General features: G+C 39.2%; 1 protein-coding gene across 1 annotated transcript; it reads left to right on the plus strand.

Annotated features, from left to right (window-relative positions):
* Window positions 1–16,909: 16,909 nt before the first annotated feature.
* CEP350 (centrosomal protein 350) lies at window positions 16,910–97,618 on the plus strand. The gene is made up of 39 exons (XM_087726863.1): window positions 16,910–17,167; window positions 30,374–30,459; window positions 34,286–34,329; window positions 35,122–35,233; window positions 36,902–37,025; window positions 38,167–38,756; window positions 38,986–39,099; window positions 39,343–39,450; window positions 40,897–41,043; window positions 42,420–43,057; window positions 44,842–44,963; window positions 45,813–46,780; window positions 47,607–47,751; window positions 50,562–50,716; window positions 53,859–54,060; window positions 55,541–55,746; window positions 55,855–56,018; window positions 56,828–56,938; window positions 57,892–58,032; window positions 58,121–58,254; window positions 58,902–59,021; window positions 60,796–60,950; window positions 61,646–61,839; window positions 62,960–63,144; window positions 64,743–64,830; window positions 70,478–70,621; window positions 71,815–71,966; window positions 74,443–74,565; window positions 79,386–79,585; window positions 81,111–81,322; window positions 85,230–85,374; window positions 85,786–85,946; window positions 86,283–86,419; window positions 88,592–88,674; window positions 89,603–91,575; window positions 93,558–93,959; window positions 94,172–94,318; window positions 95,312–95,434; window positions 97,107–97,618. Exons 2-39 carry the CDS (start codon window positions 30,387–30,389, stop codon window positions 97,308–97,310), a joined length of 9,246 nt encoding a protein of 3,081 aa, XP_087582989.1. The 5' UTR covers window positions 16,910–17,167; window positions 30,374–30,386; the 3' UTR covers window positions 97,311–97,618.
* Window positions 97,619–126,958: the final 29,340 nt, after the last annotated feature.

Genomic DNA, 126,958 nt, shown 5'->3' on the forward strand with positions numbered 1-126,958 from the left:
TCCTCAAAAGCCCCCTGGCACTCCTCCGTTGTCCAATTTAGTGGTTGGGTTGGCCCGGCCGAGGTTTCCTCCTCCCTTTCCTGTTTTCAGTAACTTGGTGATCGGCAGGGCAATCTTGGCGAAGGAGGGGATGAAATGCCTGTAAAAGTTTGCGAATCCCAGGAAGCTCTGCAGTTGCTTTCGGGTCCGGGGGTCTTGTCACTCCAGTATGGCTTTTATTTCCCTGGGTCCATTTCCACCCCATCACTTGACTGAGTGAGTTTATTCACGGTCTCTCACTACTTGGTCCTGTCACAGCTGGACTCATGGGCTATACAGCTAGTCTTCCTTTGGCATCATGCTCTTTCGGGTTTTTTCTCAGGTTTAAAATAAAGTTAACACTTTTCAAGCTACAAATAGCACAGAGTTGGAATACTTGCAAGAAGGCCTCTCTCTGAGGGTATATGCCCATCCCACCATGCCAGATAAAGTGGCTGCCTCCAATTCACCTCACTTAGATGTCACCCAGTGAGACCTAATTAGTGCACCTTTCTCATAGCTGCCTCTGCCAAGTGATAGAGGATTTTCTATGAGTTCCAGCATCTTCCCTCCCCTTATTGGGTGATAAGGACCCCGCAAACAGCCGGTTCGTCTTCCAATACATGGGGTAGTTTGAGACTTGAGTCCACAGGGAGAATGGTTTTGCTGGTACTATACAGTGTAGAGTTTGTGGTTGTTATTATTTTATTGGTTTTTATATATTATTGTTATGCACTGACCCACCCAGGGGTGTTGTGTATAAGATGAGTGACCACATCTGTCTCTTAAATAAAAAGGGGTCACTACAGTGTGATCTGTCCAACAACAAACAGAAAGTGAGGGGAAGGGAGGGAGGAAGATGGGGAGAGGGAGCGAGAGATGAGAGGGAGATGGAAAAATGGGAGAGAGGGAAGAAGAAAGATGAGAGAAACGGAAAAAGATGGGAGAGAAAGGGACGGACACACAAAGAGCCATTTGGACCAATTTAATAAGAGAGACATGTTGGTACATCTGTGGAAACCCGAATCTGAAAGCTTCCGGGGTTTCCCACACAGTTGAAAGTTCATGATCTTGCCTCCCACACCGCCAAGTCTGCAGAGTGAGGTTAGATTTAGGGAGTAACCTCCTCTGCAAGGTAATGTCCCGCACACCACAAATTATGTGGTCCAGAATCAGCTCGTCCAGGTCTCGGAATTCGCAGTACGCTGTGGCCTTGCGAAGTGCCGCAACATACTCATTAATCGATTCGCCCTCTTTCTGGTTTCTGATGTTAAACTCATGCTGGTGAGCGTGCTTGGATGGCGTAGGCGCATAGTGGGTCCTTACTACTGCAGCACGGACCAGGCGACTGCTTGAAGCAGTGTTGGCTCACTTCCCGGGATGGCAAAAAACGGCCACAGTATCCGAGGAACATGTTCTTCTTGCGGCCTTCAGGAAGGCCCATTGGTAATTTGCCTCGAGGAAGCAGTCAAATCGTAGCATGTACGATTCCCAGTGCTCGGTGACTAGGTCATACGGAGTCGGTGGGGCGTGCATAGCCATTTTGTGTACAGAGGGCGATTTGAGTTTGCCGCTCAAAAATGGCTGCTCGAAAACCGCGCTGAGCTCCAAGCTGGATGTACTTGCTGGATTGCTACGCTCTTTTTGGTTCGCCTAGTTGCCTTCCAATCCCACCTTCGTCGTGTTAGATTGGGAAATGGATAGGCACACACAGGCTTACGGTAACAACAGCTCTTTATTGAGTACAACAAGTGAGAACAATCCAGCGAAGGTTGAGTCTGACAGCAGCCCTTTTATAGGGAGCAGTCAGACCCTTCGACCAATAGGATTAAACCTCTGTTCCCGCCGGAACAGAGGACCTTGGTGGAAACCACTGTAGTTAGAACTAATATCTAACAAGGGACACATTCTCATGACATCACCGCCATCTCATTTCACTCTTTTTCTAGAAACTAAGCAGTCAATTTTAGTCTCTTTTCACCAATATGGCAGCCATATGAATTAAAGGAAAACATACAAATAAACAAAGAAGCTCTCCTTTAAAGTTAACAGTCCTCATTTGTAAGGATTTTTTTCCTTGTAATATTAACTGCAAGATTGTTTTGGACCATTTTCAAAGGGGAGGACTTTGGAATGTTTTATGTAGTCCAGAAGATCTTACTGCTCCGAAGTTTCTTTATCACAGTTTCATAGTAATTTAATAAACATAATAGAATAAAAATGTAATGAACATTTTAGAACATACTTTATTATAAACTTTAGCATGAATAGTTTATCATCCTTAAAAAAACATGGATATATGAAGCATGGAGGAATTAATATTAATACAGCCATCATCATCTTCCTAGCATTATTCCTGCAGGTACAGGTTCCTTACAAGGGTTTTAGAACAGATTACAAATAAACTGAATAGAGAAACAACGAGATCAGAAAGCATGGATTTGCCAAGAAGACAGTTGCTGGGCTAATCTCCCAGGTATACAAGAGAGGAAACATGACCATATGAGCTAACTCTACTAGAAAAATGTATCAAGATATTCTTACAAATAAGTACAAATCTCTCACAAACTCTTTTTAATCCCTGAAAAGTTATGGAAGATATTTTCTGATTTTCTCTTCCAGGCAGCTGTGGGCTCCCCCACCTTATCTGCTATGTATCTCCTCCCCCGTCCCCCAGGGACACTTATTTGTTCTGACCCCCCCTCCTCCGTCCAGGAACGAAAGCCAAAACCAACATAAATGAGAAGGTTTCTTTTAATCAGTCCAGACTCTCGTTGGCTGCAAGCCACATAAACAAAGAGATAAGCACTCTGGCAGCAAGTCCTACAAAACTTGGCAGCAATGCAAACAAACTCTGGCAGCAATCCAGCCTGCCAAGTTTGTTTCTCGTTAGTCCTTAACGTTGACTTCTGCAGAAAGGTGTGGCACAAGCAGTCTCTTTTATAATCAGGAGAGGATCTTAATGAGCATCAGCTGAGCGTAATCACCTCTTGTAATTACGCCGTTGTTCTTGACGCCGAGTAGCCCTTCAACGGCGTGCATCCCGGAACAACTCACAGGTGTTTTCTGGATCACTCACTCTTGTCTCCTCCCCACTGATCCAAGGCTCAGACGCCACCTGGTGGCCAACCTCGCCCTGCTCGAAGTCGGAACCCCGTCCAGAGTCCTCCACCTCCTCCAGATCCGACTCATAAGACCCCTCGCCGTCGGAGTCTGGCAGCAGCTCCAACGGCTCCTGCTGGGCCACAACACTTACTGATTATTTATTTGTATCCCATCTTTATTATTTTTACAAATATCTCAAGGCAGTGAAGATATCCAATACACGTCCTCCTCCTATTTTCTCCACAACTCTGTGAGGTGGATTGGGCTGAGACAGGATGATTGGCCCAGAAATGTGTTGTTCCCGGTTCACCCCAGATTGGGCGAACCGGTACTGGCGGTGGTGGAAGGCTCCCCCCACCCGCTCGGACACTTCTGCACATGCGCAGAAGTGTCATGCACGAATGCAAGTGCACGCACAAGCACAAGCAAACGGGTAGCGCGGGGATTTGAAACCCACCTCTGGATTGGCCCAAAGTCACCCAGACAGATTTGATTGCTAAGGCAGGACTCTCAATCTCCTGCTTTCTAGCATGGTGCCATAGAGTCATATCACTACATTTCCTTACTAGATTGTAGGAGTGCTGGTAGTATAACTTGATTTCAGCAAAGTATTAACAAAGTACTTTCTAATAGTTAACCTAATTAATTGATAAAATATGATTCTGTGATGCAACATTTATACCAACTCTTCGACAAAACTATTTTGATGTAATTGTAAAAATAACCAGATTCCAGAACAATGTTTATTATTTCCTAATACTGTAGTTAGAAGTATATAAGTAAAATCGGGTAGAAAGATTTTGTGGGCCGTTGGAGCTGCCACCAGACTCCGACAGCGAGGGGCCCTATGAGTCAGTTCTGGCGGATGTGGAGGACCCTGGACAGGATTCCAATTCCGAGCAGGGCGCAGAGAGGCTGGTTGGCCACCAGGAGGCGCCTGAGCCTTGGACCAGTGGGGAGGAGACAAGGGAAAGTGATCCGGACGTCAGCAGTGGGGAGGAGCCAAGGGAGTTGTTCCTGGATGCCCAGCACCGAAGAGCTAATAGGCGTCAGGAACAGTTGCGTAGTTACAGGAGGTAATTGCACTCACCTGGTGGTCATTAGGCTCCTCTCCAGACTATAAAAGGGCTGCTTGTGCACACGCCCCTCTTGCAGAAGTCAACGCAGGAACGAATGTCGGAGAACATTATTGTGAGCTTGGCACGCTGGATTGCTGCCCCAGCTTATCTGTGCCGGTTTGCTGCCAAGGACCTGTCTGTCTGAATAAATTCCGTAAAGTATCTTTGGCTTGGAGTGTTTTGGTGTGGGACGAAGGTGTGGGACGAGTCAGAACAGAAAGATTTGCAATTTTTAGAACTAGTACATAACAATCAGTTAATTTAAACCTAGATATAAACTTCAAAACACATCTTGATGGTTTACCAAAACATGCTGGGGGAAAAAAAACCAGTATGGAATTTACAGACAGGCAAGTACAAAGTTATTCACTTAGAACAAAGGGCTCAAAGTCATTTCGTCACGGCAGTGTCATCGAGAATTTCCCCCCCTTCGCTAAACCAGGCGTAGTTGTGGCCAGCACGTGATGCATCCAGCCCACGGGCCAGGAGTTTGACAGCCCTGACTTAGAAGAAGGAAAATGAAAATGCAAGGGAAGAAGGATGAGGGAATGATAAGCGTATTTGTGAAAATGTTCTCAGAATTGTCATCGATTGCAAACCAATTTGCTAATATGTGTACAAGAATGACATTGAATAGGGAATATGGCAGAGGTGGGTTCCTACCAGTTCGCACCTATTCGGTAGAACTGGTTCGTCAAATCTACCGAACCGGTTAGAAGAGGCTCCACCAGTGGACCCGGAAAGCAGGCCACACCTACAGAAGAGGGTCCAAAATGTTTTGAAACGCACCACTGGTCCTTGGATATGATTATTCTACACTATCATGCTCATATTTATAAAACTCAGGGCCTCTGTGAAAGGTAAGGATGACTACTGCGTTTGTGGTGCAATCAGAACATTGCGTGTGTTGAAGTTGTTTTAACGCAAACCAAAGATGCCTTTTAAAAAACAAGTTTACATCATATTCTTATGCATGCCAGTGCTGCGTGTGAGGTAATTTAAGGCGGTTCTGACAAGTGTCGTCGGCATCTTCATATCCAGTCACATGGGCGGCAAGCCACTCCCATCCGGTCACATGGGCAGCAAGCCATTCCCACAAAAGAGGCCACACCCACAGAGTAGGTTCGAACAATTTTTGAAGCCCACCACTGGAATATGTATAGCTGTAGGAATTTTGATTTACATTTCAGATCCTTCTTTTAATACTGGGTTTCCTTTTGCAGTTTCCATTCGTTGTATCCAATTTCAAATCATAACACTAGGCGGATCTGTGGCTCTATGTATTTGTGGATGATCCTTAGTTTGGCCTCAACAGGTGGAGGCATGCTTTCCCAAAATACCGTTAGACTTCCTTTTATGCTGCTCTTGTATCTTCTTTGGTTTCAACTACAGTCCCAGCTGCCTTGTCTATTTTTAGGAGAAGTGTGCAATATGGAGTGGAAAAATTTTCTACTGTCCCTCTCTAAGGTGTAATAAATCTGACAGATGTAAAACGATAGCATGTTTCTTTACATATTACCCTTCTCTCCGTCACTATTAGTACCCTCTGATACATGTATTTCACTTTTCCTGGCTGTGAGTCACTTGTATGTAAGCTTGTAACAGTTCATTAAAACAGATTTAAAATGGACACTGATACCATCTGAGTTTGCTTCCAGCAGGTAAAACCTTTAATGTGTTTTACTACAGTATTTTGTTTTTTTATATTTAAAAAAAATGTTTGCAAAAAGAAATTGCTTTGTTTTTCCTGGCTATGTGTTCCGTGATCTTTTTTTTTCTTAATTCTTATACCTCGGTTTCATGTTTTAATTTTTAAAAAATCTAAAATATCAATGAAAGGATTTCTATGGCTACCTCATGGAGTGGCTTTAAAGAGGGAAACTGAAAAGAAAATTATAGTGATTTTAAGTAAGTTGTTGAATTAAATTTAAAACTGCTGCTAGTGAAGATGTTAAAACCAAGAATACAAACCATAGCTGGACATGGAATATTTAATAGTATAAATGCTATTTTATAAATCTGATTTAAACAAAAAAAAAACAGTAAGGAGGAATCTAGAATGTATATGCTTTTAATAGTGGTATATATGCATATGACTTGTGTAGAGTACCACTTTTTCTTTTTTTTAATAAAAATCATTTTGATGTAATTTTATTAAAATCCAATGTGTATTTTGTGACAGGCCAATCATGTGGAAATTTGAATATATACATATACAGGTGAAACTCAAAAAATTAGAATATCGTGCAAAAGTTCATTGATTTCAGTAATGCAACTTAAAAGATGAAACTAATATATGGGATAAGACTCATTACATGCAAAGCAAGATAGTTCAAGCCGTGATTTGTCATAATTGTGATGATTATGGCTTACAGCTCATGAAAACCCCAAATCCACAATCTCAGAAAATTAGAATATTACATGCAATCAATAAAACAAGGATTGTACATAGAACAATATCGGACCTCTGAAAAGTATAAGCATGGATATGTACTCAGTACTTGGTTTGGGCCCCTTTTGCAGCAATTACTGCCTCAATGCGGCGTGGCATGGAAGCTATCAGCCTGTGGCACTGCTGAGGTGTTATGGAAGACCAGGATGCTTCAATAGCGGCCTTCAGCTCTTCTGCATTGTTCGGTCTCATGTCTCTCATCTTTCTCTTGGCAATGCCCCATAGATTCTCTTTGGGGTTCAGGTCAGGCGAGTTTGCTGGCCAATCAAGCACAGTAATCCCACGGTCATTGAACCAGGTTTTGGTGCTTTTGGCAGTGTGGGGCAGCTGGAAAAGGAAGTCAGCATCCCCATAAAGCTCGTCTGCAGAAGGAAGCATGAAATGCTCCAAAATCTCCTGGTAGATGGCTGCGTTGACCCTGGACTTAATGAAGCACAGTGGACCAACACCAGCAGATGACATGGCTCCCCAAATCAACACAGACTGTGGAAACTTCACACCGGACTTCAAGCATCTTGCAGTGTGTGCCTCTCCATTCTTCCTCCATACTCTGGGTCCTTGGTTTCCAAATGAGATGCAAAAGTTGCTCTCATCAGAAAAGAGGACTTTGGACCACTGAGCAACAGACCAGGTCTGTTTTTCTTTAGCCCAGGTAAGACGCTTCTGATGTTGTTTGTTGTTCAGGAGCAGCTTGACAAGAGGAATATGACATTTGAAGGCCATGCCCAGGATCTATCTCTGTGTGGTGGCTTTTGATGCACTGACTCCAGCCTCAGTCCACTCCTTGTGAAAGTCCCCAACACTTTTGAATGGCCTTTTCCTGACAATCCTCTCTAGGCTGTGGTCATCCCTGCTGTTTGTGCACCTTTTTCTTCCACACTTTTCCCTTCCACATAACTTTCTATTAATGTGCTTTGATACAGCATTTTGGGAACATCCAACTTCTTTTGCAATGACCTTTTGAGGCTTTCCCTCGTTATGGAGGGTGTCAATGATGGTTTTCTGCACAACTGTCAGGTCAGCAGTCTTTCCCATGATTGTGATTCCTACTAAACCAGACTGAGAGACCATTTAAAGGCTCAGGAACCCTTTGCAGGTGTTATGGCTTAATTAGCTGATTAGAGTGGGACACTTTGAGCCTAGAATATTGCACCTTTTCACAATATTCTAATTTTCTGGGATTGTGGATTTGGGGTTTTCATGAGCTGTAAGCCATAATCATTGCAATTATGACAATTCACGGCTTGAACTATCTTCTTTTGCATGTAATGAGTCGATCTCATATATTAGTTTCATCTTTTAAGTTGCATTACTGGAATAAATGAACTTTTGCACAATATTCTAATTTTTCGAGTTTCACCTGTACATGTAGATGTAGATGTAGATGTAGATGTAGAGGTGGTTATATATACACATACACATACACATACACATACACATATACATATACATATATCAGTGGTGGATTGCAGGCGGTACGCCCTGGTATGGGTGTACCAGAGCCTGGCCGGAGCACTGGGTACCGCTCCGGTACGCTGCTCCGGAGAGCCCACCTGCCTGGCTGTGCTCCTTACTGGTGTTTAAAGTTTTCAGCGCTTACACTTATGTGCACATCACGTACAGCACCTGCATGACACTCTGCGAGCAGCTGGAACATCGCAGAGGCTAGCGGAGGCATCGCTGGATGGTAAGATGCATGCGCACGGACACTGCACACATCCACGACACCGGGCCCGTTACAACCGTACCGGTTGGAACGGGATCCGGAACCCACCATACACACACACATGTATGTATGTGTATGTATGTATATATGTGTATGTGTATATGTATATATATATATATGTGTATATATGTCTATGTGTATATATGTGTATGTGTATCAGGGGTGGGTTTCAACCGGTTCGTGGCGGTCCCCGCGAACTGGTTGGTTCGGCGAACCCGGAAGTAAGTAACTTCCGGGAACGGCGAAGGGCGCACCCGCCCGCCCTCGCTCCTTACCCGGTTTTGACGAGTTCTGCGCTTCCACGCATGCGCAGGATGCATACAGCGCCTGCGCGATCCTCCAGGAGCAGCTGGAGCATCGCACAGACGCTAGTATGCATGCGTGCGCTGCGCCCGTGCACGAGGACGCCGCTGGCCCCGTTCCAACCAAACCGGTTGGAACGGGGCAAGAAACCCACCCCTGATGTGTATGTATGTATGTATGTGCATGTATGTATGTATGCATTTATTCTCCTGTTCGTTTGTCCTATGTATGTTGCAGGGCAGATTTTGCATGGTATTTCGTAGATTCCTTGGTTTTCTAGCTGGATTTTGTTTTGGGGGTTTCTTAAGATGTTGGCTATTTTTTGGTCAGTGTTGAAGGCTGTCTTGATATTGTGTTTGTGGAGAATTTTGCTGATTTTATCAGTGGTGCCTTTGATGTAAGGGAGGAGGGCGATGCTCTTGTCCTGTTCTGTGTCTTGGTTTTGGGTGGGAGTCTCCCTTTGGATTAGGTTGGTAATTGTTTTTCTTCAGAATCCATTGGAGATCTTCAGCCAATGTCTTAAGAAACCCCAAAGACAAAATCCAGCTAGGAAACCAAATAGTCTATGAAATACCATGCAAAATCTGGCCTGCAACATACATAGGACAAACAAACAGGAGAATAAATGCACGCATCGCAGAACACAAGAACGGAGTCAAAAAAAAAGAGAAAAAAATCCTCCCTTTTCCAGCACCTTAATTAATTTTGAAGGAACCAAAATAATCTCCCAAACTGAACACTTCAACAAGAGAATAATTATGGAAGCTATCGAAATAGAGAAACACCCCCACAACATGAATAAACGTGACGATACCTCCCGCCTACCAGACATCTGGAAACCAGCCCTAGTCAACAAACGAGCCCCACCCACCACCCAGGCCGTTACAACACGAAACAACAATGGACCCACAGCCAGCACCAATCAGCACCAATCTACCAATCATGATACAGCCACACATCCAATCAATCCACTTACTGAAACAAAGCCAGCACTCCACACACACACACCAAGATTTATAGAAAGACAGCAGCTCCGCCCACGCTTTAAGCCAAAAACACCAGTCTGAAGATGGCGAGTGAGACCTCGCCGAAACGTTGCCAAGACAATCTCAATAAATACATGGGAAAAGACCCGAATACAATAAGACCAGCATACCTACACCTGTGAAAATCTACGAAAACACACAAACACACACACACACACAATTATATTGCTATTAGTTAACTGTTAGTGACAACATTCTCCCATATAATGCTACAACATGATTTGTTTGTCAGATTTGGTTTGTATCACATAAAATTAACCATTTATAATTAGTGTGGCTTGTTAGCCCAGCCAATTGTGATTTGGTCAATGGGCTAACAGTTAAGTTAGGGTTTAATAGGATATGCAGAATGTTGTGGCAAACCAAAGTTTAATTATTGTAATAGAATCTTGGTTTCATGCACTCAGTTTCCCTCCTTACCTCACTGGTTTGCACAAATTATAATTTGTCAATAATTTTGAGCTGGGAAGATGATGAATGAATCTTGGCTATTGCTTGCTCAATAAAAAATGGAGGGAATTGGAGCATGTAAAGCATGTAAAGAAAGAAACACTTAGCACTAGTTCATTCAAAGTCTGTATAAATCTGTTCGCAGTTAGTATATTATACTATATTGAACACAGGGAAGCAATCATCTATTGGAAATTCCTGCATTTTAATGACTGTTAAGAAAAACCTTGAATTTAAGAGTGGCTAGATTTTTCAAGTATTTTAAGAAATGGGCCTGGAAAGTTGAGTACATCATCCTTCCCCCCCCCCTTTATTCCTTTGGGGGGGGGTAGAAATAGTGTAAGTTAAAACCTTATCCTTATGATTTGTAAGAGCCACTTTACACTTGACTCCCATCCGGTCACATGGGTGGCAAGCCACTCCCACAAAGGAGGCCACACCCACAGAGTAGGTTCCAATGATTTTTGAAACCCACCACTGGAGCAAGGTGAGAAAATTCAATTGCAACAGCAGTGAACTGAAAGTCCATTTTGAAGACAGATCATCCTAGAGAAAGTCTATTTATCTAATCGCTAAAAGCTGACATTTCTTTGATGGCACCTAAACAATCAATTTCTTTTAAACTGCTGTGTGGATGTTAAAGCTTTTTGTGACTAAGAATTTCTGCTTCTGTTTGTTACATGGCTTTATATGTAACATACACATTTGCACATCCTCACAACAGCAAAAAATACGATGAAAAATATAAAATATGGGAGGATGAATTATTGTATTATCGATGTGCATTTTATTACCTCAGTTGCCTCTTGAAAGTCCAGTTGCCTCTTGATAAAGCATCTTTGGTATAACTTTAGTACTTAGTACAGTGTGTGACCAAAATTTGGTATATGCTGACACTCCCCCAAAAATACTGAGGATGTTTTGTTCTGTTTATAAGTGAATATTGGTAATTGTGTGTTGTGACAGACTCCTTCAGCTTCAATGGTATGAAAGGGAGCATGCAAAAGCATTAATGTTTAGCACCTGTCTAGATCTTCTTTCCCTGGATTCATACGGTTGCTCACCACAGCATATTTCTGGTACATGACATATTTGTTTAAGGAGCTAAAGGCTGGCTCTATGTGACCACATATACACTGTACATCTCAAAGCAACTTTTATATTAGAATCTTAGGTGGTATACAGCCCTGTTGTACACGAATGTCATTGTGTATCCAGTTTTCACATATGCCTTGTTTAAAAAGTTTTCAAATATCAGTTCAAGGTCATACCTGAACTACTTTAGACTTATATGGTAGAACAGGGCTGTCAAACCCGCGGGCCACGGGCCAGATGTGGGATACGCTGGCCACATCTATGCCCGGTTTAGCCAAGGGGAAAAAAGTCCTGATACGTTAACGTGGTGTTGCCGTGACGACACGAGTTTAACACCCCTGTGGTAGAATGTTAGAAAGAAGGCAATATTAATGGCAGTTATTTCGATTTTATGTTACATTCTAGATATAGTATATATTTAAATATCATTGTGTGAATGTTTTACTGTTTAATTTTATGTATATATTTAAAGTCACGTTTAAATATATACCTTTCACCCTGGCCTGGCTGATAAGGAATCGAGCTCTGTAGCTCAATGGTTAACACATCTGCCTAAGAGGCAATAGAGCACAGGTTCGATTCCCAGCAAGGGTATGGCTAGCTGATAAGAGCTAAATAGCTTGAAATAGATCTATACTAGTCTCCCTTTATTTATTTATCAGCACAAATATAACAAATGTAACAAAAAGGCAACAGTAAAAAAAAAAAAATGGGTTTCTGTCTGGATGGTCTCTTGTGACGAGCCGAAGGACAGAGAATGGAAGTATGATCTTCCTCCCATATTTAGGCATACCAGGGGTTGTGACTTTATATATATATACACACACATATATATATACATACATACACACACACACACACACACACACACACACACACACACACACACACACTATATATATAGAGTCACAACCCCTGGTAAGCCCCAATTATGGGAGGAAGCTAACTGCTTCCATCATCTGTCAATCGGCTCGTCACAAGAGTCCATCACGACAGAAACCCAATATTTTTACTGTTGCCTTTGTTATATTTGTGTTTTTTTATTTGTGCTTAAGACATTTGCCTAAGAAGCAATACAGCACAGGTTCGAATCCCAGTAAGGGTATGGCTAGCTGATGAGAGCTAAATAGCTTGAAATAGATCTATACTAGTCTCCCTTTATTTATTTATCAGCACAAATAAAAAAACACAAATATAACAAAGGCAACAGTAAAAATATTGGGTTTCTGTTGTGATGGACTCTTGTGACGAGCCGATTGACAGATGATGGAAGCAGTTAGCTTCCTCCCATAATTGGGGCTTACCAGGGGTTGTGACTCTAAATATATACCTTCTTCCCTGGCTTCAGCTGATAAGGAGGAGACCTGTGGCTTAATGGCTAAGACATTTGCCTAAGAAACAATACAGCACAGGTTCGAATCCCAGTAAGGGTATGGCTAGCTGATGAGAGCTAAATAGCTTGAAATAGATCTATACTTTATTTATTTATCAGCACAAATAAAAAAACATATATATACATACATACATACATACATACATACATACATACATACATACATACATACATACATACATATATATATATATATATATATATATATATATATATATATATATATAATTTTAAAATTGTAAGCTGTCCAGAGTTACTTGGTTGAGTTTTCCTTGGCTATAGAAATTGAATAAATAAACTAACAAAGTCATGTAAATATGTTTGGTTTTTGCGTTATGTATTGTATGAACTCAGTTTTTGGTTTTGGTTTATATATCATGGCTTGTAGCTTAGTTAGTGTAATGTATGTATTCAGATACATCAGCATACAACAGTTTAACTTCTGCATGCCATTATCTATAATTTTTACTTCTCAAATTTCATTTTATTTTACCGAGGGACACAATAATGTAGAGGACATAGGCAACAAGGAGCTACAAAATGCTAATGGAGTAACTTTAATTGCAAAGGATAGAAACTGGAAATGATTGATTTCCGTCTCGCTTGCTACTAAATCATTTTCTTTTGAAAAGTAAGAGAGAGCTCATGCATGTCTAGTTTAAATGTAAGTGAAGAATAACATCCAGGAGGTCCCAGTATGAGGAGAAAAGGGGTCTCAAGACCAGGACATTGATCTTCATCTTAATATTTTCCCATCAAGCTCTGTGATATTTTAGGCTGGTCAATGATCTACTTCACGTATCTTCTAAGTTTTTTCACCATGGCTCTTTAAATAAAATACAATTGGTCATGTTTGGATTAGCCATTAGCCATAATTTATAATGGCTGGATTAGAGCCGAGGTGGCGCAGTGGTTAAATGCAGCACTGCAGGCTACTTCAGCTGACTGCAGTTCTGCAGTTCGGCTGTTCAAATCTCACCGGCTCAGGGCTGACTCAGCCTTCCATCCTTCCGAGGTGGGTAAAATGAGGACCCGGATTGTTGTTGGGGGCAATATGCTGACTCTGTAAACCGCTTAGAGAGGGCTGAAAGCCCTATGAAGCGGTATATAAGTCTAACTGCTATTGCTATTGCTATAATACCCAATATTAAGCCATCATTGGGAGGTGGGGGTGGGTGGGTTGCAGAATATTCAGCCAAAACAACTTTATTATGTAAATTCAGCCTGAGTTGTGAAGCTAGGCGTTTGCCTTAAGGGAATTTCATGTTGCTTACTACTGAGTAAAATATTAATAGATTAATACCTTGCACCACAATTTAATGTGGAGATAATGTTGCCACAGCCATTCCTACCATAAATCTCTGAATTCTGTGATATTTTAGAGGCATATATTGGCTTAATTACAATTCTCATTTTAAAAACAACAATTCTAATTACATTTTACAAAAAAAAACAGGTTTCAAAAGATTCAGTAGAACTTTTTTTTAATCGAAGAGTTGATCATCATGTTCTACCACTTTTATAGCAATCCCTATTCCGAGATGCATCCCACTGATCCAGTGGTGGGTTTCAAAAATTGTTCGAACCTACTCTGTGGGGTGTGGCCTCCTTTGTGGGAGTGGCTTGCCACCCATGTGACCAGATGGGAGTGGCTTGCCACCCATGTGACCGGATGGGAGTGGCTTGCCGCCCATGTGACCGGATATGAAGATGCCGACGACACTTGTCAGAACCGCCTTAGATTACCTCACACACAGCACTGGCATGCATAAGAATAGGATGTAAACTTGTTTTTTAAAAGGCATCTTTGGTTTGCATTAAAACAACTTCAACACACGCAATGTTCTGATTGCACCACAAATGCAGTAGGCATCCTTCCCTTTCACAGAGGCACTGAGTTTTATAAATATGAGCATGATAGTGTAGAATAATCATATCCAAGGACCAGCGGTGGGTTTCAAAAAAAGTTTGGAACCTCTTCTGTAGGTGTGGCCTGCTTTCCGGGTCCACTGGTGGAACCTCTTCTAACCGGTTCGGTAGATTTGACGAACCGGTTCTACCGAATAGGTGCAAACCGGTAGGAACCCACCTCTGCATCTTTCAAAGGAAGCTCAAGAAGATACATTTGGATGGAACGAGGCGTTTCTTTCAGTGAATCTTTAATATCCCCTTGCTTTCATCTATAAATCAATTTTTTTTTATTATAATTTTTTTTAATTTATTTTCAAAACAAACATACAACTCCTCCTTCTTTACATATTGTAGAAAGTGTATCAGCTGGTTACCAAAGGCTTTTGTGCATCTCTTCCACCGTCATCAAATATAATTCATATTAATTCAAATATCTTAACTCAAATATTTACTATCTTAACATCATCATACCTCCACTTTTATTTGACTACAGTTATTTAAACATCCTTCATCCTTAAATATACCAAGATTCAATACATAACCACATACTGGCATTTCATTTACTTATTTGTAAAATCCTCCATTAACATTAAGTCCTCATATCCTATTTTACCTAAACATCCATAATATTTAATACCCAAATTTTCTAATCCTCCATGTATATAATTTATTATCATTATCTTTTCTTTATTTAACCATAGGACCCAGACTGTGGGGGCAAGTTGCTGACTCAATTTGCTAAAAAATTTGTAAACCGCTTAGAGAGGGCTGAAAGTCTAATAAATAAATAAATAAAATAAATAACTATATCCTATATCAGTGTTTCTCAACCTTGGCAACTTGAAGATGTCTGGACTTGAAGTCCCAGAATTCCCCAGCCAGCGAATGCTGGCTGGGGAATTCTGGGACTTGAACTCCAGACATCTTCAAGTTGCCAAGGTTGAGAAACACTGTCTTATATCATATCATTTCCCCCCTATTAGTTAAAACTTAACTGTATATAGCTTTGTTTTTTATATTATAATTATTATTGTTATTAATAATCTTTATATATAGTCCATAAATCAATTTAATAGGCTTTCTTCTCCGCAGTTCATATGTCTGTCTATTTAGCGAGGGGGGCGGGGCGGGGCAGAGATGGGCGGAGCTGGCTGGGGAATTCTGGGACTTGAAGTCCAGACATCTTCAAGTTGCCAAGGTTGAGAAACACTGTCCTATATCATATCATTTCCCCCTTATTAGTTAAAACTTAACTGTATATAGTTTTGGTTTTTTATTATAATTATTATTGTTATTAATATGGACTATATTTATATATAGTCCATAAATCAATTTAATAGGCTTTCTTCCCCGCAGTTCATATGTCTGTCTATTTAGCGAGGGGGGCGGGGCGGGGTAGAGATGGGCGGAGCTGGCTGGGGAATTCTGGGACTTGAAGTCCAGACATCTTCAAGTTGCCAAGGTTGAGAAACACTGTCCTATATCATATCATTTTCCCCCTATTAGTTAAAACTTAACTGTATATAGTTTTGTTTTTTTATTATAATTATTATTGTTATTAATAATCTTTATATATAGTCCATAAATCAATTTAATAGGCTTTCTTCCCCGCAGTTCATATGTCTGTCTATTTAGCGAGGGGGGCGGGGCGGGGCAGAGATGGGCGGAGCTGGCTGGGGAATTCTGGGACTTGAAGTCCAGACATCTTCAAGTTGCCAAGGTTGAGAAACACTGTCCTATATCATATCATTTTCCCCCTATTAGTTAAAACTTAACTGTATATAGTTTTGTTTTTTATATTATAATTATTATTGTTATTAATAATATTTATATATATAGTCCATAAATCAATTTAATAGGCTTTCCTCCCCGCAGTTCATATGTCTGTCTATTTAGCGAGGGGGGCGGGGTGGGGTTAGAGATGGGCGGAGCTGGCTGGGGAATTCTGGGACTTGAAGTCCAGACATCTTCAAGTTGCCAAGGTTGAGAAACACTGTCCTATATCATATCATTTCCCCCTTATTAGTTAAAACTTAACTGTATATAATTTTGTTTTTATATTATAATTATTATTGTTATTAATAATATTTATATATATAGTCCATACATCAATTTAATAGGCTTTCCACCCCGAAGTTCATATGTCTATTTAGCGAGGGGGGCGGGGTTAGAGATGGGCGGAGCATCCGGCTCTGCCACACTCAAAGATGACCGGAGCCTCCCAGAGACCAAACCTCGTCGACAGCCGTATATGGGAGGTCTATGACTTCTTCTCGAGGACATCTCGCGAGATTCCCAGCCGCAAGCTCCCGCCCTACCGCGCGCCGCTCTTGGTATTCCGAAGCTCCCGCCCCGGCGGTTCTAAGTCGGTTGAACTGAGCGGTAATGGCGGCGGGCTGTTAAACGGCTCCTTGGAAGGGAGAGAGGAGTATTGGGCTCCTCGCTTCGCCGCAGCTCTCGATCCCCCCCCGAAAGGTTTGAGGGAATGAGCCGACAACCCCTGTCGCCGCCAGGAAGGAGGAGGAAGGAACGGAAGCGGCGATAGACGAGGTGAGGCGGCTCTCCCGGCGGTGGGGCTGAAACCCAATTGAGGGGCTTGAGGGGGGGGAAAGCGAGAGGAACTTGACAGGGTTTCGGCTTTCGGCTCCTGTTTTCTCCTAGCCTGTTTCGGAGTTTTGTTACCTCTGGTTCGGCTTTTTCTTTTCTTTTCCGCCGCCCCCTTTTTTTTTCTGCGCTCCGTTCCCTCTGCAGTTCGGCCTGGATTGTCAACCGCTTCTTCCTGATTTAAAGGGAGGAAGCTCCGGTTGTTGAGATCCCCCCGAATTAGGGAAGAGACACACGCCCTTTTCTACCTCTTGTTTCAGGTCATTTGTACTGAAGGAATCCCAGAAGGAGCTAAATTTATTTGGACGGCCAGGAAAAAATCCCGAGCTTTTTTTACATTGTATGGAGATATAGAGAGATATGGGGGGGGGGGGAGAAATGAGTTATTCAGAAAGAAGGAGTGGTTCTGATAATTTTTATTATTTACAAGAACTAGCTTGAAATACGGATACTTACTTATTTTCATGCCTTCCCATCAGTACTAGTGGCACAAACTCGTATGCAAAATAACACAAGTGGCCAGGTCAGGTTTTTCTCCCCAAGGAATTTACTTTTTATTGCGTTTTAGTCTGTTTCAGACTATCTATCTATCTATCTATCTATCTATCTAGATTAGATAGATAGATAGATAGATAGATAGATAGATAGATAGATAGATAGATAGATAGATAGATAGATAGATAGATAGATAGATAGATGATAGATAGATAGATATGATAGATAGATATGATAGATAGATAGATAGATAGATATGATAGATAGATAGATAGATAGATATGTTTTATTTGTGCTGATAAATAAATAAAGGGAGACTTTATCAGCACAAATAATTATCAGCACTTTATCAGCACAAATAAAACACAAATATAACAAAGGCAACAGTAAAAATATTGGGTTTCTGTCGTGATGGTCTCTTGTGACGAGCCGATTGACAGAGAATGGAAGCAGTTAGCTTCCTCCCATAATTGGGGCTTACCAGGGGTTGTGACTATATATATATATAGATGATAGATAGATAGATAGATAGATAGATAGATAGATAGATAGATAGATAGATAGATAGATAGATAGATGATAGATAGATAGATAGATAGATAGATAGATAGAGATATAGATACATACATATATACATACATACATACATACATACATACATACATATGTTTTTTTTATTTGTGCTGATAAATAAATAAAGGGGGACTAGTATAGATCTATTTCAAGCTATTTAGCTCTCATCAGCTAGCCATACCCTTACTGGGATTTGAACCTGGGCTATATTACATACTAGGCAGACTTCTTAGCCATTAGGTCACAGGCTCTTATCCGTTATCAGCGAAGCCAGGGTGAAAGGTATCTATTAGATTTTTATACTCTTGTGACGAGCTGATTGACAGATGATGGAAGCAGTTAGCTTCCTCCCATAGTTGGAGCTTACCAGGGGTTGTAAAAATCTAATATATATATATATATTACAGGCTCCAGGTAGCCCCTTGACCTATGACCACAATTGGCCCCAAAATTTCTGTTGCTTTCTGTGAGACAGTTGCAGTTTGCCTCGTTTTATACAACCTGCCTTGCCGCACATCGCTAAGTGAACCGCTTCAGTTGTTAAGTCAGGAACAGTTTTGAAGGGAATCCGCCTTCCCAATTGCTTGGGACTTTGCTTTCTGTGAGCGTACTCGGGGAAAGAAGGAAGGATGTTTCCCCATGCCCCATAGGACGGGCAGCCCTGTTGGGAGGTAGCAGGTGATATCTGTTTTTGCATGCTGTGTTTGAACGTTGTAATTGTCTTGCTTTAGCTGTTTGTAGACCTATTGTCCATGTTTCATGCCATTGGAGCAGTGAATTTGGTACAATTTTAACGTGGTACAAAAAGTTACCTGTTTGTATGTGTTCAATTGGCTAATGTATTTTATTGGATGATTGTTCAAAAGCCATTTGGAAATCAATATTATCTGTTGTATCAGACTGCCAGCGCATCTTTATTTCTCTCAGAAAATTATAAACGGTTGGGGAGAAAGTACCCCATGTAGAATTGATGTTAACAGAATATAATGAGGAACATTACCCAGATGCATAGTGTTAATTTGCAGAAAGCTGTAAACTAGCCAAATATAAGAATCATTAATAAAATGTATTTCCAAACGTGGCTATGGCTCTGGATTTGCTGAAAATTAAAAGGTATAATCCAAGCAAGACTCAGTCTCATCTCTAATTTGCAATATCAACAAGTAGATGGCATTGTAGGACTATCATAAGGCACTGTCAGTCATCATTTCCTCATTCTCCTGTAGTATCAATATAATACTCCACAGTAATATTGAATAATTTTTAAAGTTTTAGAAGGAACAATTAAGGTTTTCATTTTAAAAAAATTATAAACTCCTGGTTTTATGACTGGCTGTTCTTTAATGACTGAAAATGTTTTTGTTTAAAAAAAAGTTAAAATGAAGTTTTTATAGAGAGCCCACTCTGAGGAAAGAATAAGTTCAGCAGAAACAGTATTAACAGATTCTACATTTACAAAATGAATCATGACTTTTTAAAAAATTCTTGTCTATCAGTACTGTATTTCATATTAGTTTTGACTGCAATACGCTGTACTGCTTTTGATGATGGAAGCTGGTTTGATTGTTCAAATTTCACCTTAACATTTTGAGTTAAATTTCTGCTGTTAAGTTAACCTGGGATTTCTTTGAAAGTGAAAAATGGGAACTTGGTCAGCGCCAAGGAAATATTGCATCATTCAGTAGACTTAGACTTAGAATAACTTTATTGTCACTTTGAATGTACATTAATTGGCATACATTAAAATGAAATTATGTTGCATACAGCTCTCAAAGGGTCACTAATCTTCATTATCTAATTTTTCTCCCTGTTTAGCAGTTGGAGAACATAGTAGGGATAATCTCTGGACAGTGATCTGGATTCCAGAGCTGGGAAAAATCGGTAATGTTTCGATATAGCATTTTAAAAAATCACGGATCTATACAGTAGAGTACCTTAGGTCTGAAATATCATCTGGTATTCATACAAAACATTTTGGACACCTGGAAATCCCATATGTAATTGGTACCACTATGGTCATATGTGTTCCAAACCAGTAGTTGCATGCAAGGTGCCTGGTAGAGTATACAGTATTCCCCACTTAGCCATTTTTTGGTTATGCATGAAATGAACACAGCCTTAGATTTATTGACTTCCTTTAATGTGATATATGTTACCAGTAGTAATGCTTCTCTGGATTCTGTGAAAGAAAAATAGGACAATCTTTGCAGGAAAAGAATTAGTTTGACATTTATCACTCAAGTTTTATATCAGGACTCAAAACAGAGACAAAGTAAAACCAATGCATTTCAATATCCCAATATAACTTATGGCAGATCTGAAACTGACTTGTTCAGAAAAATAGAACTTTAAAAGCACTATTAAGTAAGAAATACACCAATACATAAACCATGCTTGTTAGACTCTTTCCGGATCTGTAATGAGCAATCTAACTGAACTTGCTGGAAAGATTGTATTTACTTGCATTGATTATCCCTGGCTGCTTTCTTTTTTCATTGTCTCGTTTTTTTAATAAGCATTCCTTCTTTCATAAGCCAAAGCTAAATTTTCTGGATAATCTATACATTATTTCCTAAAGTATTTCTATCTGTTATTTTTATTTAGCATGGCTTCTCTACTATCCACCCTGAGGACACACACACATATATTTCTAAATTGATAAGATGTATACAATAGTACAGTGCTTGCAAACTCAAAAATATAGTTTAATAGTAATGTATGATGTTAGTAAAAATGGGGTAAGACTGGACTTTGTTTGCAAGTAAGTCCAAAATGTGCCAAAATTGACTTGTACTCTAGCAAGTGATGTTGTATATAGCAAATACACTGTGTGTGCAATTACTAGGCAAGTGTGTATTTTGACCATATCATCATTTTATGCATATTTTCCACCTCCAAGCTATATAAACTTGAATGCTTAGTGGATATAAACATATCAGGTGATGTGTATTTGTGTAATGAGGATGGTGTGGCCTAAGGAAATCAATAACTTATATCAAGGTATGCATAATCATTAGACAGCTTCTTTTCCTCAGGCAAAATGAGCCAAAAAAGAGATTTAACTGACTCTGAAATGTCAAACATTGTAAAAAGTCTTTCCGAGGGATGTAGCACTCTAGAAATTGCTAAGATATTGGGGTGTGATCACCCAACCATTAAATATTTTGTTGCAAATAGTCAACAGGGTCACAAGAAATGTGTTGAGAAAAAAAAGACACAAATGAACTGTTAAATATTTGAGAAGAATCAAACGTGAAGCTACCAGGGACCCATTATTCTCCAATGCTGTCATGTTCCAGAACTGCAATCTGCCTGGAGTGCTCAGAAGTACATGGTGTTCAGTGCTCAGAGACATGGCCAAGGTAAGGAAGGCTGAAACCTGACCATCACTGAACAAGACACATAAGTAGAAACTGCAAGTCTGGGCCACAAAATACCTGAAAGCAGATTTTTCAAAGGTTTTATGAACTGATGAGATGAGAGTGACTCTTGACGGACCAGATTGCTGGCTGTGGCTGGATCAGTAATGGGTACTGAGCTTCACTTCGACTCAGATGCCAGCAAGGTGGAGGTGGAGTACTGGTATGGGCTGGTATTTAAAGATGAGCTAGTTGGACTTTTTGGGTTGGAGATGGACTCACAATCAATTCCCAAACCCACTGCCACATTTTAGAAGACACTTTCTTCAAGCAATGGTACAGGAAAAAGTCTGCATCTTTTAAGAAGACCCTGATTTTTATGCAGGACAATACTATCACATGCATTGAAATACTCCACCTTGTGGCTAGCCAGTAACAGCCTTAAAGATGAAAGAATAATGACATGGACCTCTTCCCCACCTGACCTAAACCCTCTTGAGAAATTGTGGGCTCTTCTTAAATGGGGGATTTACAGTTAAATAAATAAATACACCTCTCTGGACAATGTCTGGGAGGCTGTGGTTGCTGCTGCACAAAAAGTTGATCGTTAACAGATCAAAAAACTGACAGACTCCATGAATGGAAGGCTTATGACTGTTATTGAAGAGCAGCTGTATTGGTCACTGGTTGTTTTTTTAATGTCAGAAATGTTTATTTGTAAATTTTGAGTTGTTTGTTTATTATTCTCACTTTAACAGATGAAAATAAATGAGTGAGATGGAAACATTTTCATTTTTCATTTAGTTGCTTAATAATTCTGCACACTAATGGTTGCCCAATAATTGTGCACACATATTAGATATTCCCCTAAGAAAACCAAAACCTCACTTTTACTTTCTTAAATATTCAAGCTTGATGTTTATTAACATTTTGGATTGACTGAGAGTACTGTAGTTGTTCAATAATAAAATTAAACCTCAAAAATTCAACTTGCCCAATAATTGTGTATGTGAGATAGACATCTGACAGCCTGTACCCACAGGCCAATGAAAATTAAAATTAAATAAACATTGTACAGCAGTCACTTCTCAAATCTATTATGAGTTTACAACTTACAACAGTTTGTTTAGTAACCATTCAAAGTTACAATGTCTCTGAAAAAAGTGACATAACATTTTTCACATGACCATTGCAGCATCCCCCATGGTGACATCATCAAAATTCAAATGCTTGGCAACTGACTCATATTGTTGACAATTGCAGTGTTCCAACATCATGTGATCCCCTTTTGCAATTCTCTGACAAGCTAAATCAATGGGGAAGACAGATTCACTTATAATACCCGTTACTAACTTAATAACTGTAGTGATTCATTTAACAACTGTGGCAAGAAAAGTCATAAAATGGGGCAAAAATGTTTCACTTAGCAATAGAAATTCTGGACTCAATTGTGGTCATAAATTGAGGACTGTCTGTATACTGTGAAGACAGATTGATTTCCTAAAACCTAATCTACCATTTCTGTCTGATACCATTAATATACATAAGGAAGTGAAGATTCAGGTTTGATTAAGGATGAAAGGACCAACATGTCTGAAAGCATGAATTGGTATGGAATATTGAAAAAACACGTTAGGTAACTTGAATAGATGGGTTTGAACCAGATGAGAGAATACAGAAAATGTCTGGACTATTTAGAGACCTAAGCATGAATGACATGGTGATAGTTTATTGAGGATCTGTTTTGGAAAAATGTCTGTTTTAAACTCTGCCTTATTCATATTATACATGGCAATGGAATAATTCTAAAACTAATGTGATTTTTTATGATGAAATATTAGAATATATGTAGTTGTCCTTTAACAACTGCCCTGTTTAGCAACCATTTCTGATTATAACAGTTCTGAAAAAATAAATTTAGGACTGTCCTCACATTTGCAGCCATTGCAGTGTCCCATGGTCACATGATCAGTATTTGCGTACTTTATAGCCAGCTTCCAACAAGCAGAGGATCAATGGAGTCAGTGGAGAATCCAGCTGTAAAATTGCAAGTCACGATCATGTGTTGTTTCACTTAACAACCATATTAGTTAATAATTGAGTTGCTGATTCCACTTGAGTTTGTTAAGCAAGTAATTTCTGAAATATACAAGGGTGAGTGTTTCTAAATGTGGAACAGATTATTATTTAGTAATAGATCTTGGGGGGGGGGAGAAATGAAAGTGAAGAAGAAAAATGAAATGAAGAGTAGAATGAAATGAGATTGACAGTAGGAATATGTATGAAAAAATATTGGAATGAACAAAAAGTAAAGAAAGTTTGGAATCTATATTGAACAAAGTAAAATGAGTTATGTTATGGAATACCACAGAAATGGGGGAAATTATGGTAATGTGAAGTATGAAAAAGTATTTTTAGTGGAAAAATGATGTAAAAAAGCTGCAGGTGAGAAAATGCAAATAGAAGAATACAGGTAGTTGTCAATTGAGCCCAAATTTTGTATGTTGCTAGGGATATGGATATACAGTGGGGCAAAAAAGTATTTAGTCAGCCACCAATTGTGCAAGTTCTCCCACTTAAAAAGATGAGAGAGGCCTGTAATTGACATCATAAGTAGACCTCAACTATGAGAGACAAAATGAGAAAAATCCAGACAATCACATTGTCTGATTTGGAAAGAATTTTTTTGCAAATTATAGTGGAAAATAAGTATTTCGTCACCTACAAACAAGCACGATTTCTGGCTCTCACAGACCTGTAACTTTTTCTTTAAGAAGCTCCTCTGTCCTCCACTCATTACCTGTATTAATGGCACCTGTTTGAACTTGTAAGCAGTATAAAAGACACCTGTCCACAACCTCAAACAGTCACACTCCAAACTCCACTATGGTGAAGACCAAAGAGCTGTCAAAGGACACCAGAAATAAAATTGTAGACCTGTACCAGGCTGGGAAGACTGAATCCGCAATAGGCAAGCAGCTTGGTGTGAAGAAATCAACTGTGGGAGCAATAATTAGAAAAGGGAAGACATACAAGACCACTGATAATCTCCCTCGATCTGGGACTCCATGCAAGATCTCACCCTGTGGGGTCAAAATGATCACAAGAACGGTGAGGAAAAATCCCAGAACCACACGGGGGGACCTAGTGAATGACCTGCAGAGAGCTGGGACCAATGTAACAAAGGCTACCATCAGTAACACATTATGCCGCCAGGAACTCAGATCCTGCAGTGCCAGATGTGTCCCCCTGCTTAAGCCAGTACATATCCGGGTGCATCTGAAGTTTGCTAGAGAGCATTTGGATGATCCAGAAGAGGATTGGGAGAATGTCATATGGTCAGATAAAACCAAAGTAGAACTGTTTGGTAGAAACACAACTTGTCCTGTTTGGAGGAGAGAGAAGGCTGAGTTGCATCCAAAGAACACCATACCTACTGTGAAGCACGGGGGTGGCAACATCATGCTTTGGGGGTGTTTCTCTGCAAAGGGACCAGGATGACTTATCCGTGTACAGGAAAGAATGAATGGGGCCATGTATCGTGAGATTTTGAGTGCAAACCTCCTTCCATCAGCAAAGGCATTGAAGATGAAACTTGGCTGGGTCTTTCAGCATGACAATGATCCCAAACTCACTGCCTGGGCAACGAAGGAGTGGCTTCGTAAGAAGCATTTCAAGGTCCTGGAGTGGCCTAGCCAGTCTCCAGATCTCAACCTCATAGAAAACCTTTGGAGGGAGTTGAAAGTCCGTGTTGCCCAGCGACAGCCCCAAAACATCACTGCTCTAGAGGAGATCTGCATGGAGGAATGGGCCAACATACCAGCAACAGTGTGTGTCAACCTTGTGAAGACTTACAGACAACATTTGATCTCTGTCATTGCCAACAAAGGATATATAACAAAGTATTGAGATGAACTTTTGATATTGACCAAATACTTATTTTCCACCATAATTTTCAAAAAAATTCTTTCCAAATCAGACAATGTGATTTTCTGGGTTTGTTTTCTCATTTTGTCTCTCATAGTTGAGGTCTACCTATGATGTCAATTATAGGCCTCTCTCATCTTTTTAAGTGGGGGCTGGCTAAATACATTTTGCCCCACTGTATATAGAACAGATTGTTTCATGTGGTTTATTAAAACTAAGATACGTATGTTTCAGAAGCATTAATTCAGATAGAAAACAAAATATGATTGTTCCAAGCAGGGATAAGAAAATTCCAAGGTTCAGTAGGAAAAAGTAGATGGATAATGCCTATGATGTCAATTACAGGCCTCTCTCATCTTTTTTAGTGGGAGAACTTGCACAATTGGTGGCTGACTAAATCCTTTTTTGCCCCTATGTGCATACTTTTGTATGTTGATGAAAGTGTGTTGACCCTAATGATTTTCAGCAAATGTTAGCTAGGTTGTATGATGCATCAAAGATGGATTTGAACATTAAGGTTTTGAACACTAAGATACTCTTACAGGAATTGCAGAGTAAATGGTTGCCAAATGAATAAGTAGGTTAATTTGTGAACTTTGCTATGCGATTACTAAAGATGGGAAAGTAGATGAGGAAATTTTGAGATGCAAATACTGATGAAAAAGTATGAGTACTATGCTATCTGTTGCAAATAATGAATGTTGATTAAAATAAATGAAATAGCTTCTTATGTACAGCTCAGCTATGTGGAAGTGAGAGTGACATATCAAGAGAAATATGGGAGAACAAAGCTTGGCTACTTTAAGCTGTTGTAGACAAGTACCAGGTTTACCTTACTGAACTTTCCAGAGTTCCTTTGAAATTGCACAGCCTGTATATATACAGTATTCCACAGCATTGTTTTTGATGCGTAGAAGACAGTAAGCAGACATAATCACTCCAAAGGGAGGGAATTGGTTAGGAGGCAATTAAAAATGATAAATGTGAATCTACTGCTGTCTCTTTCCTGTTACTCTTACTGGCGCTCATGTGATTTCTCTCTTAGTGACTGTTTTACTTAACAGTGGAGTTGCCAGTCCCAATTAGAGTCATCAAGCAAGGAAAAAAAACCTGTTAGGACAAAATCTACATTAAAAAGTTTCAGGCAATTTTAAAAGACCCCAACAAACACAGTATTTTTTAGCATATTATAATTAATGTGCTTACAAATACTTTGTTTCGTGCATAATTTGCATCTGCAAACCAGGGTGAATAAAAAATCAATGATTTTTTAAATATATATATATATATATAAAATGAATTTTAAAAATTTAAATCAGATTTTTTTTATTTTTATAAAATTTATTTTAATAAAATGCTTTTGGAGTAAAAATCTAACTAAAGATAGTTTTCTACTTAAGATACATTAATAATTTAATTTATTTAGCATGAAATGGAGCTTAGTTATGTAGCATGAGGCTGTATATTCTGCAATATTTACATTTTTGGTAAACTCATTCAACGAATCAAATTCTGCAAGCTGAGATAACATGCACTGCATTGATGCATTCACACAATTTCATAGTAACCATGAGATAAATAATAAAACAGAGTTCAGGAATACTGTTTTATCCCATTGTTTTGCAAATCAATGTATGTACAATGTAAGTACACTACAAACTGTATGGTTGTTTGAAGAGAAATGCATCTGTGCCACCATGCTCTAAGTGTGAGGAGAAAGAGCAAGCAGTAAAAATGAAAGTGAAACCCTCTAAGCCCTTTAAGTAGCTTATAAATATAATTTTAAAGAGCACCTGTCATTTCAGATCCATCATGGCAGTGCCTGTTAATGGGTTTCCACTGCCGCTTCACCAGCCGTCCCATTAAAGTGAATGGGACTGTCGGTGAGTCAGCAGTGGGTCAGAGAAGGAGCCACTGTGGGACAGAGATGACAGTTGCCCTTTAAAAATTATGATTTAAATCGAGTTGATTTAAATTAAGCCTTTTTACTAGTGATTTAAATCATGATTTAAATCGCAATTTAAATCGACTTGATTTAAATCAAATTGACCTCCTGCAAACTACTGTACTTTATGGAGTATAAGACACACTCCACCCCCCCCACCCCCCCGAAGGAGGGTGGAAATGTTGGTGCTCAATGAATACAGCCATTTTTGGCCTCCAGAAACCCCACCCCGCACATCCGGTTTTTGGCAAAAAACGGCGTGCAGAAGGTTTGGGAGGCATGCAGAGTGCTCCTAGGGTCTGGGGAGGGCAAAAACGCAATGCATGGGAGGTTGGGGAGGTGAAAAAAATGCCTGCTTTTTGCTAAAATGGTCCTGTTTTTCACAAAACTGGTGTTTTTGCCCTCCCGAACCCTCAGGAGCACTGCAGGTTTCCCAAACCCTCCGTGCACCCCATTTTTGTCCTCCCAAACTCCCCAGGAGTGCCTCTCCCCAGCCCTCAGGACCACTCTGCACACCTCCCAAACCCTCTGTGTACCCTGTTTTTGCAACAAACAGGCCCATTTTTGGCTTTCAAAGCCCCCAGGGGTGCCGTTTTTGCTCTCCCCAGCTCCCAAGAGTACTTTGCAAATCTCTCAAACCCTCTGCACAGGCCAGTTTTGTAAAAAATGCACCCATTTCTTGCCTCCCAAGCCTCCCACGTTACATGGTTTTGCCCTCCCCAGACCCTAGGCGCACTCTGCACCCCTCCCAAACCCTCTGCGTGCTCCGTTTTTATGAAAATCAGGACATGCAGAAGGTTTGGAAGGCCTACCAGAGAGCTCCTGGGAGCTGGGGTGGGCAAAAACGTTTTGTTTCTTGTTTACGCCTTCGAAATCTTGGTGCGTCTTATACTCTAGTGCCTGTTATAATCTGAAAAATACGGTATCTTCCTCTTCTTTCGCTCTACTTTTCCTCTTCCCCACCTCAGTCTAAATCATATATAAATCTAGCCCAGTGATGGTGACCCTTTTAGGCTCAGCGTATCACAAATTTAGAAGATGCCTAACTTCGGTCTGCTAGTATGATGACACACACACACACACACACACACACACACACACACACACTTCTCTGTCTCCTTCCATCAAGGCCACCCTGAACAGTGACATTCAGCACTCATTCAAAACATGGTGTCACCTTTGACACATGTGTCAGATATTTACCATCACAGCCATGCTATACATCAGATGAAGTGAGCTGCAGCAATGAAATAACATTTGCTAGTTGGAAAAGGTGCTACCAAACTCCTGCTGATTCTTGAGTGCAGAAATCTCCTTTGCCTCCCGAGACAGGGATTATGCAAAGAATGTTATTGTTTCCAGGCAAAACTTTAAAAAGTCCTCCGTGAGTGATATTCCAGATGACTTAATATATCCATGAAATGTTTTGGTAACAGAATGAACTCTTTTGCCATTGTCATCTTCCAAGATGCTTAAAAAAAAACAAAAAACTTTGCAATATATTTTGCAGACCTGGGATTCTACTATCCAAACTAGAACCAGATCTTCTAGGCTTCACAAATCAGATCAGTTTAGTCAGAAGCTTCAGAATACAGTCTAGTCTAAAAGCATGTTATAGCATTTTAGTTTACACTGTTCTGAAAATGCGATACAGCCCATTGTTTTGAAGTCTGATTCTGAAGACTTAGAGGGCTAGGGTTAGTAAAACAGCACAGCTTAAAAGGACGATTGCTACATGAACTGGAGGCTGTGAGTTCAGGTTTCAGAGTAACTTATGAAAGAGTCAAGTTTTATGTGGGCTAGGTCTGCTGGCAGTTCCACACTGGGAATCCCAGTATATATAGATTTTCCTTCCCTGTTTTGAGTGAGCTCTCTGTCAGATTTCTCACCCGTTGGTCAGTTCTCTAAGATATGTCACTGTCCTCTCTCATCCGGATTGATTCTTCTGTTTCGTGTGCTTCCGCAGGGTAGAAAATTTGCCTTTCTGGCTTTCTTTGCCCTTGTTATGTTGTTCTAGTTGTGCCTTTTTTGTAAATTCTGTGACCTCCTCCAATACATCTGTTGGAAGAAGTGATTTCAGCTCTTGAAGTTTGTGTTCCACTCTCTTTCAAAACGTCAATTGTAAAATTAATCTGTCTTATTATTTCATTGAGAAGAGAGACCAGATTACCTTAAACAGTCCCATTTGTTTCTTAGAGCCCAGTTTTTCATACAATCAGTAATTGGAGCAGCACTCGTAAAAGGCACAAAAGTCTGCTGAATGGCTACTCTGCAATTCTGCCCTAGTTTGTGGCTGATCGTGTATCTAAAGCTCAGATGGACACACTTTCTTCCGTAACATTCATTTAGTGACTGTTCGAAGTTACAATGACACTGAAAAAAGTGATGTTAAAGTGACTTATCCCACCCTCTTTTAAACAAATGGTTCATTATATACGAAGGTAGTATTTTTCTTCTAAAGTATATAATTTTGTATATTATAATTTTTATTTATCAGTTTATAATATGTCTTAATGTTTAAAGAAGTTTAAAAATGCTTACGGTAACATTTTAAAAATATAATTAAATTGTTTTTAAAAGGTTGGTTAATGGCAGAATTATTATAAGTGAGCCTTCACGTAAGCAACATAATTTTGGATGCAGGGTAAAAAGTGAACAATAAATATAATTGGGTTAGTACAATTGAAAATTGTACATAGTGAATCTGTTGAATTTGACTTGAAGTAAAATATTTTATCAGGTTCAGGTTTAGCTTTCTGTGCTAATAAAATTCAAAATAGTATTGATAACTTACAAGGTATGTGTATGTATTTCTGTTCCACATTTCAGAGAGCATTTATCTTTATATTGTAGGTGAAGCAACAGAATGTGTAGCAAAAAAGCAAGTGAATTTCCTTTACACAATCCCAAGTTCTCTCAAAACAGGAATTCCATCAGAGGTACGAATTAATTTAATTTTTATCTCACTTGGTGCAAAGAATTTTACCTGACTTTCTAAATTTTAACAGAACAGAACAGAGATTTATGTTAAACTGAAACGATATCCGTTGGCAAGAATGATCAGATAATAAGGTCTGCTTTTCTTATTCCTTAACTTCTACTAGCATTGAGCCAAGGTGGCGCAGTGGTTAAATGCAGCACTGCAGGCTACTGCTAGATCAGCAGGTCAGCGGTTCAAAATCTCACCGGCTCAGGGTTGACTCAGCCTTCCATCCTTCCGAGGTGGGTAAAATGAGGACCCAGATTGTTGGGGGCAATATGCTGACTCTCTGTAAACCGCTTAGAGAGGCCTGAAAGGCCTATGAAGCGGTATATAAGTCTACTGCTATTGCTATTGCTATTGCTAGCAAACACTTTGGTTTCTATTTGCAAATTTGTAAGTGAAAGCTAAATAGTAAAAAATAGTAATCAACCTGAATCACTGGAGGATGAAGGCCTCTTCAATGACAGTTATTTATAGACAAAAATCTGAGAACAATGGTCCAGTGCAGGCTAGTAGATAAATACCTACCAGCCTGCACTGGACCACTGTTGTCAGATTTTGGTTTAAGATTTCCTAGTTTAAGATTCAAGTTCACCCAAATGACTTCCATACTGAAAAGGAGACTAGAACCTGGGTCTCTGCTCCTAGTTCCTAATTCAACCTCTTAGCCACACCATACTTGTTAAAGCCTAAATTAAGGGGTGCTAAATTTGCAATTAAAATTAAAATTGCTACAAGTAGTCAACATAACTTAATGGAAGATGCATATTTGAAAAAAAAGGTCAGAATTGTAAAATAATCGTCTACAGAAACTTTTTAAAAATACACAAATATGAGTATTTTTACTGTTTTCTAAGCCAATGCTTTCACAATTTTAAGGTTGACATATTGCTAACATATGTTACCTAATCAAACATTATTTTAATGCTCTTATACACTAGGCATCATACAGTATCGTTTGCCCCAGGTAATTTCAAAGTTCTGCATCATCTGATAGCTTCCATGTAAAAATCTGCTGATTGAAGGTGGCTGACTCTATAGATTAGGTTTACAAATTGTAATAACTCAGAAAGCATGGCTGACATTTTATGGGTTAAGACTCTGAAACAGAAAACGGGTCTTGTTTTGAACCTGAAACAAAGTATTGAATTTAAGAAGTTCTGTTGAATCCTTTTTGTCATGATTTGATAGAACAGTGTTTTTCAACCACTGTGCCGCGGCACACTAGTGTGCCGTGACATAGTATAAGGTGTGCCGTGGGAAAATTACTTTATATATAGTCAATATAGGCACAGAGTTAAATTTTTTTAACATTTTCTAATGGTGGTGTGCCTCGTGATTTTTTCCATGAAAAAAGTGTGCCTTTGCACAAAAAAGGTTGAAAAACACTGTGATAGAAACAAAACTTGAAACATTTCAGTGGTTCTGGGTTTTGACTGAAACAAAAGCCAGTTTGGTCTAGTTTTAAGGCACCAGAGTAGTCTGGCTGCCAGCATCCAACATGCCAGCATCCAAAGATCTTAAAATCTTGGGGAAATTATGACTGGAGGCTCACTCATAGCACCAGCAAAATGGTAAATATGTGCTTCTACCTTAACAAACTAGCACATGAAGCCCCAGGATATATTTAAACAAGAACCTACTCCCCTATAATTCCCATCCAAAGTACCTTGGAGTAAAATTGGACCAGACTCATTTCTATAAAGTACACCTAGAGAATATGGTGGCAAAAATAAGTATTAGGATCAACATACTCCAAAAATGATGTGAAACTAAATGGGGAGCTTCAGTTGCCACCCTGAACAGCAGAATACTGTGCCCCTGTATGGTTTAACAGCTGCCATACTGGTAAGTTAAATGCCGTGAGGATTATAAGCAGATGTATTAAAACCACTCTGACTTGCTGGCTTCCCGTTCTGAGCCATATAGCATCATCACCTTTATGAAGGCAAGAGGCCCTAGTGAGAAAACATATGAACAACTCCTACCAGTGTACGCTGACCTTCCTCATTTAGCAGCCGGAAGACTCAAATCCAGGTAAACCCCATTGGCACTTGCGCAACATCTTCCCAACAATTTTAACATCGATTCCCAATGGAAAGCCAAATGGTTTGCTGAACACGCAGACATAGGAAGATAGACAGATGACACCACAAAAGGGTGAGAGGCTTTGAATTGCCACGTCAGGAAAGGACAATCCTGAATAGGATTCGCACCTGACACAACATCTGCCTGGACTCTGGACTCTGTATAAATGAGGCATAGTATCCTCCCTTCAGTGTGACTGCAGAAGTCCCATGTCAAATTATAGATTACATCGTGACTAAGGACATATACCTGTCCAGTATCTGATATTTTTGTTTAGTATAAGCAATGTTGTGCTTCAATGGTTGGATGGCCTAGACATTGTTTTTGAACACAAATCATTTTAACATTTATATTTTATTGTGTTTTACTTATCTAGGTGAAATATTAAGATAGATAGATAGATGATAGATAGATAGATAGATAGATAGATAGATAGATAGATAGATAGACAGACAGACAGACAGACAGACAGACGATAGATAGACAGACAGACAGACAGACAGACAGACAGACAGACAGATAGATAGATAGATAGATAGATAGATAATTTATGCATGATATGCCATACACTAAATAAATAAATAAGGCACCAAACTAGAAACAAAGAGTCCCTGAGTTCAAGTCCCATCTTAGCCATGAAAGTCACTGGGTGACTTTGGGCCTCTTACTCTCTCCTCACCCAATCAACCTCACAAGAGTATTGTGTGTGTTTGTCAGCTGAAATTATTGATAAGAATAATAAAAGCAGAATATAAATAAATAAGTAGATTTTAAAGGGGAAGTAGGGAAAAACTTGTTTTCGTTGCTTTTTCCATCTCCTTCAGAACCAACACTAATAGTGTTCTAATTTCCCCTGCTTGGTTGCTGTATATATTCCTTACAAGAAGTTGCCAGCATGGTAATAGGCATACCTTAGAGCAGTGTTTCTCAACCTTGGAGACTTGAAGTCCTGTGGACTTCAACTCCCAGAATCCCCCAGCCAGCACAGCTCAAGACCACTGCAATAAAGCAAATATCTCAATAAAGTGAACTATGTGAATGTTTTGGTTTCCCAGTGAATATTTAAGTTACATTTACACTGTATTATGATCTATGAAGTCTGCAATAACATTATGTCTAAAAATATTATACCTTAATTAAAAGACACCTTAATGCTAAAAAAATGTTAATCATTATCTGATTCCGCAGTGGGTTGTAATTTTTTGCTGGTGGATGGTCTTGTAAAAAACCAAAATATTTATGAAGTTCAATAAATATTTATGAAGTGCAATAAATAATAAAATGAGGTAAGCCTGCATTTTGTCATCTTGCCCATTGATTCCCAATGCTTCTCAATGCTTTTCATTTTTTAACTTCCCTAGCTCCACTCAGCCACTTTTGCTATCAATGTTTGCAAAACAAAACAAGGAAGAGTGTTTTGTAAGCCACACAGGCAACAAGCAGGCCCTGCCTAATATCACCATTGTCATAGGAAGGGGTTGTCCATCTACTTTTTCCTACTGGACCTTGGAATTTTCTTATCCTTCATCACAAAAATACTTTTTGCTTGGAACAATCATATTTTGTTTTCTATCTGAATCAATGCTTCTGAAACATATGTATCTTAGTTTTAATAAACCACGTGAAACAAGCTGTTTTAGACAGTATTTAAAACTTACTGAACCTTGAGAGAATGTTTTCAATTTTTTGTACAGATTTAACAACAGCATGGAATTCTGTTTCACAAGCAAAGGCAACAGTAAGTAGTATTTTAGCACTGAGTTAAATGAAATTGAAAATAAAACATACAGGACATTGTTATTTAAAAATGAAAATTAATAACTTATGTTTATCTTGTATATGTTAGAGGACAGTAAAAGATTAAGATACTGTTTCAGTAAAATACAACCACTATTCCCCTAAAATGCATATAGGAATCAGCCACCCCATAGTTTGTCCTATCTGGACATTGAGCTGTTTCTTACAATCCTAGGATTCCCAAAATCAGGAAGCTCCTGTCTTAATTCCAACAGACACTTTCTTCTTGTCTAAACAGTTGGTGAGGTTTTACCTTTTTCTTGTTTCCTTGTTTCTGTCAGTCATCCAGATTTTAATTTTATTTATCTGAAAATGCAACTGATCTGCTAAGGCAACTCTTCTCAATTCCTAATATGCAGTTTGCTTTTACAAAAAAACTACTATTAAGGAATTTGTTTGGAAGTTTTCCAATACAATGAATTTGATGTATTTGGCCTGATACATCAAATTTTTATTTATCATTCTGTTTTTTTATTCATTCTTTTTTCAGGATTGAAAAATGTAATATACAATGAAAATTGAATATTACAATTGCAATGAAAATTTTTGCATTAATGTGAAACTATTTTTGATTGTACAAAGTTGAAATTAAATCTGAGTTAATTTTACTTAGGTTATAGAATGTTTCATCCAATTTTTGTAAACTTTTTTTTTTAACTTTTTGGGTTTTTAAAGTGGTGGTATAACAGATTTAAAATGTTGGTGCCTTTTCTATCCCCTTCAATTTATCTAGTTGCAGCATATTGAGAACAAATTGGAAGCAGATCTTATTAGCACAGCCGGATTGGATACTGTCATGGAAAAAAAGCCATCAATTAGTACTACCAGGAAAATAAGCAGGAAAGGTATGTATTAAGGCCTTGTCAAAAATGAGCTTTCAGTTGCTTGCAGTAGCAAATTTTGAAAATTTTGTTTGGGAAGTAGAATTTCTATGTGGTGGCTGGTGGGGTATCTTTCTATATTTTTCGGAGTATAAGATGCACTTTTCCCCCCTAAAAGAGTATGAAAATTTGTGCCCACCCACCAGCTACCACCCTTTGTCCTCTGCCTCCCAGCAATTTACCTCCTTGCAGCAAACAGGGAAAATGGGGCTCGCGGAGGCAGCAATAAACTCTAGCCGGCTGGACACAGCTGTGTGGGCCCTGGCTCTGCAGTGCTTCCTAAGGCCTGCCAACGAGCAGCGCACCCAGGCCATAGACGGCATTGGTTCCTGAACCTGGCCTTAGATCTGACCTGCGGGCCACCCTGGAGCCAATGAGGGACTTCTCAGCTGCCTCAGCTTCTCCCCCTATAGGAAGCAGCATGCATGGGCTGGCGTCCTGGGTGAAAGGGAGGAGCTCAGAACAAGGTCACCCTGTGGGAGAAGACAGTCCCCGGGGATGCCGCACTTGCTCGTTGCCTCCTTTCTGCGTTCCTAGGGGGTGGGGGGGCACCACTGGCTCCAAGACAGCCCCGTCAATTTAAGGCTGACTGCATCCCGTCCCAGATGGCTGCCACCAGGTTGTAGCAGAGTGCGCGGGCCAGGCAGAGGCAGCACGGGCTAGTCCTTTTCTGTGTCCAGGGTGTCTCCATGGGCCAGATCTAACCACTGAATAGTGTCCAGATCTGGCCCACGTGCCTTGACTTTGACACCCCTGGATTAGAGAGTAGTAATGCAAATGGAGCTATGTGGATGAGTGCTTGACCGCTGCTTGCACAGAACCATCTCTTCTCCCCCTCCTCGCCACTGCCGGCGGTATGCAAAGCTGGAAAGGTTGCTGCAGTCCTGAGTTCCTGTCATGATTGCATTGCTTTTGATAATGTAGAAGGGCAAACATATCTCTTGCGATCCCTTCCTCTCCAATCGCTGTAGAAGGGGGGGAAAGGGGGAAAACACAGGTCACCCGTAGTCGTAGGACAACCTGTACTGATGGCAATGGTGTTCACATGACTGACGTAAATGGTTGTAAATCAGTAGTGAAGTTATTTTTTCAGAAACATCAGAACTTTGAATAGTTGCTAACTAAGTGGTAAGTAAGAAAGGACTGCCTGTACTTTGGATTATAGTGTCCCATTGCTGTGAGAGAGAGTATGGAAGTGTAAAACATTTGAAACTGAATAGTGTCCAAAACTGCACAAATGTCAAGTAAAGCATAGAACAGCATTTCAAATTTAATGATCTCTCTTTAGCAGTTCCAGACACTGCTAAATTTGAAATCAGTGTTTTGCACACTGGTGACAGTGTTCCCCTACCATTAACTTTTACCACTAACTTTTAATAGTCACAACTTATCCAGCTTAATAAATTATTCTTTATTGTGTAACTGTCTGGTTGGTAATATCACCAAAAGTTCAAATGTATATGTGTACATAATTAATGCAGCTCTTTTATCAATTATTTTTCAGTGGGTACTTACAAACTTGAAATTATATTGAAAGATTATCTAATGTTAACACAATGTTTTACCACTGTTCTTGACTTACTATTGAAAATCCCTAGAGATGCATGAAAGACATCTTGATTTTTGTTTCAGGTTGCAGGTCTTCCAGTCAAAACAAGGAAAGTTCCTCCCGCAGGCCTCTTCGTGCTACCACTTTGGATAGCAATGTGAGTAAGAATGGACATGTCGAACTTCATCAGCCCCTGTCTTCCTTCAGGTGAGTTTGATTACTTTTGTCATTTTACTATTGCAGGGGTTATAGAAATAAAAGTGTAAGCATACTTATTTGCTGTTTTTGAAGAACTTGTTGATATGATTACTGTTTCGCTTTAAAAAGGTTTCATGAAATAGAGCTCTTGCTTATGCTATTGCTTGCAATTTAGAAGACGTTTTTAACAAGTTATCAAAATGCTAGCTGCATTCTAAAAACACCACTATTCTAAGAGTGAGGGAAGGGCATTAATGGATCTTGGGAGAGGAAAAATATGCTAAGTGAAGAAATTATCCTACTTGAACCTTCGATGCTATTTTATCCTGGAGAAGAGTACAATTCATGAAATTAGATTTCTCCCCCTATATTATATTCTCTGCCTTTCTATAGCAGTAGCAATAGCAGTAGCAGTTAGACTTATATACCGCTTCATAGGGCTTTCAGCCCTCTCTAAGCGGTTTACAGAGTCAGCATATCGCCCCCACAGTCTGGGTCCTCATTTCACCCACCTCGGAAGGATGGAAGGCTGAGTCAATCTTGAGCCAGTGAGATTAGAACCACTGAACTGCAGATAACAGTCAGCTGAAGTGGCCTGCAGTACTGCACCCTAACCACTGTGCCACCTTGGCTCTTATAGCAAAGACTAGAGTGCTTAACCTTCACCTCTGGTTTGGTGGGAACAAATACCATATATCACATTCCCTCTATGTTCTTATCTGCAAAGAGAGGGAGCATTCTTGTTTTAGCTCATTATTTGCGAAAAGAGATGTGCTTAGTAGGTCTACAATAATATCATGAGTATTAAGAAAGTTCCTATGCTGTTTCATGCTGTGGACATAGAAAGGGGGACTTTTTGATTTGGCTTTTTATAGCCAAGATGCATTTGATATCTGGTAGTGAAAATGCCAATCCATGTTCTGTGTTTGTGAATTCTTGGAAATGAAGAAGGAACAGGAATTATCTTGCTTAGAACTATGGCTTCCAAATGAAAAGGCTTGGATGATAGGACATTCTCAATGACAGGAGGAAAAAGATTTTATAATTACTTAACTCTTTCTCTCAAGTTCAAAGTTGTTTTTGTTTTATGACAAGCATTGGCTTATTAGAGTTCCTGTTTTTATTTTAATGTTTAATGTGCTTCCGTTAGAGATTCTCGGTGGTCACCATCTTATAAAACCTCTTGCCAATTGGAGGCCAGACGTCTGAAGTATAAAGAAACAGGGAATAAAGCTGAAAGAAATGGCATGATCTATGACAAAGGAGAATCAGATTTGCATGGCAGAGATTTGAAAGGGTCATCTTCTACAGATGAAACTATTGTTCGCTATTTGAATGACCATCCAGCAATTAATGCTTTGCAAAATTCAGATGTGGTGAATCATACAAAATTAGAAGAAAAAAGTGAAGAATCCAGAGGAGATGAGTATACAAAAACATCCTCAAGTTCGATAATCCAAAATGAACTAAAAGAATTTCAATTGGTAGAATCTTCAGCTTCTTCTGCCAGTACCTCAAGTGCCCATCGATTAGATATTTTAAAGCAGCATCAGCATGATGATAAACTGGAAAAACTAAAAGAACGAATTAGAAAGCAATGGGAGTTTTCAGAGGAACTGATTGGCAGAGGATTTAATCCTGAACATTCCGATCATCCTATAACTATTACAGCTCCTGAAAATATAGTGACTCCTAAAATCAGAAAAGTGGCAACAGCACCCATGGCTCCCTCCTATAAAGGTACATAATTTGTAAATAAAATGTATATGTGGGAGAAAAAATCTAGGGGTTGTATAATAAAGGCTAAGATTTCAGTTGTTCCTTTCTTGGGATCAATTACAAACCCACTTAATATTGAATGTGTTTAGATAGAAACTTCTCAGCTACTTCCATGTAGTAGAAGTTTGAAATCTAAATAGAATGTCATGACTATTTTAACCGGCTAAAATTAATTGTGCTGTTCTTTTAGGTTTCAATCCATCAGAAGCCAAGATTCGTACTCCTGATGGAAAGGTATGGTGTGAAGAGGAATTTCTGAACCTCAATAGAGATTTATGTCAAGATTTTGAATTCCAGTTGGCAGGTAAATAGCCAAAGTAATTTTGTGAATATTTACATTAAAAGCAGTGATATTATATATTTAATCTACTTAACCCATAAGCCTGTAATTAATACTTCAAAGCCCTGTAAATTTAAAGAAAAATTGGTAACTTAATTCATACCTTGAGTTCTGATTTGAGAGTTAATAATAGTTGCTGTTACATCCTCCTGTAGTTTTGATGGGAGTTTGCTTGATGCACTAATGGTTCTTCAATATATCTTTCAGAAGAGGATTTGACAGCAATAAAGACACCAACTGAAAGAAAAGAAAAAAAAGGACACAAAACAGTGCGTAAAACTCAGAAGATTGCACAACTCTCAAGCCCTAAATCAGGTGCATTTTATTGTACTTTTTGTTTGTTTAACTATTGTGAGCAACCAAGAGCATACAAGTTTTATAATTTCATTCATTCATTCATTCATTCATTCATTCATTCATTCATTCATTCATGACAATCATCGGTGTTGGTTTATACTTTTCAAGAGAAGGGAAGAAATAAAGTTACACAAAGAAATGAGTTCTCCTTTCATCAAGACAAATACAAAAAGTTCAGCTAATTATCCCTAAACCTTTCAAAAAAGGTTTGTAAACAATTTGAATCAAAAATCCCATATCTCCTCTTTTATCTGTTATTTGCTAATAAAGCCTCGTCATTCAGTCTGAATCAGCAAAAGTCCATTAAAATCTACCAGAAAGAACAATACAGATAGTCCTGACATTGTTGCTATGTATTTTTCCAGAGTTAAAATACTTCCCCCCCCCCATTTTGTATTAGAGGCCTCTTCTCCTTTAAATAATTTTTAGTTCTTTCCAGTTGTCTCTACGCAGCTTTTTAAGTTTTTATTTTTCTTACACTTAGATTCATAAGCTTCATGTATTTCAATAGGATTTTTTTTTAAAATTACAGGAAGGATTTTTAGTTTCAAAACCTTATTTCCTGTCAATCTGGCCCATTACTTCATTTGTAATTTTCCAGAATCAACTTTCTCATCACCCTTTTTCAGTTTATTTCTGAACAATAATGTTGCTTTAAGTTCTTAAACATACATGAAACTTCTTTCACTGACAATTTAATGGAAATTATCCACTATAATCAAACTTGCCCTTCTTATGTAAAATATGTACATATGCATATGTAAAAAGCAATTAAACAAGCCATTTCCAAAAATGATTAAGAGAGAAAATGGGCAAACTGAATGTCCATTCCAAACTATTCGCAACCAAAGTTTGGCGAGATGAGTTTTTCTTGGCTCCCAGAACTCTGACATTGCTGTTATATAGTCTCCTCAAGGGGACCCTCTCTAAGGGGCACTTGTGAGTAATCCTGGTCCTCGCCTTGTTTCGGAGTTTGAGGAGCTGATCCATTTATTGGCTCCTCTTTCTGCTATGGTCATCAGCTCTGCTCTCTGTGGAGCCTTATTCAGTCCACTGCTACTTCCCTGGAAGTTGATAACATTAGTTCAGTAAAAAGCAATGAAGAAGGAACTCTGGGAGAACATGTTGGAAAATTGTTTGTCCTCCCCCCCCCCTTTTTGAACTGTGAGCCGCCCTGAGTCCCCCCAGGGAAAAGGGCGGCATACAAATAAAGGGAAACTAAACTAAACAGTAGAAGAAACTGCTACTACTATGATGATGCTGTCATTCTATGAATGGGTGAGATAGCAATGCATCTCCTTTTCTTGCCACTTCTATCCACGTACTTGCCTTAAAATATAGAGTACTGGTGTGTTGTTCAATAAGAAATAGAAAATGTTTTGTATCCTTTTTTTCTTGGTTTAGGTGTTGCCAACGCAGTAAGCACAACATCCTGGCGGGATGGACAGAGACTAGCAAAGAAACTACTGGGTCCAGTGTCTAAACCAGAGCAGCCAAACACTCAGCTGTTGTCTGGTGGCAGGAATGAAAAAGATAAATCTATTAAATCTGGTAAGTTAAATATATTGGTGTCCCTCTCTGCGTGTGAGCATTTTCATGCCAGTGGAAAGCAGCGGTTCGCATTATGTCTCATACACTGAACAAAATGGGACTTAATTCTGAACAATTATTCTTTAGATCATATTGCACACAGTTCTTTAAATCACAAAATAAAAATTGGTACCTTCACTTCAAAGGCTGAATGAATACTATTCAGCAGGGGGCCCTAACTCCAGGCCATGGTTGGCGCATGAGCACATGAAGCTCATTTGCACAAGCGGCATGCACAGGTGTGATACCATCGCTTCTGGTATGGAGGCCGAGGTGGCGCAGCGGTTAGGGTGCAGTACTGCAGGCCACTTCAGTTGACTGTTATCTGCAGTTCAGCGGTTCTAATCTCACCGGCTCAAGGTTGACTCAGCCTTCCATCCTTCCGAGGTGGGTGAAATGAGGACCCAGACTGTGGGGGGCGATATGCTGACTCTGTAAACCGCTTAGAGAGGGCTGAAAGCCCTATGAAGCGGTATATATCTAACTGCTATTGCTATTGCTATTGCTATTGCTATTCTCCCTAGAGCCGGAAAGGTTGGAGTCTGCTGCTGTATAGCGCAGAGTTACTAATATATTCCTTTTTTTAAAAAGAGACAAAATAATAGAGGTAAATAAAACTTAAGATTCACCCTGCTTGACCACTTAGCAATATTTCATGTCATACTTTGCTACTAGTAAAGGAACTTTCAAAGAAAATAATATAAAAATTATCATTTTTGGACGAAGGCAGTGAGATTTTGAAGTTTTAAATTACTCCATTGCTGACCATACCCAGTTTTGCAAAATTGCAGATATGGAATAGAAGCCTGATTATGCTGTAAATCAGAGGTGTCAAACTCGCGGCCCACAGGCCATATGTATCATGCACTGGCCACGCCCACGCTCATTTTAGCAAAGGAGGAAAAGTCACAATACTTCACAAGACACTGCACGTTTGACACCACTTCTGTAAATAATTTCTTTTATACAGCAACCTCTTTTGGGTGTTGCAGTTGAAAATCTGAGAACATGAAAATTGTAGCCCTAACTAATTCTTTCATGACCAGTTTTCAAAGTTGTATGTATTCTTTTTCAGGTAATGGTTAAAATAAATTACATTGCAGTTGTATATTATTTTATTGCCCAGCATTATTTCCAATCTTTTAAAAATAATTTTTCTTTCTATATCGAAGAATGTGGTTTCTGGATATAATGTTCAAATTTCATAAAATAAGATAGATTAAAAAATATTTCCCACCAAATACTGCACATTAAGATGAATATGTGACTTTGAATCTTAGTTCCTTGATAATGCTAAATTCTGATCTTCCCCCTCTGCTTCCCTCTCGTATCTCCAGCTCAAATAACAGAAACTGACTGCCATGTGCCTGTGGCTGAAAAACCCCTCACAATGCATCCTGAGCGTTCATGGAGCAAAATAAGAGCAAAGAATGACCTGAAAGGAAAAGATGCTGCTCCTCACAATGAGGGACTGAGAGATGATCATGTCAATAAGGATTTCTTGCCAGTAGAAATCCGTGGGCTTCTTGATGATCTGCAATTGGATTCTGTCGCTCAGAATTTAGAGATGAGGAATGGAATATGTCAAAACCAGGAATCAGACCCACGTCCCTTTTCTAGAAGTCACAGTCCAAGCAAAAAGAAATCAGACAGAGTTCCCATCAGCGAAGACACTCAGTTTATCTTAAAGAAACGCCACTATGATGCAAAGGAAGTACGCCAGTACATTGTGAGACAACAAGAGGAAAGGAAGAGGAGGCGAAGTGAAGAAAAGAAAGCGCAGAGGGAGGCAACGCAGCAAAAAAATAAGAGACTCCAGGAACTTTATAAGAAACAAAAAGAAGCCGTTGCCAATAAAACAAAGACAACGTCATCATCTGAAACGGTCACTAGACAATTACAAGAAACTTATTCTAAATTGTTCATGGAACAAACATTGCTGGAGAATGCGGGACTCTCTGTTCAAGAAGTTCAGGTAGGTTGGTAAAAGTTGGGGTAGTTTCTGTGTTTTTTCCACGTTAATTTTTTTAAAAAATGAATGCAGTAAAGCAGAAATAGTTGTTATTTATTATTTGTTGCATTTATAACATGCCATTTCTTTGAGATTATCGCCTCAAGGATATTAACATCTGGGTATTTTTTCTGAGATGTGAAGATGATATATATCATGTCAGCTAGGGTTTAGACCCGGGATGGCAAACCTATGGCACACGTGCCACAGGTGGTACGCAGAGCCATTTGTCAGAGTGCACAAGGCATTGCCCTGTCAGCTGGCCAGCGCGCATGCGCGTGCCGGCCAGCTGAGTTCAGCCTTTTTTAAAGCCATTTTTTGCCCTCCCCAGTCTTCAGAGGCTTTATAGGAGTCTGGGGAGGGCAAAAAGAGCCTCTCCCCCCCCCTCCCAGAGGCCCTCCGGAGACTTCAGGAGCTTCCATGAAGCCTCCGGAGCACAAAAAACCGCCCCTATGGGCAAACCGGAACTTCGGGAATGGACTTCTGGTTTGCTCGTAGGGTTGGTTTAAGCCCCCCGGAGGCTTCAGGGACCTTCAGGACCTTCCCTAAAGCCTCCGGAGGACTTAAACCAACCCTACCAGCAAACCGGAAGTGACTTCCGGTGTGCTCGTGGGGCGCTTTTTGCCCTTTGGAGGCTTCAGGGAAGCCTCCTAAAGGTCCATGAAGCCTCCGGAGGGCCTCCGGGAGGGCGGGGGAGGCTGTTTTCGCCTTCCCCAGCTCCTATAAAGCCTCTGGAGCCTGGGGAGGGAGAAAAAAACATGCAGAAAATGGGGGGGAGAACTTCTTATGCGCACATGCACACTGGGGGGTTGCGCATTGCATTATGGGTGCGGTACGCCCGCTCATGGCCCCCTGTGCTACCCCCACTTATGGCACGCGAGCCAAAAAATGGTTTGCCATCACTGGTTTAGACTATCCCCTTAATACTATTAAAATTGTTGAGGTAATTCAAAGAGACTAGTCAGAGTTGTCTATTAAACTCCATGGTTGCCTAAAGACTGAATCAAGTAAGACTAGAATTAATAAGATGTGTAAGAATTGCCAACACTCTTGCAGTCTTCAAATGTAGTACAATGTACAATTTTAGCATACTGTAAGATGTGAATAGACATTAGCCCACATTAAGGCATTTTTAAAAACCCAGACTGACACAGTAGATAAGGGCCCTATATTCTTTTCTCATCAATATCTGGCCATCAGTTAACTCTAGTTGCTCCTGGTACTTCTTACACTAAGGAAATATATGAAGATTCATTCTAGATACGTTTAGCTGAACACATTTAGAAACCATCATGTCTCTGGAATACTGTATAATATTCATGGGGTATAAGCCAGGGGTGAAATTCAATTTTTTTTTTACTAGGTTCTGGGGGCATGGCTTGGTGGGCGTGGCAGGGGAAGGATACTGCAAAATCTCCATTTGCACCCCATTCCGGGGAAAGATATTGCAAAATCCCCATTCCTGCTCCACTCTGTGGCCAGGCAGAGGTGTTATTTGCCAGTTCCCTGAACTACTCAAAATTTCCGCTACCGGTTCTCCAGAACCTGCTGAATTTCACCCCTGCTAAAAGCCTTGGCTATTTATCCAAGTCATTATATAGCTGTTACTTTAATTAGTGTTGAAAAGATCCATGTTCAAATCCTTAATCAGTCATGAAAGTCATGGGAAAGTATAGTTCATAGTCCAGTACACATTATTGATTCAGTTTGTCCTTATTTTATAAAAAAGTGTCAGTTTTTCTTCGCAGTCCAAACCTGGATATCAACCATCTGGAGAATCTGATAAAGAGAACAAGGTTCTGGAGCGTCCTGTTAGTGCATCATCCAGTAGCGATATGTCTCTCTCTGAGCCTCCTCATTCTCTTGTAAGGTGAGAAAGTAAGAATGCATTCAGGGCTAGGAAAGTAGAACACACTAAATATCAGAAATAATGGTTTTATATATGACTTAGCTATACGGCTTTTATAGCAGCTGAGAATATTGAAATATTTTTCTAAACCTTTTGAAAATATATTTATTAAAATTCAATGTCCATAAAATTCTTTTAATATGTCATGAAAAGCAAGACGCCACTTCATGAGTTATTAGAAATGAAGAACAATTCCTTCTGTATATTCATAGCTATATCTGTACCAAGATTCTTCAGGAATGCAAATGAAAAGTGCTAGATTATATTGTACGAAGAATTTACATTCAGTTTAAAACATTCAAATTTGGGGCCAGTAATAAGTTTAATGTTTATCTACTCTACTGTTGTTAAACTGTATTTAAATGTTAAATTCATGTATAGGATGTTAGTGGTCTTATTGGTAGATGGAGTGTTAGTTGGGCAGGAAGGCTGAAGAGGAAAACAAGAACCTAATAATCCTCAAGTCTATTTGAGAGTCTTTACAGTTGGGATGAGCTATTTGTATCTCTCAAAAATCTTTTCCAAAGACCCCTTAAACTATAGTACCAAATATCAATTTCCCATCATTTTTAGATAAGTGAAAAATAGAGTATCAATAAAAACCAAATCCAGGAACTTCCTTGCCAAAAGAACAACTAATCAACAATCCACATAATTTTTATTGTCCTCTTCATTGAAGTCATTCCTCCAAAATATCTCTACCCTTGGCCACCGGAGGTTTATCAATTCTTAGTACTGGTGATTATTTTATAATTAAATGTCTAAGATTTATTGCTGTAAATTGATGACAATTCAATGGATTATTTTCAGGGATAGTACACTGGAGCCTTTAAGGATTCATCCAGGGAAGCTGAGTTCAACAGCGCAGGTTCCTTGCTCAAAATCTGTTTCGAATGGAGCTCTCTTCTCTGAGCTTTTGTTTTTGGATAACGTGGATGTCTTGCAGAAGGATTTTGAATCATCAAGCAGAAGGAGCCATAACACAGCTGTCGGATCCATGTCTTCAACTCCTCAGCCATTTACGTCCTCTACTGTACAACCCACCATTAATCATTATAAAAATAGATTGGACCGAATTGAAGCCCTAAAGGCAACTGCAGCCTCTCTTTCAAATAGAATAGAAAGTGAAGCCAAAAAAATAGGTGGGCCTGGCATTAACTATGAACCAGCGTGCGATACTGGACATGACTTGTTGCAAAGGGATCAAGGCGATGATACCTGCTGGGTGAAAGCCAGCAGCTCTCCTGTGAGAGAAGATGATGTCTTTTCAGCTACGCTTCAGAAAATGTTGGCAACCTGCAATTCACATACAACTTTTGATGGTAACCTTCCTGGAATGGAAAATTTCAATGAGTTTAAAACGCTCCCAAAGTCTATTAGTCCTTATACAGTTGCTCTCGGTCTTCCAGGCAATAATATATCTGAAGGAATATTAGGAAATCTGTCTCACAAGCAAACATGCTCTGCTGAAAATAATCCTGAAGTTCTGAATGGTAGCGTGGGCTCCATAAGTGATGGTCTTCTCTCTGAGGAAGAAGGTGAAAACCCGAATAATCCGTCTTTGACGGTTGCTGAGGCATTAAACGAAAGCGAGTTCTGCGTTGCAGATGTAACTGGTTTTGAAGCTCTAAAAGAATTCCAGAAGGAGGCAGAAAATTATTTACCTATTTTAACAGACATTAGGGGCGCTTCAAAAAAACCATGGGAAGAACTTGCCAAGGGAAGTCCACATAGCGTGATAAACATCTTTGCAAAATCTTACCAGATGTCTGGGAAAGGTGAGCAAACACGAACCTTTTGATATCTCTGATATTTTGTTAGGTAAATAATTAAAGAAATGTTTCTTGAAATCTGCCTAGTTTTGCTGATATCAGTATCTGTTTATATGTACAACATTTTTAATTTTGGGGGGGGGGAAATGTCAGCTGCTATACATTTTTGCAGTGAAGTCAATCATTTGTTAAAAAGTTCCACCTCCTTGCGTTGCTAGGGAAAGAATATATTTTCTTCGTTTCTACCACAAAACCGCGGTAGACAAAAGCGCGGTCGACGAAAGCGCGTATGTGACGTCATCACAGCGCGACGAAAAAGATCGAAAAATGTAAAAATAAAGCAAAAACCTTACCCTAACCCCCCAAACCTAACCCTAAACCTAACCCTAAACCTAACCCTAAACCTAACCCTTAACCTAACGAAAAACCTAACGCTAACCCTTAACCTAACGCTAAACGTAACGCTAACGCTCTAAACCTAACCCTAACCCTTAACCTAACCCTAAACCTAACCCTTACCTTTATGTGAATCGGCTTGCTGTAATTTAATTTTTATTTCAATTTTTCGATCTTTTTCGTCGCGCTGTGATGACGTCACATACGCGCTTTCGTCGACCGCGCTTTTGTGGAACGCGGTTTTGACGGGTCACGATTTTCTTCGTTCTATGTATAGCCATTTAGAATTTTCTGAGTTTAGTATGATTGGTCTTTGGGGTCATGATCATTTTACCTATTTGCATACTCTTGTGTTAAACTTTTGTTGAAATGTAAATTCTTCTGAAATATTCATTGTATTTCATTTTCACTTTCCTCCTTTTGCCGGGATCTGAAGAATGTGCAGGACAGGGAACATCAACACATCAATCTTTACTTCCTGCCGTGAGCCCTCCAGGTAGTATTGCTTCCTACGAAGATGATTTCATCTCATCACAAAGTAGTGGTACATCAGGGGACAAAAAGTCTACACCTGAGCACAGGTATATATATATTTCAGATGGGGGGTGAAGCTATAAAATAAGAGGTGAAAATTGATTTTCATTGAATAATATGTGGTTATACAGTATATAGAATTGTATAATAGTTAATGTCTCAATAGTCTTAGTCTAATAGTCTTTAATGATACAAATTGCTATCTGAAAATTCTGAATAGCCAGCTTTAAAATTTTAGTATTCCAACGTTTTTGTTACAATGTTTTAAATTAGGACTGCTAACTATTACAGGTAGACCTCAATTTATGACCAGTTTTTTAACAGCCAGTCCACAATAATGGATGCCTTGGAATGGATGCTTTATGGCTCAGAAAGCACTTCTGGTCATCATAAAACATTGCGCTTTATAAAACCTTGGGTCACATGATCATATATGGGACGCTTGGCAATAAGTTGCCAAGTGCTTGGCAATCATGTAATCACCACTTGCAATCTTCTCTATCGGCTTCCCCAGAAAGCCAGGGGAGATTTCAAGTGGAAAGGATGTAGGATTTGAAGTCAATTCCCCTAGTGCTCCAAGGGATTTCTCTTCCTCTCTGTCCAGGGAGAGGAAATCTTCCTGCACAGTAGAGGAACGGACCTCAAATCCAGTAGGAATGACAGTGAACACAGCAAATGTCTCTGGAGATTCTCAGTCATCCAGGTGATAATTGTCTCAAAGGTGCTTTTTTCAAAAGGCAACTGGACTGTGTTTTCCTTCCTTGAGGAAGAAGATCACTTCTAAGAAGCTTCATCATTTGTAATGGTGGGGGGATGGAAGGGTAGATAGTGAACACAGCAGGCTCATGATTGTTCTTGCTGATGGGATGAGGAGAAGGCCCAGAATTCCTGAATATGGTGGCCATCTCCCTGCCCTATCATGTCCTGGAAGCCGTGGCCCTTTCCTGATGCTCTGATTAACAACCCACATCATCACTTAATGACCACAACTGAGAAATCTGAAATTGCAGTCATTGAGCAAAGCAGTCCCATTTAATAACCATTTTACTCAGTGACCAAGATTCCAGGCCCAATTGTGGTGGAAGGGGAGGCCTATTTGTATACAATTTATATAAATATGGCATTATGAAATTCGAGTATAAAAACCTGTTTGAGGATACTGGCGCATGAGAACTCACACTTAAAGAAATAGAAACTAGTGCATGCATTCTACCAGATTAAAGCGTGCAGTATTTTTTTTAATCTTGAACAGTTTCTGAAATGGTATAATGTTCCAAATTTTTATATTTTAAAAGCAGTTAAAAGATTTGGCATGATATTATAAAGGATTTTTAATATTAATTTATAAAGGCCTAAAAAAAACCACAAGATAATGAATGGCAGATCAGCAGAAATCACTTTTTTCCGAAGTGTGCAAATGGCATCTGCTGGGATTCTGTATAAATGGGGCACAGTATCCTTTGTGTGTGAATGTGGGGTCCCAGCTCAAGTTGTAGATCACATCATGATTGACTGTTAGCCCAGTTTGATTTTTTAAAATATAAACGAGGTTGTGCCTCAATGGTTAGATGGCCTGGCCCTAGACATTGTATTTAAACGTAGATCTTTTTAACATTTATATTTTATTGTGTGTTACTAATCTAGGTGAAATATCAATATATATTGCTAGTCCATGTATAATATGCCATACCCTACATAAATAAATCCAACATTCTAGTTTGAAAATAACACCAAGGGCAAAGCAGGCTCGAAGTTCCAGCCCCCCTTTGTTTTTTTATCATATTGGGATTGCCTTTCCAAGAAGGAATGATCATGTTCAGAGAACACAAAGCTTCTGATCATCTGACCTGACTCTTCCTCCAATAAATACGCAGAGACAGAAGCAGGACTTTGATGCTATGGTTAGGAGGCTATTGTAAGGAGAAGCTTTTATAAACACAAAGCAACAGGCTAGAATAAAAAGAAATAATATTTTTTTTTATTGGTATTCTAGTATAGCTAAACTGGGAGAAGGAGAACCAAAAGCAACTTAACAGCCTGCTAGTGTTTTGTAAGATTGAATTGAATTGAATTGAATTGCTTTATTTGTATGCTGCCCTTTTCCCTGGGGGGACTCAGGGCGGCTCACAATTCAGGGGGAGGGGGGACAAACAAGTTACAAACATAGAGACAATACATCATTAAAAACGCAACAGTCATACTATTCGAGTGGGGTTGAGGTCTCTAGCCCCAGGCCTGTCGGGATAGCCAGGTTTTAAGAGCTACGCGGAAGGTCTGGAGGGTGGTGAGGGTACGAATCTCCACGGGGAGATCGTTCCAAAGGGTCGGAGCAGCCACCGAGAAGGCTCTCCTCCGGGTAGTTGCCAGCCGACATTGGCCGGCTGATGGAATTCGGAGGAGGCCTAATCTATGGGATCTTATTGGCCTAGTGGAGGTAATTGGCAGTAGGCGGTCTCTCAAGATGTCAGGAAAAAGAAGAAAAGTCATCCTACTTATTGAAACATTGGTTTTAAAGTGTAATGCAAATTTTGAATGTATACAATTAATACTTTTAAATACTTTCCAGTGTAAAGTTCAATTGAATATAAGTTAAATTTAACAGATGAAAATAACTGGTACATTTATTTCTTATTAAACTCTAACCCCAATTAAAGCATTAGTTTTATTCATGGTGGGAGTTACATAAATAACTTACTATTTTAGGGGGTTACAGTATCAAAGAGCTTGAAAATCCCTGTATAAAGGAATCAATTAGCCATAATTATGTTTATTCACCAAAACTAGATGGATTTCACTGTGACATGATAGGTAAAGATAAAAAATATTGACGATGTGTAATTCATGCTTGTAATGGCAGCGCCACATGTAGCCCCAGCCTGAAAGGAGAGCTTGCCAGTAAAAAATTGCCTTATAAACACCAAACTATGGAATTAACCCATCATTCCTCAGGACCATCATCTTCAGGTTCTTCTCGTGGATCTGCATCTTCTAAGAGAAGAGGAAGAAAAAAAGGTAAGAGCTTTTCTGCTGCTTGTTTATTACAAAGATAAGTTTGCTGCCCAGTTCACCAGTTCATCACAATATACATCAATATACAATATACATCAAAAAGACTTTCGGGCCAGTACCAATTATAAAGATTAATCTTAAGTAAAATATTAAGAGGCCCTTAAATTACCCTTAATAAGGTAATTTCAGTATTTGGTTAAGAATCCTGCCTCATTCCAAATATCCAACTTCTCAGTTTGAATAAAATTGAGAGGCGATGGCCATTATTTAAATCATAAGCAATCACAGGAACATTATTCAGTTACTTATTGTTTGTTTCTAATGTTAGTACCGTTGTATAATATCAAGAATTTGATAAAATGCATTGTTACATTTCACTTTTTTGTTCGTTGCTGTATGAAGAGTTTTATCATGACTTGAACCATAATCCAGTACAAATACAGGTAGGCCTCAACATAGGACGAATTTGTTCAGCAATCTTTAAAAGTTATCATGGGACTGAACAAAGAGTCATATGATGCATGGCCAAAGGTATGGCTGTTGTAGCAGCCACATGACCAAAATGCAGGCATTTGACAACTCATCTTTACTCACAACTGCAAGGGTGCTGCAATTCCCCCCACTCACCTATCTCCCCCACCTGTGCTTTTTTGGCCCCCTGCTACCTTGTACTTCACAGCCCCAACTGACCTTTTCTGCCATCTTCTTGCTTCTGCTTCTAATGCAACATGCCTGGTCTGGTTTGCGGGCCACATGAGGAGGGGAAGCACAGAACATCCCCTCCCTGAGGCAGAGTGTGTCAAAGCATTCCTTTGTGTCATCTTCCTGCACCTTATGGGGGAATCGCTTTGTGGTTCCCAAAAGAAAAGAAAAAAAGCAAGAAGCCAATCCATATGGCCTAGGAGCATGGTGCCAAAAGGATATTTTGGCATGCTCTAGCCTCCTTCAAGTTGCTTTGTGCTTTCCCCCCCCCCCCCCATTGCACAAATCAGCCCCATATGGTGCAACAGCTAGGCTGGGCACACTTCACCAGCAGCAAGAGTAAGAAAATGGCAGCGGAGCACAAGGCAGCAGGGGTCTCAGAGTGCAGGGTGGCAAGAGCAACTGGGTGTCAGCGCTCCAAGTATCATGTAGAATTAAATCAGAGTCCAAGGCAAAACGATCCTTAAAGTTCCAATTTAATAAAGCAGACATCTTAACACATCTGTGTTGATGCCAATTCTGGAAATGACATCAGAATCCCACCCAGTTAAAAGTTCATGATCTTGTCCCCACACCCACAATCCCTCACATGGTCCAATCTTCTTCTTCCACGCTGGCGTCTCTACCCAGCTGCTTCCGGTCAGGTGTAAAAGTGCGGAGACAAAAGATGACCTTGATCTTCTAGGAAAGAATGAAAACAATACATTCCACAATCCTACTCCTTTCTATTCCCCCCTCCCATCAACTATGAATCAGCATAAGGAAATAAGAGAAAGTGTGGCAGGCCAAAATTCTAAAAGGAATATAATTGCAGGTCTGACACTGGGTCTGTTACAGTTGCAGCTTCCCAGGGCATGGCAAGAAGCCCCAGAGATACATAGTCCTGGGGCTGTTTGGCACTCCACAAGGCAGGGTGCAGTGGGGCCAAAACGGCAGAGATTAGGGAAGGTAGGTGGGGGAGAATCGCTTATCTTATTGAGGCTCAGGATTGGAAGGAATCAAGCTCGGAATAGCTTGGATTAAGGTGGGTCTTTGGCTAATGACTGGTAAAATTTGGTTATTGATAGCCACAGGTATTGCTGCGATTGGGGCCACTAAACAATGTGGTCTCACAGTGGCTTGCTTTACGACTACATTTCTTAGCAACTAAAATTCCAGTCTCAGTTGTGTTCATAAGTCAAGGACTACCTGTAAATGTAGACAGTGACATTGTATCTTCCAGACTTTCTCTTTCTTGCCAAATATTGCTGTTCTCCCTTAGCAATTATTAGAGTCTAATCTCCTCTTCCACTCTCTGCTTAATTTTTATTCTTGCACTGAATAAAACAGGATAGATGGAGAATGATTAGTTCAAGAGGTTTTATGAATGGGATTTAATAAGAGAGTGGCATGTACTGCACCTCTCTAGTTCTGGCTTAAAAATCTCATGATTTTTAAATTCAAAAACATTCACTGTGTTTATCAGTTGGGGGTGGAATTCTTATTTTTTTAAAATAATCTTTATTGGTTACACATTTTTTTAAATAAGACATACACATACAACACCACCCCCACCACCCCCGGTGAAAGTCATTCACAGCCCAACATTCTTTTCTTCCTCATTATTTAGTCTCTAACCAGCATCTTCTCGTTACAAAATTCAGGGATCTAATACGATACCCACGTTCTCTTTTAGTTCCCATTGTTAACAACTGCTATTTAACTTTCCCCGTTTTAAGTCCCTGCTGTTCTCCTTGTCGCCCACATATACCATAGGTTCCAGCTAAGATAATGTTCCGTTTCCCCCTTTGTCCCTCAGCCAACCCGTCTATTCTGTCCATTTCTGCACACTCATAAATCTTTTTAATTACGGCATCTTCCGATGGTATAGTAGTAGATTTCCAAAATTGCGCATAGGTTATTCTTGCGGCCACAATTATATGTAGGCTCAAATGCCATATAGATTTACTTCATGTTTTCTGGTTTTATGCTTAGTAAAAAAGTCTCGGGTTTCCATTCCATATTTGCCCCGGGAACCTCTTTTAGCCAGTTTTGAATCCTTCTCCAGTATTTCGTGGCCTCAACACAGGACCACCAGACATGGTAGAATGTGCCATCCCTTCTTCCACATTTTCAACACAGTGGGGATAACCCAGGAAACATTTTGGCTAACCTCGTTGGGGGAAAGTGCCATCTATTAACCATCTTGTATATATTTTCTTTAAACGCTATATCGTGAGTTTAATAGTCTTACTCCATAGATCCCACCATTTACTCATTTCAATCTCATAGCCAAAATTTATCTCCCATGCTATTAGGAGGCTTTTATCCATCTCTTCTTTAACACCTTTTAGTTCTGGCTTAAAAATGTCATGATTTTTAAATTTAAAAACCTTCAATGTGTTTATCAGTTGGTGGTGGAATTCTTATTTTTTGTATTCATTTTTAAACATTTTTTTTAAAGAAAAATACATTACAGAGACAGAATCAAATGGATTTCGAAATGCCTCTCTCTGGGAAAAAAGCAAAGCATCTATAGGATCAGACTATGATTTGGAACAAGCAAAACACTTACTATCTAATAATACAGTGTCTAACAGAGAACAAGAAGTGAACGCAGATTCTGACGGTACTTTAGAGGAACTATCTGGTCACTCATTAATGAGGTAAAATACTATTACCAAAGTCTGATTTTAAACTGTATGGCATACCGTATTTTTTGGAGTATGACACACCTTCTCACCTTCTGGAAATGTTGGCGCGTTTTATACACTGAATACAGCCATTTTTAGCCTCCCAAAGCCCCCCCCCCCATTTTTGCAAAAAAAAGGGGCATTTTTGCCTTGCCCCAGCCTTACTGAAGTCTGCAGAGTGCTCTTGGGGGCCGGGGGGGGACAAAAACCTTTTTTTTTCCTTACTTACCTCTTCGAAATCTTGGTGGGTCTTATACACTGGTGCACTTATAGTCCAAAAAATACGGTAATTTATAATTGTAGTAGTACAACAGCATATTGTAGTAGTACAACAGCATATTACTGTTATATTGGTATATTTATATAAAGTAGGAACCAGTGTTCATGGAACATAAAACATAATCTATATTTCCTTTCCTTATGTCAGTTTTCAAAATGGTCTCATAAATTTAATACAGCTTCCACTGATATTTGTGAAAGCAGTGAGTGGATTAAGGGGCCGTGCTCTGAGTATAGAATTCTGCATTTACTTGTTGATTGATCAGGATTTACCCATTTGTAATTAAAAATATTTTTGCAATTTGCAACATCGATCAATTACAAATGATAAAACATCCCCTGTAGAAATTATAAAATAATATAATAAAAGAAATCTAATATAACCAATGCTTAAAAGATAATGTCAGCTCATACATCAAAGACTTTATGAAAATGATTCATTTTTAATAGCTTATAGAAACACAACAAATATGACAAATTGAATTTTGAAGAAAAAGCTATTTCGAATATCCCAGAATTCTGAATTTTGACTTAGTTTGATTTCTTTAGAATAATTACTGAAGATTAACCCTGATCCTAAGTTTTCTTGAGAGATATGACAGAGAAGACAATTGTCCATATCAAATCATAACTATTTCTCCTCCCTTTTTTATTTATATGAATAATATGCTAAGAGCAAAACTCATTTTCTAAAATTGTTCTGGTTGGGTCAGAAACAAATTTAGATTTAAGAGTCTATATTTACTCAACAGTGAGCCATAATAAACCCCTATTCCAATAAATATATATTAATTGTACACATATTGATGTTTGTAGTTTATTTTAGGTATGTTCTTTAAAGTCAAATACTATGAAAAGAGGTGTATTTAGCCCTTTCATGTAAGCTATCCAATTCTCTGGAAATTCAACTAATGTATTGTCAAAGTTTTTATTCTTTTTAATATAAAACATATTGGTTGTAGAGGTGGAAACAATTTATCCAAATGTATTTGAAATATGTTTTCTCATTCTGTCCCAGTGTATGATATCCTACTGATGAAAAGATACAAATTTAGTTTGTAATTTTTATTATCCCTAGTTCTTTAAATAGAAACTATTTTTAAGCTATAATTTTAAACTGCTGCTTTATGTTTTAAGGGTAAATACTTTTTCTAAATACTTTTCCTTTGCTTAGTCTCCCAGATAAAATTAGATCATCAATTGCAATAAGCTCTCCTCAGCCTCCAAACATACAGAAGAAAATGGATCCTGAAGGAAATACAGCAGAAAAACATAGATCTTTAAAATCTTCCAGAAACGTAACTTCTGCATCCAAGCTAAATCCTGCCTTCTCTGACTTAAGTATTGGAAACAACAGGACTGGAGACAATATTCCGAACGGTGAGCTGGCAAAGAATGGAAAAATGTATAGAATATGCTATATTTGATAATAGGGTCCTTTGAGCCTATACATGTCGTGGTTTACTAAGTTGTGTATTGATTTTACAGGCTCCATGCGGTTCTCACCTGCTGGTCTCCATCACCGTATGTCTGTAGAACTCAACTACCTAAGCGCTATTGAAGAGTCGGTACACCAAATCTCTGATATAGAACGTGTGCGAGGGATAACACTTGCACAGCAGGAAACTGTTTCTCTGGCTATAATATTAAATGTAAGATTAATGAATCTGAAACCCCTTAAAATACTTAGTATGTAATTTCATTTTTTTCATCTCTTTGAAACATCAAACCTTTCACTTCATGTAAAAAAAATTTTTTCTATTAATAACTGTAAAAATAACTAAAAGTTGTTATTTTTTGCTTTAACTTGGTTTTGGGACTCACTGTAAAGTATCTCTGCAGAGGATTAGAAGACTTACAGTAGGGCTGGGAGAATTTTATTTCAGCAGTACCCAAGGTAGCATTGGTACTCTCTTAAGCAACAAAAATTTTGGGATCTTTATTCCAGTAGTTGTGTATTTTTGAAATCTAATTTACCTAAAAAATTGATTGTAGCTACAATTTTCAAACATACCTGGCATTCTAGTTAAAATATATATATATATTGATTATATTTTCTGTTTTATCCTTAAGGACCAGGGGTTGTATACTGCAGTTTTTGTATTTTAAATTGTATTTTGAAGTTTACAACCATCCAGAGTTACTACTGTGAGATGGGCAGCTATATAAATCCAATTAATTACGTAGTTTATTCACTATGAAATTGGTACTAAAGTGTATTCAGGTAGGAGCAGATGCTGAAATATTAAAGCAAATTATTTTGTAATTATTTCATTATATTTCAGAATTATATTATAATTAAATATCTGATATATTACAGTTACTAAATTAAAACCATTTAGAATTAAGTTAAGGAGCCATTATTGTTTTTAAATGATGAGAAATTGTATAACCCTTTTGCATAGTTCTATAAAAAGGAAGAAAGTAAGTGAATAAATACAAAGTAAATTTTCACCTGTAGTCCCAGCAGCAGAGGCATGAGAGGGACTTGGCTCTTCTAAAGCTTAAGGCAGAGCAAGAGATGTTGGAAAATCAAAGGACTCTGGAAGAGGAAAAACAAAAATCAGCTCAGGTAATGTAGCATTTTAAACAGCTTGGGGGAAAAACAAAAATAGAATCCTTTTCTATGGCTGGCAATGGCAATGGATGGTAGTTTCAAATAATAGGCAGTATATTGATATATTGGAACATAGCAATAGCAATAGCAGTTAGACTTATATACCGCTTCATAGGGCTTTCAGCCCTCTCTAAGCGGTTTACAGAGTCAGCATATTGCCCCCAACAACAATCCGGGTCCTCATTTTACCCACCTCGGAAGGATGGAAGGCTGAGTCAACCCTGAGCCGGTGAGATTTGAACATTGTGTTAGTGATGCGAGGCATTAGTGATTAGCAAAAGCATTTCTTCACAGAGTGGTATATTTTGCCTCTAAATTATTATAACTTCTCTTGTTCAAGAACCAGGGTTGTTTTTGAACCATTTACCAGCTGAGAAGCAACATACTTCTCAGGGGTTGCCACAAAGAAGAGGGAATCAAACTATTCTCCAAGGCACCTGAGTGTAGAACAAGAAGCAATGGGTGGAAACTAATCAAGGAGAGAAGCAACCTAGAACTAAGGAGAAATTTCCTGACAGAACAATTAATCAGTGGAACAACTTGTCTCCAGAAGTTGTGAATGCCCCAACACTGGAAATCTTTAAGAAGATGTTGGATAGCCATTTGTCTGAAATGGTATAAGGTTTCCTGCCTAGGCAGGAGGTTGGACTAGAAGACCTCCAAGGTCCCTTCCAACTCTGCTATTGTATTTATTTACTTAAAGAGCACCTCCTTTCCATGTGAGAATTCATATTCATTTATAAAACTGTGATTTAAAATTGCATTTCCTATCAGTAACATTGTTATGAAGATAACATTCCCCTAAGGTAAAGAGAAAAAGTTTTCATGTTCAGGTTAAGATCAAAGCACAGCTACACTTTTAGTGAAAGTAAGTAGATTTCAAAGCAAACTTGTGTCACCATGTATAGGCCCATGCCGAATCATTACATCTGTTGGCACAATCACATCAGGAGGCAGCTGAGACTCTACAGGAGACCACATCTAAGATTGCAACTCAACAGCTGGAGACAGCCTTGTTGACTGCAGATACTGCTCGTCAGATACGCGAAGTGAGTTTTCCGTGGATCTTTACACCTTAGGCCATAAGAAGTTCATTGATACATTTGAAATCTATATTTTGCTCTGTTTTTTAATTAGATGACAGAACTTCCACATTTCCAGATCCCTGATGAAGTTGGTACTACTGCAGCTCCAGTTACTACATTATTTGACCAAGAACGGAAGCACAGTTCCGCATTCACAAAGCAATTAAAGCTTTACAATAGGAACAGGTATTTTATATGGGAATTTAATTTGGGGCTGTAATAGTTTTAATGAAGGTACTTCAATAAGGAAAGCTCATCAAAACATCTGTAAATAATAGATTTCCTTGATAATTCCATTGATCTTATAGGCCTGTAGGAAGACCTTGATCATAGAAAGTTGCCACTTCACTAGGTAATTTTTGTTCATAAATTTGCCTCAAGTGTGTAGGGAAGGGATAACTACAGATGAAACTTTGTCAATATGTACATGGTATCGAAGCAGTTTGATTTATAGGGGTATACTTGCCTCTCCCCCCCAAAAATGCTGGTTATGAAAGGAAAAGCGTTTTAGTTTTTCCAACCAATTTAGATCCATTTCACAAGCTTTCTGGCATGAAACTTCCTTCTCTTTTCAAGCACCTCATTTGTTGTGAAAAAGAAGCAGCACAGAACAATGTGTTTAGAGCTTTGCTAGTTTAGGAATCCTCCCCTGTTCTCCTATACTTGATAGAAAGAGGAACAATAAAAGCTGATACTTGTACAAATATACTGCATTGGAAATTACCATTTATTTAACTTTAATACATTGTATTTGTATTCAGTTATTTGTCAGACAATTGCAAACACTGCTGTGATTTTTTAAATAATTCAAATTTTCCTCTTTTCTTTAATAGAAAAGCAGATTCAGTCGCCACACCATCAGATAGAGAGGAGATAAATGACTCAAAACATAATTATTTGAATACATTTGATAGCTATTCCGAATCATCAAGATCAAAGACACATGATCAGAGGTGAGACCCAAGATTTATAATCATCATATATCAAGTATAAATTCAACCAAGTAGAATATTTTGGTTTACTTAATGCAAGAAATGATGGCTAGGTTAAGGTTTTCTTTCTCTCAGATAGTATGTACAGTAATCTATATATCTTTTTGTGAATTCAAAACTCACTCAAAGTATTCTTAAAGCAATTGCTATGTTTATAAATAATAACCTTAACCATTAGATTTATGGGTCTGTCAAATCAAAAGATTTGAGGCAGTAAACAGAGTTTAAAAATAATAATAATATGTAAATAGAAATATTAACTAATTGGGGAAATCAGTTTCTGAAAAACAGTATGCAGAAATTTTTGAATGTGAAATATTTTGGACTTGAAGTACCCGATTTCTGGACTTGAATGGAACAGTTTTTTGATTTTGCAGGAAACATTACAACGTGTCTAAGCTTGTCTCAAATTGTTCTAAATTCAAACAGATCCATTTTAACTCAAAACAAGTGTCAATAGAATCCAGTTAGAACAATTTGAGACTAGTAGAACTACATCAGAATAATATCAGTTTTCACTTCTTGAGATGGTTATTTTTGCTGCTTGCACCCCTTACAGGAGCTATTTTGCAAATTGGCTCCCTTAATAGCAGACATTGAAATTTTTTAAAAATTCCTAATACACTTGCAAGCCCTAAAAGTAGAGAGACTCCTAATTCTGACTTTTCAGGCATGAAGTATCAAGACCAAATGGAAATTTTGCAAAATCAACTATGTGCTTGAGGAATTTTGTTTCCAAAAATAGTTTGAGCCACCAGTGTGAACATATTCCATCAGCTGTATTAGCCATTATAGTTAGCTCTCCAGGATTAAAAACATTTAAGGTTATCAAAGAATTTGATTCTGCTTCTTGTAAAAACATTGGAACTGGAGATTTTTAAAAGATGTAATTTTAAGTTTATACTTTGTGATGTGAAAATGAATTCCTAGGGGAAAAGTGTGTAGAGTACACAATGCAAGTGCATATTTTTGAATTGATTATTTTATACTTTATCATATTTGTATAGCTGCCAATCTCACAACAAAGTGATTTGGGACAGTATATAGCACTGCATTAAATAATACTAAAATACAAAGAGGTGAGGTGAGGATGTTATTAACCACAGTAAGGGAGCTGTCACAAAATCACCCCGGTCTGCTGGAACCTGCAGGCCTGATAACATAATGATAGACTTGCAAAATGTTGAAAATGATAATGCTAATGTCATTTCCAAGGGGGAATAGATTCCACAAGGTCCGTACCACAGTAGAGAGGATCTTTTTCCTGGGACCCACCAAATATAAACCCGTAGCAGTTGGGGTCATAGCATGCCTTCTCTGCCAGACCTTATTGGATGGGAAGATGTAATTGTGAAGAGGTGCCCTCAGATAACCTGCCATGAAAGTCTTTAAAGGTAAAAACCAGTACTTTGAATTGGAGCCAGAAGCGAACTGGCAACCAATGCAGCTTGAGGAGCACAGATGTAATGTATTCCACTCTAGGGGCACGCACACAACTGCTCATTCCGCTGCATTCTCCATCAGTTGAAGTTTCCAGATACTTTTCAAGGACAGCCCCATGTAGATCACAGGGCAGAAGCCCAAAGGGGAGGTGACTAGCACCTGAGGGACTTTGAACAGAGCCCCTGGATCCAGGAATGGGTTCAACTGGCACACAACATGAAGCTGTGCAAATTCATTCTGTGCATTACATCAGTATTAATTCAGGACTCCTGTATGCCTTTTTATAATGCAGCAGTAGCAGCAGTCGGCAGGAAAGTCCATCTTCTAAGGAAACCAAGAAATCTTCTCATCGTGAAAAACCAAACAGTTCCATTGAGGAGGAAGCTCCCGTGGCAATCAACGATTCACTGCAGAATAACAGTATCCCATCCATTCATGATGAGAGAGGTTCGTTTTCAGATCAATATTTAACCAAAGCAATGCTCCGTCAATTTTTGCTTCATAACTGTGTTCTTTCCACTGCGGTGTCAATGGTTTTGCTGATGGGTTACATGGTAATAATATAAAAATAATTCCCTACCCATTCTCACCATCCTGATTTCTTTATATGTTTGTTTTTTAATAACCATCTGTTGGACTCTGCAGAATTTGCAGTCTGACAGCATCACTGCCACGTTGTCTTGGCTTGCTGTTGCTTTCATCCTCCTTAAAACCAATTTCGTTGTATTTAAGTTCAATGACAATAAAGATTATACTTATACTTATTCTTAGAACTATTGGCTGGATAACTGTTCCTCCTCTTCTTTTGCTCGTCATCATTTTAAAGGAAAAAAATAGTAAATTTAATCTCAAGCATGCATACATGTATGAATGCTGTGAAACAAATAATTCTTTTGGTTGCTTTCTCTGGTATTTCCAAGATATAGGATTCTTGGAGATGAGGTTGGGTTTGGAAGGATGTATATTACAATTGCTGTACTTAGTTTTCAGTAGATTCCAGTAAGGTCAGGAATTTTGATAGTTAGGCACATCTATATTTCTGTCCATTCCGTCAGTATTTACTCCTTCAATTTTTGCAACATAATCTTATTTGTAACATTTTTGTTCTATAACGAATTTCTTCTTGTATCGTATCTTTTCAGATTCCACTTCTATTGCCACAGAATATTCCCTAAAGTTTGATGAGTCTATGACCGAAGATGAGATTGAAGAACAATCATTCCGGTCCTTGTTGCCTTCTGAGAGCCACCGCCGGATCAATCTGAAGAAACAAAATCACCAAGTTTATTCTGATGAGGAAGCTTCTCCTGGAAAACCTACCCTGTCACCTATTAAGGCAAGATCTCAATAGGCTGTTCATTTTTCAGAATCTTAAAAAAATGCGTAGGCCTGTTTTCCAATTGCCAATTGATTGTGTAGGAATTTTGTTGATGCATATGTTTTAGTTGTTTTAGCGGTTTTAAATTTGTTACAAATTATACAATATATGTGTAACCGCTCTTAGAAGAACATTTGTCATAAAAAGTGAAACAATCAATAGAAATCAATACATAGCTCTGTCTCCTAGTTGCTCACGGAAGATGACATTATCTGACATTCTTTGCACTAATCTCACTGCTGGGTCTAATCTACCTGCAAAGGTTCATCATTATGTTGTCTGCTAAAGATTCAACATTTTGCACAAATTGTGGTTTTCTTTCCATATTCTTTTTCATGGAGAATGAAAAGAATGATCTCCTTGAATGCAGAGGGAATAATTCAATAAATAATAGGCATAATTCATGAAGATGTTTTTAAAAATAAGTATCTATGGGTGAGGTGGATTTATAGAGATTTCTGGAAGTTTACCACTGCCAGTGGCAATAGCTGTATTAAAACCTAAGTATTGCCAAGTATCATTTGCTGAATTAATAATTTTAGTAAGACATTTTATAAAGATAGAATTACAGGAGGCCGGCTTCTGCTTGTGGTCTTCCTAGAAAGCCTGTGTCAGATAATATTGTAAATATGCAAAACATATGAGTTAATAGTGGGATTCTTCCCAGGTGCACTGGGAAAGATAATAGATGCTGCACCTAGAAAATCATGTTTCCCTGCCTTCTTCCACCTCAACTGCAACTTGGTTAATGCTCTTGTTGTCTGTTATTCTGTTGCTGCTTGTCTCAAATTACTCATTTTCATATTCTCACAAATAAATTTATTAAGTGAGTAAATGAACATACTTTATACAGAAAATAGTCATGTATTTGCACTGTAGAAAACGGTATTTCTTTATAAAAGCAGTGGAAATCTGATAATGATTAGTGTAAAAGTACATCAACAGTTTGGAACATCAACAGTTTGGAACATCAACAGTTTGGAACATCAACAGTTTGGAACATCAACAGTTTGCCCCCAGTTAAAGAGATTGTGAATTCTGGGGAAACTAATTTTTTTATTTTTTATTTTTTTATCAGGAACTAAACCTGCCGTTTTCAGGAGGGCAAGACAGCTTTTCTAAATTTACAATGGAAATGGTACGTCAGTACATGAGGGAAGAAGAAATGAGAGCTGCTCACCAGTCTTCTCTGCTCCGATTGCGTGAAAAAGCACTTAAAGAGAAGACTAAGGCGGAACTAGCTTGGCTAGAACACCAGAAACGGTAAATTGATTGATTGATTGATTATATTTGTATGCCGCCCTTTTCCCCCGAAGAGGACTCAGGGCGGCTCACAATTCAAATCAGGGAAGGGGGGTACAGACAAAAAATAAACAAAACATAACAGTGCATAATTTAAAAACACACAACAGTCATACCATTCGAGACGGGGGCAACAGCTCTTTAGCCCCAGGCCTGTCGGAACAGCCAGGTTTTAAGGGCTTTGCGGAAGGCCTGGAGGGTGGTGAGGGTTCGAATCTCCACGGGGAGTTCGTTCCAGAGGGTCGGAGCAGCCACAGAGAAGGCTCTCCTCCGGGTAGTCGCCAGTCAACACTGGCCGGCGGATGGAATTCGGAGGAGGCCTAATCTGTGGGATTTAATCGGTCTGGTGGAGGTAATTGGCAGCAGGCGGTCTCTCAAGTACCCAGGTCCAATACCATGAAGGGCTTTATAAGTGACGACTAGCGCCTTGAAGCGTATCCGGAGACCAATAGGCAGCCAGTGCAGCTCGCGGAGGATAGGTGTTACGTGGGTGAACAGGTGCACCCACGATCGCTCGCGCGGCTGCATTCTGGACAAGCTGAAGTCTCCGAATGCTCTTCAAGGGCTGCCCCATGTAGAGCACGTTGCAGTAGTAAAGTCTAGAGGTCACAAGGGCATGAGTGACTGTTGTGAGGGCCTGCCGGTTCAGGTAGGGACGCAACTGGTGCACCAGGCGAACCTGTGCAAATGCCCCCCTGGTCACAGCCGACAAGTGGTGTTCAAAAGTCAGCTGTGGGTCCAGGAGGACTCCCAAGTTGCGAACCCTGTCTGAGGGGCGTACTGTTTGACCCCCCAGCCTGAGAGATGGAACACTTGGCCAACACTTGGCAAATCTGGAAACCCCACAATGTATAACATAACCAAGTGTTTTACCCATCCTAAGGATTTCAGGATTTTTTAAATTTATGTTAAATTCTTATTGCAAATGTTTCATGAATGCTATGAAAGAGATAGCAAGCAAAGGAGAGTTCTTTGCAATTTTAATACAATCACAATGTCTTTAAATTTGTTCGGTTTGTACTCACACCCACCCTCATCATTGTATTTATGACTTTATACATTATATCATAATGAGGATATTTTCTCAAATGAAGTCTTTTTTTAAAAGATCATTCAAATGCAATTTTGCTTCTTTAATTATTTATACTTTTCCTATAATATATGAAACAAACAAAATGTTTCAAAGTTATGATATTTATGTAGTTACTTACCAAGCACATCTAAATTATATTAAAGTAAACAAAATATTTTTACAATCTCCAAAGTGTTTCACAACTTTGGGGCACCCCTAATGTTTGGAAATTGAAAGTTGAAAAATTTGACATGCTCTAAATATAGTATCATACGTTTAATTATCTCACCCACTTCACATTAAGTTTTTTAAACAATGGCTTCCACATTTCCTTATGCATTTGCTGACATTGAGATAAAACTCCTGTATTTTATAAATAGTGTAAAAATATAATGAAAAGCAAAACGGCAAAAGAAAAAAAAATGAGGGAAAATAATTCAATGCAAAAGTGGAAGAAATTTATTTATTTTTGCTACTTATTTTTTAGACATTTACGAGATAAAGGTGAAGATGATAAAATGCCACCTCTCCGGAAAAAACAACGTGGCCTGCTTCTTAAACTTCAGCAAGAGAAGGTAAACACTACTTTTACATTAGATTGCTTTGAGCTGCCTCATAGGTGGGAGTACCTGGCCAATCTTGTCTGTTCTCAGAAGGCAAACAAGACTGGCCCTCGTTAGAACTTGGACAGAGGATCTCCCAAGAATTCCAGGGATGTAGACTAGATTGGATAGGAAACAAACCCCCTCAAAGCACTTTTTTCAACCTGTCAAGAAACCTGAATAGATGTTCTCACACCAAGAACTGGAGTTCATATGATTTGTGTGTTTCCTTTGAGGTAGTTCTGACTCAGTTAATTCTTAAACAGGTTGTTAATTGGGTATGCAAATATTCTGAAATTCATAATTGTTAAAATCATAATTAGTGCAACTAGCGCAAATAGATTTATTGGAGGGCATTGACTTAACGTTGATCCAAAATACTACCTTATCTTGTTTTATTTAGTGTATCAACATACATAACAATTATTGCCAAGAGGCTGGTTCTGGGATACTGGAACTTGTAATAGTTTGTATTAATGTCATATGTATTTATTTAAAGAAATATTAATTTTAATAGACTGTAGTATTATATTAATAATTTGACATTTATGTGAATACATAACACATTTTCTCTTAATTAAATTTACCATGTACGAGTACTGGCCATAAGGCATTTATTGTAAAATAAATGGTAAGAAAATATCAATTTTGACCCATAAAGTGACAATTTTGATACAGTACTTCAGCACGTATTATTCTACAAGTGAAGACTGTGCACTGTGGCAACCCAAAATTAACAACTATAAATTATTATATGCAGAACCATGTGAAATCACAGCTGCCCATTCTTTAGCTGGTATTAACCATGTGCACTTAATTCTTCCCAAGAACCTAGGATATCATACTATAGCAGTGTAGAGTATGTGCAGATTCAACTAGTGTGGCCTTTTGTAACTGTAATTGGAAATGTTGCCAATGTACTAGATTTTTTGCTTTGGCACCCAATGTGTTAATAACCATTGGGACCATCAGGGCTGGTTTTTGCCATAATCTTTCAACTTCAATTTTCGGATTTGGATGCTTTGTAATCTTTTACAGTTCTTTGTCTTCTGTTCTATATCCCTTGGTATTGCCACATCAATTGTCCATATTTTATTACTTTCAACCACAGTTAAGTGTGTGTGTTGTGTGCCAAGACTTTATCCATTTGTATTTGGAAATCCCATAGCATTTTAATCTACTCATTTTGACTACTATTTCAACGATATATTCCAATCTGTTTTTGATTTTTACAGTTCCAGTGAATCATTTTGGCGACTCTGTTATGTCATTATTTATAATCAGTTTATGTGATCTTCTTACACACAAACTGAGTATATGATCTAATCTTTCTTAACAGTAACAGGATTGGAAGGGACCATGGAAGTCTTCTAGTCTAACCTTTTGCTCAGGAAGTAAACTCTATACCATTTCAGACAATTATTTTCTGCCTCTTTGCACAATATGCACTTTGAATCATTTGATCATTTTTCAGTTCTACCTTTGATTGCATTAGCTTGCTCTTGAGCTGCAAAAATCAAGACTTCAGTTTTGTTTTGTTTTAATGTTCCAGTTATAAGCCATTGCCAGGTTTTATCTTTTTACTCACATTGCCCTCAAATCTTTGTAGAAATTGAGCATGTAATGCTTTTCCTTGCCAGCATTCAGTTTGTATTTTTATTGCATTATTTCAACATTTGTTTCCTGTCCATTGCTTGCACCAATCCTTCTTCTTGGCTATGCTTTACTTAATCAGCCAGTGCAAACTTTTTTTTCTTTGACAGTTTATTTGACTTGAATTGAACCTCTGCATCCATTCCGGCAAGGCAGATATAATCTATCAATATCACTAGAGGGATGTCATGCATAATGAATATTCACATGCTTCTTTTTCTCAATCCAAACTATCCAGATGAGCTTATGTCCAGTTAATAATTACAAGAGGTATTAATGTGCAGGTATTGATGGTTTTGATGGTGTTTCAACCATTCAGTTGTGTCTTTAGCAATGTTCTCACTCTTCGGTTGTATTCTTTACTAATCACATTTTTAACTTGTCCATACTTCAAGTTATCCAACTATAAAATGCCCAGATACTTGTACGCTGCTTATATTACTATTATTATTATGCTTAGTTTCATAATCAACCTGATGTTCAGATTGGCTTTGGCATTTTGATCCACTTACTGAATCCTTTCCGAGGACCTGGATTAGGGAAATGTTGTTCTTTGATGGTATTAAAAGGTCTCAAGATGTAAGCCTTTTGCAATTGACTGATGATGATTTTATCAATGCTGATGGTGTTCAAGTGGTGCTCCAGATCTCCTGGGATTGCGCCTAAGACACCTATCGGTGCTCTCTTTGCTTTCCGTTGCCACAGTTCTTCTACTTCTATTTGCAGGTCTTTATACTTTGTGATTCTCTTCAGTTCTTTCTCTTCTCTTCTGCTGCCTCCAGGTACTCATTGTCCACTATCCAGACTTTTTTTGTCTGTCTTATTCTAATTGTTAAGTCTGGGTGTTATGTGGCAGGTGCTTGTCTCTCTGGTTGAATTCTGAAATCCCAGAGTACTTTAGCTTCGTCATTTTCTTTTACTTGGGTCTATTTTGTGGTCCCACCAGTTCATGCTTGTAGGCAACTATTGCAGATATTTCAGTGCATCTTCCATTCTTGCTGCTTCGTCATGCTATTGTTTGTAGGCAGTCTCTTCTTGCAGTAGTTAACTAGATCTGAGAAGCAGGAAGCAGAACACAGGGTGCCTCAGGGTGGGGGGGCCTTGGGAAGCCCAGGGCGGGCCGGCCTAGCCCTGCACACGAGGGACCCTGTGCTCTGCTTAATGGCCCCTGCAGTTGCTTAACAACCACATCAGGGAGAGTAGGGATATGAGTTGTTAAGTAAAGCGATCATATGAGCTGAATGACCATCATGATATGACTTTAATGGACAAGCTCCATTATGGTCGTAAGTTGAGGACTATCTGTACCACCCATCCTTAAAGCTACAGCTGTTCCAGCATCCTCACAGCCATGTGATCAAAAATTTTGGGAGCTTGGCAATCCAGCTGCATTTTGACCTCAGCATGTACTTCATTTCTCCCCATGCTCCTATCTCCCCATCTGTCTCTCCTTTCCTTTTGGCTGCCTTGCACTTCAGTAGATACACTTGCCTGCCCCAGCTGATTTTTGCCCTCTTCCTCCTGCTTCTGACGAAGTGCACCCCGACAGAAGCCCCTGCCCATTTTTTCATGCATGGCCTTCATGTAAGTCAGTGTTTGTCAACCTAGGCAACTTGAAGATGTCTGGACTTCAACTCCCAGAATTCCCCAGCCAGCATTCGCTGGCTGGGGAATTCTGGGAGTTGAAGTCCAGACATCTTCAAGTTGCCAAGGTTGAGACACACTGATGTAAGTGGTTACAGAGTGCCAGAAGATCAAAGAGGCAGAGATGGGGGAGGTATAGGTGGGAATAGAAGTAGAGGTAAGGTGGCTGTGCAGGATCACAACAAGAACTCTTGATACTTCCTTTCCTAAGTTGTGCAGGTACATGATCTTCCAACCTAATGTCAGCTTTGTTTAGCGATGGAAATTCCCAATTAGAGTCATTTGTGGCTAATCGCTTGTCCAAGAATCTTAGTGCAAAGGTAGGGAACATTTCAGCCTTTGTGACAAATCACACATTTACACCCACGAAGCAGGACAAATTATTTTATAGAGGGCAAACAGATACCGTATTTTTCGGAGCATAAAAAAAAAAGAGGCTGAAAATCTTGGTGCGTCTTATACACTGAATACAGCATTTTTTGCCTCCCAAAGCCCCGCCCCTTCACCAAAATGGCTGTGCATAGCCTTATGGAGGCTTTCAGAGAGCTCCTGGGGGCTGGGGAGGGCAGAAATGAGCAAAACACGGGCCGTTTTTTGCCCCAGCCCCCAGCAGCACTCTATAAGCTTCCATAAGGCTATGCATGCAATTTTTTTTGACAAAAACACACCCATTTTTGTGAAAAATGGGTCATTTTTTGCTTGTTTTTCTCCCCCCCCAGCCCCCAGGAGCATTCTGCAAGCCCCCCCCCTGGCTATTCATGCCTTTTTTTGAAGAAAAAATGGGCCTGTTTTCGTAGGTTTGCAAATTGCAAAAACATTTTTTTCCCTTTTGGAAAGCTCTTTAACTGATTGATGAGAATGACATTGATCAAGTGGTGTGCCAGCAGAAACACTTACCTATCTACTGTGTTTCTCTCTATCTCTATTTCTCTCCCTCTATCCCTCTACCTTCCTACCTACCTACACACGCACTCTCTCTCCCTACCTACTTAACTGTATTTCTCTCTGTCTTTCTCTCTCTCTCCCCCCTTATCTACCTACCTAACTACTCTCTCTCTCCCTACCTATCTACTGTATCTATCTATCTATCTATCTATCTATCTATCTATCTATCTATCTATCTATCTATCTATCTATCTATCTATCTATCTATCTATCTATCTAGCCACACATATATATATGCATATATTTTTCTTTCTCTATCCCTCTACCTATCTACACTTTCTCTTCCTACCTATCTACTGTATTTCTTTCTCTATTTCTCTCTCTCTATCCCTCTACCTACCAACCTACCTACTTTCTCTGTCCCTACCTATCTACTGTATTTCTCCCTCTATTTCTCTCTCTACCTACCTACCAACCAACCTACCTACTCTCTCTCTCTCCCTCCGTACCTATCTACTGTATTTCTCTCTCTTTCTCTCTCTCTCTATCCCTCTTATCTACCTACCTACCTACACTCTCTCCCCTACCTACCTACTGTATTTCTCTTCCTCTATCTATCTACCTACTTTTTTTTTTAAAAAAATGCCTCTTCAAAACCTTGGTGCGTTTTATACTCCAGTGCGTCTTATACTCCGAAAAATACGGTAATACTCAAATACAGAGAAAGTATAGGGAATACTATTTCCCACCCCCACACTAATCATAACTACCACAGGGATGTGAAGGAAAATTCTTAATTAACCTTTTAAACAAAATCATAGACTAGGAAAATTGCCATTTGCAAGGGAAATTTCCTGAAGCAAACTGCTACCAATAAACACTATTTGGGGGCAAATAGGCTTGAGTAGATGTGGTCCCTGCTCACAAGCTTTGGATCTGAAGGAAATTGAAGAACAGACAGTAAAGAAAATTGAAAGCTGAGGATTCTTCATTTTAATTTTAGTTTTAAGAAATGTATTAAGGAATTTCTATTGCTATAACTTGCCCTAGGAAAACTGTTTTAAAAATAACAACAAAGATAGTGATACACAGAATCCAGGAAAAAAAATAAAGAGGGAGAAACCAAATTCATAGTAATTACTAAATAGTGTATTAGATAAATTGGTATGGGAAAGGCGAGCTAATATTTACATTTTTAGAAAAAGATTACATACAAATTTAAAAGCAAAATTAATAAAATGACAGTATATAAAGTTGAAGGAGAGAGTGGAGAGTTCTTTGGGGATTGGGATAAACTTATAATAAACTTTGGATAAAAGCAACAAGCAGAAAATTGTAAAGTGTGGCACAGCATAGAATAAAAATGAAAAACCAAGGATATTTAAGAGGTAAACTGATGAGAAAATAACAGCTTATTTTTTGTAATGCTTTATTAAAGGCAGAAATTAAGCGCCTTCAGGAAGCTTATAAGGCAGCACGGAAAGAAAGGCATCTTATTCTTAAACAGCAGGAAGAAATTAAACGGATACGCCAGACCACTATGAAATTACAGGAAAAACTCAAGTTTGCAGGAGAAAACAAGGTGATAAGTTATAAAGCAATTATTCTGCTTATTTTATTTATCCAGTTGACATTGTCAGATGAAACAGCATTTCACTTGAAGAATAAAATTTGTGACATTCTTAAATTACAACGAATAAATGAACCTCATTTTTCTTAGTGTGACGATTGTAACTGTAATCATCTTAGATTTGGGGCTAACCTTTAATCTTGATTGTATTGTGTGTATAATTGATACAAGAACCCTAACTATGAAAGTGATACGACATCATCATTCTCAATCCACACACGTATTTTGGTTACCAGCAAATTTTATTTTAAAAAAGCCATTCCCTTCCCTTATAGAAGTTAACATTTCTGTTTTATAAAAAATAAAATATAGACGGTCCTCTATTAATGGCTATTCATTCAATGACTGTTCTAACTTGCAGTACTGCTGAAGGAACAGTACTTGGGGATGATGTTTGAAGTTACACCTGTCATAGTATCTCTGCCATCACATGAGTAACTGCCCCAGATTGCCGACCATTACATGTCCCTGTGCTCATATGATTGTGATATTTCCTGCCAGCTTTCCTTTGGCAAAATTAGTGGGGAAGCTGGCAGGAAGTCAGAGCTTGCAGTTAATACGAGGTGCTCATTTAATGTCGCACATGGTCCTTATTTAACAATGATAAAAGATACTTCCAGAACTGTTGTTACTAAGCAGCATGGTCATGTGACCTTATTCTTTATGATTACATTGCTTGGCAATAAAAATTTCAGTCCCAATTACTGTGGCTAAATGAGGACTACCTATAAAGAAGACTTGAAAACAGAGTGTCAGACTTTGTTCCACGGAGAACAGTGGATTGGAAACAGTCTAGAGAACTAGAATCAAAAACTCTGATTTAATAATATTTATAAAAAGTTATATCGCAAAATTTCCAGCTTTAATTTCAAATTAGAAACCTATAAATAGGCAATTTTAGGGAAGCAAAACTTGTCCTTTTGCTTCTAGAGTACTCTTTCTGTCCAGAAGGCTTCTAAATTCACAAAGAGTTCTCTGCTTGCTGTCTTGATAACGCTCAACCTTTTTATCAGCATTAGAAAGAACACTTCTGCAGAAATCTGAAGGAAATTTTCATTGCCCCATCTGAGCATATGGCAGATTCAAAACCTAGTACAGTCTTCATCTGAATTCTTAAGTGATTTCTATTTCTTTCTTTGCTTTAGGAGCACCGCAGTGAAGAGGATAAAAAACAAACGCATTCCTCAAGCCCTCAGCTGTCTGATGCAGAGGCCTATAGTCCTTCCTCCGTTTCCAGCTCTGAGACAAGTAGTATCATGCAGAAATTAAAGAAAATGCGGAGACGAATGGATGAGAAGTAATTTGTATTTTGTTTTATTCCTAATAGAAATGGCTTCCAACAGCTATTGTGGAATTTCAGCTTAATCTTGATGGTGGTTTGGTAGCTTAAATATATTAAGAACATGAATATACAGAGTGGCTTTCCATTATGAATAGGCATGAAAAACTAGTGTTCCTGATACCTGAAATAATGTTTAACTGGTAATAATAGAAAATGAATATGCGGCTTTCTGCAGGCAAAGCATATCTACTATCATTGAATCTATGTATATGCTCCTTCTTACAATTGGTGCAGCAGCTACAGACAGGAATTTTATATACACAGTTATATTATTTTAATGCAGAATTCTTGCTGTAATATAATGTTTGTATAAAGCTTTTTAAAAACTTGCTTTTCTTTTTGAATTCTCTTCAATCAAAATACATTGAGCCAAGGTGGCACAGTGGTTAGGGTGCAATACTGCAGGCCACTTTAGCTGACTGTTATCTGCAGTTCAGCGGTTCTAATCTCACCAGGCTCAAGGTTGACTCAGCCTTCCATCCTTCCGAGGTGGGTGAAATGAGGACCCGGATTGTTGTTAGGGGCAATATGCTGACTCTGTAAACCGCTTAGAGAGGGCTGAAAGCCCTATGAAGCGGTATATAAGTCTAACTGCTATTGCTATTGCTATTCTTATGCCTGAAAATTCTAAGTCACCAAGAGAAAAATGGATTTTTACTATAGAATATTGGAATTTGAAACTGTATTGAGCTAAATTTTAACATTTGGGGGGGGGGGTAATTGTTTTGTGTAGTAATACGCATCTCTCTATAGTACAGAATGTGTAATTAATATTTCCTTCACATCAAAAGAAAGGTGTAGCACTATACGAGATAGCTACTGAATGTAGTAGTGAAAAATTCAATCATAAAAATTTACTTATTTATTGCATGATATTTTAGAATACATATAGGGCATTGATATATATTCCTAGGTTTTCAATTTTTCACAACCCTTCAAGAAACTACTCTGAAAACACAAAAATTCTATGACTTTTGTGATATCTTAAGAGCTTGGGACTTCTACTCACATTTTTTTAAAGGATCTCAGTCTATAATAGAAGAAAAATAATATGATGGTAAAAGTAATCTCTCAAGTTTTTAAGATTATGGAAGAACAGCAATTACCCTCTGTTTATTAAAAGAAATATATTTCCAATGTTTCAATTTAGTAAAGCTTTTGAACATGCATTTAGAGTGAGGAAAGAAAGCAAGATACAGATATAAATGCTAAATAATGCATAATTAGGTAGGATGTTATATTAGTTTGGGAAGAATATATAAAAAAATAGCATAGCTTTAAAAAAAATTAAATGGTGAGGATGAGTTGGATAATGATGCCTCCAATAGGATTTTGGCTAATAAAGATTCTGGGGTGTACCATAATTGATCTTTAGATAATAATGGTTTGCATGTGAATAGGAGCATGCTCTGTCAAAGAATTAATCTCTTTTGATATTAGTTTTGATCTTATCTTTGTAAATTCTTAACTATCTTTCGCTAGTAGAAGTAGCTTCTATGCTCTAAAAGCTTTTTCAGTTATTTTTTCCTTAATTTTTGCTACTTTTCTGGTTAGGCATTTAAAAATTTGCTGTGTGCTACAAAGCAATATATGAAAATGGAAGCAAAATGACAGCCTATAAACTCTTTAAGTTTACATAAAGATTTGAGCCATTTTTAAACTACGCAATCTTACGAGCTAAAATTCTGCTTTTGTTTAATTTGGGGATTTTGTTGGTTTAGCGTTCAATAGTTGAACGTAGGCTCAGGGTTGACTCAGCCTTCCATCCTTCTGAGGTTGGTAAAATGAGGACCCAGATTGTTGGGGGCAATATGCTGACTCTGTAAATCGCTTTGAGAGGGCTATAAAGCACTGTGAAGTGGTATATAACTCTAAGTACTATTGCTATTGGTATAAATACAGTAAATACAATAAATACAACACAACTTGAAACGTTGGAGTAACTAATTAAAATAGTGTAATAAGCTTTTTAAAATGCACTATTAAAGGAATAATTGGACTTGCCCTTAAATGCAGTTATTTAAATCAGTGGTCTTCAACCTTGGCAACTTTAAGACCTGTGGACTTCAACTCCCAGAGTTCCTCAGCCAGCAAAGCAAAGCTGGCTGAGGAACTCTGGGAGTTGAAGTCCACAGGTCTTAAAGTTGCCAAGGTTGAAGACCACTGATTTAAACTACTGGAGAATTATCTATAGCATTATACCATAATAAAATGAAGTTGCTAGTATAAGAAACAGGCAGCAATTGACAAGGAATGAAGAATTTTAAGGGATGCTTATTTTTTTGTTGCAGTTTGAAAGATTCTACTTGTTGATGGATTGATGCTGTTTGACACTTGAGATTCGTTTAAAACTCTGCTAGATCTTTTCCTGCTCTTGCTTTCCGTCTGTTTCTTGCTATCGGCTTAAAACTCTTCCTCCTTATTTTTGTAGACACTGCTCTCCTGTTCACTACTTCTTCTCTGTCTTTACGTCTCACCACTGGGCCTCTCTCAGTGTCTGTTTTCCCAACCTCCATCCCAAATTCCAGCTGTATATCTACAACCAATTGGTCAGGTAACTCTCTACCTTTTTCGGTGGTAGATTCTTTGATTGAGCATGCCCCGTTCAATTTTAAGTGGTTAGGAGTTCTTTTAGAACTCTTTCTTTCCCTGTATAAAGTGAGGCATTTCTGTGTAGATAGCTGGCAATCTCTAACCTGTTAAATAGAGCATCAAAGATGATAATGGGTTTGGAGGCTAATACAACGCCTCATACAATGAACAGTTAAGAGAACTAGGGTATGTTTTACTTAAAAGGCCCAGGGGAGACATGATAGCAGTCTTCCAACACTTGAAAGGCTGTCACAGAGAAAAGGACATCAATTTATTCACCATAGTACCTGAGAGCAGGACAAGAAGCAATGGGTTTGAGTTTGAGTTTTAGATTAGATTAGATTAGATAGTTTTATTTCATTTGTATGCCGCCCTTTTCCCAGAAGGGACTCAGGGCGGCTCACAACTCAAGGGAAGGGGGATACAGACAGTTAACAACAACACAGAAACAATACATAGTTAAAACGCAACAATCATACCATTCGAGATAGGGGCAACGATTCTTTAGCCCCAGGCCTGTCGGAACAGCCAGGTTTTAAGGGCTTTGCGGAAGGCCTGGAGAGTGGTGAGGGTGCGAATCTCCACGGGGAGTTTGTTCCAGAGGGTCGGAGCAGCCACAGAGAAGGCTCTCCTCCGGGTAGTCGCCAGTCGACACTGGCCGGCGGATGGAATTCGGAGGAGGCCTAGTCTGTGGGATCTAATCGGTCTGGTGGAGGTAATTGGCAGCAGGCGGTCTCTCAAGTACCCAGGTCCAATACCATGAAGAGCTTTATAAGTGACGACTAGCGCCTTGAAGCGTATCCGGAGACCAATAGGCAGCCAGTGCAGCTCGCAGAGGATAGGTGTTACGTGGGTGAACTGAGGTGCACCCACAATTGCTCGCGCGGCTGCATTCTGGACAAGCTGAAGTCGCCGAATACTCTTCAAGGGCTGCCCCATGTAGAGCACGTTGCAGTAATGGGTGGATACTTGTCAGAGGGAGGTTCAACCTGGAAATAAGGAGGAATTTCTTGACAGTAACAATTTGCCTCCTTGTAGATGCTACATCACTGGATGTTTTCAAGAAAAGGTTAGACAACCATTTGTCCGTAATAGTATATATAGACTCCTCCTGTCCTGGGCAGGGGGTTGGATGTGAAGACTTCCAAAGTTTCTTCCACTCTTATGATTGTATGATTCTATGATCATGCACAAAACAGTTTTGGAAAATTGAACTTTAGGCAAAGGATTTGAAATTTAATTCTCTTTTAGTGTCCTATTTGTTAGGAAAATCTGTTTTGAATACTTTTAATTACATGCAGCACAACATTATTCAATTGCATCTGTTATCTCTTTTAAATTGTTTTTTTTAAATAGTTTTGTGTAAGGCCATAAGAGTAGAAATTCTTCTTTTCCAAATAAGAATTCAAATCCATAGAAGTGAGTTCAAGTCAGAATTCAGAATATTTTTGTTGTTGCTTTCAGTAATTGCATCTTCCCTGAAATAATTTGGAGTGTTTTCATGAGTTTTGTATGATGTAAGAAATAGGGAAGAGAATGGAGGGGAAATTGTTAGCTAATGTGGAAGAAAACACTAGAACTACATAGATTTTGAACCTATTTCCTTTGTTCTTGATAGCTAATTGGCCATTACTTCAGCAGTTTTGGAGACTTGATAACATACACCTCTGGCATTCAGACTTTTTATTTTTAGTGAATGTGGAGAATCTGAGGCACATTTCATTTAAAAAAAACAGTGGTAAACTTCACAAACTACTGGAAGGTTTTAAGCATTTTTCTACAATCTGCAGAAACATATCTTGTACTTGTAGTAGAAATAAATATTGTAGTGACTAACCAATAATAAAACGTAAGATTTTTATTTGTATTTGGAAAGGAAAGGAAGGAAGTTTGGAGCACTTCTCAGTAAATATACGAAGAGAGTAAGGATTGGGATCACTTTGATTTGGGAGTGATTACTGAGGAACAGTAAGATATAGCTCTATATTTTATAAGTTGCTTTACCTCTCAAATCCTAAATGAACCAAGGTGAAGTGTCTATGTGCTGATAGATATCTTTTTGATCCCTGCTCCAACTCTAATCACACCTATTGCAATAAAATAATATTACAAAGAAAAGTATCTGACATTATGTACATCATTGCAAAGGTTGTTTGGTTTGGAGTTTTTTGCAAGAATATTTCTGGTCCCATAAACTTGGTCAGGGACTTCAGCCTAATAGTTTATTTGTAGACAAATTCGTATATAGAAAAAGAGGTTCTAAATAGCCAAGAAAAGAATGCTTGTATTCACCTTTGCTACACGTAACTAGATGAAGTCTTAAATAATTATCATCAGACAAAATTGGCAAGGAATTGTATCTCTTGGAAAAAGAACGAAAAATAGTGATAATTATGTGAAAGTTCCTTTCTATTGGATCCCTCTCCCATGTCTAACTTGAAGATATATAGAACATGGAATTTCTTACCCAGCAGACATGGAAAGCTAGGAGGAGGCTAGTATGTGAAAAATATCATATATAAAACATACTTGTCTTTGTCTTGTTTTTGTTATCTCTATACTTAACCTTTAGAGTTGGAAATATATAACAGTTCCAGTTGAACTGTTTAGTTATCTGATTACACTGAACCATCCAAATCCAGCCAGCAAAGTAGCAGAAGTGTTCACTTATATTTTGTAGTATAACTTGACACTAAATTGTATCCTCAATTGTCCACATTTTGTCTCTCACTGGTTGTAAGTTAGGTGAATTTTGAAAAAGCATTGGAGATGAGGTTGATTTCGGATTGTGCTATGGTTCATTAGAATATTTCAGTATTTATTAGCCTCAACCAAGCCCCTTGAATTATGAGAGCTCCTGATGGAGAGCTTAGAATCTGCAGAAATTTTAGCTATGCTCCGATATTCAATCTCAGAAATCATTTTCAACTTACCACCATCATCGCATGAGCAAACCTTTCTGTTTGAGACAGAAACCCTGCTGTTTAGAATCAGTGTGCGAATAGTATTTTACATGTAGACCTCAACTTACAAACACTTAGCAACTGACTGAAGTTAAAATGGACCACACGGAAGGTACTTATGACCTGGTTCCAATTCCCCAACAGCCCCCATACCACACAATCACGTGAGAGCATTTCAGGCACTCAGCAACCAGCCCACATTTTTGGCTATTTGTAGCATCCTATAATCATGTGGCCGTGATTTGCGATATTTTTCCAAAACTCAGCATTTACTTCCAGTTTTGGGCAAAATCAATCCACAGCAAACAATGGATTTGCTTAATGAGAACATCCTTCACTTTACAATTGAAAAGGATTATAAAATGAGTCCAGTCATATGATGATCTGTTTTACAACCATCACAGCTAATGTCCATAATGGGTAGTTTGTTAGGTGTACTAAATAAGGTAGCAGGTAGTGACTTTAACAGGGAGCTCATCTGTTAGGGCGTACAAGGGTCTAGTACACTTGACTATGTCTTAATCTGATATAACCTTATTATACTGGTACTTTAATTTAAATTAGATATGGATGGATGGTAACCATCACTTTTACTTCATAAGAGTCTTAGTCCCCAACTCAAGGTTCAAGGTTCATTTTATTTATATGCCGCCTTATTCCCGGCGGGACTCAGGGCGGCGCACAAACCCAAGGAGGGGAAGGGAAACACAAAAACTACAACAAAAAGTACAGGGCATTTAAAACAACCAACAGCCACACGATTCGAGAGGGGAAGGGAACTCATCGACCCCAGGCCTGCCGACACAGCCAGGTTTTGGCTGACGTCCTTCGACAGTTCTTTGAAAATTATGGATAATGATGTAGGGTTAGTCAGTCCTAGGATTAGATGATTAGATGATGATTAGAAAGATTGGTAGAAAATCCTGTATTCATAAATTTACACATATGTATTTAAATTGACTTATTCACTTTTTGCAATATCTGTCCCAGTTATCAGAGACCATGAAAATAGATAAAGTGACTTTGTCTGATGGCAAGTTTTAAGATACTATTTAAAATTAATTAAAATACCAAAGGGAGGTCCTATTGGATTTTTTTTTCACTTTTCTTTTTTCTTAAAAGATTCAGACTGTATTTATTTATTTATTTATTTATTATAAATTTGCTATATTCATTTGTAACATATTAACTTACTATGCTTTCCAGTTTGATTATATTTATATGGTCATTAACTTGCATTTTAATACCTTGTTTATAATTTACCATTTTAGAACAATTACTTTGTTGCTTAAGTCACATGGAACAGTGGAAGGCATTGTATTGCTATAGGTGGATGAAAATCTGTTCAGTACAGCTTAGGAGAAGGGAAACCACTATAATGGGGATGGTACCTAGAAAGAGAGCCGGATGTGCGTTTTCTAATTTACAGTTGTTAATGAGAATTATGTCCTGATATTTACAGTGATTTAAAAAGCATCCAATTTTGAGCATGAATAACACTCCATTGCTAAATGATAACCCCTGAAGCTTTCTTTCTAAATAGATCTAGAACTGGTTTTCAGAAGTCTGGTAGCCTTAATGCTGCTTTCTAGTGACACTGCTTAAATATAAATAGAACAAAAAAAAATTTTTTTTTCTTGAAGAGCAGAGGCAGTTTAAGAACTTTGATATTGTTTGTGTGGTGTGTGTGTTACTTCAGACTCAAATTCTTATTCACAGCAGCAATACGAGTGAAACACTTTTACCAAATAGTGTAACAGAAGTTTGAATGTATACATCTCAGGACAACAGTAAACAGTTTCCCCTGTTTCTTCATCAGGTTCTTAACCAAGCGAGAGCAAAAACTGATGCAGAGGCGTCAGTACGCGGAGGAGCTGCTGCAGTGGAAGCAACGTTTAGATGCAGAAGAAGCAGAGATACGTCAGATAGAAAAACAAGCACAAGCTGCTTGGGAAAAAGAGCTGCCTAGAATAAAAGCAAATAAAAAAGGAGCAGGAGATCAGAAATCGGATCCAAAAGGTAGAAACTTGTTGGGGCGCTAATTAAAAGTTGGTAAACTTTTTCTTTAAAGGGCCAGATTCCTTGTCTCTGCTTTCATGGGCAGAGCAGCCATTGGATAGCTTGGTTCAATGATAGGCTGCTGCTATTGCCTAGGACACCCCATCCTCATTCATCATGGGAATTCAGCTGAGGCTTAATTCTAGCAATCTTTCTAGACGTGGCAGGCCAGATTTGGCCCATGGCCCATGGTTTGTTGACCCCTGCTCTAAATCTTGTTATTCGAAATGTGCTGATTATGTGAAAAAAGTTTGGCTTATCCAAGTTATTTTGTTCAACAGAAGTACCTGTGCAAGGTAATATTACATTTCAGAAAATAGCTTTCATGTATTCAGGACCTGATTGTGTTCCAGTCAAGTATGATGTTGCATTCAAACATCATACTTATTCCAAATTTTTAAATGATTGGTTTTGGCTTATTTTTTGTATCAAACTGCTCTACTTAAAGGAAAAATAAAATTTCAGTATAAAAAGCAAATGAATAATAAATAAAATAATAATATAGAAATGTATTTCTCTAAAAATTTCAATATATTTTCGTACATGTTCATATCAGAGGTGGTATTCAGCTGGCTCTGATCAGTTCTGGAGAACCGGTAGCAGAAATTTTGAGTAGTTTGGAGAACCTGTAAATGCCACCTTTGACTGGCCCCTCCCCATCTATTCTCTGCCTCCTGAGTCCCAGCTGATCGGGTGGGAATGGAGATATTACAGTATCCTTTCCCTGGAGTAGGATGGGAATGGAGATTTTACAGTATTCTCCACCTGCCACGTCCACCAAGCCATGTCCATCAAGCCACGCCACGCCCACCAAGCCATACCCAAAGAACCGGTAGTAAAAAAAAAAGCATCCCACCATTGGTTCACATGAAAAAGTAAATACAAGCATTGTAAAGTTTTTCTTTTTCTTTTTAACATCTCAATTGGTAGATGATCTGGGGAGTGGAATAATTGATGTCCAGTTGTTTGGAGATCTTTTTAAATCCCTTCCTAATCTCATGAGCTTCTATAACCTTTCTGAATTGTTTTTGAAGGCCTCAGAGAGCTCTTTTAATCTAAACCCAAACTTCACCAAAAACAGCAAATCAAACTAAATATTTAAATAAGGTTCAAATAAGACAGGCTCTTCCCAATTCTTCTTTAACAATGTTCTAATTATTTGCACATAACTCTTATTTAGATATTTGAGATAGTGATAAATGTAAGGGATACATCTGTTTTTTTTCAAGAGGTGAAATTTGCTTTTGTGTTTATAAACTATAAAATGTAAATGGTGAATGATATCTGTTATATCCCTTGATCAATATTGTAAAAATTAATATCAAATACTGTGTGATGAAATACGTTTAAAAAGATAAAAGGTTCAGTGGTGTCTTCTTAATTTTTAGCATTTTATTATCAAAATGTTTTTAAAAGCCTGTCAGTAAACTACTGGAAGTTTCTGAGGGATTGATCATTTTCCTTTTTTTTTTTTTTTTACCCTCAGACGCAGCCAGTGACGAAGACTCCCCAAAGCCACCTTGCTCTCATCTAAATAGCAAAAGCTCTGTCCCAGAAGAATTGAGCAATCTAGTTGTTGAGTCCATTCCATCAAAGGTTTCTGAGATTAAAGATGAGCCTGGAAGCCTAGATCACACAATAACTGAAGAAATAGTTTATACAGAAGAACCGAAATCTTTGGTTTCTACTGGAAAACCTGTAAGTGAATTTGATTATTAAAAGCTTAATTTGAATATTATATTACATTAGTAAATAAACCCGATAAAATGTATGAACATACACTTTCTTTAAAAAAGAAAAAAATATTCATTCTTAATTCCAGCTACTTCTAGGACACATAATATAAAAGTAATGTTCAGTGTGTATTTATTGTAGCACAACATGCTAAATTCTTATGAGCCGAGGTGGCGCAGTGGTTAAATGCAGCACTGCAGGCTACTTCAGCTGACTGCAGTTCTGCAGTTCGGCTGTTCAAATCTCACTGGCTCAGGGTTGACTCAGCCTTCCATCCTTCCGAGGTGGGTAAAATGAGGACCCGGATTGTTGTTGGGGGCAATATGCTGACTCTGTAAACCGCTTAGAGAGGGCTGAAAGCCCTATGAAGCGGTATATAAGTCTAACTGCTATTACTATTGCTATTCTGTTAAAATGTACAAAATATATTGTTAAAAGGTGAAATAGATGCACTCATAATTCATATTTTTCTAGTTTCTTCTCAGATTCACTGAGTGAGGGCTAAACTGTAGTTTTCTCTGTTGATTGGGTGTTGCTATCTAATGTGAGATCATCTAAATAGGAAAGGCGACCTAATCTCCAAATACCATAAAATGAATTAAATATTATAATCTATCTTAATTAAGACTGGATGGACAAAGGAGATGAAATGATTTCTGATACAACACTAAACCTGACTAAACAGGGTGAAAAGGTGGTGACTTTTGTCATTAGCAGAAGTAGGCAACATTTTGTGAGTGGGATTACCCTAAACTATTTTTTCAGCCTCTGAAACCCTGTTGAAGCGACATACAGATGGTCTTTGACTTATGACCAAACCTGGCACCAGAACCTCCCTCATTAAGTGATGATGCTATTAAATGAGTCACATTTTTTTTGCCCAGGTCATTAGGCAAATAATACAGTCACTAAATGAATCTGGTTTCCCCATTGAGTTTGCTTGTCAGAATCCTTCTGTGAAGGTTGTAAATGGTGATCACAATAAAACATGTCCGTTGCCAAACATCCAAATCATGAACATCTGGGGAGATGCTGCAATGATTGTAAGGACAGATCATAAGTCATTTTTTTTCCAAAAGGTCAAACAAGTTAAGAACTACCCGTAATAACATCTCTCAAGAGCTAGATTTTAGCACTTTTTTATATTTGGGGAAAGTTTTTCTTTCCCCTTTCCTTCTTTTCTTTTTAGTAAAATAGGGTTAATGCATCTCGCACAGTGGTTAGAATGCAATATTGAAAGCTGACGGTGCTCACTGCCAGGAGTTCAATCCTAAGGGGCTCAAGGTTGATTCATCCTTCCATCCTTCTGAGATCAGTAAAATGAAGGACCCAGATTGTTGGGGGCAAGATGATGACATTTGTAAAACACTCAGAAAAGTTTTGTAAAACACTATAGAGTGGTATATAAATGTAAGTGCTAGTGATATCAGAAGCTTAAATACTATTTTACTGCTTACTGCCCTTTAAAAAAACCACACACAAAAAAATGTTTCCATAGTTTGACTTCAGATTTCAGAAACAGAGTTTTGAAGTGCTTTGGGTACTGTTAGGAAAGAGGTGTTGGAGGTCAATTTTTAAATGAGACCTTGCGAGAAATTGAGATTCTATTGATTTTCTACCCATGAAAATCTTCCTAAACAGATGGGAGTAATCTTGAATGTGAAATCGAGAATCCCAAGGATAATAACTTCCAGTCTTTTTAATATTCAAAACCTTATTCAAGGATCAGAGAAAATTCATTATCTTCAAGTCAAATAGTCATTTCAGGGCTGTATTTAAAAAATGGGTAGGGACAGGGCCCAACTTGGGACTGAGGTTCAGGTGTTTTAACAGGTAAAACTGAATGCCTAAAAGAGACTTACTGTGCCTATTTTGCTTCTTAATCTCCCATAAATCCTCTTTAAAACTCCAAACCTTTTGCCTAACTTCTCTTTAGCTTAATCTTTTCTTTATTTTCCCCCATTTTCTTCGCTTTTCAATACCTTTTCTCTATGCTTTTCATATCATTTTTATATAGTGCCTTCATTTTATTTATTTCTTTGCATTTCAGTTTTTCAGGTCTTCTTAGATCTAGTTCAAAACATAACAATATTTTAAGTATAGTTGAAATGAAACTATAGGTAGACCTCAATTTATGACTACAATTGAGCCCCAAATTTGTGTTGTTAAGCAAGGCAATTGTTAAAGGAATTACGCAGTATTTTACTATTTTTTTCTCCACATTATTAAGAGAATCCCTGCAATTATTAAGTGAATCATGCAGTTGTTAAGTGAATTTGACATCCGCCATAGACTTTGCTTGTCGGAAGCCAGGTGGAATGATTACAAGGGGTAATCGCATGACCCAGGACAGTGAATCTGTTATAAATGCTTGCCAGTTGCCAAGCACATACATTTTATCATGTGACCATGGAGATGCTGCAGCGGTCATGTGAGAACAGGTCATATGTCACTTCTTTAAGTGCTTTTGTATCTTTGAACAGTCACTAAGTGAATGTTTTTCTGAGCATGTAGGCAAGGTCTTTTGCAGATTTAAGGGAAAGGTTTTCCTGTCTGATCATGTCCTGCTCTAGGGCGCAGTGTTCATCTCTGTTTCTTAGCTGAGGGAGCCATATCTTGTCCAAAGACATTTTCCGTGTTCATGTGACTAGCATGGCTATATGCCAGAGGCGCACAGAGCACTGTTACCTTCCCACCAAAGTGGTACCTATTAATCCACTTGCATTTACATGCTTTCAAACTGCTAGATGAGTCACTGGTGCGGTGGTTAGAGTGCAGTACTGCAGGCTACTTCTGCTGACTGCTGGCTGCCTGCAATTTGGCAGTTCAAATCTCACCAGGCTCAAGGTTGACTCAGCTTTCCATCCTTCCGAGGTGGGTAAAAGGAGGACCCAAATTGTTGGGGGCAATATGCTGACTCTGTAAACCACTTAGAGAAGGCTGTAAAGCACTGTGAAGCGGTATATAAGTCTAAGTGCTAGTGGTAGGTGGACAGGAGCTCATCTCGTTGCATGGTGCTCAAGTCTCTAACCTGGGCTATCAGCTCCCGCTGACAAACTCAATGTCTTTAATTGCTGAGCCCCCAATTGAAGAGTGCTGGAGAAAAGGCCCATAGCTTTGATTTTGGAACAATTCCAGGGAAGTAATTCTTTCCAATTCAGAACTGCAAGCATATGATTAGAATGTGGGAAATATTATCAGATATCTACTTCAGATTCCAACCATAAAAAAGATTCTCCAGGAATGATTATTTTCATTCTATACAACATTTTTTTTTAAAAAAAGAGCACACGCATATATATGTTCGGTTCTAGACGTAATAGGATTAAACGGATACCTTGAAAAACCAGAAATCCAGAAAGTCTCTCTTTCTAGCAGTATAGGACATAGGGCAAGCACCTGTTGGAAATCCTTGCTTGGTATAGAGCCCAGGTGGCGCAGTGATTAGAGTGCAGTACTGCAGGCTACTTCAGGCTGACTGCTAGTTCAGCAGTTCAGCTGTTCAAATCTCACCGGCTCAGGGTTGACTCAGCCTTCCATCCTTCTGAGGTGGGTAAAATGAGGACCCGGATTGTTGTTGGGGGCAATATGCTGACTCTGTAAACTGCTTAGAGAGGGCTGAAAGCCCTATGAAGCGGTATATAAGTCTAACTGCTATTGCTATTGCTATCTAAGAGGCCATCAGAGCCTTGCCATTTTCTGTCCAGTAACAATATTTCCCTAACTAGTTGCCCTCCCCTGCCTGAGAGAGACAGAAATCAAAATAAGTTCATGCTTGTAGTTAGTGTAAATTATAAATACATCCCGGTTTATAATTAGTGTTTGTGTTTGTGTGTGATCCTTATTTGCTCTTTTTTTCATCTTGACATAGTCTCCTTGCAAAAGCAGTGCATCTCTATCAAAGCAAGAGTCAAACAAACAAACACAGAAGTCTTTAGGAAAGCAGTTGTCATCTACAAAATCTCAGGATATCTCATATAGTTGGTCTGATGAATCTTTATCCATGACCCAATCAGGTAAGTATTAGTGCTTCAACTTCCTTTTTTTAAATCATATTTAAATTATTTTTAATGGGTCTCAGTTTTTCATTGGAATTGATGGGGCTTGAATTCTATGTAGATTACAGCATTAAATATAACATATTTGCAATTTCCCACCAATTTTCGACTTAGGAAATGAAAAAGGGAAGACCCCTGATCAGAAAGATTACAGAGAAAGAATAGGAATGGGTAAAAGGAACAAATCGTTTCTATCACTTTAGTTTACAATATCACTTAAATTTAGAAGTTGTATTCTGTTTTTAATAAATAAGATATAATTTTATTGTAATTATGATTGAGATTGGATTCTTAACAGTGATTAGGTAAAGTAGGTTTATGCAAATATAAAATACTTTTTCTAAACAATATATTTTATATTTCTTTTAGAAACCACATCTGATCAAAGTGACATTGAAAGTCGAATCTGGGCTCTGAAAGATCAAGTCCGGAAAAAAAAGTCTGTTGTTTATAGACTGAAAAAAGAACAGAAGAAGAGGCTCAAAGAGAAACTTAAAGCTCAAGAGGCAAGTTTGATCAAACAGTTAGAGGTAAGAATTAATTTGAAAGAAATGTTAAATAGAATGTGTGTATATGTTACATAGTGATATTCCCATGTTTTCTTTTGCCTCGTTTTCTCTGAATATTTTTTTCCTTTTCAGTTTGCTTTGATACTGATAGTAATATAACAATATTGAACAAAAACAAAATCTATCTTCATAGGTTAAATTATATAATAATCATGATTTGTATATCTTATAGGCATGCATGCACACACACAATTCCAAATTTCAATATTCAATACGATTAATATTTGAAAACAAATTTAATAAAGAATAAGATAATGTTTAAGTCTTCCTAATGTCTTTTTTTTTGTCCATCATCAGACCTATGATGAATTCATCAAGAAAACGGAAGAAGAATTGAATCGGGATTTGGAGACAACACCAACAGCTAAACCTCAAATCAAAACTCCAACCTCAGTTCCTGAGAAACCAAAGATCAAACCCCCACCACTTCACAGGTAAAGTAATGGCTTAAAGTTAATGCATGATGGCCTTTCTAAATGAACGCCATTAGCAGCCTAGAAAGAGTTTGTGTCTCTTTCAAGGGGAGGAAACTTATATGCATGCATATTTATCTGAGATGCTGATCAAAAGAAATATTTGGATGAATTCATGCTAAGAGACTGACCAAATAAATTTTGGTATATAATTTTGTATGCAGAAATACATGTGCCAGAGGAAAGAGGGTATTATAAGTTAATAGAGGTTTAAGAGAAGCCGGGTTTGCATTTTGTTATGAGTTATAGGACTTTTGCCAGAGCTATTATCTTTGTTTATTTGGGCTTGCAGCCAACAGGAGCTTGGACTGATTAAAAGAAACTTTTTGAGTTATGCGGCTTTTGGCTGTCATTCCTGGACGGAGAAAGGGGGGTCAGAACAGATCAGGTTATTTGAGGGACTGTCTAACCCCAGTGGAATTGGCCCCGTCCCACTTGTGCTGGCATGCTGTGGGTCCCGTCAGCCAATTGTTCTGGCTGATGGGGTCCAGGAGGAGGGCCTTCTCTGCTGTTGCTCCTGCCCTCTGGAATATCTTGCTCCCCTGATGTGAGGTTGGCGCCCAGCCCTTCTATCCTTTTGTAAGGGCCTAAAGACCTGGCTCTGCCAGTTGGCCTGCAACCCCAATGTGGGAAAAAGCACAGTGGATGTGATTGATCAAGTAACCCATTCTGTTGCTATCCTCTCCATGTGTCCTTGATTTTAATCTGTGGGTTTGATTTATTCAGGTTTTAATGTAAATGTATTTTGGGTTTTGTTTTTTGTCTGTAACCGCTCAGAGTTACCTTATGGTAATATGGGAGGCCAATAATTTTATAATAAAATAAAATAAACTAATGCAAAGAATACTTCTTCCCCCTCAATCCTATGTTGCTGCAAATAACTTGAAAAAGTTGGATATGTTTTTCCTTTCCAAACCCAATTCTAGCAATACATACCAGGTCAATATGATTTATCAGGACCACATTCCCATTGACAGATATTTTGCTATGCACTGCCCAGGAGTCAGTTGCGGGACTTAGAATTAATCAGTTTTCTGTTATGGTAACCAATCTCAGATTGAGAAAGAACTGTAAACAAAATCCTGTTAGCTCTAGTTCCCAATGCCATACCTTCCTTCGGGGTGCCAGATATAACTATTATCCCACTCCCTAGAAATTAAAAGCAAAAGCTTAACAAAAGGGAAAATTATAATAATCTCCTGACATATTTTGTAATAGGCATGCAACTATGTCCAAAACATAGAAACCTTGTGGCTACTGAATAGACCTGTGTTTCATTTCATTTTTCATTTTCCCTTTATTTGTATGCCGCCCTTTTCCCTAGGGGGACTCAGGGCGGCTCACAGTTCAAAAAAAAAAAAAGGGGGGGGGAAGGATAAACAATTTCCAACATAAGGACAATACAACATTTTAAAAGAAACACAACAGTCACACAATTCGAGTGGGGTCAGAATCTTAACCCCAGGCCAGCCGGGACAGCCAGATCTTTAGGGCGACGCGGAAGGACTGGAGGGTGGTGAGGGTCCGAATCTCCACGGGGAGTTCGTTCCAGAGGTTCGGAGCAGCCACCGAGAAGGCTCTCCTCCGGGTAGTTGCCAGTCTACACTGGCTGGATGATGGAATTCGGAGGAGGCCTAATCTATGCGATCGTATCGGTCTAGTGGAGGTAATTGGCAGTAGGCGGTCTCTCAAGTACCCAGGTCCAGTACCATGAAGGGCTTTATAGGTGATAAGTAGCACCTTGAATCGTACCCGGAGATCAACAGGCAGCCAGTGCAGCTCGCGAAGGATAGGTGTTACGTGGATGAAACGAGGTGCACCCACAATCGCTCGCGCGGCTGCATTCTGGACTAGCTGAAGTCGCCGAATGCTCTTCAAGGGCAGCCCCATGTAGAGTGTTCTAGAGCAGTGAGACTAGAATCTGATTTCAAATCTTAATTGAGCTATAGATTTTGAGTGAATTGCACTATTCAAATCTCTGGATTAAATATTAGATGTATTTTTTTAAAAAAAAAATATTTCTCCTAGTTGCCTGTGTTTTATTTTGTTAATTCTGATGTAGTGTACAATATTTTCAAATTGTTAATATCTGTGAGTACACGTGCGAGTGATCTATTCAAAACCTCTTTTCAGGTCTGAAACATCCAAAAGTTGGAAATCGCTCACTGATTCTGAACGTTCTAGAGGATCTTTGGAATCTATTGCAGAACATATTGGTATGTATCTTGGAAGTTACTTGCTTAATATTAAAATTACACAAGTTATCTTCATATACCGAATGTGCTTAAAATAATTTCAACTAAAAGTATTTTTTAAAAAAAATTTAATTGAAAAACAAGCAAGTGAATTTAATAGATTTTATTATTGTTTTTAATTAACACTTTTTTTTAAAAAAAATGAGAACTTTCTCCCTAGTGTTGCAATAAGTAAGAATCTATTGAATTATTTTATATTCAGTATAAATTCTAAAAAATGTATTTTATTTTCTATAAGATATTATGCATATTTTCTAGCAATTTTATTTATAATAGTTCTTCAAAAAAAATCAAAGAAGAATGCTAGTACTTGATACCAGGCAATTTTAGTTCAGAGTGGTTAAATAAGTATAAGAATCTCTTCTGACACTATTGAGTTTGCACTATGCCTGAACTGGAGTTGATAGCTTTTTAGAAAGAAACAAGATAGGGATTCAGAGTAACACTAGATAATTTATTTGTGTTCACTATGTGTCTCTCTGCTCACACTTCTTCATTCTAGAATCTTTTAATAAACATTTTAGTTTAATAAAGTATCAAATAGGGAAGAAAAGATCAAACATCTCAAAACAATCACCTCATTTATTATACAAGAAATTTAAAAGGAACATTTATACAAATTTAAAATCTTTGGAACTATTTTAGGGTCTGTTAATTCCTATGCATAGTAGAATAAAAGAATGTATGAAGTGTTATTGATTATAATTTTTATTGGGATATTGTGTTTAGGTTATACTTTAGCTATTTATATGTAAACAGTGGAATATTCATGCAGGTTAGGTTAGCATTCTCTAGTAAGAATTTCAGTTTTTTCCTATAACACCCAGATTTTTTTACTTTAATAATGCTAAATAAAAGTGCACAATTGATTTTGTTTTATTCTCTTAAGATGCTGTGTCACATTTTGAGCAATCTGTGTCTATAAACATCATGAAATTCACAGAAGAAGAGATTCATGAAGGGAAGCAATCTCATACAGCATCCAGAGTCCTCAAAACCCGAAGAAAATCTATAGCAGAATCCGATGATTTGGATAGTGTACTCTCCTCATCTATTCTCAAAGACTTAGAAAACACAAGCAAAATATCTCCCATATCAATGAATAAGCCTGAAGATGCAGTGAGTTATGATTCTCCCGCTATAGTGCAAGAGACAGCAGAATCAAAAGAATTAGAGGTTGAAATACTTTCCCAGGCTTATGAAATATCTAATGCCCCAGTTTTTGATTTAAATCAAAACAACTCAAGTCCTTTAAAGAAAGAAGTCCCTCCAGAGACTGAGCTGTTGGAAAAGGATCAGTTTGTCTTGGAATGCAAAAGTGTGCAGGAAATCAAGGAGATGCCAAGTGAAACGTTCGAGGATGATGAAAATATTACATCAGTCAAATCCACTGATAGGCTGGGGAAAGATACACTGAAAGATGATTCCCTGGTTTCAGAACAGATTTCCATTTGCGAAGAGCAATCATATTCTAGTGATTTTGAAGAGTCTTCCTTAGGAACAGATATATCAAAAAGTGAGATAGTTCTTACTGAATATCAAAGAGATATTTTCCAAGAGCCTACATTATCTTTCAGACAAGATGCAGGATCACAGGCAGAGAACTCTCTGTACACAAGACCTCCTAGGGGTGAATCCCCTGGTTTTGGAAGTGATGATGAAATAAGTGAATGTCTCAGTGAAAAATCTTTGTCTGTAGTTGGTAGCATTCAATCAGAAAGATTGTTGGAACTTCAGTCACCAACAGAATTTGTGAAAAATAAAGAATGTGGTGATGTGGAGAAAGAACCACCTGATGATGATGATGATGATGATGAAGATTCATCTTGGGCATCATCAGGAGAACAAGAAGATATTTTACTAGGTTTCAACATTGGTGACCGAGTTCTTGTGAGTAATCTCCACCTTGGAACACTGAAATTTAAAGGTCGGACAAATTTTGATACAGGTTTTTGGGCTGGTGTAGAGTTGGACAAACCTGATGGATACAATAATGGCTCCTTCAATGATATTCAATATTTTGACTGTAAAGAAAAGCATGGTATTTTTGCCCCTCCACAAAATTTATCTCTTTTTTCAGAAAGTGTTGGTAATAACTTAGATTCAAATGAAAATTCTTTCTTTAAGCGTGAACTAGATAATCAACCCAAAACAAATCAGGGAGGCTTAGACGGTCTTGAAAAAGAAAAGAATGAAAGAAATTCAAATGAGAAATCTCCAAAAGACTCATTGGCCTTAAAAAGTTCAATTGGAGCTGGAGATTACATAAATTTCAATAAATCAAGGAGCTGTGTGGTAGTTATTAGTCCTGATAATGAGTTTGATCAAGAAACCAGTGACTTTGACTCTCTCAAATCCTCTAAAAATGATAATAGTATGTTACCTCCAGCCATTTCAAACATCCACAAAGAAAATTCCGCTATTGAAGTAGGAGGGATTTTGGACAACAGTTTTCCTGAGAAATGGAAGCAACAGTCTGTTTGGCAAGAGCAAACAGAAAACAGATTTTCTTCCAGTAATCTGGAGAAATCTGCAACACCACTTCTGGACTTGTTGACCAAAGAAAGAAGCCAACTGGAAGCCCAACTTAAAGTCCCATCCCAAGAAAAGGAAGATGTACTAGATCGACAGGAAAGAGTTGGTTTGTTGGCTGACAGTCTCCTGCAAGGTTTTGTGAAAGACACAGTCAATCAATTTCAGCAAATCAAAAAGGCAAGGAATGAGAAGATCCATTTTAGCAATCAAGAACTCGGTGCTGTCCAAGAAAAGAACTTGGCATTTAATGAACAGCAGAGGTTTTTAGTGGCATCAGAATTGGATGATGGAGAAGAAGTGTCTTCCCCAGATATGTGTCCAAGACCAGTAAGTATAGTTCATAATTAAGATAAGTAAGACTAGAGTAACGTGACCCGTCAAAAGCGCGTTCCACAAAAGCGCGGTCGACGAAATCGCGTATGTGACGTCATCACAACGCGACGAAAAAGATCGAAAAATTGAAATAAAAATTAAATTACAGCAAGCCGATTCACATAAAGGTAAGGGTTAGGTTAAGGGTTAGGGTTAGAGTTAGGTTAAGGGTTAGGGTTAGGTTTAGAGCGTTAGCGTTACGTTTAGCGTTAGGTTAAGGGTTAGTGTTAGGTTTTTCGTTAGGTTAAGGGTTAGGTTTAGGGTTAGGTTAAGGGTTAGGGTTAGGTTTAGGGTTAGGTTTGGGGGGGTTAGGGTAAGGTTTTCGCTTTATTTTTACATTTTTCGATCTTTTTCAACGCGCTGTGATGACGTCACATACGCGCTTTCATCGTCCGCGGTTTTGTCGTCCGCGGTTTTGTGGTGGAACCCTAGAGTAATGCTTCAGTTATGAAATTTGAAAGTTACTAATAAGCTATGTCTTAACAACAAATGTTTGTGTTTCACATTTGTGTTTGTTTTTAATCACCTTTCTTTTTATCATGTTTGTACACACTAATCAGACTCTCCATAGTTCACAACAGATCAAGAACATAACAATAGGGTAATTAAAACCACAGCAGTACCACAGTAATATAAAGTAAAATTAAACCAACATTTCACTAGAAATACATCACAAACACAACAGTGTGTTAGATAAATAACAATAGCTGAAACATTCAATATCATCATCTTTGTCTCTATAGATTCTTCCAAAAAACACCGCACCATTTATTTTCAAAACTGTTTGGAAAGTTTAAATGTGGAAACAAGTTTGGTATTGAGAGAAAGGTCGTTCCAAAGCACAGGGCCACTATCAAAAAGAGCCACCTGTGAATCTCATATCCCCTAACATCATGTAAATCTGGAACAAGAGTTTCTTTCAGGATATATATGTGTGTGTGCCTGTGTGTGTGTGTTTTTCTGAGGTTTTCACGGGTGTTAGTATGTAGGTCTTTAGTTATTCGAGTTTTCTCCCGCGTAAAATTGGTGGTGTCCTGGCGACGTTTCGACGAAGCCTCATTCGTCATCTTCAGGCTTCGTGCTTCCAGGAGCAATGTGAGATCTCGGCTGTTTCTTCCTTTTAACTGCCAGTGGGGGGTTGAGCTGATTGGGTGGGAGCTTGGCTGTGTTCTGATTGGGGGGAGGTGTGTTCTGATTGGATGGAGGTGTGTTCTGATTGGTTGGGGGGTTGTGTTTCATGTAAGGATAGGAGCGAATGCTGGCTGGGGAATTCTGGGAGTTGAAGTCCGGACATCTTCAAGTTGCCAAGGTTGAGAAACACTGATTTAGAACGTTTGGTTTACTTTTTTTAAATTTGGGGTCCTAACAACTGAACTCACATTGCTTTTTTTAAAATCCATGAAAGTAAAAACTAGATGAACAAGAACTGCATTTATTTATTTGTGTTTATATCCTGCCTTTCTTGAAGATGCAAAAATCAATGTACCTATATTTCTATCTAGTTATATCCTCAAAGAATACAATGAAGTAGGAAAATAAGGAATTTAATATGGATCGTTGTAATCCTAGTCAATACATTTTTCCATGTTAAGTATTTTTCTGGGTATAGAATTGTATTCCTGAATATTGTTTCTCTGTTACGGATGCAATCCATGAGTTACTGCTGTTGTATCATTTCCATTTAGCTAACTGGGGCTTTCACATGTGACTTGCCCTATATGGTCACCTAGCAAGGGCATACCTCCATGGGTTCCCTAGTAAAAGACCATTATACTTTCTCTACATCCCATTTTCTTTTACCCTAAGAACAAACAACCGGACATATGACTATATATCATTAAATCTTAAAGCATTGATGGATAATATTTATCAAAATCAGGAGCATAGTGCAGGGAATAATTAAGGTTCTAAGTAATAATCACTTTTTTATTATTTAGGAAAGCCCTGTATTTGGTGCCAGTGGACAGGAAGAACTTGCCAAGAGGCTGGCAGAGCTGGAACTTAGTAGGGAGTATCTAAATGTGTTAGGAGATGACCAAGATTGGTCTGATGAGGATTTTGGTTTGAGTTCACATCAGCTCCCTGAAAACCAAGCCGAAGAATCAGAAGTATTACCTAAGATAGAAGTGCCGAAAGTGTCACAAAAGCCATGTGAAGAACCTTTGGATGCACTATACGTTGCAGAAGAAGTGGAGAAGTTGGTGCATGCAGCAACTGAGAAACTATGGAAATGCAAAGAGTTGGGGCATGATCTTCGATCCCTCAGCAGCCACAGAGACATGAATGAATCCACCCAAGATGACGACATTGAAACCGTTAATAAACAAATTAGTAAACAGGTATGGCAGTTATCTCAGATTATTGTGAAATGTTTAAAAATAGAGAAAATGTACCAAAGGAGACCCCAATCTTTTAAAAAAAAGTATATTCCACTTGCTGCATAGCTAGAATTCAGCATAAATCATTAATAGTTTTGTTTGGTTCGTTGGAAAAATGATACTGTATTATAATATACAATGGTAAATACAATGTTTCTTTTGTTTTTATCAAGCTTGTGTTTGATTTAACGAGAGAGATTTTTGAAGAAATCTTTTCAGAAGATCCAAATTTGAATCGGCCGTTATGGATGAAGCCCAGGAGGATAATTTCTGGTTACTATCGACGAGTTAGAGATCCAAGAAATCTTGAAGAAATAAAAGTAGGCATAAGATTAATAGCTTGAACTTTAATTATATTTATAGAAATAAAGTGCAGTTCACCTAGATAGCGGTTCTCAGATGTTCTGGTCTCAGGACCTCATTACATTCTTAAAAATGATTGAGGGCCCCAAAGAGCTTTGGTTTACATGGGTTATATTTATGAATATTTATTAAGGTTGAAAACAGAGAAGTTTTAAAAGCTTTATTTGTCTTCATTGACTTTCTGAAAAGGTGTTGGGCACTCCCAGGAGCCCACAGTCTATGCTGAGAACAACTGATCTAGAACTTGAGGTAGAATGTGAAGTCTGGTGGAGTTTTATCATGCATTTTTATTTGAAAAATAAATTATTTTTTATTTGGAAAAAAATATAATTTTCTTACGCTATCAGTCATATTCCAAGATGAGTATTCATATGATACTATCTCTCATTTTTTCACTATAGTTTCTTACTGTACTGTTGATTTCACTTAAATATTAGTTTGAAACAAGATATAGATTGATGCTTCTATTTCTTAAAACTAAAACAATAAAGGCTTTAATTGTCAATATTTAACTGTTCCAGTTACAAATCCATCATAGCTTACATGTAACATGCAATATTTTTTTTCAAAAAATACAATGAATGATAACCAGTATATAAAACCCTTCTAATACAGCAACTAATAACAGCTATATCTGAATTAATAAGTCAAGAGGTGAGGATAGTTCCAAAAAATGCCTGGTGCTGCATTTATCTATATACTGGAATATACAACAGTTGAATCAGTGTCATAATTCATAATGAACTTCATGGATATTTCTAGAATTACCTATCAAGTTGCTTTACTATAGTTGTAATTACCTAGCAGTTCAATGTGTTTTCTGTTACATATACGCCATGCCTACGACCTCACTAGTAATCTTCTCCCTGAAAGCTGCTTGTAGAATTGAACATTACAACTAGAGAAAATGTATTTAGTTAGCATTCTTTTTTTCTTCTTCTTTACCCAAGGTCTTTATAACAGCTGAGGTTTTAAAGCTCTTAAATTTGAGAAATGAATCAAATAATAAAACAGACTGGCAAAAAACGATGAAATTTGGACGGAAAAAAAAGGATAGAGTGGATCAAATATTGGTTAGTAATTGGTTTTTGAATTATGCATTGTAGTCAGGCATAAATACCTAGCAATCTGCATGGTTTGAAAGCATGGATTCGATCTAATGTTGTTTACATATTAGCTTGTTCTTTCCCAGATTTACTTTCAGCCCTCCTAAGGAGAACGATTGTAGACAGGCAAATGTGTCCTTTTCTGTGCTTTTGAACAGCCATATTTTCCTTGTGTGTACTCATCCATATAAACTATGGATAAATATCAACTAAAATTGGGCATTTCCAAATTTAGATCTTTAAGCAGAATAAGGATTATTATTATTGTACAATTGTATCACAGCGGCCTGTTGTTTCGCCGGATTTGGCATTGGTTATTAGTCGGGCCCCATCCAGGGGCCTATTATTATTATTATTATTTATAAGTGTACGGTATATAGGACACTTCAAGCAGAACCAACTCACTGTATAGTAGGCTGTTTGATTGTTTAATGTATTTATAGGTACAGGAATATGATTGTGACATAAGAGGCATGTTGTTCGATAACCTAATTATATATATACTTCTGGGAAAAATGGTGACTTGTTGTTGGTTGAGAACCCAGATTGATTTTCAGCAGATACAACAAGAAATACGATTATTGTTTTTAACACAAAAATCGTGTGAATGGTTGCAGATTGTTCATGAATGGCAAAAAGAAATAGATCAAAGAGATGAAGGCATGCTTGTTGGGAAATGTTTATTACAGATGGGGAAATTGATGGAGAAGTTCAAGATTTGTAATTGCTGGTAGAAAGGCAATGGGTACTATTGTAAAGAATAAACATCAATGGCAAAGTGTGCTTCTAACCACTTTCTAAAGTGAAAATAAGAGTAGATTAAATTTAAAAAAAGCAAAGGTATGTTTAATTTCTTAGGAATTGGGTATTTAAATACACATGATAAAGCAAGAGATAAGGTTAAGAAGGCATAGCTGTTCAGGAAATGTAAAGTGAAAACAAAAATGAGTGACCATTATAAATGTACATTGAGAATGAAAATCAAATTGCAAAATAAATATATGAAAGAAAAATTAATGAGCTGAGAGGAAGGAGAGGAGTGAGAAAATATTGTCTGCCATAACTTTAATGGATGTGGAACTATTTAATAATGCTGGCATTGTTGCAAAGCATGAACAGGCTTAAAGTTACTAACACTTCAGAAGTAACACAAGTAATTTCAGAGCAATATGAGTCACACCAAAGCCTGGTGTATTGGAATGTCTATAGCAGTGTTTCTCAACGTTGGCAACTTGAAGATGTCCGGACTTCAACTCCCAGAATTCCCCAGCCAGCATTCGCTGGCTGGGGAATTCTGGGAGTTGAAGTCCGGACATCTTCAAGTTGCCAACGTTGAGAAACACTGGTCTAAAGTCATTGATAAGAGATTCTGATTGATTGATTGAATGAATGATTGATTGAAAGTTAGTGTTGACTTAATGACTTCATAAATAGTGATAGTGTCCTATTTAAAAATTTTCTTTTAATCGTAATATATCTGGGAATTATTATTCATTTTATTTCCCGTGAGTCATTGAAAATCCGTAGCTTTTGTAAAATGATGGTTAGATGGATTTACAATAATAATTTTTATTGTATGTGTCTACAGGGTAGTATATTAATAGTGGTGACTTCTCTTCCTTCCTTTTCCAATTCTAAGGTTCAAGAATTATATGAAGAAGAGGCTCAGTGGGTGAACTATGATGAAGATGAGCTGTATGTGAAGATGCAGCTAGCAGATGGGATTTTTGAGGCCTTAATTCGAGACACCATTGATGTCCTCAATCGGATCTATGAAAAAAAGAAATTGTTGATTGTCGAACGTCAAACCAATTTGGCTCAGCCAGCCAAATTGACTGGCTGAGAAGTGCTACATCGTCTCCTCTTCCTGTGCTGCCTTTGGATCCCCTACATTGGATTTGTTCCAAAAAGTCTCCCCCCCCCCCCCCCAAAAAAAATCCTTTTGCCAATTCAGTATGTACAATAATACTTGGCGTTTCTTCTTCTTTCGATATTGGCAGTCTGAAAATGGTTGGGATGGAGCACCAAGATTACCCAGCGATGGAATCTCCAGTTACTAGTAAACGTTCTTCATTTTAATAACTGTTCAACTTTTGTTTTATGTGTAATTTATAACTCTGTTTTCTGACTTAAAAGTGTATGTCAGTCCAACCGAGTATCTGTTCCTCATTCTTACGTAATTTTAATCTTTTTGGTCTCATTGTGGATTTTCTGTCATTGGATTAATGCATGCGGAGCTGAGGAGTTACGCTCCTTTTTTTTCAAAATTTCTATTTCCATTTCTTAAACTGTTAATCTGGGATCCTTTTTCTACTTTTCCACTATATTTGTTTTTTTTTTCCTCAGTGAACCACCAGCTGCTCCTAAGTAAATGGTACTCAGGATTCTCTCAGGATTTTAATATGTGAGAGATAGGAAAAAAATGCTTACATAATGTGGGCCAGTGATCCCTTTGATTCCTCCCTTGCTTACCACCTTACTGTAATATACTGGTGAAACCATTACTTGAACTAGCTAGGGTTAGGAGTGTATGTACCAAAGAGAGTGATACTCAGTGTTTGACTCTGGACCTGATTTTTTTTATGCTTGTGTCATTTGTTATAACTTATTTTGAAACTCCTAAAAAATAATTGCCGCGTGCTCTATGAATGCACTGTTACAGGATTTAAAACGTCAGAATATCTGTACATTAGGAATGCATCTGTCTCATAAAAATGAGGTCTCGTACTATGTACAAGAAATGCATCAGAGACAAGAGTCTACAAAGATCTAAATGTATGGCTTTTTTCCCCATGGTGGGGTAGAAACGGATTGTGAAGAGGCACATGTTACATCAAACTAATGTACTTGGGAAGGGAAATAGGAAGTCAGAAGCCCTTTTGCCAAGATTTTCATGACTGTTAGAGTGGGCCACTATTAAACCCAGTTACTGCCTCCATTCCTCCTCCTCCACCCCCAAGGCTTTCTCCAGGGAATACAAAATATTCTCCCAGTAAGTGGAGACATCATCCAGACATGGGTTATTCCAGCCAGTATCCAATAGGACTGGGTCTACCAAATTGATCAGTCACGCCCTCTGTGCTACTCCTCCCAGCTTAGACTCAGTCCGTTCCTTGGATTGGCTGTGTCTAATGATCTCTCCAATAGGTTTTTGCTATTAATTGTACATTTTTTCTTAAATTCGTTCTTATTTGACATATTGCTATTCCAAATTCCAAAATTTTCTAAAATTGTTGATTGGAGCTTGGTGGGAGGGAGATTGAGATCGGGACTAGTTCCCTAGCCTCTACGGAGAATTGGGCTCACAGGTATATCCCTTCAGCCACTTTTGCTGCTTTTCTCAACACGCATTACCTGGCGGTCGTCTTCCTGCCTCCTGCATTGCTCGCTGTCTTAAGGCTCTGTTTGATCATAAGATTGCCGCCTCGCACTTTCCAGCAGCCTCCTGTCACCAACAACAACTTGCACAGCCTCACACTCCGGAATCGCTGCCCTGAGCCGCCAATATTGCTGCCTTTGATCTCTGGCTTTTGCTGTCGGGATTCAGTGCGCCAATGCCGTAGCAGCCTTAAACTGACCAGGAGGTCAGCGCGAACTAGCCGGCATTGCTGGTTTTTATTTCTTGTCCCTCAGAGGACATGAAGATTCCGGGCGACCATCTTGGACACTCAGCAAGTCCGGCGGCCATTTTGAGTCACCACAACGAGGTCGTGAATACCATGTCTGCCAATGCCTCGGATGTGGGTGCCCCTGTGTCCCTTCAGGACTCTCCCCCTTCCACTATACCACCTACGAATCCCAAGGAGTCCAGTTCAAAGAAGAGGGGTTCTTCGGTGGGGGAGGATGCTTCCAGGCCTGCCAAGGTTTCTAGGTCCAGCGTATCTTGGGAGCCGGCCCCTAGTAAGGACCAGAGTGTGGTTTCTTCCTCAGTCTCTCGCAAGGCCAAGACTAAATCTCGTCATTGTGAGGTTTCTCCCCAGCCTCCCTTGGTTCCTTCCTCCAGGCCACAAAATCCCCCTGAGGATCTTTCCACTGACACACATAGGGAAATTTCGACACCTGCCTCCCCACTTCAGCCTGACTTCCCAGTGGAAGATGGCTCGGAGGATGAGAGGAGTCTAACTCCCGAGCTGGAGGTTGTTTCACCGAGCCCCAGTGGGCTGCCCTGTTACCCTTCTGATATGGCTGATATTATCTCAGCAGCCGTAGAAAGGGTCATTGCTGCTGGCCTGCAACATTGTGCTCCTGTGGTCTCTACTTCAAAGGCTTCCAAATCTTCCAGGAAGCACAAGGGACATTCCTCCCTCGCAAAGGGGACTCCTGTTGACTCTCTTTCCCAGGCTTCTGTCTTAGAGGTTGATGAGCAGGTTTCAAGAGACTCTGACCTCTCAGATGATGAGGACCTCACTCATGCCCCTTCCTCATTGGTGGGACTGTTTAAACATGTCTTATTTCGCTCTCTTCAAGGCAAAAAACGTGACCGGCATCCCTGCCTCCAAGCCCACTTCCAGTACGGAACAGGACAAAGCTGATACTACTGAGCCTTTCTTTTCCAGGCCTACAGTTGAAAAGGACGTCCCATCCCCAAAGCACTTTCTGGAAGTAGTCCAGAATCAGTGGGTGTCCCAGGGGCTGGGCCTCTCCCCTCTTCCCTGGACAAGCACTTGTATAATATTGGTCCTGAGTTCTCAAAGGTATTGGAGGTGCCATCCATAGACCCCCCCACCTGTGGTTGCTATCTCTTCTCCAAACACTGCTACAGCGGCTCCGGAGGATGCCCTCCGACTGGAGGACAAAAGGTTTGAGCAAACCCTGGTCAAGGGTCATCAGGCCTCAGCATGGGCAGTGAGGGCGGCTTCTTCTGCCGCCTCCTTCAAGAGGGCTGCTCTACATTGGCTTAAACAGCTTCAGGACAGGCTCCCACCTTCTGATATTAGATCACACCAAGACATTAATAAGCTTAACGCTGCAATGGCGTATTCAGCGGATGCCTCTTTGGATGCAGCTCGCTTCGCTTCCAAGGCCATTGCCTTTTCTGTGCCCACCCGCCGTCTCTTGTGGTTGAAGCAATGACAGGCGAATGCCAGAGCAAAATGGAGGCTTGCCTCTTCTCCCTTTTTTGCTGAGCGTCTCTTTGGGCCTCCTCTTGAGCCTCTTCTGATTGAATCCAAAGATAAAAGGAAGATTCTGTTTTCGGCTACTCGCAAATCTGATAATAAATCCTCTTTTTTCGCAGGCAGCCCTTTCGGGGCTCGGCCGGGGGTTTCAGTTACTCCCGTCCGCAATTTCAGGCACCCCCCATACAGGGATCCTCCTCTTATGACAGGTCAGGAAAGAACAACCAACGCTTCTCCTCCAGGAAGCTCTACAAAGGCAATTCCAATCCCCCTTCCGGAAGCAGAAGTGACTCCTTGGGCATTCTCCCCAACGGGGGTCACCTGTCGGCCTTTGCTGACCGCTGGGATGTCATCATCAGTGATGCATGGATTCGCCGCACAATCAGATTGGGCTTGGCTCTGGAGTTCCTCTCCACTCCCCCGCAGTACTTCGTCACGTGTAAGGTTTCCAAAAACACCATCAAAAGAAGGTTGGTGGAAAAGGCCATTCGGCATCTCCAGATTCAGGCCATCGAGGAGGTGCCTCCCAACCAACTGGGATGGCGTTTTTACTCCCGTCTCTTTATACTGCCGAAGTCTTGGTGGGGTGGTTGGAGAGCAATTCTCGACCTCAAATTTCCAAACAAATTTATAGTATACCAGAGGTTCAAAATGCACTCCCTGCAGTCCATCTTGGAGAGTGTTCGCCCAAACGACCTCCTCTCCTCGGTGGATCTCACGGAGGCATACCACCACATCCTCATTTTGGCCGAGCACAGGCAGTTTCTACGATTCTCCTACGCCAGGAATCATTTCCAGTTTCAGGCGCTCCCGTTCGGCCTGTCATTGGCCCCAAGGGTCTTCACAAAGGTCCTCGCAGTGATCGCAGCTCATCATCTCTCTCTACCAATTCGCATTCTCTGCTACCTAGACGACATATTGTTGCTCTCCAGGTCAACAGACCAGGCAAACAGGGACAGTCAGTCTACTCTCCAGACCCTCCAAGATCACGGGTTCCTGGTAAATACCAAAAAGAGTCATCTGACTTCTGCCACTCGCCTCCTCCATCTGAAGTCTAGGGAGGGTCTTCTTTTCTCCGGAATGAAGGGTCAAGCATATGCAAATTAGTCTCAGCCACCAGGCGGCAGCACACAGTTCCGTTCCTCCAATTGTCGCAGCTTCTAGGGAAGATGGTGTCCAGCTTCCACATTCTGCCATGGGCTCACTTCCACAGCCGTCCTCTGCAATGGTTCCTGCTTCCCTATCAGAGGTCCAAAAACAGCTCCTCGACAGTCCAGGTACTTCTCACTCCGGAGGTAAGCAGGTCTCTACAGTGATGGCCCTTCCCGGCTCTGTCTCAGGGCATTCTCCTCAGGGAACCCCAGAAAATCGTCCTCACTACCGATGCAAGTCTCCTGGGCTGGGGTGTTCACATACAAGACCATGTGGCTCAGGGTCTCTGGTCCCGCTCCGACCTAAAGAACATTATAAGCTGGTTGGAACTGCGGGCAGTGTATCTCACGCTACTCCATTTCAGGGACATAGTCACCAATGCGCACAGACAATACCACTGCCAAGGCACATATAAACAGGCAGAGGGGAACGTGGTCAAAGGCTCTAATGACTTTATCATTCCAGCTAGTGGCATGGGCCACTGTCTCTTCACTCAGAGCATACATCAGGCATACACAACCTTCAGGCAGATAGTCTCAGCCGCCTGCAGATAGACCCGGCGGAGTGGAGTCTCCATCACGGAATATTCAGGCAAGTCACGGACAGGTATGGCCTACCAATCTTGGACCTGTTTGCAATGCAGGATAACCATCAACTCCCCAGGTATTTCACGTGTTACGTGACCCCAGGCACGAAGGACACGGACCCGCTAAGGTGCAGATGGCCCCAGGGTCTTCTATATGCGTTCCCTCCGATTCCGCTGATTCAACACGTAATTCGAAAGATGCTGATGGAGGAGGCAGAGCTGATCCTTCTAGCTCCCCACTGGCCCGCAGGCCTTGGTTCGCCGACTTGCTCAACCTATCGGTGGCCCCTCGGTGGCAATTTCCTCAAATCAGTTCCCTGCTAATACAAAAGTCCTTCCAGCACCCCACGTCGCCTGGCTTCGTCTCACTGCTTGGAGATTGAGCAGGAGGCCTTAACAGCAGCCAATTTCTTGGTTGAGGTAATCCAAACGATCCAGGCTTCCAGGAATTGTGTCCATTAATCGCATTTATGATGCCACGTGGACATAATTCTCTTCCTGGTGTCAGCTACAAAGTATTGCCCCTTTCCATCCCTAACGTTCTTCAGTTTCTTCAGCTGGGACTTGACAAGGGACTATCCCCAAATCTGCTCCGTCGGCAGGTGGCGGCTTTGTCCTCAGTTTTGTCCATTGCTGCATCTAAGCCACTCTCACACCAGCCCCTTATTCGCTAGCTTCTCCGGGACATTACCAATCTCAATCCCCCTACTATGCATAGATTTTCTTCCTGGGACATTACCAAAGTCTTGGACCCCTTGACAGGGTCTCCCTTTGAGCCTCTGCTTTCAGCCTCTTTATACCATCTCACGTTAAAGGTTGTTTTTCTTGTCGTAGTCACTATGGCCAGGCGGGTTTCTGAACTAGCAGCACCATCAACTAGACAGGACATACGCATCTTCCACCCGGACAGAGTTGTTCTCCGCCTGGACTCAACTTTTATACCTAAGGTAAATTCAGTGTTTCATAGAGCACAAGAATTGGTGCTCCCTGACTTTTGCCCCAAGCCATCACATCAGCTGGAACGTAAGTGACAGTCTTGATGTGCATCGGGCATTACGAGTATACATCAAACGAACTGCGGAATTCCGACGTTCAGAGGCTCTCTTTGTCTGATTCCAACCTGGAGGTAAGAAGGGAGCTTCTTCTACAGACATTGGATGTTGGGTTCGCTCAGCAATTTCAAGACCATACCTAGCTCTCTCTCTTCTGGTTCCACACCAAATCACGGCACACTCCACACGCAGCGCTGCCACCTTAGCTGCCTGGTCTTCCCAGGCCCCATTGGAGGAGATCTGCAGGCCGGCTACATGGACCACACCATCCCCGTTCATTCGCCACTACAGGCTCGACAGATATACTTCAGCAGATGCGGCCTTTGGACGGCGAGTATTGTAGCGGGTGGTGGCCCACCAAGAATCCTAAGTCCTCACTCTGAGCCCGCCCGTGGGACGGAATAGACTTTGGCATGTCCCATGTCTGGATGATGTCTCTGCCTACTGGGAGAAAGGCCATTGGTTACTTACCTGATACACCCCTTCTCGGGACGGTGGAGAGATCATCCAGCCCCACCCTGTAAGTGTTGTTCGGACTAATCTTTATTTTTTCCATTGACAAGGAGAGATCACACATTTTATCTGAGATGTGACACAGCAGTCTACCTTTATTCTTCCTTCGCCTAAGCTGGGAGGAGCTAGCATGGAGGGCATGACTTATCAATTTGGTAGACCCAGTCCTATTGGACACTGGCTGGAATAACCCATGTCTGGATGATGTCTCCACCGACCTGAGAAGGGGCGTATCAGGTGAGTAACCAACGCCCAATCTAGGCTTGACTACTGATGCCTTAATTTGAAATCTGGATTACTTGAGGAAACATTGAATCAGAGTGGATTCAAAATCAGTTAATCTATCCCAGCAGAGACCGTGTTCCAAAGCATAGGAGGAGGATTCCAAAGAGACTCTGCGCCTATTTATGCCGTTTATTTCCTTTCATCTTTAATTTCTTGGTCTTCCGGTCAATATATGTCCGCCAATACCCTCTTGTGGATCTCTTTTGAAACTTTTTTTGACTTGTTTGCTGTTTGCACAGTAACACACAACCAAGTTAGCTCCTTTTAACCAGAAAATATATTTTTTAAAAAGTTGTTGGCATACAATCAGAAATGCTCATAGGTAAATTGACAGAATCACATTTGTAAACGTGGGATGATTAATTATACCTAAATGGGCTAAAGGAACAAAAAAACAATGACTTTACTAGCATATAAATGCCAACTTTAAACAAATCTGGTGGAGCAAGCTGCTATGAGTTAAGTATTTTTCATACTGAGCCTCAGAATGTTTTTAATGCATATTTAATACTTAAGCAAAATTACTGGGTTTTTTTCCTCTGTTTTGAAACAAATAAGGCCATTTTCTAACAGTTTTAGATTTTGCCATTTTGGGGTCATCCACGTCTATTGCCCTACCTACATAGCTAAATTATGAGAATCAAGGGAATATCCAAGCAAAGAGGATTGGGGAAGTCACCAACTTAAACTGATAAGTTATATTGATCAAACAGAATATTGACATGCCCAAGGTGGATTAAAGGAATGGAATAATGTATACCGTATATTGCTTAACTCAGATTCGTTGCTGTGATCAATAGCGGTGCAAAAATTTCACTGCAACCAAATCTAGAGAAACGGGGCCAACGTATGGTATAGATTTAAACTGAGAGAATTGTGGCTGTTACAGCATTTTTTGCAAGGCAACAATTACTTGAGCATGAATCCAGGAATATTCTAGTGACAATTTTGGCTGTGAAGGAATGGTGTTCAATATTCGTCAGGTCCATATATACTAGGAAGGACAATCCATTCAGGCCTTATATGGCATTTTTCTTCTGTCCTACAACTGTACGGGGCATAGTTCTGGGAGTTCACTTTATCTTTAAAGATAATTCTGCCTGCTCACTACTGATATCATACATCCAACTAGGTTTGAGCTAAATTGACCTAACAGCTGAGCTGCATGTTACCAAAGCCGCACAATTTCTAGTATGGTATCTGGCTGGTATGGCCTAGGTGCTTAAGGGCTATTGACACACTGGGATTCTTGAGAAGGAAATTTCCTTTTCGCTCAAGTGTAATTACACAATCACATCTTGCAATTGAATAGACTGGGTGAAGAGGGTGTCTGCACAATGAGAATCTGAGTTAGGAGGAAAGAGTGCATAGCTACTTGCCTTAAATAATAGCTGTTCTGGGCAATCTTCTTTTGCTCATTGCACTGACATATTAAGGATGTATTTTTCCCCAAATCCCCTTTCTTCTGCCTCCATCCAGATGACCCCAAATAACGATGCCTCTATGGTTTATTTCCCCCTGCTAGGGAGGGGTTATACTGAGGTTCTCGATCATAGAAAAGGGCTGGAGACTTGCGCTCAAATACCTGTTGATTTCAGTGATTATGGCTACCAGATTTAAGTTTTGCACTATCTCGCAGAAACAACCTACTTATTATAGTTTTCTACAGTGCTTAATTATTCCTGCAAGTGAGATTGGAGGCCCATGTAGCTACTCTGGAAAAACACACCTAAAAACATTTTTGGCAATTCACTATAGTACCTCTAGCTCACTTTGAGAAATCCAATGTGTGTATAAACAGGTAATACATGCTGTTGTCGCCCACAAATTCTTGAATTCACATACCTGAGTGTCATTTCCCTTTTTTAAAAAATTTGCATGCAAATACAGGCATGATCATTGTGTAAACTAAATGTGGAAGTGAATTTTAACACAGTGCCCAGTGAATCCTTTAGAAGGTTGTCCTTTTCCATCAGAGTTCAAAGTTGATTTAAGCAGCATAGAGGAGTTTAATTATGACAAAGAATCACTAATTGTCTTGGAGATATATCTGAATATATTAAATTATATTATGCCCAGACATCAGAATTTACTTTAGAGAAAAATACTGACAATAATATATATATATATATATATATATATATATATATATGGCAACTAGAAAATAAGGACAGTTAGTGTTCTTTATTCTGTATTAAAATGAATTTTAATTCATTAAACATTAAAATGAATTTTTGAGGAAGATTGCATACCTCCAAATGTATGCAAATATAAAGAGCAACAATCTTTGTGGATCTATTCCTGACCTGTAGATTTAAGATAAAATCCTAAAAGAGTACTTCTATTAAAGTCCAATTTAAATGCAAAACCATCACCAAAAAGACTATTTTATGTGCCGTTGTATAATCACCATCTACTTCAAAGGGAGGCTTGAATAGGACAGTGGTTCCATGTATTGTAACCTGTCGCCTTTTCAGTGCTCCAGTATTTCAGAAAATTTTAACAGCAAGGTTTTATGGCCTGTTTGGCAAGGGAGGGGGAGGACAAATGGATGATCTTCAAAAACAAAACAAAAAAACAAAAACGTGGCCTTAGCATTTTTTGCAATACTTGAATAAAAGTGTGTATTCACTAAAGAAATACCATAGCACAGCATTCAGAGACCTTTGAAGTCACTGCACACAGTAAAGCCTTTTTTTTTTCCAAGTAAGTTTTGTTATTTAATCAGAATTGATTGACTTGTGTTCCAGCAGCAAAAACAGTTCTGACAGTTGTAAAGTAATTATTTGTAAATTGTACATTGTCATTATCAACAAGCAAAACTCATCTGAATTAATTTAAAATCTAATGGATAAAGAGTAAAAAAAAACACTATACATTATAACACATTGCAGTAAATAAAACGTTTTGGGAGAGCCTTCGCTGCACGTCTGCAGAGATGTCTTGGGGAAATTATTCTTCCTTGCATACTGTGTAGTGCAGAATACTGTTCCTGCCTATGTGTTTATGTAAGTAACTTATTCATAGGTTTCCAGGCCAATTTCAGCCAATGTACACACTACTTTTGTGTGGTAACGGCTTGGTAGAATACAGGGTCTTAAGGTTCATGTAATTTTGAAATGTAAAATGAAGCAGTATAGTCTCTTTACACCAATGTAAATACCTTTGTTATTTTTGAGATGTACTTTAAGAGAATAAAGTCTGTAAATAAAGTGATTTATAAATTATCCAAATGGTTTATCAGTTGTTAAAATAAAGTACATTTGTTCATACGCTGTTTGTTCTGGGTAAATCTATGGTCTCAATTCCCTTCAAAAATATTCAACGGGGGCAAGGTGTGCTTTATTTTTTTTTATTTTTTGTGTGTTTTTTTTAATTTTTATTTTATCAATTTCATATATACATTCACAATTATATGATCTCATAACTGTTATTAATAATATGTATTTATAACAATTTTTTCCCTACAGTTGACAATATACTTGAAGATTGCTTTCTTACCATCCCATAGATCCATCTTATCTTACAACGGTCCTACTTCTTCTTCCCTCCCTCCCTCTTTCCTTCCCTCGTTTCTTCTCCAAGAGCCAAGGTGGCGCAGTGGTTAAGAGCAGCACTGCAGGCTACTGCTAGATCAGCAGGTCAGCGGTTCAAATCTCACCGGCTCAGGGTTGACTCAGCCTTCCATCCTTCCGAGGTGGGTAAAATGAGGACCCAGATTGTTGGGGGCAATATGCTGACTCTCTGTAAACCGCTTAGAGAGGCCTGAAAGGCCTATGAAGCGGTATACAAGTCTACTGCTATTGCTATTGCTATATTCTCTCCTACTCTCCTTCCTTCCCTCCTTCCTTCCTTCCCTCCTTCCCCCTTCTCTCCTTCCCTCCTTCCTTCCTTCCCTCCTTTCTTCTCTCCTTCCTTTCCCCCTTCCTTTCCTCCTTCCTTCCCCCTTCCTTCTCTCCTACATTCCCTCCTTCCTGTGTGCTTTAATTACACAGATTGTTTTCTTGATCGAGTTGGTGTCTAATTAATCCAGTATTACGTTTCTAAAATCAAATGCCTCTGGGCATTCCAACATGAAAATATTTGATTTTAGCCTTCAATAATGGATTCCCCTATATGCAAAAAATGGGTTTACTAATATTAGCAAGGATTATTTCTTCTCAGTTGCCACTTGAGGTTCTTTAAGCCTAGAAAAGAAACGGAATAGCACTAAGCCATACTGGCTGGGGACCAGTATGGGCCATGTCATGCTAGACACCGGGCCACCCAAGTGATATTCTGAATCAATATTCTGAGTTTTCTTAACTAATCATGGCTTAAATTAATAAATACATTATTTTTTTTTGCTAAAACAAACTTGTTTATTATAAGGAGCAGCAGGCAATATATAAAACGAGAAAAGTTCCCTGAAGATGGGCTCAATCATAAGTCTGAAAGCTCGGAAGGCAAAACTTGGTGACCGACACAGATTGGATCCTGCAATATTATCCTGGGACACGTTCCATTCATAAGAGCCGAGGTGGCGCAGTGGTTAAATGCAGCACTGCAGGCTACTTCAGCTGACTGCAGTTCTGCAGTTCGGCTGTTCTAATCTCACCGGCTCAAGGTTGACTCAGCCTTCCATCCTTCCGAGGTGGGTAAAATGAGGACCCAGATTGTGGGGGCGATATGCTGACTCTGTAAACCGCTTAGAGAGGGCTGAAAGCCCTATGAAGCGGTATATAAGTCTAACTGCTATTGCTATAAAATAATACAATCTGAAATTCAGAGGCTGTATGCAACCTTGTTCTCTTAATTCATAATTCTTCGTCTTTTGTTAGAATGTGTTACTTGTCTATGCCGGTTATTTAGTAACTTATTCTCAATAAAGTCTAAAATCATGGGGAGAAAAAAAAACCTTTGTAGAATATTTAAATGGTGCAACTCTTTCAATCCAGGATAGTTTTACATTTTTGTCATCTGGAAATATCTGCTGTTTTTGCAAGATGGCAAATAATTATTCTTAAATTTTTATTTTTTCCCACTAAGGCTGGCGGGTGGTGGGGGGAAACCTCTGAATATTGAACTTCTTAGCATCTGTGGTTTGACACACGCACATTCCTTTTTTGTCTGTCAGACTCCTTGTCAACATGTGAGGACTTTTCTTCATTATTCCAATAACCTGAAATTGAACCACATTGTTGTGCATCAGCCATGTTAAAATATCTTTAGGCTGAGCAATTCTAAGTACAGCAAATAAGTTCATGTTTATGTTCTTGTGCGGTTATTTCTGCACCAAATTTTGTTATTTTGGTGTAGCTGAATTTCCAGTGGTTCCATTGCCAGTAAAAACAAAAAGAGAAAGGAAACTCGCTTGGATCTTGTATATTGCTTGTGATAAGACTTAACAAAAATGTTGCCTTTTTTCTTTATAAATACTCTGTACCCATGGACAAAAATCTTTTTTTTTTCTCAAAGCTACAAAATGAAAAGGTGATTCCAAATTGTCAAAGGCTTTTTCCAGCATCAAGAAAACTCATAGTTACGTTTTTATTTTTCTGATTTACCTTAACAACAAATATATTTCAAAGAGATACATAAGAATCTAATATCTTAGATATTTCTGAGATAAAGCCCATTTGGTCAGGATGTATCATTTCAGTTAAAAAGCCACTTGGTATCTTAGCAAGAAATACTGTTAAAAATGTATAATCCAGAGATAGTAAAGAGATGGATTTATAGGCTTCAGGATGTGTTGAATCTTTCCCTTTTGTACAAATCAAATGAAAGCTTCTTTATATACTTCTTTCTAATGAGAGTTGACAAGTAGCTTTAAAATTGTTTTTTTTTAGATAGAATAGAATTCTTTATTGTGATTGGACCCAAGGAATTCTCCAGTGCATAAGCTTTCAATGTTCATGCAAGCAGCAAAGTGGTAAGTCATAGATCATAAATCATAAGATACAATGATAAATCATAAGATGCAAGCAACAATTGATAAATTATAATATACCAATATAAAAAGGTAGAAGGAGAGGTGAGAAAGATGAGAAGATGACAAAGATAAAAGTAAACATACTGGGTGGGATTCTGATGTAATTTCCAGAATTGGGATTCCACAGCAATGTGCTAAGATGTCTGCTTTATTAAACTGGAACTTTAAGGATCGTTTTGCCTTGGACTCTGATTTAATTCTACATGATACTTGGAACGCTGACCGTCTACTACATAGGCGAACATCTTTCGGCCTAAAACTCTGCTGTGGGAGTTAGATGTTTAGCAGAGTAATGGCATGGAGGAAGAAAAATTATTTGCGTTTTGGCCTATAGCAGAGTCTTGAGGGGAGAAGTTGAAGCAGTTTATGTCCAGAATGTGAGGGGTCTGTAGATATTTTCTCAGCCCTCTTTCTGCCTCGTGCACTATACAGGTCCTCAATGGAAGGCAAGGTGGTTGCCATTGTTTTTTCTGCAGTCCTAACTAACTATTGAAGTCTATACTTGTCCTGTTCGATTGCTGTGCCAAAGTAGACAGTTATAGAGGTACAAATGCAGGTAGAAGTAGCTGATTAGTTATGAGCTATGGTCAGAGGTGGACTGCACCAGTGGTGGGTTTCAAAAATTGTTGGAAACTACTCTGTGGGTGTGGCCTCCTTTGTGGGAGTGGCTTGCCACCCATGTGACCGGATGGGAGTGGCTTGCCGCCCATGTGACCGGATATGAAATTATGAATTAGTACTTAGGTCAGTCCAAGTAGCTATTCAGAAGTTAGTGGTTAGAAGCAATCGTAAAGCAAGATATGGAATTAAAACCAGAAATATTTTGTTGGCTGTTTGAAAGGGAGTATAATATATATTTAATATTACACATGTTAGCAGCTGCTGGAATTGTGTTTGCACAACAGTGGAAAAACAGAGATATGTAAATGAATAAATGTTACAATGTGCAGGAATAAATAAATTGACAATTAAAATCAAGAAGGCTTTGAATACTTTTTCACGTGGGATTGGTTTTAGCAATTGCCAACTAACGGAAACAGAAATGTGACCAAGTGGGAGTGGCTTGCCAGCCATGTGACTGGGAGGGCATGCCCAACTTGTAAAATGTGGTGAAACTCACTTAACAACGCTCTTGCTTAGCAACCAAAGTGTTGGCTCAGAAACTGTTATTTGAAGCACACAAGTCTTAAAGCTGTCAAGTTACAAGATCCTTGCACCCCTAACCCTTTAGGAAAAAACCCCAGGGGTGTTCAAACTTGACAGCTTGAAGACTTGTGGACTTCAACTCCCAGAATTCCTCCTCTCGCTCTTCATCTTGATGATGTGCAGAAGGGCGGGGGGGGGGAGGGAGCTGGAACCGGTTCTAAACGGCACTGTAGATTTGTGGAACCTCTTCTATAGAAGAGGTTAGAACTGGCAGGAACCCACCCCTGGGTTTGCCCTTTCCTTCCTCACCCTGTCCCTTCCTTGATGCAAATGCCAATCTTTGATATACTTTTGCCTTCACCCCAGCATAGCATTCTAGCAAGAGAAAGAATAATGAAGCCACTGATAACTTGTTTTCAGTTTCTATCTCTTATCTTTACAGGGAACAAAAGAGATATTTTGAATTTGTAAAAAAAAAACCAGGGCCAAAAAAAAAAAAATCCTTTTGTAGAGATGTCCCCAGCAGTTATATACTGTGGATTAAGATGCCAAGGTTTAAATCAGAGAGGACCGAACATTGGTTTCAAATCTGCAAGAAAAAAACAACAGCGGCAGCCAAGATTTTTAGCCTAGCCTGGAATGTCCTTTGGCTGAAGACCAGGTCCTGGCTTTGGCGCAGACCAAATCCATTTAGAGAAGAAATTAATCCACATGAAGTTTTTATTCTTGCTATCTTGTATTCTCAGCTATCTGAAAATGCAGCAGGGAGCAAAATTCATCTTCAAAACATCTTCACATTTAGCAACAAGGGGAAGTGGAAAGTTCCAAACCAGTCTTCCCCAGTCTTGAACTATGACAGCTGAGAATTAGAAGAAATAAAGATCCATATCGTTCAATGTTGCAGGTTGGAGGATAACTGCAAACACCTGCCAACACCTGGGTTCCTGAGCTGGGTTCCTCTAAGGCGAATGCATACAGACAATTTATAAGAACTCTTTTCAACACACCAATAATATAATCAGGGATAGCAACAGTCCAGTGGTGGGTTTCAAAAATTGTTCGAATCTACTCTGTGGGTGTGGCCTCCTTTGTGGGAGTGGCTTGCCGCCCATGTGACCGGATATGAAGATGCCGACGACACTTGTCAGAACCACCTTAAAATACCTCACACACAGCACTGGCATGCATAAGAATAGGATGTAAACTTGTTTTTTAAGAGGCATCTTTGGTTTGCGTTAAAACAACTTCAACACACGCAATGTTCTGATTGCACCACAAACGCAGTAGTCATCCTTACCTTTCACAGAGGCCCTGAGCTTTATAAATATGAGCATGATAGTGTGAAATAATCATATCCAAGGACCAGTGGTGGGTTTCAAAAAAGTTTGGAACCTCTTCTGTAGGTGTGGCCTCCTTTGTGGGAGTGGCTTGCCGCCCATGTGACCGGATATGAAGATGCCGACGACACTTGTCAGAACCACCTTAAATTACCTCCCACACAGCACTGGCATGCATAAGAATGGGATGTAAACTTGTTTTTTAAAAGGCATCTTTGGTTTGCGTTAAAACAACTTCAACACACGCAATGTTCTGATTGCACCACAAACGCAGTAGTCATCCTTACCTTTCACAGAGGCCCTGAGTTTTATAAATAGGAGCATGATAGTGTAGAATAATCATATCCAAGGACCAGTGGTGGGTTTCAAAAAAGTTTGGAACCTCTTCTGTAGGTGTGGCCTGCTTTCCGGGTCCACTGGTGGAACCTCTTCTAACCCGTTCAGTAGATTTGACGAACCGATTCTACTGAATATGTGCAAACTGGTAGGAACCCACCTTTGCAACAGTCTAAAGAGTAAGAAAAAAAGGCCTCATATGTGCATTGAATCCTATTCATGAAAATGGTCCCTATTTTTTCAGGCCTCTAAGGGAGACCCAAAAAACACTTGTAGCTCTCTAAGTCATAACTGAATCTTAAAACCCTTTCTGCAAGTTCATCCTCAAGAGAAAGAAAGCAAGGAAGAAAAATACAGGAGGTCCTTGACTTAAAACAGTTTGCTTAGTGATCATTTGAAGTTACAGCAGCACTGAAAAAAAGCGAGTTATGACCATTTTCCACACTTACAGCCGTGGCAGCATCATGGTGACACAATGAAAATTGAAATACTTCACAAGTGACTCGTATTTATGACAGTTGCAGGCAGGGCCGGATTTAGATGAAAAGAGGCCCTAGGCTGTTCCACTTATGAGGCCCTTTCACCTCCCATCTTTAAGTTTGTAAATTACATGGGGGACAATAAAATACATCATTACTGTGATATATATCAATATATATAGCTGGCCTCCCGACGGAGGGCGGCTCTGCTCTGCGGCAAAGGCAGCGAGGCCAGCCGCCTCCCCTGCTGCGCTCAGCTGCCCGGCTCGGCCCCCTCGCCCTCACCTGCCTGGCCGCTGGTGGGCTCTGCGTCGAAGGGGCGGCTACTGGGAGCGGCCGCGCCTCTCGCCCGACCGCCGGTGCCGGGAACGTGGACGGGCTCCCCAACTGCCGCGGCGCTGGAACAATCTTAACCAATACATTTTTATGTTTGTTTATTAGTCATATGCGTAGAATTTCTCCTTATTTTCGGTTCAGTGTTTTAGTGTTCACTGTTTTTAGAATAGTGTAATTTTAATTTCGCTAACAATTTGAATGTAGGCCCCTCTTGATCTTGAGGCCCTAGGCTGAAGCCTAGTTAGCCTATAGGAAAATCCGGCCCTGGTTGCAGGGTCTGGAGGTCATGTGATCACCTTTTGCGACTTTCTGACAAGCAAAGCCAATGGGGAAACCAGACTTAACCATCACCCATAGCCGAGGTGGCACAGTGGTTAGGGTGCAGTACTGCAGGCCACTTCAGCTGACTGTTATCTGCAGTTCAGCGGTTCTAATCTCACCGGCTCAAGGTTGACTCAGCCTTCCATCCTTCCGAGGTGGGTAAAATGAGGACCCGGATTGTTGTTGGGGGTGATATGCTGACTCTGTAAACCGCTTAGAGAGGGCTGAAAGCCCTATAAGTCTAACTGCTCTTGCTATCACGCCACTGTCTTTACTTTTGCAGTGATTCACTGAACAACTGTGGCAAGAAAGATTGTAAAATGGGGCAAAATTCATTTAACAAATGTCTCACTTAGCGACAGGAATTTTGGGCTCTATTGTGGTTGTAAGTCAAGGACTACAAGCCAGATATTGAACCCAGGCTTGGCTGGCTTCTCAAAAGGAAAGGGAGACTAAGAAATCTTTTATTCCTTGTTTGTTTGTTTGTTATGAAATTCATTTTCTGCTGATCTCGTTTCAGAGTGACTCTGGGTGGCTTAGAGAAAACACCTTTAGCACTTTCTACTCTGTTTGTTCCCTTTGGCTTTGTAGGTGGAGCTGCAAAGTCCATAAGCTCACATTTCTCTTGAGGACAGAACTTCCTCCAGCAGAGATGACTGGTTTTAAATAAATAAAAGGCCTTTCAAAGCAGCTTGGACTACCCTGAATTTGAAATGCAAATAAATCAGCTCAATTCTGCTGGCTGGATAAACAGCCCTCTGAAGTTGCTTTCAAAGTGGCACAGAATTCCAGCAATTCAGAAGGCTGTGTTGGTGTCTGGGTTTCCACAACATTAATCCTGGCTGACAAGACAAAACTGCAGTGTTCATATCACAGGCTAAAGACCAGGGCCGGATTTAGATGAAAAGAGGCCCTAGGCTATTCCACTTATGAGGCCCTTTCACCTCCCATTTTTAAGTTTGTAAATGACACGAGAGACAATAAAATACATCATTACTGTGATATATATCAATATATATCAATATATATAGCCGGCCTCCCGACGGAGGGCGGCTCTGCTCTGCGGCAAAGGCAGCGAGGCCAGCCGCCTCCCCTGCTGCGCTCAGCTGCCCGGCTCGGCCCCCTCGCCCTCACCTGCCTGGCCGCTGGTGGGCTCCGCGTCGATGGGGCGGCTACTGGGAGCGGCCGCGCCTCTCGCCCGACCTTCCCTCATGCACCTGGGAATAACTCCCAAGTGTTACAGACACCTCTCAAGCCTGAGCCTGTTCCAGAGCTCAAATGCTTAATTTTCCATTTTAAAATTGGATACGCCAACAGGCCAACTAAACGATATTTCATTATTATTTTTTAATAAACATAATTAAGAGTCTTATTTGGATGAGAACTTATTGCCTAAGTTCTTTTGTTATGCTAATGCCTTCAGGTTGTAGTTTCCAAGAACATTTTACATTGTCCTCTGATTCCTTTTTTTTAATTTTTACACGCTGCAGATGAGGTTTCAGGCTAACATTTCAAGTTCTCACCTGTTTATCCCTTCGTGCCTGCCATAACATACAGTAGGATACGGTAGTTCCTGAATGCTATGGGTAAAAAGCATAGTAGTTTTCTGTTGTAGACACTTACTGCCAGGAAGAGAGTTCCCAGGGAAGCCAGCTATAAGGTGGCAAAAGGCTTAGCTTAACTTCTTTTCAACTTTTGACATTTTAATTGCCACTAAAAAATTCTATCTTCCTACCGCCGGCAGAACCTGTCATGCAGAATTGCTTGGTGGAGTCGTAGGGAGTAATATGCCGAAGTAATCAACACAGCTGAGGAAAGATGCATGAACAAGGGTTAACAAGACCCATGAGCACAATGGCTGGGATGAGATGTTGAAGGACTGGCTTGGGTGGTGGTTAGTTGACTCAAAAGTCTCCCCAGGTCCAGGAAAGAGTGCACGATTAACAAGAACAAGTCATGGCCCAGGTAAAGGAAATTTGTGGGCCATGCCTGTCTTGGGGAAGGCTGGAACCGGACCAGGGGAGATTATAGCAATAGCAGTTAGACTTATATACCGCTTTCATAGGGCTTTCAGCCCTCTCTAAGCGGTTTACAGAGTCAGCATATCGCCCCCAACAACAATCCGGGTCCTCATTTTACCCACCTCGGAAGGATGGAAGGCTGAGTCAACCCTGAGCCGGTGAGATTTGAACAGTCGAACTGCAGATAACAGTCAGCTGAAGTATCCTGCAGTGCTGCATTTAACCACTGCGCCACCTCGGATTGCAGGGTGGCAGGCTGACTAGTCCACATCGAGCAAACAATTGGAATGCAAACACTCTTTTCAAAACACACTCAACCATGTCACAAGGATGGAAAGAATGCGGCATAATGGATCTTTCAACATTGCTGGTATTACTGCATTTCACATATTTTGGGATTTGGGTGACTGCAATGGAACGTGCGTGAATATATGAGATATACATTTTTGAAAGAATAATTTGTAATCAATACTTTAGAAGTGATTCAAATGCTGTCACCTGAGTTGACACTTTATGAGACTATGGAGTTTAAATGTGAATACATTTTACTCCCTTGCCAACTATTTTAATTAATTAATTTTAATTAATTAATTAAGGCAATTGAGAGAGACAGTTCTTGGCTAGAACACTAGGCTAGAAACCGGAAGACTGTGAGTTCTAGTCCCGCCTTAGGCGTAAAGTCAGCTAGGTGACCTCTGTCTTAGCCATAGAAAGAAGACAGTAACAAACTACTTCCAAAATTAGTCAGTTACCAGCAATCAAGATTCACTCAAAATCTCTCTCTCCCCCTCCCTCCCCATTTCTCCTCCCCCCCCTTGCTTCAAGATCCCTTCCGCTAAATCTCTCGCTAAGATGTTCATCTCACATATATATCGCTTACATGGGGTACCCGACCGCATCATTTCGGACAGGGGTGTTCAGTTCACCTCCCTATTCTGGAAGGAATTCCTGAAGCGGATTGGCTCCGCCCAGGGGTTAAGCTCCTCCCACCACCCTCAAACTAATGGAGCCTGCGAGAGGACTAATTCTGTGCTGGAGCAATATTTACGTTGTTTCATCAACTACCAACAAGATGATTGAGTGGAATTGTTGCCTCATGCTGAGGTGGCTTACAACAATTCCATGCACAGCAGCACTGGCTTTACCTCTTTTTGTGTGGTGTACAGCCAGGATTTTGTGCCCATTCCAGAGATTCCTCGTGAGCAGCCACAAGTGTCTTTGCTGTCCGAGTGGAGTGATCGCCTTCGAGACGTATGGCCTTTGGCACTCCGGACTCTGGATGCTGCTCACCGCTCTCATAAGAAACAGGCTGATAAAAAAACGGACTAAACCCCATGAATATAAAGTTGGTGATCAGGTTTATTTATCCACTAGGTTTCTTCAAACGACTCAGAAGCCAAAGAAGTTGGGCCCCAAATATGTTCTTATCTCCCTACTGCTTAAAACATTAATAAAGGAGAATATTTGTAATTCAGGGTTCACATGAGGAGTCCTGTGCTTGCTTGTTTTCTTGTAGACATTTCATTATCCGAACTAGCTAACATAATCAGTCCTAGTGGGTAATGAAATGTCAGCAAGAAAACCAGCAAGCTCAGAGAACACCAAGGAGCCCTCATGCTTAAAACATTTTCTGCTTATACTGTACAACTCAAAATTATATTATTTTATTACTCCCAGACTATAATCCCCTTATAATATATGAAGCTACTATTTCATGCTGGAGCCTACAAAACCTTTTTGCGCAGACTCAAAAACAAGATGGTGGCGGCTATAGTGGCTACTGGAGAACTGGTTCAGAGGCGCGTCCAGCCTGGGTCGCTGCCGATTCTGTGACCCAGGCCCAGTTCAGGCTACCAGTTCAGCCGAACCAGGCTGAACCGGTAGGAACCCACCTCTGATGAGGAGGCTGTAGATATTCAAGCACTGAGGTAATTTCAGATTGCAATCATTCCACTTTGGCATCTATTTTTGTTTGTTTGTTTGTTTGTTTTTTTAAAAAAACCTACAGTAGTAGACATTTTAAGAGATTCAGCAGGTGGCAGTGCCTGGCAGAATTTGGCCAATCTCAAAAAAAGCTAAGCAAAGAAGCAACTAGTTACGGTACTATTTGGATGAGAAGCTATCAGGAAAACACATCCTGGAAGAGGGGAATGGCACTTTGATATCACTTGCAGTTAAAGTATATTGAAGTGTTCCTGACATGACTGGGATTTTTTCCTTTTTTAAACACCATCTCCATTCATGTCCATCTTTGCTTAATAACATTATTACTAATAATCATTACTACTAATAAATGTGATTATTAAAGTCATCTATCCTGGAAGCTTAGTTTGAATAGGAAAAATAGTAAATCTAAATCAAGCAAATAATATTTGGTTTGGATTACTTGCAAATGTTACCTACAATTGATTCATACAGGAAGATGCCTTGAAGCAAAAAGCCTTAAACGTCACAATAATGCAATTGGATTTCCTCAGGAAAAAATACATGATAGTTTAGTATTCTGCTAACAGATAGCAATAACCAGATCTCAAGCATATTGAAAGATACTGCATGTACAGACACAAATTTAAATTGAGCTCTAAAAAGGGCAACTGCAAAAATTAAACTAAACTATATACTGTTTCGAACCATATACAACAATTTCTGGTGGTCCAGAACAGCTCTAGAACTGTGTAGCTAGCCTCGTGTGAGAGAAATCTTTTTAATGGGTCTGCTGTGATTTATTTAAAACTGTGGCACGACAAAACCGCGCTCGTCAAAATCGCGGTGATAAAATCGCGGTGCTAAAGCCGCGACGTCATCACCGTGCGTCATCACCGCCGCAACAACAGCACGGCAACAGAAGGGCGCTTTAAAATGGCGCCGCGGCAGAAAGCCGAGTTCAATTAAGGTAAGGGTTAGGATTAGGTTTAGGGGTTTGTTTTAGGGTTAGGTTTAGGGTTAGGTTTAGGGTTAGGTTTAGGGTACTGAGTGCTTGGGAATGCGCAGATTTGCCCTCCATGATTATGTCATCGCGGTAGGGTCGCGTTTTTCCTTAGCGCTTTGAACAGCGCGAATTAGTCTTTGCGCTTATGTCTCCACGGATAAGGGCTTCACGGAATTGTGGTGGAACCATTTAAAACTGGACAATATTGGTGCTTCCTTTGGAGTACTGAAGTGTTGTTGGTTAACAAATCACAAATCATTTTTTTTTTTGCAGAAAAAGCCACATCTTCAAGGCTCTCTTTAAGGCAAGGAGGGTCAGGCCGTGCAGATCTCAAGAGGGAATGCAGTTTCAGAGCAGAGGAGACCTTGGCTTGAAGAAAGCCCATTTGACAGAAGCAGTCCTACAAATATTCACCCAGTGTGCCACACAGAAAGCTTTATAGATGATAACTGGTATTTCGAATTGCACCTGGAACCCCATTGATAACCAGTGCAGGTTGTATAATAATACATGTTACGCTAAGGTTTGTGCATCATCATTTGTATAACTGCATTCTGGACCAGCTGTGGTTTGCGAGCGATCTTTGACCATGGTTGAGCTCACAAATGTACCGATGGAAACTCTTGCCACACTCTTCCTCCTCGCTCCAGGTTTCGAGGCAATCAATATTCTCTCCCTTCCAAGGAAATCCAAGCAATCTCTTCCCAGTATCTGCCCTTCAGCCTTCTTCAGAATTCATTTCCCCATCTTTCTCATCCTTGCCACCACCCCCAAAAAACAGCCTTGCAAACATGGCAACTGCTACTATTTGGGGAAAATATTTGGTTGCAAAACTGTTGTCAGCTCTTCCATTGTCATCATAGTTTGTAATGGAAGCAGGAAGAAAAGCAGCTTTGTAGACAGAAAGCTTTTCCTCATAATACCTGTTCTGGGATGATGATGATGATGATGATGATGATGATGATGATGATGATGATGATGATGATGATGATATGATGACCATGATCATGTTCAAACAATCAGACAATTGTACATAGCAGGAATTTTAAAACTGAGATGTGAGGAATTTATTTTATTTCCCTTTTGTAGATGGTGGAGGATAATTTTTCTTTGTAATGCCAGGACTGGGGGCAGCATAGTATTCTATTGATTGTGTTTTCATTTCATTTCATTTCATTTTAATTTATTTGTATGCCGCCCTTTTCCCTAAGGGGACTCAGGGCGGCTCACAACTCAAAAAGGGAGGGGAAATACAAACAGAGTTACACAAGACATAAAAAACCGTACATAGTTAAAAAGCACAACAATCATACCATTCGAAGTGGGGCAGCGAGTCTTTAGCCCCAGGCCTGTCGGAACAGCCAGGTTTTAAGGGCTGTGCGGAAGGCCTGTAGGGTGGTGAGGGTACGAATCTCCACGGGGAGTTCGTTCCAGAGGGTCGGAGCAGCCACAGAGAAGGCCCTCCTCCGGGTAGTCGCCAGTCGACACTGGCCGGCTGATGGAATTCGGAGGAGGCCTAGTCTGTGGGATCTAATCGGTCTAGTGGAGGTAATTGGCAGTAGGCGGTCTCTCAAGTACCCAGATCCAATACCATGAAGGGCTTTGTAGGTGACAACTAGCACCTTGAAGCGTACCCGGAGATCAACAGGCAGATCATTCTAATGATCGTCAAGAGAAAGTCCTCTAGAGAACACCAACCTTACTCATGGTTTTCTCCCTGTATTCAACCCTCTGAGATGGCAGATCTGAAGATGATTATGGGTCAGACTTGAAGTGCTTTGAGGGTATTGGAAACAGAAATAATCATGATGTGAAAGTGTCCAGAATAGAATAACATAGAATCACAAGTTGGAAGGGACCGTGAAGGTCATCTAGTCCAACCCTCTGCACGAACAGGACAGTCTATACCATTTCGGACAAGTGGCTGTCCAGACTCTTCTTAAAAGCCTCCAGTGGATAGGGAGGCATTTCTGCTTCAATGACCCCGTTTTAAGCCCTTGGCTCCTATTTATGACTGGTTGCAGTACTCAGAGTCACATTATTGCGATTTGCAATGGTTTTTGCCAGTTTTCAAGCAAAGAAAGGCCCATTCAAAAGAATGGGTTCACACTTACGACTGCACGATTCTCTTAATGACTACTGCAAAAAAGTTGGGTGCCTCAATTTACAACTGCCACCACTTATGACCAAAATTCTAGTGATTGTTAAGTTAAGGACAGCTTGTAGTCTAAATCAGGGTTTCTCAAATTTAATGGCTTTAAGATATGTGGACTTCAATTCCCAGAATTCGCCAGCCAGTCAAGCAGAAAAAAATAACAACCACACTAAAACAACAACAACAAACTTTTGTCTGTCACTCAGCTAAGGTGGACACTGTAATATCTGTTTTCATATTTAGAACACAAGGAATAACAATACTGTCTTTTGATTAAATGTGTTGAAACATGCTGAAAAAATGTGCTTTGCGACAGCAAAGTAATAAACATAGTTCACACTTATGTGCTTGCTTGTGTACATAACTCAATCACTACTCACTGTTTAAAACTATTTTTCTATGTCTGGAAGCCTCTTTTTAACCTCTTTGATGATCTTAATTTTTTTAGACAGCATGCCAAAAGTGACACATCTTTTCTCAGGGTGGAGAAATGTTAACCTATCCTGCTCTCATTGGCTGATACAGATTACTTATTACATGGACCCAAGCAGAGGTGGGTTCCTACCAGTTCGCACCTATTCGGTAGAACCGGTTCGTCAAATCTACTGAACGAGTTAGAAGAGGTTCCACCAGTGGACCCGGAAAGCAGGCCACCCCTACAGAAGAGGTTCCAAAAAATTTTGAAACCCACCACTGGTGGGTGTGTAATGTCCCGCAGTTATCTACGCATTAATAATGATCTAGTAATATTTCCTTATATATTTTAGGGACCTTTCCTTACATAATTGGTTTTTTCTTTCATACTTTTGGATTTCTAATTTCTGTTTCCGTTACTTGGCAATTGCTAAAACCAATCCCACGTGAAAAAGTATTCAAAGCCTTCTTGATTTTAATTGTCAATTTATTTATTCCTGCACATTGTAATATTTATTCATTTACATATCTCTGTTTTTCCACTGTTGTGCAAACACAATTCCAGCAGCTGCTAACATGTGTAAAATTAAATATATATTATACTCCCTTTCAAATAGCCAACAAAATATTTCTGGTTTTAATTCCATATCTTGCTTTACGATTGCTTCTAACCACTAATTTCTGAATAGCTATTTGGACTGACCTAAGTACTAATTCATAATTTCACAATTATGAATTTCCGGTCACATGGGCAGCAAGCCACTCCCATCCGGTCACATGGGTGGCAAGCTACTCCCACAAAGGAGGCCACACCCACAGAGTAGGTTCCAACAATTTTTGAAACCCACCACTGGACCCAAGGATGAATTTTTTCCTACAAGTGCACTCCCTTCCTACTCAAAGCTTATATAGTAATCCCACATACCCCTTGTCTAAGGCTAGGATGCCTTCTTGAAATCTTTGGCTCTGTCGACGTAAGCTTTTTCATCTTCCATGCATTCCATTTTCTCTATTCTCTCCAACTAATATATAGCCTTTTGGCTTCAAGCTTTTTGTGCAATTTCTTCATTCTTGCTTTCTCCACACACTGTCTAGTTACTTTATACTGAGTTTAAATGTAATTTTATTTTTTTTGACATGGTGTGCTGGGTGTTACCATCCAAAAGGACATGGCAGAGGTGGGTTCCTACCAGTTTGCACCAGTTCGGTAGAACTGGTTCGTCAAATCTACCGAACCGGTTAGAAGAGGTTCCACAAGAAAGCAGGCCATACCTACAGAAGAGGTTCCAAAATTTTTTGAAACCCACCACTGACACACACACACACACACACACACAAACACACACAGAGAGAGAGAAAGAGAAAGAAAGGAAGAAAGAAATAAAGAAAAAAGAAAGAAAAAGTGAGAGATGAAAGAAAAAAAGGAAAAATGGACAGAGAGACAAAAGAAAGGAAAGAGAGAGAGAGAGAAAGAGAGAGAGAGAGAGAAAGAAAGAAAGAAAGAAAGAAAGAAAGAAAGAAAGAAAGAAAGAAAGAAAACACATGGCTGGCAAGCCACTCCCACCAGGTCACATGGCCGGCCAGCCACTCCCACAAAGGAGGCCACACCCACAGAGTAGAGTAGGAAACCCACCACTGGGACATGGGTATATCCAAACCCATATGTTCAAATAATGTTTACTGAAAAGGATCTTCTATAACAGGGATCTCCAAACTTGGCAACTCTTGTGGACTTCAACTTCCAGAATTCCTCAGCATGGCTGAGAAATTCTGGGAGTTGAAGTCCACAAGTCTTAAAGTTGCCAAGTTTGGAGATTACTGTTCTATAACCCAAAGCTACGTTACATACTGGGCTATTTTGAACACTACATTTCCAATTAAATTAATATATAAAATTATTTGTGAAAAGATGTGTATGTGTCCAGTTTTATTGAATTGATCATAATTTTGTACCTATTGAAATGTGATAGCACATGTACATTTCAGTTCTTTACTCCATGTCTTTTATGCATGTCTAAGTACATTTAAGAGCCATTGATTTAAAAAAAAACTCATTATAAACTTGTTATGCTGTACAATGTGTTAAAACCTCTAGTAGAGGTGGTTCAGACTTGGGACATTATTTAAGATAGCAAAAAGATGAAAGATGGTGCCTCTTTGCTCTTTTCTGCTGAGGACTGTGTTGCAATTCACAGACAAACTTTCCTCATCAAATTCTACATACACTGATCTAAGATAACGCATTCCAAACTCCACCCAGGTTTTCCAATAAGTGGATTGCCTTGATAGTTTCAAATCTGAATTCTTCTAGAATGTTAATTTAGCTGAATGTAATGACTGGAATTGTTACTTTATGCCAGGCCTCCCTAACAACTAATATAGTTGAAGGGAAACTCCATACTTTCCAAGGTAGCTGGATCATTTTTAAAATTATTTTCTTCCATTCAATCTTATCCAATTCTCAGAGACTGCTGAGAAAACTGCAGTTTCCTTGGCAAGGGTTTTTAGAAGTGGTTTTTCCATTCCTAGGACTTCCTAGGACTGAGAGAGCAGTGTATCACCTAAAGTGGGACTCACGGTTTCCTGATTTTTAGCAGGTGAATCATAAAACCCTTTAAACCAGAGGGTGTGTCCTTCCACCGATTCTGCCAATTGTTTTCCTCATTAGTCAAATTTCAGCCAAATGAAACTCTTGCGCCCTTGATCTTCTCCCTATTTCAGCACACAGGGGAATCCCTGAAATAGCTGTCCTACCTTTCCTTCTCCGATCTCATTTCTGAGTTATTATTTGTTGGAATTCATTCCGGGTGTTTTGTGTGCAGGGCAGTTTCTGCTGCCTGAAACACACATACACAGGGATGCAAAAACATCGCACCAGAAATATCTTTCCGGCCTAACGGTCATAACTCACTATGCAGCCTCATGTAACAAGAACTATGTGAGCCAGCTACTCCCACACATGCCCTTTCTCCCCTCTATGCTGTGCTGTAACTTTCTATTCCCCCTCTCCCCCTCCCAATGCCATGAAGCTTGTAACTTTCTGTTCCCCCTTTGCCCACCCTTTGCCATGATGTGATTTTCTATTGGTTTATTTGTAGAATGCTGTGAACTTTTCATTAGTTTACTTGTGCCATGTGTGATTATATATGCCTTTTGATACGCTCCTTTTTGATGACGCTGTAACTAACTTTTTCTAATAAAAGAGCCCTTCGATGATCATTCGGAGCTTTAGCTCATCCCGAGGAATTTCGTCTGGTGTTTTCCTTTTGATTAGGCAAGGACACATGAGCAGCCCACCAGTGTGGCGACAACGCCGCAATTATTCTTTTCCTCTTTCATTATATGCAACACTGTGTAGACCACAGAATGCCAAGAGCTCCAACATGGGACAGAGACCGCTGAGGAACCACTAAACCAAACAATTATAAGATTTCATCAAGGTGCCTAAATGGATTGTTAGGAAGGTTCAATAAAATATGTTCCAGAGCTGTCTGGAGTACGTTAAATAAATAGACCAGTTTCCAAAGGAAAGGTCCTTTACTTATTCTGGTCCCTCCCTCTATGGAGGGACACTTATTGGAACAATTGAAACCTTAGCAAGTGGTGGTTTATCCATATCAAGGACCTTGTACAGATAAGATGAAGATAAGACTACTTATCTTTAAGATAAAAACAGAACAAGGGTACAAATTTATTCCTGGGTAAGTTCCAAAATTCTCATTCTCCCATCCATTCAGAACAAGCGACACATACTTGAGCTACTACTACGTGGTTGTTGAAATAACACTGAATCAGTGCTTTTCAACCCTTTCAACATAATCTCCAGCACACTCAGAGAAGATTCTGAGCCATACATCTTGTCACTCGATTCACAGTGAAATTTATCCACACAGTGGATAAAAAATTTTGGGGTTCTACCCCACAATCTCCTGTACTTTGCAAGCAAACATTGCTGAACACCAATTCTTCATCATTAGCAATATAAAGGGAATCTTCCCAGTGACTGCAGGAACTCGGATTAGAACAAGGCAACCAAAAGAATCAATGGTTTAATTCTTGTAATGGGAAAAGAGAGAGCCGAGGTGGCGCAGTGGTTAGGGTGCAGTATTGCAGGCCACTTTAGCTGACTGTGATCTGCAGTTCAGCGGTTCAAATCTCACCGGCTCAAGGTCGACTCAGCCTTCCATCCTTCCGAGGTGGGTGAAATGAGGACCCGGACTGTGGGGGCAAGTTGCTGACTCAATTTGCTAAAAAAAAAAAATGTAAACCGCTTAGAGAGGGCTGAAAGCCCTATGAAGCGGTATATAAGTCTAATAAATAAAATAAATAAAATAAATAAAATAAATAAAATAAATAAAATAAATAAAATAAATAAAATAAATAAAATAAATAAAATAAATAAAATAAATAAAATAAATAAAATAAATAAAATAAATAAAATAAATAAAATAAATAATAAAATAAATAAAATAAATAAAATAAATAAATAAAATGCTGGAGATTTGAATTCAGCAGGAGTTGTCATTAGAAGATGGGTTCTTGATATTCTATTATGATAAATAATAATTGGATATGAGAAGGGAAGGTTAGAAATATTTTTGGATCATATACAAAGGTTATTAATCACAATAATTATCACTATTAAAAAATAAAACAAAACTGTATACAGTTAAATGTTAACTAATATGGGGAAAATGTTATGATATACGATATAATTACATAAAGAAAGGAGAATGATAATAAACTATATATATGGAGGATGGAATTTTTGGTATTAAATATTATGGATGTTTAGCTAAAACAGGATATGAGGATTTGATGTTAATGGAGGATTTTATAAACAAGTAAATGAAATGCTAGCATGTGGTTATGGATTAAATCTTTGGCATAGTTAAGGATGAAAGATGTTTAAATAACTGTAGTCAACTAAAAGTGGAGGTATGATGATGTCAATATGGTAAACATTTGAGTTAAGATATTTGAATTAATATGAATTAATGGAAGAGATGCACAAAAACATGTTGTAACCAGCTGATATACTTTTTTATAATATATACTTGTGTCCTTTTTTTTTTCTCCCCCCCCCCCCGCCTTGTTTTCTGTTTTTTTGTCTTTTTTGTGTTTTGATTTTTTCTTTTCCCACTGGTGTGGGCATGTGTTATTTATGTAACAAAATAATAATAATAATAATAATAATAATAATAATAATAATAATAATAATAATAATAATAATAGAAGATGGGTTCCCAAGCATAGGCAGAGTGCCAAAGGAACATCAACTAATTTAGTATCAGGCTCCATTTAAAAAGAAAAAGTGTTCATAATATATATGTCTAGA

This window comes from Thamnophis sirtalis, unplaced genomic scaffold (genome assembly GCF_051295495.1).
Source record: "Thamnophis sirtalis isolate CommonGarterSnake01/CBP01778 unplaced genomic scaffold, rThaSir2_p1.2 scaffold_12, whole genome shotgun sequence".
Lineage (NCBI taxonomy): Eukaryota > Metazoa > Chordata > Lepidosauria > Squamata > Natricidae > Thamnophis > Thamnophis sirtalis.

Excerpts from the sequence above, each read along its gene's own strand:
- CEP350 (XM_087726863.1), top strand. The coding sequence starts at position 30,387 with ATGTGTAGCAAAAAAGCAAGTGAATTTCCTTTACACAATCCCAAGTTC. Across the intron at positions 35,234-36,901 it reads CAGGAAAATAAGCAGGAAAG|GTTGCAGGTCTTCCAGTCAA; the intron begins GTATGTATTAAG and ends TTTTTGTTTCAG. Across the intron at positions 86,420-88,591 it reads AAACCCCCACCACTTCACAG|GTCTGAAACATCCAAAAGTT; the intron begins GTAAAGTAATGG and ends ACCTCTTTTCAG.